General features: G+C 44.5%; 1 protein-coding gene across 1 annotated transcript; it reads right to left on the bottom strand.

Moving 5' to 3' along the window:
* Positions 1 to 36,350: 36,350 nt before the first annotated feature.
* Positions 36,351 to 142,946, bottom strand: LOC309560749 (ubiquitin carboxyl-terminal hydrolase 12-like). The gene is made up of 9 exons (XM_082264397.1): positions 142,761 to 142,946; positions 91,226 to 91,306; positions 84,872 to 85,085; positions 75,515 to 75,741; positions 66,733 to 66,809; positions 49,118 to 49,201; positions 48,304 to 48,501; positions 37,836 to 37,914; positions 36,351 to 37,435 (listed from the first exon to the last, which is right to left on the bottom strand). Exons 1-9 carry the CDS (start codon positions 142,806 to 142,808, stop codon positions 37,334 to 37,336), a joined length of 1,110 nt encoding a protein of 369 aa, XP_082120523.1. The 5' UTR covers positions 142,809 to 142,946; the 3' UTR covers positions 36,351 to 37,333.
* Between the last annotated feature and the right edge of the window lie 1,233 nt (positions 142,947 to 144,179).

Raw genomic sequence — 144,179 nt, 5'->3', positions numbered from 1 at the left:
TTTGGTAAAAAAAATTGCAAAAAGCGTATTTTGATTGGTTTGCGCCAAAGTTATCGCGTTTACTAACAAAGGGAAAGATTTTTGTCATTTTTGTTGTTTTTTTTTAACGCGTAATGGCGGTGATCTGCGATTTTTTTTGCGGTACTGCGACATTGGGGCGGACAGATCGGACCCTTGACTGACATTTTTGACACTTTTGGGGTTACCAGTGACATTTCTACAGTAATCAGTGCTATACATATGCACTGTTACTGTAAAAATACACTGGTAGTGAAGGGGTTAACTTTATTTGGGAGGGAGGGGCTGTGTGTGTCCCTAGGGGCGTGCTTTCTACTGTGATTGGCTGTGGCTTGAGCTGTAAGGACACTGATCAACGGATCTACATAGTAGATCCGTGTGATCAGTGTCTTTACACCGAGGAGAATGACAGGCAGCTTGTTTACACAAGCCGCCTGACTTTCTCCCTCTCCCCCGCCGATCACACGCGCGGGGGGGTCCGTGACCGCGTGCTCGCTCCCCAGACCCTCCCAGGCTAGTGACGTACTGATACGTCACTCTGCCTGTGAGGGGCTGACCGCCGCAGTACATAGTCGTGCGGCGGTCGGCAAGCGGTTAAAGGAAAGTTTTCACGGCTTTTGCCCTATGGCAAGATGCATTATCATTCTGAAAAATTATGTCATCATCACCAAACATCCTTTTAATTGATGGAATAAGAAAGGTTTCCAAAATCTTTATATAAACTTGAGACATGCAACTATATATCATCAATGATTGTGGAAATGTGCATGTTTTCTTCAGGCAGTCGTCTTCATACATTTCATTGGAACGCCACCAAACAAAAGTTCCAGCATCGTCACCCTGCCCAGTGCAGATTCGTGATTCATCACTGAATATCACTTTCATCCAGTCATCCACAGTCCATGATTGCTTTTCTTTAGCCCACTGTAACCTTGTTTTTTTTCTGTTTAGGTGTTAATGAGGGTTTGCATTTGGTTTTTCTGTATGTAAATCCCATTTCCTTTAGGCAATGCCTTACAGTTTTGTCACAGACATTGACTCCAGTTTCTGACCATTTGTTCCTCATGTGTTTTGTTGTGCATTTTCTGTTTTCAAAGCATTTTGCTTTAAGTTTTCTATCTTGACGCTTTGATGTCTTCCTTTGTCTAGCAATATGTTCCCTTTTACAACCTTCCCATTTAATTTGTATCTGGTCCAGATTTTAGACACAGGTTACTGGGAACAACCAACATCTTTTGCAACATTACCTTCTTGAAGAAGTTTTATAATCCTCTCCTTTGTTTAACCACTTGCCGACCGGTCACGTTGACCGTACTGCGGCAAAGTGGCTCGTTATCGTCCAGCGACGTAGACCTACGTCGCTGGACTCCTCCCCTCGTGGGCGGCGCGCGCGCCGCCGGAGGCTCGCTCCCGCTGTATTCAGTCACAGCGGGAGTCAGGCCAGGGGAAGAGAGGTGGTTATCAGCATAGCTGAACCTGCGGTCTGTGCCTGTGTCACTCAGTCCCCTCCCCCCACACACGTTAGTAAGCACCAGGCATACATTAACCCCTTGATCACCAATAAAAGTTAACCCCTTCCCTGCCAGTGTCATTTTTACAGTAACAGTGCATATTTACAGCACTGATTACTGTAGTAATGTCACTGGTACCCCCAAAAGTGTAAAAAATGTCAGTCAAGGGTCCGACCTGTCCGCCGCAATGTCGCAGTCCCGCAAAAAAAATCGCAGATTGCCGCCAGAACGCCGCCATTACTAGTTTAAAAAAAAACAATAAAAATGACATAAATTTCCCGTAGTTAGTAGCTGCGATAACTTTTGCGCAAACCAATCAAAATAGGCTTATTGAGATTTTTTTTACCAAAATATGTAGTAGAAAACAAATTGGCCTAAAATGTTAAAAAATTTTGATTTTTACATTTTTTGGGGGGGAATTTCATGTAAAAAAATGTGAAAAATATTGTTATTTTTTCAAAATTGTCGCTCTTTTTTTGTTTATAGCGCAAAAAGTAAAAAATCGCACAGGTGATCAAATACCACCAAAAGAAAGCTCTATTTGTGGGGAAAAAAGGACATAAATTTAATTTAGGTACAGCATTGCACGACCGTAACGCAGTGCCGAATCGCAAAATATGGCCTGGTCAGGAATGGGGTAAAATCTTCCGGTCTTAAAGCGGTTAAAAATACGCTCATTGAGACTTTTTTTGTCAAAGACATGTAGCTAAATACATTTTGGCCTAAATATATGACAAAAATTGAATATATTGGATATTTTTTAGTTGTCAAAGTAGAAAAATATTGTTATTTTTTCAAAATTTTCGCATTTTTTTATCAATATCGCAAAAAATTAAAAGTGCAGAGGTGATCAAATACCACCAAAAGAAAGCTCTGTTTGTGGGGAAAAAAGAACGTAAATTTCGTTTGGGTACAGCGTTGCATGACCGCGCAATTGTCAGTTAAAGTTGCACAGTGCCAAATCGCAAAAAGTGGCCTGGACGTAAGACAGCAAAATCCTCCGGTGGTAAAGTGGTTAACCACTTCCATACAGGGCACTTTCACCCCCTTCCTGCCAGACCAATTTTCAGCTTTCAGCGCTCTCACACTTTGAATGATAATTACTCAGTCATGCAATGCTGTACCCAATCAAATTATTTATCATTTTTTTCCCCAAAAATAGAGCTTTCTTTTGGTGGTATTTAATCACCACTGGGTTTTTTATTTTTTTTGCGATATAATCAAAAAAAAGAGCGAAAATTTTGAAAAAAAAAAAAACATTTTGTTTTTGTTTCTATTATAAAATTTTGCAAATAAGTAATTTTTTTTCCATAAATTCGGGCCAAAATTTATACAGCTACATATCTTTGGTAAAAAAAAAAAACTTTCTTGAGGCCCTGAAAGGTCAGGACAGTACAAATACCCCCCCCCCCTTCCTCCACAAATGACCGCTTTTTGGAAAGTAGACATTCCAGGGTATTTAGTAAGAGGAATGGTGAGTTTTTTGAAGTTGTAATTTTTTCATACAATTCTTGGGAAAATGAAGAAATTTTGTTTTTGTTTTTTTTACACAAAATTGTCATAATAACAAGTTATTTCTCACACACAGTATATGCATACTTGCAATTACACCCCAAAATACATTCTGCTACTCCTCCTGAATATGGCGATACCACATTTGTGAGACCTTTATATAGCCTGGCCACATACAGAGGCCCAACATGCAAGGAGCACCATCAGGTGTTCTACAAGCATAAATTACACATATAATTTCCTAATGACCTATCAAACTTTTGAAGGCCCTGGAGCACCAGGATAATGGAATTACCTACAAAATGACCCAATTTTGGAAAGCAAACACCCCAATGTATATTCTATGAGGCACAATGAGTCTTTTGAACATGTCATTTTTTTTTCCACAAGTTTTTGGAATGTATGTGGAAAGAAAATGAAAACGTATTTTTTTTTTACACAAAGTTGTCAATTTATAGGATATTTCTAACACATAGCATGTACATAGCAAAAATTACACCCCAAAATACATTCTGCTACTCCTCCTGAGTATGGCAATACCACGTGTGAGACTTTTGCACAGCCTGGCCACATACAGAAGCCCAACATCCAAGTAGCACCTTCAGGCGTTCTAGGAGCATAAATTTCACATCTAATTTCATTACAACCAATCACACTTTCGAAGGCCTGGGAGCACCAGGACAATGTAAACCCCCACAAAATTACCCCATTTTGGAAACCAAACACCCCAACACATAATCTAGGAGGCATGGGCTGCAGATAGGTACTCAGGTACTCTGAAGAGCTGCAGATAGGTACTCAAGTACTCTGATGGGCTGCAGAGAGGTACTTGGGTACTCTGATAGGCTAGAGACAGGTACTCAGGAAATCTGATGGACTGCGGATAGGTACTCGGGTACTCTGGGCTGGAGACAGGTACGCAGGTACTCTGATGGTCTGCAGACAGGTACTCGTGTACTCTGATGGGTTACAGAGAAGTACTCGGGTACTATGATGGGCTGCAGAGAGGTATTTGGGTACTCTGATGGGCTGGAGACAGATACTCGGGTACTCTATTGGGCTGCAGATAGGTACTCAGGTACCCTGATGGGCTGGGGACAAGTACCAAAGTACTCTGATGGCATGCAGATAGGTACTCAGGTCATCTGAAGGACTGGACACAGGTACTCAGGTACTCTGATGGACTGAGGACAGGTACTCGGGTACTCTTATGGGATGGTGACAGGTGCTTGGGTACTCTGATGGGATGGTGACAGGTGCTTGGTTTCTCTGATGACATGTACTCAGGTACTCTGATGGGTTGCAGAGAGGTACTTGGGTACTCTGATGGGCTAGAGACGGGTACACGGGTAATCTGATGGGCTGCAGATAGGTACTCGGGTACTCTGGGCTGGAGACAGGTACTCGGGTTCTCCGATGACAGGTATTCTGATAACAGGTACTCCAATGACAGGTACTCGGGTACTCTGATGGGCTGGTGACAGGTACTCAGAGCACCCAAGTACCTGTCATTGGAGTACCCGTCACCAGTCCATCAGAGTACCCGAGCACCTGTCACTAACCCATCAGAGTACCCGAGTACCTGTCATCAGAGTACCTGATGGGCTGGTGACAGATACTTTGATGGGCTAGTGACAGGTCCTCTTTATTGGGGGGTGGGGCAATCAGTGTGTTTGCTGTGCACTCTAATTGGTAACTAGCTGTTACCGCAATCTCCTCCTCACACAAGATCGGTGTGTGAGGAGGAGAGCCGGTAACAGCTAGTTACCGCGGTTTGTTGACATTCTGTGACTGGCTGTGATTGGACACAGCTGGTCATGTGGTAAAGAGCCAATTTCATTGGCTCTTTACCCAGATCAGGGATGGACTGTGTCAGATTGACACTCTCCATCCCCGATCGCCACTCTGCGTGCCGCTCTGGCGCACACGAGCGGAGTGCACGAGGACAGTGCATGTGGCCGGCTGTGATTGGACAAAGCCGGTAACATGGTAAAAAGCCATTTTTTATTGGCTCTTTACACTTATCGGGGATGGGCTGTGTCCCGAGGGAGACGCCTCATCCCCGATCGCCGTGCTGCGTACCCTCGGGGCACGGGAGAGCGACGAGAACGGGCAGACATCATATGACATCCGCCCGGTAGGGAACTGGTTAACTGCAGACTAATTAGCAGATGTAAACTGATGTAGATGTTTGTTTTAGAACTGCAAAGTACATGGTGATTCCATAATATTTTCCTCAGAATTTAGTGATTCCATATTTGTTTCCTCTGCTTTATCAGCAAAAACAGTTGCAATTGACTACAGTTTTCTTTCTTATTTTTTTTTAGTGTTTCTTAAAGCCACAAGGTTGGAATGTTAAATGGAAATTGTTTTGAAGCATGTCTGTGATTAGCCTTTTTTTTCTACACAATTAACCACTTAAGCCCCGGAAGATTTTACCCCCATTCCGACCAGGGGGTATTTTGCGATTCGGCACTGCGTGAATTTAACGCACAATTGCGCGGTCGTGCGACGCTGTACCTAAACGAATTTGACGTCCTTTTTTTCCCACAAACAGAGCTTTCTTTTGGTGGTATTTGATCACCTGTGCGATTTTTTTGATCACGCGCTATAAACAAAAAAAGAGCGTCAATTTTGCAAAAATAGCAATATTTTTCACATTTTTTTATATGAAATTCCCCCAAAAAAAATGTAAAAATCAAAATTTTTTAAAATTTTCGGCCAATTTGTTTTATGCTACCTATGTTTGGTAAAAAAAATCGCAAAAAGCGTATTTTGATTGGTTTGCGCAAAAGTTATCGCGTTTACTAACAAAGGGAAAGATTTTTGTCATTTTTGTTGTTTTTTTTTTTAACGCGTAATGGCGGCGATCTGCGATTTTTTTTGCGGTACTGCGACATTGCGGCGGACAGATCGGACCCTTGACTGACATTTTTGACACTTTTGGGGTTACCAGTGACATTTCTACAGTAATCAGTGCTATACATATGCACTGTTACTGTAAAAATACACTGGTAGTGAAGGGGTTAACTTTATTTGGAAGGGAGGGGCTGTGTGTGTCCCTAGGGGCGTGGTTTCTACTGTGATTGGCTGTGGCTCTAGCTGTAAGGACACTGATCAACGGATCTACATACCAGATCCGTTTTATCAGTGTCTTTGCAGCGAGGAGAATGACAGGCAGTTTGTTTACACAAGCTGCCTGACATTCTCCCTCTCCCCCGCCGATCGCCGAGTGGCCGGCGGACATCGGGTCCGCTGGTCACACGCGCGGGGGGGTCCGTGACCACGCGGGAGCGCGCCTCCGGGGGCGCGCGCTCGCTCCCTAGACCCTCACAAGCAAGCAACGTAGCCCTACGTTAGTTTGCCTGTGAGGGGCTGACCGCCGACGTAGATAGTCGTGCGGCGGTCGGCAAGTGGTTAAACAATTGAATAAACAGTTTCCAAGAGTGGTGATTCCATGCTTTTTGCCAGGGGTTGTAAAAAGACTGGATGGGGAATCAATTCATTTTCATTTTCAAAATGAATCATGTATGGCCTGCTTGATCCTTCAAGGATTACTGTGTTTCCCTGTCTTGTTGTAGTGTGACAAAGACAGGAAGTAAAATCACCCCACTGGGGTTTAATGCTAGGGATAGACAGATATGGTTTTTTTCAGGGCCGATACCGATATCTTGGTCACAACATATCGGTATCGGCCGATATTTTGTACATTTAAAGTTTTGAAAAATAAAGACAATTTTGACACAAATCTGGTTCTGAACATGTTAGTTTTTGTTTAATGCCTAATGGCTGGCTTGCTGGCACCCTGTGGTGGGTGGCTGACTGTCTGGCACACTGTGGTGGGTGGCTGGCTGTCTGGCATCCTGTGGTGGGTGGCTGTCTGGCTGGCACCCTGTGGTGGGTGGCTGTCTGGCTGGCACCCTGTGGTGGGTGGCTGGCTGGCTGGTACAGGGCCTGTGGGTGGCTGGCTGGCTTGCTGGTACAGTCCTTGTGGCTGGCTCGCTGGTACAGGTCCTGTGGATGTGGGTGGCTGGTTGGCACTGAGCTGCTGTGGGTGGGCATATGGTGTGATACACTCCCGTGAGACTAGTCCCAACTCCAGCAGATGAGGCTGTCCAAGGCGAAGCAGGCGGCCTAAGAAGGCAGAATGACGTCACAAAAATATCTGATATCGGCCGATACCGATATATCGGGGAAAGTGCATATCGGCCTTGCTGATAATCGGCCTATCCATATTTAATGCATTAATAAAGTACAAATAAAAATACAAAACAGATATGGCTGGAGTTGGGCTTTAAAGTGCAAATTCAGTTTTGACAACAAAAAAAGCTCTTTGGGTCAATTATATTTAAAGACTGAAGTGCGTTTATGGGTCAAAGAATTTTCTTTATTAATGATAGATGAATAATGCTTTCTAAGCTTTATTCTTTTTTGTTTTTTTTTGTTTTTTACATATTCAAAATAAGTTTAGGGTTAGAGGTCCTGAGAATGCAAGGTTCAAAAAAGGAAGAAATTAATCTGAAGAGGTTGTGTGTCAACCTTCACTATATTGTCAAAAGTATTGGGACACCTGCCTTTACATGCACTTGAACTTTAATGGCATCCCAATCTTAGTCTGGAAGGTTTAATATTGGAGTTGGCCCACCTTTTGCAGCTATAACAGCTTCAACTCCTCTGGGAAGGCTATCCACAAGGTTTAGGAGTGTGTCCATGGGAATGCTTGACCATTCTTCCAGAAGTGCATTTGTGAGGTCAAGCACTGATGTTGGAGAGAAGGCTGGCTCACAGTCTAGGCTCTAAGTCAAGGTTTCTCAACCAGGGTTCCTCCTGAGGTTGCTAGGGGTTCCTTGAACAATGGGCAATTTCTGCCTCTCAGATAAGTTCCCAATGACACCATTGTTCCTTTTAGCCATCTATAAGGGAGTAATTCTTCCCAATGATGACAAGAGTAAGGAGCATTCTTCCCACTGACTGTCACACTAATGTGTCATGAGTTGTAGATTTTAAATTTTTAGCAGGGGTTCCTGAGACCAGAAATGTATTTCAAGGGTTCCTCTGTGTTGAAAAGGTTGAGAAAGGCTGTTCTATGTCATCCCAAAGGTGTTCTATCGAGTTGAGGTCAGGACTATGTGCAGACCAGTCAAGTTCCTCCACCCCAAACTCGCTTTTCCATGTCTTTATGGACCTTACTTTGTGTACTGGTCCAAATCATTTGACGGAGGGGGGATTATGGTGTGGGGTTGTTTTTCAGGGGTTTGACTTAGTCCCTTAGTTCAAGTGAAGGGAACTCTTAAGGTGTCAGCATACTAAGACATTTTGGACAGTTTCATGCTTCCAACTTTATAGGAACTGTTTGGGGATGGCCCTTCCTGTTCCAACATAACTCCCCTCCAGTGCACAAAGCAAGGCTTAATGCCTGTTTTTCCCTCCCCCTTTTCGATCTTCTCCTTGTAAACTTTTAAATTACATATGCTTATACCAACTTGCATTTTTTTTTTTTTTTTTAATGTAGCAGAGATGAATCATCAAACTTTCCTGCCTACGGTGCTTCTCTCTTGAGGTTTTTGTAACCTGCACTGTGGTAGGCATTGTTTAACTGGCATTTACTGTGTGGTAAGGAAAACTCCATCAACCTTTTATCTGTAAGCATATCAGTCAGATCATCACTGTCCATGACAATTAACACATTGTGAAGCTGAAGGCAAGGATAGAAGGGCATAGCAAACTAAAGAATTATGAAAAAGAGTAAAATGAATAAAACATGAGTAGATCACAGGTGCAATGCTCTGGCTTTCATATTCTTCCTCTAGTTCAGATTCATACGGAAGTATGGACCTTCATTACAATGCTGGAGGAAGTGTTAATGGACTGCAGGTGTGGTGTCATCATTGCATTTCTGCTCCTTTGAGAACAACAAGTTCCTCTGTTGTGGTGGAAGAGGGGACATGTAGTTTTTTTTTTTTTTTTTAATTGACTGATCTCTCTTTCTGAAGAACACAGCTGTGCCATTGGCTGTGAGCGCTAATCAGATGATGGTTTTCCAGCATGCTCGTTCAACAGAAGCCAGTCGAGAAGCTGTACACAGGCCGAAAGTCGGATGGTTCCTGCTGAACTGATCACTTAGGGCTGATTTACGGTCCATGTGTACACAGCTTTAGTGTTGGGGCTGTGGATTCTTAAGGATGGACTTACAATTTAAAGGAAGAAAATGCTATAAGGCAAGGGTCAGCCATTTAAAGCACATGAGAGTCACATTGGGCATGTAAATCTATTTTCAAGATTCATAGTCACATGTCTACATACGGTATCTCACAAAAGCGAGTACACCCCTCACATTTTGTAAATATTTTATTTTATCTTTTCATGTGACAACACTATCCCCTTAAAATAACTCCACCATTAACCACTTGCCGACCGCCGCACGACTATCTACGGCGGCGGTCAGCCCCTCACAGGCAAAGTGACGTAGGTCTACGTCGCTCGCCTGTGAGGGTTTAGGGAGCGAGCGCGCGCCGCCGGAGGCACGCTCCCGCTCCCGCGTGGTCACGGACCCCCCCGCGCGTGTGACCGGCGGACCCGATCGCCGCCGGCCACTCTGCGATCGGCGGGGGAGAGGGAGAAAGTCAGGCAGCTTGTGTAAACAAGCTGCCTGTCATTCTCCTCTCTGTATGAGAGCTGATCACATGGATCTACTATGTAGATCCATTGATCACTCTGCATACAGTTGAAGCCACAGCCAATCACAGTTAGAATCACGCCCCTAGGGACACACACAGCCCCTCCCTCTCAAATAAAGTTAACCCCTTCACTACCAGTGTATTTTTACAGTAACAGTGCATATATATAGCACTGATTACTGTAGAAATGTCACTGGTAACCCCAAAAGTGTCAAAAATGTCAGTCAAGGGTCCGATCTTTCCGCCGCAATGTCGCAGTACCGCAAAAAAAATCGCAGATCGCCGCCATTACGCGTTAAAAAAAAAAACAACAAAAATGACAAAAATCTTTCCCTTTGTTAGTAAACGCAATAACTTTTGCGCAAACCAATCAAAATACGCTTTTTGCGATTTTTTTTACCAAACATAGGTAGCATAAAACAAATTGGCCGAAAATATTAAAAAATTTTGATTTTTACATTTTTTTTTGGGGGAATTTCATATAAAAAAAAGGGAAAAATATTGCTATTTTTGCAAAATTTACGCTCTTTTTTTGTTTATAGCGCGTGATCAAAAAATCGCACAGGTGATCAAATACCGCCAAAAGAAAGCTCTGTTTGTGGGAAAAAAAGGACGCCAAATTCGTTTAGGTACAGCGTCGCACGACCGCGCAATTGTCCGTTAAAGTCACGCAGTGCCGAATCGCAAAATACCCTCTGGTCGTTTAGCAGCCAAATCCTCCGGGGCTTAAGTGGTTAATGTCTAAACCACTGGCAACAAAAGTGAGGACACCCCTAAGTGAACATGTCCAAATTGGGCCCAATTAGCCCTTTTCCCTCCCCGCTGTCATGTGACTCATGTTACAAGGTCCCAGGTGTGATTAGGGAGTATGTGTGTTAAATTTGGTGTTATCGCTCTCACTCTCTTATACTGGCCATGGGAAGTTCAACATGGCACCTCATGGCAAAAAAACTCTCAGGATCTGGAGAAAGAAAAAAAAAAATTGTTGCTCTACATAAAGATGGCGTAGGCTATAAGAAGATTGCTAAGACCCTGAAACTGAGCTGCAGCACGGTTGCCAAGACCATACAGCGGTTTAACAGGACAGGTTCCACTTAGAACAGGTCTTGCCATGGTCGACCAAAGAAGTTGAGTGCATGTGTTCAGCTTCATATTCAGATGTTGTCTTTGGAAAACAGTAAAAAATGTATGAGTGCTGCCAGCTTTGCTGCAGAGGTTTAAGGGGTGGGGGGGGGGGGGTCAGCCTGTCAGTGCTCAGACCATATGCCGCACACTGCATCAAATTGGTCTGCATGGCTGTCGTCCCAGAAGGAAGCCTCTTCTAAAGATGATGCACAAGAAAGCCTGCAAACAGTTTGCTGAAGACAAGCAGACTAAGGGCATGGATTACTGAAACCGTTTCCTGTGGTCTGATGAGACCAAGATAAACTTATTTGGTTCAGATGGTTTCAAGCGTGTGTGGCCGCAACCAGGTGAGGAGTACAAAGACAAGTGTGTCTTGCCTACAGTCAAGCATGGTGGTGAATGTGTCATATTCTGGGGCTGCATGAGGGCTGACGGCACTGGGGAGCTACTGCTCATTGAGGAAACCATGAATGCCAACATGTACTGTGACACACTGAAGCAGAGTATGATTCCCCTCCCCACGGAGATTGGGCCGCAGAGCACTATTCCAACATGATTAGGACCCCAAACACACCTCCAAGACGACCACTGCCTTGCTAAAGAAGCTGGCCAACCATATCTCTGGATCAAAACCCTATTGAGCATCTGTGGGTCATCCTCAAACGGAAGGTAGGGTATCGCAAGGTCTCTAACATCCACCAGCTCCGTGATGTCATCATGGAGAAGTGGAAGAGCACTCCAGTAGCAACCTGTTAAGCTCTGATGAACTCAATGCCCAACAGGGTTAAGGCATTGCTGAAAAAAAAATAGTGGTCACACAAATATTGCCACTTTGGAGTCAATTTGGACATTTCCACTTAGAGGTGTACTCACTTTTGTTGCCAGCGGTTTAGACATTAATGAGGAGTTATTTTTGGGGGACAGCAAATTTACACTGTAAGTGCCGGTTCACACTGATACGACTTGTCAGGCGACCAAGTAGCTTCCAATGCTGTGCAATGGAACCGTTCTAATCAGAGCAACTCCGACTTAGAAAAAGACTAAAACCCCGTACACACGTACCGATCGGCCGTCTTTTGTCCCCGGGCTGTCGTGTCCGCTGAAAAGTGCAAAAGACTGCACACGAATTTTGTCCGCCGACTGCAGAAGTGATGTCATGTGATGGTTAACTTTCCCTGTTTTTTCTTTTCTGAGCATGCCCAGTCTTGCAAATCTGCTGTCTGTCGGCCGAATTCTGTACTGACTGGCGAACAATCGGCCGTTCTGGTGTCGGCATACAAAAATTTTAATGCTTGCACGACAGATTCTGTTCGGCCGAAAGTGCGCTGTCAGAAGCATCATACTAACAAGCCGAAAATGGGCTGATCGGTCGTCGGCCGAATCTTTTCGGCCGACAATCTGCACGTGTGTACGGGCCTTAAGTTTCGCTCCGACTTAGAAAAAGACTAAAGGCCCGTACACACGTACCGATTGTCGGCCGTAAAGATTCGGCCAACGACGGATCGGCCGATTGTAGGCTTGTTAGTATGATGCTTCCGACAGCCGACAGCGCATTTTCGGCCGAACAGAATCTGTCGTGCAAGCATTAAAATTTTTGTTGGCCAACACCAGAACGGCCGATTGTTCGCCAGTCAGTACAGATTTCAGCCGACAGACAGCAGATTAGCAAGACTGGGCATGCTCAGAAAAGAAAAAAGACAAGGAAAGTTAACCATCACATGACATCACTTCTGCAGTCGGCTGTTGTTGGCCGACAAAATTCGTGTGCAGTCTTTTGCACTTTTCAACAGACACGACAGCCCTCGGACAAAAGACGGCCGATCGTTCGGCCGACAATCGGTACGTGTGTACGGGGCTTAAGTCTCGCTCCGACTTAGAAAAAGGTTCCTGCACTATTTTTTTTGCAAAGTCGGAGCGACTTGCATTGACTTCCATTATAAGAAGTCGTTGCAAGCCTCGCCGAAGTCGCGGTGCACGGGCGACTTCCTTAGTCGCCCGAAGTCGGGGCGACTTCGAGTCGGATTAGTGTGATCCGACACTTGTACAAGCTGTACACTCACTACTTTACATTGTAGCAAAGTGTAATTTCTTCAGTGTTGTCACATGAAAAGATAGAATAAAATATTTACATAAATGTGAGGGGTGTACTCACTTTTGTGAGATACTGTACCTATAGCAAAGGCTGTTAAATAATACCTAGTCCGTAGTGTAGGGAGTTTACCAAATTCTGATGTTGGAATTATGCCTTTTGCTTTAGTCTCTGCATTTGGATCCACACCCAGTATATGTGCAAAATTATTTTTTTTTTCACACCTGAGAACAGAACTACAGTAAACCCATTGATTCAACAGTTTCATAAAAACAGTTACATTCCAAGATGTGCCGGTGTTCTGTCGCTATGAAACGCTCGCTCTCGAATAGCGCATGCACATTTAAAAGAAAAGCCGCTCGCTTGAATATCGCATTTAAAGAAAAGCCGCTGCTGCTCGTAGGTGCGCATGGGCTATTGAGAGCGTTTAATATCAACAGAACAGCATCGCACAGCAGGGGTATGGGATGCATACATTAGGATTGTATGTCTCGCACTTCGTGAGCGTCCCATACCTAATACCGGGATAGAACTGTCACATTTGCTTGTGCTCTCAGGCCTCGTTCACATCATGTGCAGAGATGTCAGCTTTTCCGCATGCGTTCTGCAAGGGTACAAATAAAACAATTGTTCTCTATGTGCCCTGTTCACACCACAACACTGGTGTCACAAGTAGATTTTTTTTTTCTGCGCAGGGATCTGCAAACAGGCCACATAATTGACGCCCATGAAGACTGATGTCCACGTGTGTGAAAACTGATGTAAATTGATGTCTCTGCTAGTGAAGTCTTTTTTCCCATCAGTTTTCATGCATGTATCGTGTGAACGAGCCATTAACCAAACTGTAAAACCATCAAATCGCTGGTATCATAACTGATCTCATGTGCAGCACCATGGCCTCAAGCAATGTTCCTGTTTCTTCTTGCCAGAGGCTGCCAATTTCCTGAAGCCCAGAGCCCCTGAACAGCAGTAAATCTTTAGGCTGGCAGCAGATCAACCTCTACAAGAGAATAACTGAGCACGTGCAGAGCAGGGAGAGAGTGCATTACTGGATTTTAAACAGTATAGACCGGGCATGTCCAACCTGCGGCCCGGAACCGCAGGCAATGCAGCCCACTACCCCCTGGCAATCTTTTTTTTTTTTGCTGGGGAGGAAGGAAGTCAGGGCAGGGGCACGGCCACAGCGGCTTCCAACTAACGGTAGGCAGAGGTTGCCTCGGAGGGGAGGGGTGCGCATGTGCAGTGTTTCTGACTACTACCACCAGGACCACTTCAAATCACTGAAGTGGTCATGGTGGTTAGAGTGTTCCTTTAATATCTCTCAGAATAAGTAAGCCTCTGTATACTGATTCGATTTAATTTGATCGTCCTCTAGTTGTGTTAAATTATTGCAAGGGGCACGGCCGCGTGGGAAGGGCGTGGCAGGGTTGTATTATTTATATACCTTAACTATAGTATATATTTTATATGTGGCCCGAGAAAATTTCTCTACACTCAATGTGGCCCAGAGAAGCCAAACGGTTGGACACCCATGGTATAGACACTTATTTTTAATGTTTAATAGCTATACCTGCAAAAGGGGCCATCCTGAAGTGATCTAGGAGAACTTGTTTTCTGACTAAAGTTACACTTTAAAAGTGGGTATATACTCCACTTGGTGAATTTTACCCAAAGATAAGCCTATAATAAGGCCTACCTGTAGGTAATAATTGGATTTTTGTCTTACCGTAAAATCCTTCTCTCAGATGTTCATTGACGAACACAGCTCCAGAATCTTTTTGACCATTGGGGTTATGCTGCCCCCTACAGGCGTAGGACACTAGGCAGGAAAAAGCTTTTCTGCGCCTATGGGGCAGTCCTAGGGGGTATACTCCCACTTCCTGCTATAGGCATTCAGTTTTGTTGCAAGCAGTGTCAGAAGAAAAATAACCAAACTCAATAGAGGGGTGGGTGCTGTTTCCATCAATGAACATCAGAGAAAAGGATTTTACAGCAGGACAAAAATCCAATTTTCTCTTTGTTCATAGACGGACACAGCTCCAAAATCTTCATGACCATTGGGACTTCCCAAAGTAGTGTCAAACATGAGGGGTGGGGAAAAAACAGCAGAAACAAATCCCAAAGGCTAAACAACTGGAGCTCACTTGAAAACAATACACCCTCAAAGAGAACCAAGTCCTCTCAAACAGAGGCCTGCAATTCCTTGCGGCCAAAAGCAGCATCCGCAGATGCCAACACATCTACTTTGTAACATTTTGTGAAAGTGTGCACAGACGACCAAGTGGCCGCCTTGCAAACCTGCATCACTCATGCCTGATAGCAGAAGCCACTAAGTGCCTGCATAGAATGCGCCTCAACAGGGAAAGGAGGAACCTAATCTTTGATTGAATAGGCCTGCACTACAGTCTGTCTGATCCATCTGGAAATGGTTGTGGCAGACGCGGCCAACCCCTTGCGAGGTCTATCCCTAAGGACAAAAAGTAAATCTGATTTCCTAAACGACTCGGATGCCGCCAGGTACACCCTGATCGCCCGAACCACATCCAGAGAATGCAAGGCAATCTCCTTAGGATGCTTAGGTTTTAGGCAAAACCATTGCACAGAGCAGGTATGAATGACAAGTTTGTTGTTTAACCACTTCTGGACCTGAAGATTTTCCCCCTTAATTGACCAGGCCATATTTTGTGATTCGGCATTGCATTATTTTAACAGACAATTGCGCGGTAGTGCAACGCTGTACCCAAAAAAATTTGATGTCCTTTTTTTCCCACAAATAGAGCTTTCTTTTGGTGGTATTTGATCACCTGTGCGATTTTTATTTTTTGCCCTATAAAAAAAAAAAAAAGAGCAACAATTCTGAAAAAAAAAAAAAAAAAACAATATTTTTCTCTTTCGGCTATATAACATTCCCCCCCCCCACCAAAAAAAAAAAAAATCAAAATTTTTTAACATTTTAGGTCAATTTGTTTTCTGCTACATATTTTTGGTAAAAAAAAAACAAAATCACAATAAGTATAAAAAAGTTATCGCGTCTACTAACTACGGGAAAGTTATAAGCCTTGTACACACGTGTCGAAATTCGGCCGGGAATTTTCGTCCGACGACCGATCCGCCGATTTTCGGCTTGTTAGTATGATGCTTCCAATAACCGACTCCGACTTTTCGGCCGAAAAAAATCTGGTGTGCAGGCTATAAATTTTTTGTCCTCCGTCAAAACACGTCCGATTTTCGTGCAGTCAGTACAGATTTCGACAGGGAAAAATCTTATGAGCAAGACTGGGCATGCTCAGAGAAGAAAGAACACAAAGAAAGCAATCCAACACATGACATCACTTCTGAAGTAGAATTTTGTCGTGCGGGAAAATTCGTGTGCAGTCTAGGCACATTCCAACCAACAAAACACCACTCTAGACAAAAGATGGACGACCGGTCGGCGGAAATTCGTTGCGTGTGTACTAGGCTTTATGTAATTTTTATTGGGTTTTTTTTACTAATAATGGCGGCGATCTGCGATTTTTTGCAGGAATGCGACATTGCCGCGGACAGATCGGACCCCTGACTGACATTTTTGGGGGGGGACTAGTGACATTACTACAGTAATCAGTGCTAAAAATATGCACTGTTACTGTAATAATGACACTGGCAAGGAAGGTTTTAACACAGTAAGTGATCAAGGGGTTAAATGTGTACCTAGGGGCTTGTTTCTAACTGTATGGGGGTGTGGCTTGTGAAATGATCACAGAGACCTGTGTTCCTATATAGCAGGATCACAGGAGCTCTGTGATTATTCCAGAGAGAACGGTCAGCTGTGTTTACAACAGCTGCCCGTCCCTCTCTCACAGCGGGGAACGATCGCAGGTGTCAGGCGGCTATCGGAGCTGCCTGCCTCGTGCATTGGAGTCCCCGCTGACGAGTGGGGACGGGAGCGTGCCGCCAGCAGCGCGCGCTCTCCCCCTAGCTGCAGATGCGTGACCGACGTATACCTACGTGGGTTCGCGCAGGAGGGCAGCCCTGCCGCAGTATAACTGCGGCGGACGGTCGGGAAGCGGTTAAAAGAACAAAAATCCAATGTTTACAATTCCTTTCTGTGCAAGGAAGATCAGCATCTGAACCCAGAGAAGTTGGAGGCTGATAGACTTAAGCCCCGTACACACGATCAGATTATCGAACGATCTGTCGTCCGCTTTTTGTTGCATGCTAGTCTGATGTGGAAAGTGAAGAGGTTATTTTCATACGAATTTTCCTGTACGACAGAATTCTACTTCAGAAGTGATGTCATGTGTTGGATTGCTTTGTATGTGTTCTTTCGTCTCTGAGCATGCCTAGTCTTGCTCTTAAGATTTTTTTTCCGTCGAAATCTGTACTAATGAGAAGAAAATCGGACGTTGTTTTGACGGATGACAAAAATGATATAGCCTGCACATCAGGATTTTGTCAGCCGAAAAGTCGGAGTCGGCTGTCGAAAGCACCATACTAACAATCCAAAAATCGGCAGATCGGTCGTCGACTAATTTTCCCTACAGATTTTCTTATCGTGTGTACGGCCCTTTAGGCCCCTTTCACACGAGCGGTTAGATTTCAGCTTTTAGCTGCGGATAGAGGAACTTATTTACCGCAGCTAAATGCAGACAATGAATTCCTATGGTCCCATTCATACACTGCATTTAGCAACATTTTCATAACATTGGTTTTGTGCATTTAAGAAAAATAAAGTTGACAGCGTCCAGGAGCGATGTACCGCAGCTATCTGTATATAAACGCAGTTAATGACAGTACAAAGAAAAAATAAGTAAACAGTTACTATACAAAAGGCAAGAATTTACTACCGCAGCTAAATGCAGCCGCATGTAAATGCAAGTAATCGCATTTAAATGCAATGTGAGTATTATAAAAAGTGGGGGTATACCTGCGCTTAGGAAAATACACTTATATTAAAAGGTTGGGTGAAGGGGCTGCTGCTGATTAAAAGGAAAGTTCCTTTGTAAGTGAATGAGTGCAAATGAATCAGCGCTGCCTTGAAATAGCTTATAAAGTGTTCTTAACCACTTGCCGACCGCCGCAAGTAGATTTACTGCGGCGGTCAGCCCCTCACAGGCAAAGTGACGTTAATTAACATCACTAGCCTGGGAGGGTCTGGGGAGCGAGCGCGCGCGGAGGCGCGCTCCCGCGCGGTCACGGACCCCCCCGCGCGTGTCACTCGGCGATCGTCGGTGGAGAGGGAGAAAGTCAGGCGGCTTGTGTAAACAAGCCACCTGTCATTCTCCTCGGTGAAAAAAACACTGATCACACGGTTCTACTATGTAGAACCGTTGATCAGTGTCCTTACACCTCAAGTCACAGCCAATCACAGTAAGAATCACGCCCCTAGGGACACACACAGCCCCTCCCTCTCAAATAAAGTTAACCCCTTCGCTACCAGTGTATTTTTACAGTAACAGTGTTTATTTATAGCACTGATTACTGTAGAAATGTCACTGGTAACCCCAAAAGTGTCAAAAATGTCAGTCAAGGGTCCGATCTGTCCGCCCCAATGTCACAGTACCGCAAAAAAAAAAAAAAAATCGCAGATCGCCGCCATTACGCGTTAAAATACGCTTTTTGCGATTTTTTTTACCAAACATATGTAGCATAAAACAAATTGGCCGAAAATGTTAAAAAATTTTGATTTTTACATTTTTTTTGGGGAATTTCATATAAAAAAAATGTGAAAAATATTGCTATTTTTGCAAAATTTACGCTCTTTTTTTGTTTATAGCGCAAAAAGTAAAAAGCGCACAGGTGATCAAATACCACCAAAAGAAAGCTCTGTTTGTGGGAAAAAAAGAACGTCAAATTTGTTTAGGTACAGCGTCGCACGACCGCGCAATTGTCAGTTAAAGTCACGCAGTGCCGAATCGCAAGATACCGCCTGGTCGTTTAGCAGCCAAATCCTCCGGGGCTTAAGTGGTTAAACAATCTATTAAGAGGATGTGTTAGTATTTGCATATTAACACCTTAAAAAGCGCTTATAATAAATATATAGATAAAATCAATATACATAAATTATAAAGTGCTCAACCGTGCTGTGTATAGCAATCATATAGTTTCCATATATTGTATAATCAATCTAAATCAATAATTGTGCTAAATATATCCATAAATAAACATAAATGATGTAAATTACAAAAATTAATGTAAATTAAAAAATCTGTGAATAAATAAAAAGTGACAAGTGCCAACGTGACTTTTCAAATATCTTCCTTCATCTGCTCAATAGTCCTTGTGCAATACAGTTCATATGAATCATAAAGTGACCAGTGTCCAATTCTGTTCCACTCATGATCTCACTGTGATCAGTGTTCCACCCCGTGCTCCCCTCTCTCCTCCCTACTTACCAAAGGTAGGCAGGGTTCAAGTCTTTTAAATATTCACAGGGGTAGTCTTGCACCTCCTTCCAGGGGTAGGGGACACTCCAACTATTTAATCTTATACTCCAGGGTAATCTCCTCTACATCTCTTCGTTATCGCCATCATATAAAAGAACATGCTTCCATAGTATAGTAAGTTTAAACTAAGCTTTTTAAATAAATAAATAGCAAATAAAACACTCACAAACTTCTCCAAGTGTTAAAAGCAATGTTTCCTGGTAGTAGTAGTGTACGCCGTAGCCAGCATTATTTGAAAAGTCACGTTGGTACTTGTCACTTTTTATTTATTTACATAAATGTTTTAATTTACATAATTTATGTTTATTTATGGATATATTTAGCAGAATTATTTAAATTTATTATACAATATATGGAAACTATATGATTGCAAGACACAGCATGGTTGAGCACTTTATAATTTATGTATATTGATTTCATCTATATATTTATTATAAGCACTTTTAGGGTGTTAATGTGCAAATACTATCACATCCTAGGCGCACTTCTAGATTGTTAAAGAACACTTTATAAGCTATTTCAAGGCAGCACTGATTCATTTGCACTCATTCAAATGTGAGTATTCTTTGTGCCAGGAGCATTGGAATTTCAAAATAACAAAACATGCTTTTACCAATGGCAGAACAAGCGCCTGTGTGAAACGTGTCGAAGGGTAATATAGGGCATTATAATTACATTTAAAATAAAAATTTACCATTATTGTGCATTATATTCAAAACTATTATAGCCATTCAATAAAGGTCTCAACCTTTAGTACTACTTTATTATAAAAGATTTATATCCTCCTCCACTCTTCATGTAGCTTTATGTCTGTCTCCTGGTTAAAATACCCATATATCCTACTTCTGGGTAGATTTATTTATATATATATATATATATATATATTAGAGAGAGAGAGCGAGAGAATACATATATAAAAATATTACTTTCACTGCTTTACAGTAAAAAATGAACCCCCTTTAGTAGTGATTATCTGTGGTCTTAGTACTATAAATAGCTATTTTTTTTTTGTTAACCCCATCATGACAAGTGATAAAAAAAAAATAAAAATAAAGCATGCTGCTGCTACTAGATGTCTTATGCTGGATATGCACGTAAAGATTTTTGAATGGGTATATTCACACGAATATCTTTGTATATTTGATGAACGGATGAAAGTCATTCAAAAATTTCACTTTTAACAAATCAATTTTAAAATGAATGTAACTTCTGAAGGAAAACCACATACACTGTTCGAAACTTCGTTCAACTGAGAAAAGCTTTTTTTATTCTGCTTCTTTGAATTTTCCCGTCACTGTGGTAAAAAATTAACATCGATTTGATCCCGCTAAAAAAAAAAAAAGAATTTAAAAAAGGAAAAACTAATTTATGTATGGCCAGCATAAGTGAAATCAGGCACAGGTAGTTTGTATCCAGCTACCTGCCTATGACAAGAGACTCTGTCATGCATAATATTATATTACAGTCCTGTCTTAAAATCTGCAAAAACGGAATTTTTGTAAAATCTTACCTGTAAAATTCCTTTCTCTGAGTCCTCCGACAGTCGCCGCCTCTTCATATTCGTCACATATGGGGTATTAGACTTTGCTCCGAAGGAGTAGCTAGGCAACAGAATATGTTAACAATAAAGCTTTAACATATCCCACCCTCAAGGGGTGGTCCCCTCAGTCAATACCCTCCCACTTCCTGCAACCATATCTCAGTTTTAGTGGAATAGCAGTAGAGTATACATCCAAACCCCAAAAGAGGGGCGGGGGCGGCGACTGTCGGAGGACTCAGAGAAAGGAATTTTACAGGTAAGATTTTACAAAAATTCCGTTTTCTCTTACGTCCTCCGACAGTCGCCGCCTCTTCATATTCGTCACATATGGGGACGTCCCAAAGCAGTGCAAACATGAGGGGTGGGAAACGCATCCGCGCCGAAAGGCAACGCAGTCTCCACATCAAAGAAAGGAACCTTACCAAAGGAAGGAAACCAGCTGGGCAACAGCAAAAAAAGTGCTCAACAGGAGCAACAACCCAGGAAAAGACAAAAAACCCAGGGAATACAAAAAACTATCCCAACAGCCAGGAGTCCCCAACAAGGGACCCTAGGGAACAGCCGCACTAAGAACCTTGCGGCCAAAGGAAGCATCCGCCGATGCCTGAACATCTACTTTGTAGAATTTTGTGAAAGTGTGCACGGTCGACCAAGTCGCCGCCTTACACACCTGGGCTACAGAAGCCCCATGACGGCAGGCCCAAGACGTACTCAGAGATCTAGTAGAGTGCGCCTTCACAGGCACAGGGGGAACCTTCCCCTGCAAGGCATAGGCCTGTTCAATGGTCTGCCTGATCCATTTGGCGATGGTAGAGGCCGAAGCCGCCATGCCCTTCCGAGGACCCTCTGGAAGAACAAACAAGGAGTCCGTCTTACGAAAAGACTCAGTCGATTTAAGGTAAACCCTTATCGCCCGAACAACATCCAGAGAGTGCAATCTCACCTCCTTTGGATGTTTAGGCTTCGTGCACAACGAAGGCAAAACAATATCCTCGTTAAGATGGAATTCCGAAACTCGTTTCGGCAGAAAAGGATTAGGTCGCAAGACCACCTTATCCAAATGAACAACCAGGTACGGAGACTTGCAGGACAAAGCCGCCAGTTCCGACACTCTGCGAGCCGAAGTGATCGCCACCAAAAAGGCGACCTTTTTGGACAACATAGACAACGAGATCTCCCTGATCTGTTCAAAAGGAGCACGTTGTAACACAGATAGAACGAGATTCAAGTCCCAAGGGGGCAAAGGATCCCTCCTAGGAGGAACCAGATGCCGCACACCCTGAATAAAGGTGCCAACCAAGGAGTTGGAAGCCACGGGACGTTGAAACAGAACGGCCAGCGCAGACACCTGACCCTTTATCGTAGCCAGCGCCAAACGCTGATCGACACCCGTCTGAAGGAAAGACAGCACACGGGAAACCGAGTACGTGCGGGGTGAAAACCCCCTGGACTCACACCAGGCAAAATAGGCCTTCCAAGTACGGTAATAAACCTTCCCCGAGGAAGACTTCCTCGCGTTGATCAAAGTATGAACGACCTCTGGAGAGAGACCCTTCTCCTTCAGGACCTCGGTCTCAACAGCCAGGCCGTCAAAGCCAGCGACTGTAAAGCAGGATGGTAAATCGGTCCTTGAGACAGTAGATCGTCTCGAAGAGGCAGACGCCAAGGGGCGTCGACCGCCAGATTCACGAGGTCTGCGTACCAGGACCGGCGAGGCCAGTCCGGTGCCACAAGAATCACCGTGCTGCGTTCCGAGTGTAACCTGCGAAGGAACCTGGACAGCAACTGAATCGGTGGAAACGCGTACATCAGCCTGTACTGATGCCACGGGGCCACTAACGCGTCCGACGCGTCTGCCCGAGGGTCGCGCGTCCTTGCCACGAACCTCTTCACCTTGTAGTTGAGGCGAGACGCGAACAGGTCCACATCTGGAAGACCCCACTTCGCGCACAACATCTGGAAGACAGCCGGGTGGAGAGACCATTCCCCCTGATCCAGGGTCTGGCGACTCAGATAGTCCGCCTGCCAGTTCTCCACTCCCGGAATGTGAACCGCCGTTATCGCCGGGACATGAGTCTCGGCCCAAGATAGAATGTCGGCCACTTCTCGAGCCGCTCGGGCACTCCTGGTGCCCCCCTGGTGGTTGATGTAGGCCACCGCCGTGGCATTGTCCGTCTGCACCCGAACCGGGCAGCCCTGCAGTCGGTCCGTCCAGCGATGAAGACAGAGCCTTATCGCACGCAATTCCAGAATGTTGATCGGGAGGGAAGACTCCCCCTCCGACCAGGTCCCCTGGGCGGACAGAACGCCCAGAACACCACCCCAGCCCGACAGGCTGGCATCCGTGGTGATTACCGTCCACGAGATCGGACGAAACGACTTGCCCCCGGACACCAACGGGGACTGGAGCCACCACAGAAGGTTTTCCCTGGTGCGATGACTCAACGAGATCTGAAGATCCAGAGATTGAGGTCGCCCGTCCCACCTGGACAGGATCTCCGCTTGGAGACCCCGCGTGTGAAACTGCGCGAAAGGAATCGCCTCGAAGGCCGAGACCATCAATCCCAGACATCTCATACACGTCCGCAGAGACGAGTGCGGAACGTCCCTGAGGGACCTGACTTCCTCCTGAAGAGTCCTGAGTTTGTCTTCCGGCAGGAAGACCTTCGCCTGCACCGAGTCCAGTATCATTCCCAGATAGGGGAGACGAACCGACGGACTCAGTGTCGACTTTGGAACATTTATCGTCCAACCAAACTCCTGTAGAGTTTGCATTGTGACAGACAGGTCCTCCTCCAGACCCTGTCTGGTCGCAGACCGAACCAGAATGTCGTCCAGATACCCCAGGACAGAAATGCCCTGGGCCCTCAATAATGCCAGAACCGGTGCAAGCACCTTGGTGAAGACCCGCGGAGCCGAGGCGAGACCAAAGGGCAACGCCACGAACTGGTAGTGATCCTCCGCAATGGCAAATCGAAGGTATCTCTGATGACCCTCGAATATGGGGATGTGAAGGTACGCATCCTTCAAATCGATGGAGGCCATGAATTCCCCCGGAACGAGGGCAGCCACCACCGAGCGCAGGGATTCCATGCGGAACTTGCGAACCCGCACAGAGCGGTTCAGAGCCTTCAAGTCCAGAATCGGACGAACCTTGCCCTCCTTCCTGGGCACGGTGAACAGATTGGAATAAAACCCCCGAAATCTGTCCCGATGAGGCACCGGAACCACCACTCCCTGAGCCCTTAGGTCCCGCACCGCCAGGTGCAGATCCCGCAGGCGCTCTGGAGACAGTTGAAGATTTGAGGGAAAAAATCTGCTCTCCGGCCGAGAGAGAAACTCGATCTTGTAACCAGATCGAACGATTTCCAGAACCCATCTGTCCCGCACACGGGCCAACCAGGGCTGAAGAAAACCGAGCAAGCGTCCCCCCACCCCAAAACTGGGTGAGGGCGCCCCTTCAGGCCGAACTGTTATGGGCTGCAGGTCCGGATTGGCCGGACTTCTGTTTCCCAGACCAGGGCTTCTTCTGAGAGCCTTGGCCTTTGAACGGTTTGCCCTTGTAGTGCGGCCGAAAGGCACGAAAGGACCCCTGAGGGGGCCGAAAATTAGCATGCTTCTTCCCAGAAGCCCCCTTAGCCTTGGGGAAATGGGGCAAGAGAGTGCTCTTACCCCCGGTGATCCCCTTAATCAACACATCCAGGGACTCCCCAAAAAGGCGAGACCCATCATAAGGCAGATTGGCTAAGGTCTTACGGGAAGATTGGTCTACCGACCAACATTTCAACCAAACCAGGCGGCGAGACAACACCGCCACGCTGTGCACACGTGCAGCCAACGGAATCAGGTCCAGGTCCGCATCACACAGATACATGACACCCTGGTGGATCTGATCCACCATATCCAGGGTCGCCGCCGAGGCCGAATCGGCCACTAGGACGCGCCTAAGCATCTGCGTCCAACTTGCGATCGCCTGGGCCGCCATGAGAGAAGCAAACAGAGCCTTAAGCATAGAACCCGTAACAGAATAAGTATGACGGGCAAGAGACTCCAGTCTCCTATCCGTGGCATCACGGAAAACAGGGGAACCCTCTGCAGGAATCGCAGTGGCTTTGTTCAAAACCGCAATTGCATGATCCACTGGCGGAGGCACACACCACCGTTCATCAGTGGCAGGCGAGAAAGGATAACGCAGCTTGAATTTACTTGGTACCGCAAAAGGCTTGCGCAGATCGCGCCATTGATCCTTAACAGCGCGCTGAAAATCAGCATTGCAGGGAAAAACCTGCGGCGTCCTGCGTTTCCTCTGCGTCCCATAAGCCGCCAAGGCAGCGGGGGGACACACTTCGTCTTGCAAACGTAGCGTCTGCTTAATGGAAGCAATCAACTCATCCATGATTGCAAGCTCTTCAGGCGAGCCAGGGGGAGAATTATCAACCCCTTCAACTTCAGCCTCTACCTCAGACCCCACTAGATCAAGAGAGGAGCGGGACCCCGATAAGGAGGTCCCTGCCAGAACAGCCCCATCACCTTCACCCTCAGAATCAGAGGACAGAGCAACTCTGGGCCGTTTAGTAGATTGAGCAGCCACCAGCATTTGCACCTGGGCAGCAAGGCCAGCCACAATAGTGGCTAAATCCCCCCCTGGGGGGGAAACAGCGGTCCCCTGGCTTTCCACCAATACTGTAGGAAACTTGCCCTCCTGAGAATCCATTGCCCCTGTAATGCCAGACAACCAAGGGTTAACTGCCCCCTTTTAGCAAGCGCGGCAAGCGCAGCCCACCGCACCACACTCAGGCACAATGAGACCCCCACAGGGAATATACAAACTGAATACAGGCAATGGATAGCAAGAACAGAAGGATAAAACCTGAGGAGACCCCGCTGCTGCTGCTGCCTCGATCGGTGTTCCTGGAAAGAGGAAGTGATGCTGCCAGGGCGCTCTATGTAAGCCTATGGAGGCTACAAGAAAATGGCCGCCGTGCATGTAAACCATGCGGCCGGAGCGGGCGCCGGTAAAATGGCGTCATTTGGCGCCGAAAACGCCGCTCCACAGTGCATAAAAACACACACATTACATCCCAATATAAGGATACATGTTAGATCGCCGCAGCGATCGCTGTATATGCCCAAACATGCCAAGAAAAAACATGCCCCACAGCACACAGCTTCTCACACTGCCCAGCCTGACACAGTGTCATACAGCTCCCCCCCCCCCCTGCAGCCCACAGCATGCAGCCGAGAGATAGGGAGACAAGCAGTGTGATTAAAGGCAGGTTACACAGTCCCAGACTGAGACCCCCCCCAGACAGACAGGTCCCCACATAAATACACTTACCTCACATGGCGTGGGGAACCCGCACAGGCAAACAAGCCGCTGCACATGAGGCAGGGAGAGTCGCAATTCAAGACGCACACAATGGAGGTTAAGAAACCGCACAGCGTCCGGTGAGGTAGCCACCTCACCAATCATCCCTGCACCGAACAGGGATGGGTCGTTCACTGTGCCAGGAGCGTTACCTGGCTGAACGCTCGATGGCAGACTGGGAAGCCACTGACCCACGACCTGCGACCAGGGGGATCAGCCCGAGACCCAGTCCGCATGATCCTCTTCGTCCGAAGAACTAACTAATGCTGACAAAAATAACAGCTAAGTAAAGATAGAGAGAAAACTCAAACAAAATATTAAAAAGAAGAAAGAGTCTGGGACAGAAAGTCCCAGCACAGAGAGAGCCAGCCACTCCTGACAAGCTAGACATTAAAACTGAGATATGGTTGCAGGAAGTGGGAGGGTATTGACTGAGGGGACCACCCCTTGAGGGTGGGATATGTTAAAGCTTTATTGTTAACATATTCTGTTGCCTAGCTACTCCTTCGGAGCAAAGTCTAATACCCCATATGTGACGAATATGAAGAGGCGGCGACTGTCGGAGGACGTAAGAGAAACCAGCTACCTGCCTATGACAAGAGACTCTGTCATGCATAATATTATATTACAGTCCTGTCTTAAAATCTGCAAAACAGTGTTTTAGATCTTTTTACATTTTTTTCTTTTATTTAAATACAAATGTCGTTCGCTTGAGTCTGAAGATATGTATCAGATTCAACTTTCAATAGTTTATACAGTATATCTCTGCTGTCTGTTATTCTCAGAATGGATTAGATATTTTGTTCCCTAACCCAGGGATCAACAAACCCCTGGCGCCAGGTCGCCATTGCAACTAGAAAATACAGACTGGTGCCTGGTGTCAGTCCCAGTGGCTAGCATGGAGGGAGCAGCTGGGCAAAGCATTGCCAGGCGGCCAGCAGGAACTTTTGTTTTCTAATGCCATGAGGTTAGAGCAAACGAGGGGCTGTAAAGTAGTAGGAACGGGGGGTCTGGGGAGGAGCGGAGTTGACAGGGGCAGAGTGGAGTCCCTGGCAGGAAGTGTGCCCTGTGCGGCTCTCTTCTCCTTCCCACTAGGCGCACTTATAGATTGAACTGTCTGCGGAGACTCCCTAGAGCAGGAACCGGTGGCTCTGAATGAGCTCAGCAATGGCCCTGAGCTGGACACCACCTCGCAGATGAGCCGAGTCCGGTCTGGCCAGCCCGAGAGCCCCCTACACCCTAGACAGACGGTGTGGCCACCCATTAGTGCCCATCAATGCTGCCATATCGTTGCCCATATTAGTGCAAATTAATGCTGCCTTATAAGTGCCCATCAATTCTACCTTATCAGTGCAGCCTTATTAGTGTCCATCAATGCTGCCTTATCGTTGCAGCCTCATCAGTTCCCATCAATGCTGCCATATTAGTGCAATCTCATCAGTGCCCATCAATGCGGCCTTATCAATATAACACAAAAAAGGTTCAAGCGCTAGTCCTGAATGCAATTTTCCTGTTGTATCATGAACCCAAAAATTATTAAGTTGTAGAAGCTGTATCAATGCCCATCAATGCTGCCTTATTAGTGTCCCTATCAGTGAAGCTTGATCAGAGTCCCTATCAGTGCCCATCAATACTGAGTTATCAGTGCAACCTCATCCCCACACATTAGAGAAGAATAAAATTGCTTATTTGCAAAGTTTTATAACAGAAATTAAGGTGGTTTTTTTTTTCACAATTCTTGTTTTTTTTTTTTACGAATTTAGCAAAAAAATAAAAAATCCACATGGTGATCAAAAACCACCAGACGAAAGCTCTATCAGTCTCAAAAAAATTAGGAAAATGTAATTTAGGTACAGTATTGCATGACTATGCAATTGCCTTTCAAGGTATGACAGTGCTGAAAATTGGCCTGGGTGGGAAGAGGGTGAAAGTAACCAGTAGGCAAAAGGTTAAAAATAAATTGTCTCCTAACTTTTTTTAGCTGGTTTCTAGATTCAAAGCAGATTTGCCAAGCCCTGCCCTAATCATATAACTGGCTATTTACTACTGCATATAGATATTCAAGAATAAATTGTATTTTTTTTTAACTTTACATATTTCACAGCAAATTTATTTTTTGATGTTTTTATCCAATTAATGGAAAAAATAATCGGCCAACTAATCGGTTACAAAAATATTCGTTTGTTGCAGCCCTAGTAATCTTACTACCGTTTTAACACATTGTGCCATTTTTAGCTTGTCTGCTTCAGCTTGGTCACCCCAGATCACCTTTTTTTTCGCTCCTTCAATACCATTTTTCTTTTTTTATGGGATGATTTAAAGCGGAGTTCCACCCAAAAGTGGAACTTCCGCTTTAGGGAGTCCTGACCCCCCGACATGCCACATTTGGCATGTCATTTTTTGGGGGGGGGAGCGGGTACCTAGTTTTGACAGGTACCCGCTCCCACTTCCGCTCGGAGCGCTGCGGCGCCCTGAGCGGAAGTTCTCCTCTCCCCCTCCCTCCCTGCAATCTTCTGGGACACGTCAGAGGTCCCAGAAGATTGCCGGCCAATCACGGCGCGCAGCGCGACTCGCGCATGCGCAGTGGGTACCCGGCTGTGAAGCCGCAAACTGGAACAGCCGGGTGCCCACAGCAGTGATGCCGGCGCCGAGGGAGAGGATCGAGGCTTCCGGCGGCCGCATCGCTGGACCGTTGGACAGGTGAGTAAATGGCTGGAACTCCGCTTTAAGTCCTGCAAATGCACATAGGGGTTACTTTTGTACCAGGAAGGAAGCATGCAGAAGCATTTATGACACATGCAGTGTGCATAGTAACTAACCAGCCTCTAACTTCAGCTTTTTCAATTACGCTTTGACAGTAAAACCTAAGAGCGGATTGGTAACTCAGCAGTGCTGCACCAGATTCTGTGCGCATCAATTTTAGTAAATCACCCCCACAGAGTTACTTCTGTGATCGAACGCCTACCAGTCAATTTTTTTTTTTTCTTTACAAAAAGCTTATTTTCACTTTAACTTTCAAAGTTGACTGACATGCATAATAAACGAATGTGCTGTATTAATGCTCCCACCAAAGCATTATTATCTTGATTTGTAATGTAAACACCTTCTCTTTAGGAAAACAATGACAAGAAATTCTCTATAGGGACCTTTCACACAGGTTTTCTGTCTGGCGGACTCAAGTTTTGCTCAGCGGGGATCGATCCACCGATCCCCTCTCTCCTCTATGGGAGATCAGATGAAAGCGGACCTCCTGTCAGTTTTCATCCAATCCGATCCTCCAGACAGATGGAAAATAAGGTTTCTATCCCTCTGGACTTCACGGCATGATCGGATAGCAGCGGGTGTCAGCGGACATGTCACCGCTGACATCTGCTGCTCCATAGGGGTGCATTGAGTGTCCGATCAGGTCCGCCTGAAAAACTGACAGGGGGACCTGATTGGAAAGCCCGTGTGAAAGGACCCCAACACCACCAATTGGGAAAGAAAATATTTTATACACTACATTCCCCCATATGCCCTTTAGTAGGTTGCTTGAATTCCAGATGCAATTGCTTTAGGACAGGTTCACCATGGACTGATATTGGAAACTGCAAAGTGGAAGTAAAGTTACTTAGTGTAGTTTCTTACACAATCATAATATGCTAAATCGCATTCATCCAATTGTAGGATGTCTTTGCGTGGATTTCCCTTTTAAAGAATAATTACAGGCATGGTTATATTATATATAGTTATATTGGTTCAGCTTAGACCAATGTTACCATGTATATCATATCTGGCTGATACTCCTGGGAGCTGGAAATCACTGAAGTGAGAACACCTACGTCAGTGATCTCCACTTGCTTTCAGTCCCAGGTAGAGCAGCATAGGCACCATTCAGAGAATTCCTTGCACCTTCTGAGGGAATGCTAATTGTTATGATTGGACAAGGCAGATTGGTTACATCATGCTCTCCACCTTGTCCAATCAGAGAAATTCTCTAAATGAGGCCTGTGTTGAGTGGCCAACCTGGCCACTTGGGACAGGATCCAGAAGCAAGAGGAGATCACTGAAGTAGCGGTGCCTGAAAGAGGAAATCAGCAAGAGGCAAAAAGCAAGAGGAGATCACTGAAGTAGCGGATTTCTAGCTTCCCGGGGCATTGGCCAGGTATAGTATTATACATAGTTACAGTGCATCAGGAAAGTATTCATAACACTTCACTTTTTCCACATTTTGTTATGCAACAGTCTTATTCCAAAATGGATTAAATTTATTGTTTTCCTCAAAATCCTACAAACAATACAACATAATGACAACATGAAAGAAGATTGTTTGAAATCTTTGCAAATTCATTAAACATAAAAAACGAAAAAAAAAAAAAAATCACATGTATTCCAGTATTCACAGCTTTTGCTCAATACTTTTTGGAAGCACCTTTGGCACAAATTACAGCCTCTAATCTTTTGGAGTATGATGCTACAAGCTTGGCACACCTATTTTTTGGCAGTTTCTCCCATTCTTCTTTGCAGAATCAAGCTCCATCAGGTTGGATGGGAGCACCAGTGCACAGCCTTTTTCAGATCTCGCCAGAGATGTTCAATTGGGTTCAAGTCTGGGCTATGGCTGGGCAACTCAAGGGACATTCACAAAGTTGTCCCATAGCCACTCCTTTGTTATCTTGGCTGTGTGCTTATGGCCGTTGTCCTGTTGGAAGATGAACCTTCACCCCAGTCTGAGGTCCAGAGCAGGTTTTTTATCAAGGAGGTCTCTGTACATTGCTGCATTCATATTTCCCTCGATACTGACTAGTCTCCCAGTTCCTGTCCCTGAAAAACATCCCCACAGTATGAAGCTGCCACCACCATGCTGTACTGTAGGGATAGTATTGGCCAGGAGATGAGCGGTGCCTGGTTTCCTCCAGACATGACACTTGCCATTCAGGCCAAAGAGTTCAATCTTTGTTTCATGAGACCAGAGAATTTTGTTTCTCATGGCCTGAGAGTCCTTCAGATGCCTTTTGGTAAACTCCGGATGGGCTGTCATGTTCTTTTTACTAAGGAATGGCTTCCGTCAGGCCACTCTGCTATACAGGCCTGATTGGTGGAGTGCTGCAGAGATGGTTGTTCTTTTGGAAGGTTCTTCTCGCTCCACATAGAAAACGCTGGAGCTCTGTCAGTGACCATCGGGTTCATGGTCACCTCTGACTAAGGCCCTTCTCCTCCGAACGCTCAGTTTAGCCAGACTATCTTGCTGTAGAAAGAGTCCTGGTGGTTCCAAACTTCTTCCATTTACGGATGATGGAGGCCATTATGCTCAATGGGACCTTCAATGTTACAGAAATTTTTATGTACCCTTTCCCAGATCTGTGCCTCGATACAATCCTGTCTCAGAGGTCTACATGCAATTCCTTGGACTTCATGGCTTGGTTTGTGCTCTGACATGCACTGTTAACTGTTGGACCTTTTATAGACAGGTATGTGAGTTTCCAAATCATGTCCAATGAACTGAATTTACCACAGGTGAACTCCAATCAAGTGGAAGAAAAATCTCAAGGATGATCAGGGGAAACAGAATGCACCTGAGCTCAATTTTGAGTTTCATGGCAAAGGCTGTGAATACTTATGTACATGTGAATTTTTTGTTTTTTTATTTTTAATACATTTGCAAAGATTTCAAACAAACTTCTTTCACATTGTCATTATGGGGTATGGTTTTTAGGATTTTGAGGGAAATAATGAATTGAATCCATTTTATAATAAGTCTGTAACATAACAAAATGTGGAAAAAGTGAAGCACTGTGAATACATTCCGGATGCACTATCCGAGCTGGGCCAGTGTAACTATGCATAATAGCCATGTTTGGAATTATTCTTTAATAACAGGTGTAGGCAGATGTAAAAGACTTTCATTTAACCGAGTCAGGTATTCATTAAAATTTATATAAAAAGGTTTAAAAATAAATGGTGTCTCAACCAATGTTTGTACTGTCCTCTTAGAATTCTCTATATATAGGCATTAAGAGAGAAAGAGACAGCACTTTAAAGAAAGAAAATCATGTTTTTTTTTTTCTTGCATTGTCCAAGGGCTGTGAATCATCAAATATAGCTTGCTGAATGAACAGAAAAAGGTCATTGTGAGGTGTAGTCATAATTTAGCTGCTGTGCCATCACTAACCAATCTGTATTAAACGTACTGAAGTAAAGAAAAGTAAATGGTCAGAACCTTGTAACTTTGGCAAAGGTGTCTGTAAATTGTCTGAAAAGAATGAAAACACTTAAGACACACACAGATGTCAACTATGTAATGTTTGCCTACACTTTTAGTTATAGTGTGTGTGTCTTCTCATAAAGGAATACACTATATGGCCAAAAGTATGTTGACCCTCCTTCAACTGTTTGTGTTTCGGTGTTTCCAGTGAAGGGTACAGTTAATGTTACAGCATACAAAGACATATTAGACAATTGTGTGCTTCCAACTTCATAGTAACAGTTTGGGCCACTTTTCTGCTCCAACATGACTGTGTCCCTTTGCACAATACAAGCCACAAAAACAGTTCAGCCACTTCTGGACCGGAAGGTTTTACCCCCCTAATTACAGTGCCTTGAAAAAGTATTCATACCCCTTGGAATTTTCCACATTTTGTCATGTCATGGAATTTTATGTGATAGATCAACACAAAGTGACACATAATTGTGAAGTGGAAGGAAAATGATAAATGGTTTTCAATGTTTTTTTACAAATAAATATGTCAAAAGTGTGGTGTGCATTTACTTTGTAGAACCAGGTTTCGCTGCAATTACAGCTGCAAGTCTTTTTGGGTATGTCTCCACCAGCTTTCCACATCGATAGTGACATTTTTGCTCATTCTTCTTTGCAAAATATTTCAAGCTGTCAGATTGGATGGAGAGCGTCTGAACAGCAATTTTCAAGTCTTGCCACAGATTCTCAATTGGATTTGGGTCTGGACTTTGACTGGGCCATTCTAACACATGAATATGCTTTGCTCCATCAGCTCATCCCCCACAGCTATTGCCTTTTGTATCAATTGACCCTCCCTTTTAGATTGTAAGCTCTAACGAGCAGGGCCCTCTGATTCCTTTTGTTCCAAATTGTAGTGTAACTGTATTGTCTGCCCTGATTTTGTTAAGCACTGCGCAAACTGTTGGCGCTATATAAATCCTGTATAATAATAAATAATAATAATCTAAACCATTCCATTGTAGCTCTGGCTGTATGTTTAGAGTTGTTGTTCTGCTGGACGGTGAACCTCCGCCTCAGTATCAAGTCTTTTGCAGACTCTAACAGATTTTCTTCTAAGATTTCCCTGTATTTTGCTCCATCCATCTTCCCATCAACTCTGACCAACATCCCTTTCCCTGCTGAAGAAAAGCATCCCCACAACATGATGTGGCCACCACCATGTTTCACGGTTGGGATGGGTGTTCAGGGTGATGTGCAGTGTTAGTTTTCTGCCACACATAGCGTTTTGCTTTCAGGCCAAAAAGTTAAATTTTGGTCTCATCTGACCAGAGCACCTTCTTCCACACGTTTGCTGTGTCCCACACGTGGCTTCTCATAAACTGCAAAACTGGACTTCTTATGGCTTTCCTTCAACAATGGCTTTCTTCTTGCCACTCTTTCATAAAGGGCAGATTTGTGGGGTGCACAACTAATAGTTGTCCTGTGGACAGATTCTTCCACCTGAGCTGTGGATCTCTACAGCTCCTCCAGAGTTACCACGGGCCTCTTGGCTGCTTCTTTGATTAATTCTCTTCTTGCCTGGCCTGTCAGTTTAGGTGGACGGCCATGTCTTGGTAGGTTTGCAGTTGTGCCATACATTTTCCATTTTTGGATAATGGATTGAACAGTTCTCTGTGAGATGTTCAAAGCTTGGGATATTTTTTTATAACCTAACCCTGCTTTAAACTTCTCCACAACTTTATCCCTGACCTGTCTGGTGTGTTCCTTGGCCTTTATGATGCTTTTTGTTCACTAAGGTTCTCTAACAAACCTCTGAGGGCTTCATAGAACAGCTGTATTTATACTGAGATGAAATTATACACAGGTGGACTCCATTTACTAATTAGGTGACTTCTGAATGCAATTGTTTCTACTAGATTTTAGTTGGGGGTATCAGAGTAAAGGGGGCTGAATACAAATGCACGCTGCACTTTTCAGATATTTATTTGTAAAAAATGTTGAAAACCATTTATCATTTTCCTTCCACTTCACAATTATGTGCCACTTTGTTTTTGGTCTATCACATAAAATCCCAATAAAATACATTTACATTTTTGGTTGTAACATGACAAAATGTGGAAAATTTCAAGGGGTATGAATACTTTTTCAAGGCACTGTATTAGGCCACTGCATTATGTTAACTGACAATTGTGCGGTCGTGAGATGCTGTACCCAAATAAAATTGATGTTCCTTTTTCCCCACAAATAGAGCTTTCTTTTGGCGGTATTTGATCACCTGTGCGACTTTCTGCTATAAAACATTTCCAATAAAAAGAAATTTAAAAATCAAAATGGTTTCATCATTTTAGGCCAAATATTCGGCTTCATATTTTTGGTAAAAAAAAATACCAATAAGTGTATATTGATTGGTTTGCGCAAAAGTTATCGCGTCTACAAACTAGGGGAAAGATGTGTCATTTTTATTTATTTACTAGTAATGGCTGAGACTGCAACATTGCGGCAGACAGATTGGACCCTTAACTGACATTTTTTACACTTTTGGGGGGCCAGTGACATTACTACATTAATCAGTGCTAAAAATATGCACTGTTACTATACTGACACTGGCAGGGAAGGGGGTAACACCAGGAGCGATCAAAGGGTAAAATGTGTCCCTATGGGGTGTTTTCCAACTGTGTTGTGGATGTACTTGCTGGATGAACACAGAGACCTGTGTTCCTAAATATGAGAAATACAGGATCCCTGTGTTCATCACTGACAGAACAGCCATATTTACATCGGCAGACCACCATTCTGTCTCCACGGGGAGCGATCACAGGTGCCCGGCAGACATCTCATCCGCCGGACCCGCTGATTGGCTCCCCCTGTTTGCAATCGGCACATGTGCATGGCCCCACTAGCTGTTTTACGAAGCAACGTACAGGTACGTTGTTTTGCGGGACAGAGCGGACCTGCCGCAGTACAAGTACAGCGGCTGGTCAGCAAGTGGTTGATAGGTTTGGTGTGTAAGAAATTGTACTGGCCTACACAGAGACCCGATCTTAACATTACTTACCAAACTTTGGCATAATTCTGAACACCTACAAAAAGCCAGGTCTTCTTAGCCATCAGTACCTGACTCAAATAATGTATTTCTTTTGCGTGAATGAGCACAAATTCTCACAGCCACACTTCAAAATCTGGAGGAAAGCCTTCCTAGAAGCATGGAGGCTAATGTATCTATAAAAAGATAAGCGACTAAATATCAATTCCCATGGTTAAAGTAGAACTATAGGCACATTTTCATTTTGGATTAAGCAAGGGAGGGTATAACCCGTCAGAATTTTTTTTTCCCATTATTGCCCCATTGTAGAGATTTCCCTGCACTTCATGTCCATAGCCAAAACAGAACAGGGCGCAGAGAACAATAAAAACTGACAAGCCTTCTATTACCGCTGTACTCTATCCACAACTTAAGAAAAAAAAAAGGTTTGCCTTTCATTATACTTTAAGAAATTGGGTGTCATAGGTCTGATGGCCAGTTACCTATAAGCCCCCGTTCACACTAAGGCGACCTGTGAAGCGACCTGGTCGCCTCACAGGTCGTCTCCCATAGGGAAGTTGCGGACCCGTTCTAATAGGAGCGACACAAGTCGCTCCGACTTAGAAAAAGGGTCCGGAGCTTCTTTGGGGCGACCAGGAGGCGACCGCCATAGACTTTAATGTTATGAAGTCCGTGGCGGCCGCTCCGAGGTCGCGGCGCGCTGCTCGCACCGCGACCTCCGAGGTCCGAAGTAGCGTCGCTTGCATGTGAACGGGGGCTAAACTGTGACTAGTGTAAGTATTGCCCAGGCACCTTTTTATATCTTTGGTAAATAAGAAGGGTAAGAAGATACATTCAACATGTTCACATTTAAACCCTACATCATGATCGACAAGTTGATTGCTTTATTTATAGGTTTTGATGATGTAACCCTGTTGTCAGGGCCCTTCCCTAATAATTACTAGACCAAGGCAGCAAAACCTGTAAACATCTTGACCATCTCACCTTACTCATCAATTGAGATTTTTCAAGACAAGTATATAAATCGATACAACTTAATAAAATCATGAAGTCAATTATGTTCAGACAATTTCCTGCCCCTGATAAATTCACTTGCGTTCAAAGAAATGTTAAAAATCTTTGCAGCCTTGACGTTTATGTCCAATTATATTTCTTAAGAGGATGACTTAGGTCACAAAAAGGTGCTAAATTACAAATATATATTGAAAAAAAAAATTAAATAACAAAAATAAGGAAAATAATTAGTGATCCCGTTATTTAGTGTGCAGAACAGCAGCCTCTCAACACTCACTACAAGGAGTGTTACAGCAAACATATGGAAGGATGGAATCACTAAGGATAGAGCGGAAACAGATGCGTTTAAAGTGATATGAAACAATAACAGGTTTGGAATATATCGCATTTTCTAAAATTTATAACCTCTGATTGTGAATGTACTGAGCACCAAACTGTATCTGTCCGGTTTTAAAAAGTGCTATTATCATCATTGCATGGGTCTAAATAAGTCGCTATTATCAGTAACTGAGCTTGCCATTTCCAAAACTTCATTACAGGATAGTGCCAAACAAGTCCTTTCTCAGTCCACATTTGGAAGGATCTGACGCTTTGGGGTGATGTGAAAAGCCTGCACTTGATTAGAAGACATACTGAAGATCTGATTTGTATGGCTATCCAAAGGTTCAAAGGAGTTAGAAGGAAAATCGTTCTTCTAATTACTAGGAAGCAGTTTCTGAGGTGGCAGTTACACTGTTCTTTATGTCCCTGTTGGACTTTGATCCCTCTTCCCCTGTCCAATGGTTTACCCTTGTTCTTAAGTACTATGCTTTTCTCGATTCCCATCATGGTGATCAGTCTCTAGATTGGTAGAACAGGATATATCCAGACTCTGAATTTTTTGAAATGTCTGATGTTAAACCATAGAACTCTTCAATGGCTTGGGCATCAATTTTCTGTGTTGACAGAAGAAAAAAATTAAAATGCTTGCAAAAAAAAACATAACGACAAACATGTTCCTATACTTAATGGCACATTAAAACAAGAAGTGTCTCGCCAAAAATAAAGGCCTCATAAATATGGGTGATTCAGCATGGAAAAGAACCAGGACTGCCTCATCAGCAAAGGCACTGCAGTTAAAATCGTATGTATGGAATCAATGCCCCATTTAGATGTGCAGTCTTTGGCAGTAGGCATTTTCTTAATTGACACCTATGTCTTCAAGATCCTATAGATATCACTGTAAAACTCAAAGGCTGTTCGTACTTGAATGTGTTCAGGTTATCACAAACTAAGCATGCCACAGACAAGCTTTTCTTTTTTTTTTTTTTTTGAAAGATGGAAAACAAAACCAACCTCTACAATGTCGTCATCAAAGAGCAGCCAGAACCCATGACTCTTTACAATGGTGATGTAGTGTCCGCGGTTTGGCCCACTATTTTTAGTTTAAAAAGAAAATGATAAAAACAAAAAAAATAAATAAATCAGTTTGGAACCTGGACAATACACATATTAACACATTTATTATAAAGTTCCATACTTTACCAGTGCCAAAAAGCAAAAAAAATAGATTTTTTACTTACCACAACATCCTTTTCTCTGAAGTTCATTGACAGATGCAGCTACATATTCTTCTTAACCATTGGGTTATGCTGCCCCTACAGGAGTAGGACACTAGGCAGAAAAAAAAAACTTTACCACGCCTATGGGGCAGTCCCTGCAGGCATACACCCCCTCACTCTACTATTTGTTGCAAGAAGTGTCAGAAGTAAAAAAACCTGCTCAGAAATAGAGGGGCGGGTGCTGCGTCTGTCAATAAACTTCAGAGAAAAGGATTTTACGGTAAGTCAAAAATCCAGTTTACCACAACATCCTTTTCTCTGAAGTTCATTGACAGACGCAGCTCCATATTCTTCCTAACCATTGGGACGTTCCAAACAGTATTTGCATGAGGGGTGGGAAAACAACGCAGAGAAAGAAGGTAATTCCCCAAAGGCTAAACTTAGCCAACCAGGTAACATGGAGCTCAACCAGGAGCAACTGGAGCTCACCTAGAAACAACATACACCCTCAAAGAGAAAAAATTGCTCAGCCAAAACAGCAGCCTGCAAAACCTTGCGGCCAAAAGAAGCATCCAAGGATGCCAACACATCTACTTCGTAGAAATTAGAGAACGTGTGCACAGACGATCAAGTTGCCACCTTGCAAACTTGTATTACTGACACCTGATGGCGAAAGGCCAAAGAGGCACTCAGCGCCCTAGCAGAATGCGCCTTCACAGGGAAAGGTGGAAACTGACCCTTAAGTGAATATGCCTGTACCACCGTCTGCCTGATACATCTGGATACAGTCGCAGCAGACGCAGCCAATCCTTTCCAAGGTCCTCCTGTGAGGACAAAAGGAGAGTCTAATTTCCTGAAACACTCAGTAACTGTCAGGCAAACCCTAATTGCCCGAACCACAGCAATAGAATGCAAGGCAATTTCCTTGGGGTGCTTGGGCTTAGGGCAGAGTGAAGGCAGCACAATGTCTTCATTCAATGGAAATCAGAAACAAATTAGGAAGAAATGACTGATTAGGTCGAAGTACCACTTAATCTCTGTGGACCACCAGAGAAGGAGAAAAGCAGGACAGCAGACGCTCTGCAGGCAGAGGTAATAGCCACCAAAAAGGCTTCCTTCTGTGACAGTGTAAGCAGAGGAATCTCCCTAAGTTTTCAAAGGGAGGTTTTTGAAGAACAGACAGTACCATGTTAAGATCCCACAGAGGTAATGGGGACCGTATCGGAGGAGCCACATGACGAACTCCCTGGATAAAAGTGCGAACCAAAGAATACGTAGCTAAAGGGCGTTGAAAAAACACCACCAAAGCCAACACCTGGCCTTTAACAGTACCCAAGGCCAACAGCTGCTCAACCCCTCTCTGGTGGAAAGCCAATATCCTAGCCACTGAATAGGAGCATGTATGCACCTTAATCGATTCACACGTCTACGTTAGATGTTTGGGACTTATTACATAAAAGATTTATTGGCTATATAATTCTCCACTGATGCCTCTACTTACACATAAGTTCTTCCCCCCGGGTATGATTGACCAGGGTTTTGCCCGATGGTCACAGGAGGGACCTTTAACCACTTAAGCACCGGAAGATTTTACCCCCTTCCTGACCAGGGGTTTTTTTGCGATTTTTTACTGCGTGACTTTAACGGACAATTGCGCGGCCGTGCGACGCTGTACCTAAACGGAATTTCACATCCTTTTTTTCCCACAAACAGAGCTTTCTTTTGGTGGTATTTGATCACCTGTGCGATTTTTTGATCATGCGCTATAAACAAAAAAGTGCGTAAATTTTGCAAAAATAACAATATTTTTCACTTATTTTATATGAAGTCTGCTTCCCACGCCAACATTTGGTGGGATTGCTCGAAAATTCCTAAATTCTGGCAACAAGTGGTCGATTACATAGAAAATAACTAATTACACAATACAGATGGTTTAACAGTAGTATAAAATATAGATAGACATACACAATTCAAAGACCTGACATGGAGTATACAAATTCATATAAATAATTTTCAATAGTAATAAATATATTATATAACATAACCAACATATAATCGATCTCCAAATGGTATGTCATCATTTCTTGTAAGCTCTACGCGTTTCGTGGCTCTACATCCACTCATCAGGAGCTAATTAAAAGTATAGATCTGTAAGAGTAAACTGATATTAAAATACTATAATCTTAGATAAAGGAATATAACAGATTGCTCCTAGTTTATAAATGTAGAATCCAGCTACTTACTGTGCTGACCCAATAAATCTGGAAGACCACCCCTAGCGAAACTGTCTCACCCGGGGCTGAGGCGGGTGAGACAGTTTCGCTTATCTCTTACAGATCTATACTTTTAATTAGCTCCCGATGAGTGGACGTAGAGCCACGAAACGCGTAGAGCTTACAAGAAATGATGACATAACATTTGGAGATCAATTATATGTTGGTTATGTTATTTAATATATTTATTACTATTGAAAATTATTTATATGAATTTGTATACTCCATGTCAGGTCTTTGAGTTGTGTATGTCTATCTATAATTTATACTACTGTTAAACCATGAATTATTTAATAAATATTTATCAATTGGCGATTTTACATTACTTTGATATTCAGTAATTGACTTACCTCATCTAAAGTCCCACAATTTCTGAACAAATTGTTCTTTTTGCATATTCATTAGGGATGGAGGTTTAGCCACTATATATACCCCAGATCATGTCCCTCTCTTTGCAAAGGTTTTTACTTGAGTTTGGAAATATGGACTGCACGGAATCCACCACCTATGGCCAGCACCCTTTCTCCCCCCCCTTCCTCCCCCCCTTTTTTTTTTCTCCTTGGAAATTAAGAAAGCATAACATTGATGATTCATGGTAATTATTGGAAAATTATAGAAATGGTTGATTGTATTGAGTCATTGAATATAATGGAAGAGTAATTCCTTTTTCATCTCCTTTTTTTGTTTGTTTTGTTGATTTGTCTGTATATAAATCTTTTTGGAAAATCAAATAAAAATTTATATATAAAAAAAAAAAAAATCGATTCACACCATGAGATGTAAGGATTCCACGTACGATGATAAATCTTCCTGGATGGTACATTTTCTAGTCTTCAACAGTGTAGGAATCACGGAGTCAGAAAGACCCCTATCCTGCAATACCTGGATTTTAAACAGCCACGCCGTTAAAGCCAGTGACTGAAAACAAACAGATCTTCGCTGGGAGGAAGTCTCCAAGGAGCATTGGTGACCAACCTTACCAGATCTGCATACTAAGACCGGCGAGGCCAGTCTGGGGCCACCAGAATAAAACAGCAATAAAGGAGCGCTAACAAAACCTCCAGCACATGAAGGGTAAAACAGTTAAACAGGGTGGGAGGGGGAAGGGGAAAAGGGGGGGGGGAGGAAAGGGAAAATGAGGAATAAAGAATATAAAACAAAACAAAAATGGATGATTGAAAAAGTCCTGATGGAAAATGTCCAAGGCGCCGAGCTGCTCTCCACAGAAAGGAGGAATTCTGAACTGAACAAAAGAGGAAAAGAGAGAGCGCTCTAAGTGCAGACAATCTTTAATAATAGCAAGGCATTAAGTAATGTAACTCACTAGAGATCAAAGTCATAGGGCTGTGTTGAGTCACGGACATAAGGAATTCCCCTGGGAATTCCCCTTTATGCCTTGCTATTATTAAAGGTTGTCTGCACTTAAGAGTGCTCTCTCTTTTCCTCTTTTGGGGCCACCAGAATGACAGGTATCCCTTCTACCTCTATTCAGCGCAGAAGCCTCGACAGAAGTTTCAGCGGAGAAAAATTTTTTTTTGTTGAAAATGTAATCTTTATTTTGCATAAAAGATATACAAAAACCAATACTTTTGTCGGGGTACATTCTCCCCTGTACTGCGACGCAGCGGAGAAAACAAATAGATCAGCCGATACTGACCCCAAGGAATCTTGGTGTCTGTGGCATTGTCCAGAGGATCCCGAGACCTGGCTACAAACTTCTGTACCTGCTCGTTGAGCCGAGAAACAAACAGGTCTTCATCGGGTGTCCCCCACCGGACACACAACAGGTGAAACACCTCCGAGTGCAGGGACCATTTCCCGTGATCCAACACTTAACGACTCAAGCAAGCCGCCTGCCAGTTCTCCACTCCGGGTATATGCACGGCGGAGAGGGCTGGAACAAAATTTCCATATCCAGCCCATATTAGGATCTCGGCCACCAGGACACACTTGGTGCCCCCTTGATGATTTACGTAAACCATGGCCATGGCATTGTCTGACTGAATCTGAACCCTGCAGACGATTTGTCCAGGTGACTCAAGCAAAGCTCTGAGTTCCAGAATAGTGATCGCAAGTCTGGACTCTTTCAGAGTCCAGGTCCCCTTGACACAACGCTTTCCAAGACCCCCCCCCCCCAGCCGGACAGGCTTGCATCCGTGGATACCACGGTCCAATACAATGGAAGGAAGGGCTTGCCCTTACGCAGGGCCAAGGAACAGAGCCACGACAAAAGAGCACTTCTTGCATTTTGACTCAACGAATCAGATTGTCCAAAGATTTTGGATCCTTGTTCCACTTGACAAGAATACCCCTTTGCAGAGGTCTCATGTGGAACTGAGCAAACGGAACCGCCCCGAAGGTAGACACCATCAGGCCTAGCGCCCTCATGCAAGTCCGCAAAGAGGACAGATTGCAACCGAATCGTCCTCTGCAACTTTTGCAGCTTTTCCAGGGGGAAGAAACACCCTAGCAGAGGCCAGAGTCAGTCCCAGATAAACCATTTTGGAGGCTGGGACCAGATCAGATTTTCTGAAATTGATGGTCCAACCGAACTCTTGCAGAGTCCGTACAGTGATTGGCAGATCGCCCACCAGAACTGAGTGGGAGTCTGCTCTTAAGAGGAGATTATCCAGGTACCCCCCGCTGTCACAGTAATGCCAATACTGGAGCCCAACACGTTGGTGAAGATCCTGGGGGTGGAGGGGAGACCAAAGGGTAACGCCACAAATTGATAGTGTTCCTCTCCTACAGCAAAGAAAATGCTGGTGTCCAGCGTAAATAAGGATGTGCAGAAATGCGTCCTCGATGTCTAGAGAGGCCAAAAAGTCCCCTTGGTGTAGGAACGCCACTACCGTGTGAATGGACTCGATTCTGTACCCACACAAAGCAATTCAGAGCCTTGAGGTCTTGAATTGGACACACTTTCCCTTCTTTCCTGGGAACAGTAAACAGGTTTGAAAAAAAAAAACGTTGACAACGTTCCCGAGAGGCAACCGGCACAATCAACCTTTGTGACAGCAGATCTTGTACCACCCTCGTAGATCCCTTAACCCATCTGAAGATAGGCGTAGATTGGACGGGAAGAATCTATCAGACGGTCGGAACCTGAATTCGGTCTTGTAACCCGATCGGAGCAGCACGAGGGCCCCTTTGTCCTGAATCAAGGAGGTCACTGGTTCTGGACAGAAAACAAAGAGGGCGGGTGAGGGCGTCCCTTCATGCAGACGGAGATTTGTCCGCAGATCTGGGAGGGGCCTGTTCTTGGCTTACCCGATCACGTCTTCTTGGAACCCCCAGACTTAGGTCCTTTCTCCTGCGTGCCGAAGGCACGAAAGGGCCACCTGCGTGCTGAAAAATAAGGGCCCCATCTATTACGCGGTGACTTAGCGGATAGAGGAAGAAGATTACTCTTCCCACCTGTGAGTCCTTTGATCAGTTCATCCAACAAAGACCCAAATAGGCGGTCCCCCATAAAGGGGAGATCTGATCGAGCCTATTTAGAAGCCTGGTCCGCAGACAAGCTTTTCAGCCACACCATGCATAGTTATTATTGCGTTTAGAACAACTCCAATGACTCGCGACAATTTTGTCACAGTAGGTGGGAAAAGGAAGTACCTTTGCCACTTTTAGGGGATCTGCGGGCCCCCCATGTTAAAATTTTCTGGACCGATATAATCAGTGCATCCACCAGCGCCCCTTGCATGCACATGTGCAGTAAAAAAAAAAAGAAGAAAATCCTCCCTGCAGAGCACCCAAAGTGCGTGGATGCAGACCCAGTAGAGTCGCTATATGCTAAGCTCACCCTGAAAACATAACAAGCAGGGGAGGTCACCGACCACAGTCCCGCAAGGAGACGCCAGGTAAAGTTCCACAAAAGGACCCCTATTAGACCTAAGGGTCGCCCACCATAAAGGACATAGGCTCCTATAAAGGGGAAGAGGGGGCCCGCCATGATGCAGACGCGCAGGCAGAGTAACCCACACAACAATGTCCCCCAATTCAAGGGGGGTGCCAGGCAGTCCATATGTCCACTCCCCTGAGGACGCCCATCCGCTGCTCTACCACCCTGGTCAGCAGCCTAAATAGCCTGGTCAGCAGCTAAAAACAGCCTGGTCAACAGTTCGGTCAGCAGCTCAGACAGTCAGCCACGAGTAGGCCGCAAAGCCGCAGCCTAAATTTGGGGCCCAAACCGGTCGCGAGTCCGCCGTCAGCTTGATCAGCAGCTCAGATGGCCTGCTCAGTCACACAGACTGCCAGCTCTGTCAGCCATGAGTAGGCCGCAAGCCACGGCCTCAATTTTTGGCCCGATCTGGCCGCATGAGGCATCCGCCGGTCAGCTCAGTCAGGCACCTCATCTTGGTCAGGTACCCAGACAGCCACGAGTAGGCCGCAAAGCCACTGACTAAATTTTCGGCCTGACCCAGACACGTAAGGCGCAGACCTGCGGATGAAGAAACATCCGCTCCCCTCCAAGTGTATAACCACCGTAGGGAGCTCAAAGGATATCCCTTCCCCAGTCACTAACCCCAAGGTGGCCAGGAACTTGCGAGAGTCCTCTGGAAGAACAAAAAGGGAATCTTGTTGCCTAAAAGAAGTAGCGCTAAGAGGTATACTCTAAAAGGACATAACGCATCAAGACAGATGAGACAAACTTCCCATAGATGTTTCGAAGTGGGGCATAGCGAAGGAAGGACAATGCTCTGCTTAGGGTAGATTGAAGACACCACCTTAGGGAGAAAAAAAAAAAAGAGTAGGGATGACCGAATCTGACAGACTCTTGTCCTATGCTGTCAAAGTCAGCGAACCAAAATGCACTGGTCCAAGCAGGTCCCCCTCTCTCCCCCGGGTCCACCAGAGTGTCCCCCAAGAGTAAGTATGTTCATTCACATTCTCCTAGGCCAATTAGGTGCAAAGAGAAACACCAGAATGACCGCTTATTATGATCCTGCAGAGCAGATGAGGAATGATCTGGGCATAGGTGGGAAGGAGTAGATCAGAATGAACTGATTCCTGGACCGAACAATAACCCTGTCCAGTTTTTTGTTGAATCTGGACACCAGAAAATCAACATCCAGCTCCCCCATTTGTGGCAATGGGAATAAAATACCTCTGAATGCAGAGACCGTTCACATGGATCCAGATGCCAGCGACTGAGAAAGACACCCTGCCACCTTTTCTATGCCTGGGATGGCGGAGAGGGCTGAAACATGCAGTTCTTCCCCTAGAAATGTTCAGGTCTGGTTCTATTGAGCGGCATGACTTCTGCTGCTTTCTTGATGGTTTTGTAGGGTTTTGGTCATGGTATTTTCCAACTGTATTCTCCTTGGGTGTCCTTGTCATTTGAGGGTTTTCAGCGTTGGGAGAAAACAGCCCTAAACCTCTTGTCCACTGGGTCCTTGCACGCAAAATTATCCTATACAAGAGCTGTGGGGGTCTTGTTGGGATAACAGATGGCCGGGTCAATTACAGGGACCCCCTTAATGGAGACCTTGGGGTGAAGAGACTCGGCCTTCCCAAATACAAAAACATAGCATACAGAATCAATAAGAGTAGCTATGCCATCATTAAGTGAGGATGAACTTACAGCTGAAAGCATCTCATCCTGATCAGATTTCTCACAAATTTTCACCAGTCTCTACTGCAAATTTACCAGTCTGTAGTCACAGCAAGTGCTCCTTTTTCAGCAAGGGCATAGAGCTTTGCACCCTGGGCAGAGAATGTTGAAAGGGCTTTCAACCTGAACTTACTGCTAGTAGATCTCTAGCAAGTAGACCGGAATAAAGGTAGGAAAGACCCCATCCTGGCTTTGCCCTCCATGATGGGAACACGGAGTCTTCAGGGACTGGCCTAGACCTTCCGGGCTCCCTGTGGCTTACTCAACCCAATGCACTATGTGCCAAGGTGAGCCCCCCCAGCAGAATCTAGTGCCTTCAGGAACTTAGAAGCCAGGCCTGCTTCTTCAATCCAAGGCTCAGCTGAGGAGTCAACAGATCCTAAATCTGCCACATGAGCTGCATGTTGCTGCCAGGGGATCTCGATAGAAGAATCATAAGATTACAAGATAAACCTCCATTAGGAAGAAGAAAAGCTTCTCTCAGAGGGGAGAATACACTAGCTAGTTACACTTAATGAGGCTAGCTGTGAGTTAGAGAGGTTATAGAGGGGGTGTCCTAGCAGTTTTTGTTTTGCCAGCATTTAATCAAATAAAAATAGCTGCGAACAACTTATGGTAAAGACTAAAGATTCTGAGTCCTGTACTGAAATGTTAAGAAAGGAAACCGGTACTGGGACAAGTAAGCTGCCTATTGCCTAAAATGCCATGTTGATTAATGGGCTTCAATACTTTCCAAGCCACTTCTTTCAAGTTAGTTACTAAAAGAATTTAAGGGCTAAAGATACCTAAGCAATTAACATTTTCAGAAAAAGGTAAAGGCAGCAAAGGCAGCCCATATAATGTTCTCTGTATAGGTTTTCTTTATTTGCATAACACCACAAAATATATACAAAATAACTACAGAATAAAGATCTGATTGCTTTGTCATAGGTAAAGGTGCAAATTAACAGAGGATGTAGACACATTAATTTCACGGTTCCTTTTATTTTTCACAATATACAGTATCTCACAAAAGTGAGTATACCCCTCACATTTTTGTAAATCTTTTATTATACCTTTTCATGTGACAACACTGAAGAAATGACACTTTGCTACAATGTAAAGTAGTGAGTGTACAGCTTGTATAACAGTGTAAATTTGCCGTCTCCTCAAAATAACTCAACACACAGCCAATAATGTCTAAATCACTGGCAACAAAAGTGAGTACATCCCTAAGTGAAAATGTCCAAATTGGGCCCAATTTAGCCACTTTCTCCTCCCAGTGTCATGTGACTCGTTAAGTGTTACAAGGTCTCAGGTGTGAATGGGAAGCAGTTGTGTTAAATTTGTTTTTTTCGCTCTGACTCTCCTCATACTGGTCACTAGAAGTTCAACATGGCACCTTATGGCAAAGAGCTCTGAGGATCTGAAAAAAATAATTGTTATTCTACATAAAGATGGCCTAGGCTATGAGAAGATTGACAAGACCCTGAAACTGAGCAGCAGCATGGTGGCCAAGACCATACAGCCGTTTTAACAGGGCAGGACTGAGGACATGGATTACTGGAACCATGTCCTGTGGTCTGATAAGACAAAAATAAACTTATTTGGTTCAAATGGTGTTAAGCGTGTGTGGCGGCAACCAGGTGAGGAGTACAAAGACAAGTGTGTCTTGCCTACAGGCAAGCATGGTGGTGGGAGTGTCATGGTCTGGGGCTGCATGAGTGCTGCCGGAACTGGGGAACTACAGTTCATTGAGGGAACCATGAATGCCAACATGTCCTGTGACATACTGAAGCAGAGCATGATCCCATCCCTTTGGACACTGGGCCACAGGGCAGTATCCCAACATTACGACCCCAAACACACCTCCAAGAAGACCATTGCGGAGGGAAAAGGTAATGGACTGGCCAAGCATGTCTCCAGACATAAACCCTATTGAGCATCTGTGGGGCATCCTCAAATGGAAGGTGGAGAAGCGCAAGGCCTCTAACATCCACCAGCTCCGTGATGTCGTCATGGAGGAGTAGAAGAGTGCTCCAGTGGCAACCTGTGAACCTCTGGTGAACTCCATGCCCAAGAGTGTTAAGGCAGTGCTGGTAAATAATGGTGGCCACACAAAATATTGACACTTTGGGCCCAATTTGGACATTTTGACTTAGGGGGTGTACTCACTTTTGTTGCCAGCAGTTTAGACATTATTGTGTTAAGGTGATAGCAAATTTACACTGTTATACAAGCTGTACACTCACTACTTTACATTGTAGCAAAGTGTCATTTCTTCAGTGTTGCCACATGAAAAGATATAATTAAATATTTACAAAAATGTGAGGGGTGTACTCACTTTTGTGAGATACTGTATAGGGTAACTCATTATAAAGCTTGTGACTTCATACCTGCCACAGTGGACTACGACAGCTACAAGGTCATACATTCGGTCTGGATTGGTAGCATCTCCGGAAGTGTTGAAAAGCCGAAGCTCCAACGGAAACACCACACGATAGGAAAGTTTGGTATATCGGTGCAGCTGGTCCATGTATTTAAACCTTTTCAAGTGCAGGGCTAATATCATAGGCAACTTCTTTACTCTCATCCTGCCAAAAGATGGATATCATTAGTAAATGGCCCATTCAAATATTTATAAACAGCAATCAGTTTGGGAGAAGCTCTTTTGGGTTCCTATGCACTAGTGACCACCCATCTCTCCCTGATGAAGATTCTTTGGAAACTGAAAAAACAAACACTCACATGTAACAAACTGGTCAAAATATATTTCATTGCAAAATTGTTTTGATGTAGCATGTGTTTGATCGGTGGTGCAACAAATAATAGTTTCAAAAAATATTTTATATTAGCCTTGTTCTGCTTAAGGTTTTATGCATTTGTATTTATTTGCATTGTTTGGTGCCTAAAATATCCCAATTCTTTCGTGAATCTTTGTGGGTACTGCATATGTAGCAGTTAAAGCGTATGACATCAAGCAGGACACCGTGAGGATCATTACAAAATTGTTTATTTATATGTGTATTCGGTACTCAGGACCTGTAAAAAGGGGAGCTGCCACCATCCGTATCAACGTTCTCACCTCACTCAATTACTTATTTAAAAAAAAACTAGACCCTCTGTCATTAAGCTAGCAATACAGTAGCATTGTAGTTCCTCTTTATATATTACATTTATGGCAAGCACAATTTATTATCCCTAATTTACCTTTTCTGTCCTTCCTGTTTGCTTCGACACTGCTCACAGTAATACTTGTATTCGCTGCATAGTGTTTCTGTGTTACTGAATCCCCTGCAGAAACACAAAGTAAGGTCAAAAACTGTGATGCAAGCTCAACAATGCAGCTACAGGATCCAAGATGATTTCTTGCATGTATAAATATATACACAAATACACAGGAAAAAAAAATTATATATATATATATATATATATATATATATATATATATATATACACACACACACATATACATACACACACATATATATATATATTTTTAATAAAGAAGTATCATGACTTTTTGTCTATCAAGCCTTGCAACAAATCCCTTTAATTAAAAATCGTATGTTGCTTCCTACACTCAATGACTGCATAATCACCTGACCACTGCGATTGGCTGTCACAATGGTCACAAGATCAGGAGCTGATCTTGTGATCAGCTCCCGGGAGCGAACCCAGCAGCGCAAAAAACAAGCCCAACAGCAGGGGGGCCCCGGTAGGTGCTCCCACCAGGTACCCCCTGAGGAACGATCGTTTAGTTGCTGGTGGCACGCTCCCCACCCCCAGTGCAACACCCAGGCCAACCTAAATAGGTATGTCCACCCCAGGAGTGGCCAGATGGGGGGGGTGAAGGCCTGCATTAGACCACAGAGAAAGGGGGGGGTATTGACTGGGAGGGAGGGGAGCCCGGGGGTCCGACCTTCCCAGGGAGCAGCTCACATCCACCCCAAAACCCTCCAGGGAGAGGGGGGACAGCTACTTACCACACCAGGAACAGGGAGGGCACCGCTCTGGACAGACCACAGCTCAATCGTAATGTGGGTGCTGTCAGCCCAGAGGAAACACTGACTCAGGCCGAAGACAGTTCGTATTCGCCCTTGCAAGACGTTTAACTTGCAGGCCAGCCCCCGTCCAGTGGGGCAATGTTGCGGCCAACCTATTGCACAGCTGCGGTCTGCACGCGCTCGTTGGTCGGACTGGGGGGACCTTAAGGATCTAGATTATCCAGTTTGTCGCCCAGTCCGGCACTTGTTGTAGGTCTTACAGGATCAAAATAAAAAAAGGAGGAAAAAAAGGAAAGAATTGTCAGGATCAGAGATCAAAGCAAGGAACTAGGTCTTTACTCCAGACTAGGCAGAAAAAAATACCCATAGCAGAGAGTGGGAGTATACCCCCTGGGTCTGCCTCAAAGGGGTAGTCAAGTTTTTGTTTGCCTAGTGTCCTTCTCCTGTAGGAGGCAGTATAATCCATATAGTCATGAAGAGGAGGAGCTGTGTCAGCCAATGAACGAAAGAGAAATATATTTTTATATACAAATATTAATGATTACCTACGATGGCATACACATGCACTATATCTGAACGGACGCCCCATGCATCTCTAAGGGCCATCGGACGTCAGCGGAGACATGTCCACTGCCATCCAATCCGTCAAAACCGGACGGATGGAAACCCTATTTTCCATCCGTCTGGCGGATCAAATTGGATGAAAACGGACAGACGGTCCGTTCTCATAAGATTCCCCTATAGAGAAGAATGGGGACCTGACAGCTCTGTCTCCGCACACTGCCCTCTGCCTGCTCAGCGGGGAATCGGCGGATCGATCCCCCGCTGAGATAAATGGAGTCCGCCTGACAGACCAGACTGTGTGAAAGGGGCCTAACGGCATCAGAGTCTTATGCATGACATACACTATACAAAAATTGTTCTAACTAATTTTCGAAAAACGAACACTCGGCCGTGAGAGCAAACGATCGTGCCATTATGTAATGGCTGATAAATCGTTCAATGGACATAAATTAATCAGTTTTTTATGTTTTTTCACATTAACCTAGTGCAAAGAGTTTGGACGAGAAACACATTAACCTTTCAATTTATCGTTCATTCTGCAGAAAATTTCCAAACTTGTCCTTCGTTTTTTGTTAAAAAAACGTCAGAACCGATTACTGATTAGTGCCCATTAACTGGCCGAAAAATGAAAGAACTGTCCAAATGACCGAATTTTTGCTGATTTTTCGTATAGCGTATGGCCAGCATTAGTCTGGAGGGTTCAATATTGAGTTGGCCCACCCTTTGCAGCTATAACAGCTTCAACTCTTCTGGGAAGACTGTCCACAAGGTTTAGGAGACTGTCTATGGCAATGTTTGACCATTCTTCCAGAAGCGCATTTGTGAAGTTAGGCACTGATGTGGACGAGAAGGTCTGGCTCGCAGTCTCCACTCTAATTCATCCCAAAGGTGTTCTATGGGGTTTAAGCTAGGACTCTGTGCAGGCCAGTCAAGTTCCTCCACCCCAAACTCGCTCATCCATGTCTTTATGGACCATTGCTTTGTGCACTGGTGTGCAGTCATGTTGGAAAGCTTGGGAGCAAGAAATTGTCAAAAAAACACTTGTTCCTTTCACTGGAACTAAGTAAGGGGCCAAGCCCACACCAAAATACCCCCTCCACCAAATGATTTGGACCCTATGCCCTAAGACTGGGATGCCATTAAAGTTCATGTGTGCGTAAAGGCAGGTGTCCCAATACTTTTGGTAATATAGTGTATATTCCGTGGTGGACATGTAGGCCATAACACCCAGCCACCGCATAAATGCGCACTGTCTTGTTCTGGGACGCACTCAACCCCCATCCCCACAAGGTGTGACCAAGGCTCCCGCTGGTGTGTAGGTGCTCTTTTTTTGTATTTTCAGCCATGAGGTGAAGCTCCAGAGTAATTCTTTAACAGTTTTACTTAAAGGATCAATTGTTTACAGAGCTCAATATATCAAGTTCGAATTTACAAAAAAACACAAAAAAGTCAGAGAATCATTCCCCTTTCTCCCTCCAGACAGGTCATTTGGCGTTTCAATCAAAAGGGGCAGTAAACAACTTCAGCTTTGCATTCGCTTTAGAAAACCCATTAAGCTCTGTCAAACCTGTGTTGTAGGTGCACCTTGTATTAAACATTTACATGGGCGGTTTGCCGCTGTGGGATTTATTCGTTTTGATTTATATTTCCTGGGCACGGGAAGTAAAATGTTGAAAATCACAATAGAATAGACTAGAATAGAAAAATGGAAGAATAGAACCATCTTCCGAAATTAGAATTTCAACTAGAGTGCGAATTAGAGTAGAATAGATTAGAATCAAAAACAGAAGAACAGAATAGAAGAGAATAGAAAAATTAAAGAATAGAATAAATTAGAATATAACTGTCTTACGTGATTCAAATTTCAAATAGAGAGAATTTGAATTCAAATAGAATAGATTACAACATAAAATAGAATAAAAAAAAAGAATAGAAAAACAATAGAAAAGTTTAGAATATAATAGAAAGAATATACCCATCTTCCAAAATGTTAGTGAAATAAATTTAAACAGAATAGATTAGAAAAATATTAGAATAGAATTAAAAAGAATATAGTATTTGATTTTCGAAAAAAAAAAAAAAAAAAATGAATAGAAAAGAGTAGAATGGAAAAAACAATAGAAGAAATTAAAAAAGAATATAACCCTCTTCCGAAAATTTAAATTTGGAATAAATTCAATAGAACAAATTAGAAAGAATATAATCCTCTTTTGAAATTCGACTTTTGAATAGACTAGAAAATAAGAGAAAAAAAAATAAAATAGAATAGAAAAAAATCAATACGAGAAATTAGAAAGAATAACCATCTTCAGAAATTCTAATAGGATGAACTTAAATCTGAATGCCAATTCAAATTTGATTTGAAAAATTCAAATCCAATTGGAAAAAAGCATAAACAAAATTAAAACGCATTCAGAAAACGAATTAAACTAAACAAAATTATTTGAATAATAAATCAAAACTAAACAAATGTTTTCGTTCTGCACATGTCTATTAAATATACAATACTGTGCAAAGATTTTAGGCAGGTGTAAAAAAATGCTGTTCAAAAATACATATATTTGAATTGTTTATTTCGATCAATTTAAAAATAAATAAATGGACGCAACTATGAGCTTATTAACTGAGAAAAGAGTAAATGCCACTAGAGAGATGTGCAAAAAAGGCCTTGAGAACAGACTTTGAATACAATGTAAATATACAAAATAATAAACTTTATTCAATTGAAAATAGTATCAAACATGTCCCAAATTGTATCCACAAACATACAAAATACCCTTGGTAAAAAAAATAGCGAGGCCCCATAAAAAACACTGTCACACTATATAACTTCTTCAAAACCACAGGATTAACTTGAATCACCTGCTGATTGGCACAATGCAACATTTCATCTTTGCTCTTTATAATAATTAAAAAAAAAAGTTCATTCTCTTTTAGGTGTACAGTGTTCTTAAAGGGGAACTGTAGTCTGCTCACATAATTTGTAATAAAAACATCTTTGACATTATGAAGCTTTCCTCCAATCACTTATGCATATTATTTTATATTTACTCCCTCCACCAAGTCTGGCTGCAGCCATTTTAACTGTGGGCAGCTGAAGCTGCTGACTGTTCATTTCCTGGATTTAAACAGACACAATATATACAGTATCTCACACCCCTCATTTTTGTAAATATTTTATTCTATCTTTTCATGTGACAACACTGAATTAATGACACTTTGCAACAATGTAAAGTAGTGAGTGTACAAACAGTGTAAATTTGCTGTCCCCTCAAAATAATTCAACACACAGCAATTAATGTCTAAACTGCTGGCAACAAAAGTGAGTACACCCCTAAATTAAAATGTACAAATTAGACCAAAAGTGTCAATATTTTGTGTGGCCACTATTATTTTCCAGCACTGCCCTAACCCTCTTGAGCATGGAGTTCACCAGAGCTTCACAGGTTGCCACTGGAGTCCTCTTCCACTCCTCCATGATGACATTACGGAGCTGGTGGATGTTAGAGACTTTGTGCTCCTCCACCTTCCGTTTGAGGATGTCCCACAGATGCTCAATAGGGTTTAGGTCTGGAGACATGCTTGGCCAGTCCATCACCTTTACCCTCAGCTTTTTTAACAAGGCAATGGAAGGCAGGGGCAATTAAAGGGTTATCTGTGTGCTTAGATTGTGCTTACTCACTGTGGAGGAGGTGCTTTGACTAGGGGGAAGGCAAGGATTCGGGTTCCTGCTTTGCAGAAAGACAGGATTAATACCTTCCTCTCTGACAGAATGACTATCTGCCTTGTTTATATAGGTTGTTGTTCTGACCACATCCTGTGTAATTGACCGGTGCCGGTGGACATAGAGTCCGCAGTACTCGCCGCTGGGCTCCCATTGTGTGATCATAGCAGGAGCAGGTTACTGGCAGCATGCGCCCCAGACCCAAAAGTGGCAGATCACGTACTAGGTACATAATCTGGCACAGAGCGGCTGCCTTGCTGCAGTAAATGTATGTGGGCAATATTTAAAGTAGAACTATAGGTAAAAATGGATTTTTGTAAAATCTTACCGTAAAATCCTTTTCTCTTAAGCTCATTGACAGTCCTCTTGAATAATATCAAATTGGGTTATACTGCCCTCCACAGGAGTAGGACACTAGGCAGAAGGAAAATGTTCTGGCCACACCTTAGGGGCAGTCCCAGAGGGTATATCCTCTCTCTCTCTGCTACAGGATGTTAGTTATGTCACAAAGCAGTGTCAGAGAATTTAACCAAACCCAACTCAAAAGTAGAGGGGCGGGTACTGCGTCTGTCAATGAGCTTAAGAGAAAAGGATTTTACGGTAAGATTTTACAAAAATCCATTTTTCTCTGTCGCTCATTGACAGGCGCAGTCCTCTTGATTAATATCAAATTGGGACGTCCCAAAGCAGTGCCACAAATGAGGGGTGGGATAACAGAAATCAAAATTTAAATCCAGAAGGCCCAACCGGTGCCGACTAGAAGTCTTAAAGGCTCATCAAACCAATGGATGAGACTCAACTGAAAACCCAACAGAAAAAACCCTCGAGTTAGACCAACGGTCTCCTCAAATTGCGGCCTGCAAAACTATGCGGCCAAAAGAGGCATCCGACGATGCCAACACATCAACTTTATAAAATTTTGTAAAGGTATGAGCCGACGACCAGGTAGCCGCCTTGCAAACCTGGACCACTGACGCCTGATGGCGGAAGGCCCAGGAAGCACTAAGCGCCTGAGTGGAGTGCGCCTTAACAGGGAACAGAGGATTCCGACCCTTAATAGAATAAGCCTGTACCACCGTCTGTCTGATCCATCTGGAGATAGTCGCAGCAGATGCAGGCAACCCCTTTTTGGGGCCATCCGTGATCACAAAAAGTGAATCCGTTTTACGAAACGAGTCCATAGTTTTCAAGTATACCCTGATTGCCCGAACCACATCCAAGGAATGCAACGCAAACTCCCGAGGATGACTGGGCTTAGGACACAAGGAAGGTAGCACAATATCTTCATTCAGATGAAACTCTGAAACCACCTTAGGAAGGAAGGATGGATTCGGACGAAGAACCACCTTATCCCCATGAACCACCAGATATGGGGAACGACAGGATAATGCGGCCAGTTCTGACACCCTGCGTGCAGAAGTAATGGCCACCAAGAAGGCCACCTTCTGGGATAACGTAAGCAAGGGAATCTCCCTGATATTTTCAAAGGAAGGTTTCTGAAGAACCGACAACACCAAATTAAGATCCCAGGGCGGTAAGGGCGCGCGCACTGGCGGAGCCAGGTGCCGCACCCCCTGGATGAAATTCCGCACCAAGGAATGGGTAGCCAAAGGTTTCTGAAAGAAAATTGCTAACGCTGAAACCTGACCCTTGACAGTACTCAAGGCCAGCTTCTGCTCAACCCCCTGTTGCAGAAAAGCCAAGATTCGGGTCACCGAATAGGCACGTGGAGGAAATCCAAGGGATTCACACCACGCAATATAAGACTTCCATGTGCGATGATAGACTTTTCTGGAAGTCGCTTTCCTTGCTTTAATTAAAGTAGGAATAACTGAAGTTGACAATCCCTTGTCCTTCAGCACCTGAGTCTTAATAGCCAGTCCGTTAAAGCCAGCGACTGTAAAGCAGGATGGAAGATCGGTCTGAGACCGCAGATCCTCCCTGAGAGGAAGTCTCCAAGGAGCGCCCGCGACCAGCCTGACCAAGTCGGCGTACCCGGGTCGACGAGGCCAGTCCGGAGCTACCAGGATAACTGGAATTCCCTCCACCTCTATCCTGCGAAGAAGTTTCGGCAGCAACTTGAGAGGAGGGAAGACATACAGTAGCTGATACTGTCCCCACAGGGGGACCAGCGCGTCTGCTGCGTCCGCTCGAGGATCTCGGGAGCGGGCTACAAACCTCTGCACCTTCCTGTTGAGCCGAGCTGCCAACAGATCCACCTCTGGGGTGCCCCAATGAAGGCACAGCTGGTGAAATACCTCTGGATGAAGAGGCCATTCCCCTTGATCCAGAATCTGCCGGCTGAGATAATCTGCCTGCCGATTTTCCACCCCCGGAGTGAATACCGCGGAGAGAGCCGGAACAAACCGTTCCGCCCAACGAAGAATGCTGGCCACTTCGATGGCCGCCAGGACACTCTAGGTGCCCCCTTGGTGATTGACATAAGCCACGGTCGTGGCATTGTCCGACTGGATCCGAACCGGGCTGCCCTGGAGCTGCTCGGTCCAGTAAATCAGACAAAGTCTGATCGCTCTCAGTTCCAATACATTTATCGGTAACCTGGATTCTATCAGAAGAAATGACTTTCCCCCTGGCTGAGCATCGGAGACCGAAGCCACCAGACCAGAGACTCCCTGGTCCGCTCGCTCAACCGGATCCGATTGTCCAGAGAATCGGGATTCTGATTTCATTTAAAAAGAATCTCCTTTTGGAGAATTCGGTTATGAGACTGGGCATACGGTACTGCCTCTAAAGGAGGCCACCATCAGTCCCAGGATCCTCATGCAAGTCCGAAGGGAAGGCCAGTTGACAGACAGCAACATCCGAATCGTTCACTGAATCTTCCGGAGCTTCTCCGTAAGGAGACCCACCCTTGCCAAGGATGTCCCCAAAGTTAGGCCCAGATAGTTCAATCTCCTGGTGGGAACTAGGAATGATCTTTGGGAAAAGTGAAGAAAACGCTGATGTCCTGCGAAGATGGGGACCTGAAATTAGGCATCCTTGCTGTCTCTGGACGCCAGGAAATCCCCCTGATGCAGGGAGGCCACCCCTGTTCAGATGGACTCCATCTTGAATTCTTGTACCCGGACAAAATGATTGAGTGCTCTTAAGTCCAGAATTGGACGCACCTTGCCCTCCTTTCTGGGTATTGTGAATAGGTTTGAATAGAACCCCTGAAAACGTTCTGCTCAAGGAACGGGAACTACCACTCCTTGTTGCATCAAGTCCATTACTGCCCCCCGCAAAGCTTTTAAGCGATCCGGGGATAGTCGAATGTTGGAAGGGAAGAATCGCACCGGTAGAAGTGATCGAAACTCTATCTTGTATCCCGACCGTATGACCTCGCGAACCCCTTTGTCCGGGATTCTGGAAAGCCATGGATCCGGAAACTGGTGAAGACGTCCCCCCACCCCAGAGATGGGTGGGGGCGCACCTTCAGGCTGTATTGGTCTTATCTTCAGGTTTGGCTGAGCCGGACTTTTGTTTACCCGACCAGCGCCCTTTGAAACCCCCTGAAGGGGCTTTGGAGGGCTTCCCCTTATCGCCCGCCCCAGCGGAACGAACAAACTTTTTATGAGCGGAAAAGGAAGGTCCTCGCCTGTTACGAGGTCCTTTACCCTTAGCAGTCTGTGGCAAAAAATTAAAGTTACTTACTGGTAACGTCTTTTCCAGTAGTCTTTCAGGACAGGCACTTCTGAGAGAACCTGGCTCCTCCCTTCTTAGGAAACACCGCCCCAATTTATTGGATTTAAGCCTCCCTCCAGCTGGCTGCCTCAGTTCTTCAAGAGTACCTCCGGCCACTGGGGAGACACAAAGATATATCATACTAACCTCCATCCTCTGATCATCTTATATTCAGACCTTCTTCGGGTGGGTATTAGTGCTGTCCTGAAAGACTACTGGAAAAGACGTTACCAGTAAGTAACTTTAAATTTTCCCTTATCGTCTTTCAGGACAGGCACTTCTGAGAGGATAAGAGAGTACTTACTTTCAGGGTGGGACTACCGCTTGCAGGACTTTTCGCCCAAAAGCCTGATCTTTAGCGGATAGCAGGTCCAGTCTATAGTGTTTGGAAAAAGTTGTGTAGCTGGACCAAGTTGCTGCCCGACAGATCTGCTCCGGGGTAGCACCAGCTCTTTCCGCCTGAGAAGCCGCCATTGCTCTTGTAGAGTGCGCCTTAATACCCATAGGGACCTCCTTACCGGAAAGCCTATAAGCATCACTGATGATTAATCTAAGCCATCTGGCTATTGAACGTCTGGACGCTTTAGTACCCTTCTTTGAACTATTAAATAAAACAAAAAAAAAGAGTCTGACTTCCTGAACTCCTTCGTGATGTTTAGGTATTGCAGAATGCATCTTCTGACATCTAAACTATGAAAACTAATTTCCTGTTCCCTCACAGGCTCTGAACAAAACGTCGGTAGCACTATCTCCTGGTCTCTATGGAACCTTGAGACTACCTTGGGTAGAAACACTGGATCGGTTTTAAAGATAACCCGATCTGCAAAAATTTGTAAAAAAGGTGCTTTAACCAAAAGGGCCTCTAGCTCACTAACCCGCCTGGCGGTCGTGATTGCCACTAAAAAAACTGTCTTGAGGGTTAAATTTCTCACCGAACAAGACTCCAATGGCTCAAATGGCTCTTTAATGAGAGCCTGCAAAACTAAAGACAAATCCCACATTGGAAATGGGAGATTTCTTGTTGGTCTTTGCCTATTCAGGGCTTTGAAAAAACGGATCACCCAGGGATCTTTTGCTAAAGGTATTTCCAGGAATACGCTAATGGCTGAAATTTGGCCTTTTAGGGTGCTGATGGCTAACCCCTTGTTTGCCCCCTCTTGTAGGAACTCGAGTACTGATACTGTACTTCCTGCGGCTAAAGAGCTTGCTTTGCACCAGTTTCTAAAAAACTTCCAAGTTTTTAGGTAGATGCTCTGTGTCTCTTTCTTCCTGCTTCCTAGCAGAGTCTGCACCAGTTGGCCCGAGAAACCCTTGCTCTTTAACAGTTCTTCTTCAGTAGCCAAGCTGCAAGGTTCCAATGTTGTGTCTGAGGACAGAGTACTGGGCCCTGGGAGAGGAGATCTTCTCTCACTGGTAGCAACCAGGGGGGCTCTACCGCTAAGTGATTTAGGGTCGAGAACCACGGTCTCCTGGGCCAATGTGGTGCTATAAGTATTAGCGTCGTACTTTCCTCCTGAAACTTCCTCAAGACCGCTGGTATTAGCACTGGTGGGGGGAAGGCATAGGATTTGGGGAACACCCAGGGTTGAGCTAGAGCATCCACCCCTAGAGCTCCGTCCCATCTGCTCAGGGAAAAATATTGAGGTGTCTGTGTTCTGCCGTGAGGCAAACAGGCCGATGTTTGGCATTCCCCATCTCTGGGTAATTCCATTGAACACCTCCTGATTTAACGTCCAGTCTCCTTCTCTTACCGTCTTTCTGCTGAGAAAGTCGGCTAGTTGATTTAACTCTCCCTTGAGATGAACTGCCGAAAGAGAGAGAACTTGGACCTCGGCCCATTGCAAGATCTTCTTTGCCAGACCCCATAGGAGATTGCTTCTGGTTCCCCCCTGTCGGTTTAGATATGCCACCACTGTGGCATTGTCTGACCGTACCTGAATTCGGTGTCCCTGCAAGTCCTCCTGGAAGGCTCTGAGGGCTAACTCTACCGCCCTCAATTCCCTCCAATTGGAGGATTGTTTTGCTTCCTCCAGTCCCCAGGTCCCCTGGGCTAGCTTGGATCCCAGATGGGCCCCCCAGCCTATGCCGCTTGCATCTGTGGTGATGATGGTGGAGGCTATCTGAACCCAACAGAGGCCTTGTGATAGATTTTCGGCTTTTCTCCACCACCACAGGGATCTTTTCACTGCGGTTGGGATTTGTATGAAGGTATCCAGGGAATCCTGGCTGCGGTCCCAAGCTTCCAGGATGAATAGTTGCAGGGGACGAAAGTGCAGGCCTGCCCACTGCACTGCTGGGATGGCTGCTGTTAGTAACCCCAGTATAGACATGGATTGTCTGACTGAGATCGCTTGGTTTGCTTGCAACTGTCCTACTGCCTTGTTTATTTTCTGCTTTTTGTCCGGGGGTAAGAAGATTTTTTTGGACCCTGGAGTCTATCTCGTACCCCAAGAACAATATCCTTTGTGTTGGTACTAGGGAGGATTTTTCTAAATTCAGTAACCAACCCAGGTCTTCCAGAATCCGTGTTGCATCCCGGAGATCCCTGGACAATTGTTCTTGGGAGTGGGCGAACAACAACAGGTCGTCTAGGTACGCGATTACCGACAAACCCTGTAGTCGCATAAATGCCAAGGTCTCTGCCATTACCTTCGTGAATATTCGGGGGGACGAGGAGAGGCCAAAAGGGAGGGCCTGAAATTGCCAGTGCTGAATGTCCTCCCCTGTTTTTACGGCTAGCCTCAGGAACTTTTGGCTTTTCTCTGCAATGGGAATGTGCAGGTATGCATCCTTGAGATCTATCGAGGCCATATAGCACTGTGGGGGAAGGATGGTTCTTATCGAATAGATAGAGTCCATCCTGAACTTCCTGTATCTGATTGAACGATTCAGGGGTTTTAGGTTTAAGATTAACCTGTAACTGCCTTAGGGCTTTGTCACCACAAAGATGTGGGAGTAAAACCCTTCTCCCACTTCCCTTGCTGAAACTCTCCGAATGACGTTTTGTATTTTTAATTCCTTGAGAGAGGAGAGTATGGCCCTGGATTTCTGTTCGCATTTTGGCAGATGGGTGATTAACATTCTGGCAGGAGGGGGGCTTGAGAACTCCAGCTGATAACCCTGTCTTATTATCTGCAGGATAAAGGGGCTGGAGGTGATCTCTTCCCACCGTGGGAGAAAGGTCCCCAGTCTCCCTCCCACAGTGGTGAGGTTGTCATTGAGACTTCTTGGGCTGTTCAGGAGGGCGAAAAATAGCCCCCCCGCGGCCCTTCCCTCTTTGACTCCAGGATCTTTTCTGTCCTTCAGATTTCCTTGGAGCCGAAAATTTTTTCTGGGGATAGGACTTTCTATTGAATCCCGTCTTTTTCCCCTGCTTAATTGGGAAGGATTTCTTTCGGTCTGCCGTGTGATCCAGGACTGTTTCTAATCCTGGACCAAATAAGCGGTCCCCTGTAAATGGGATCCCACACAATTTGGCTTTAGAGCCCCCGTCTCCTTGCCAAGTTTTTAACCAGAGGGCTCTCCTAGCCGAATTGGTTAAGGCCGATGACCTGGCCGTCATGCGCACCGACTCCGCAGAGGCATCCGCTATGTATGCTACTCCCCGTAGTAACATGGGAAATGAGGATAATATGGTCTCCTTACCAGTCTCAGCCTCAATATGTGCCTTTATCTGAGTTAGCCAATACTCCATGTTTCTGGCTACTACCGTAATTGCCATAGCAGGCTTAAGATTTCCTAGAGCTGAGTCCCAGGCTTTCTTCAGGAGGGAGTCTGCTCGCTTATCCATGGGATCAGGGAGTGACCCCATATCCTCGAAAGCCAAGTCCGTATGCCTGGAGACTCGCGAAAAGGCTGCGTCCAGTTTAGGTGATTTGTTCCAGACCGCCGAATCATCTTCAGAAAAAGGAAATCTTCTTTTCAGAGCTCCTGAAAAGAAGGGTTTCCTTTCTGGATCCTGCCACTCGCTCTTTATAGTGTCTACTAGGGCTTCGTGTACTGGAAAAACCTTTTTCTTAGGTTTGCCCAGACTCGCGTACATTTGATCATGCAAGGATAATGTTTTCTTCTCTTCCTGAATTCCTAGAGTGGTGTGGATAGCCGCTATCAGGCCTTCCACCTCTTCCAGAGACAGTTTGTATCTAGAGGTTCTTTTGGATTCTCCATCCGACCCCTCTGCCTCAGATTCCCCTGGGGAATTGGGGGGTGTGCTATCGCACTCTTCCCCTTGATGTACAGAACCCGCAGGTACCTCCCCACTTGTAGAGGGTAGTAACTGCGGTGTTGGAGCATTTTCCTGCCGTGCCGACTGGGGGGAACTCTGTGGAAGCTGGGTGTTAGCAAACAATTCCTTAAAGGATTGGAAAGTGCTAGCAAGCTCCTTGACAGAGGTGGCTAAATCTGCGTTTTGACTTTCCGTGTGTTCCTTAACTAAACTCTCCAGACATTCTTTGCATAAGGGTTTAGTCCAAGTTTCCCCCATATTCTCCTTGCAGGAAGGGCATCTCTTCTTGGAAACATGGGCTGGCTTTTTCTCTGAGGCTTTCTGTAATTTTAAATATAAAAGGCATAGTTTAAAATTCACTTCCTAATGCTCCCCAGCCTGCACAGCTTGCCCCACCAGAGGGTGTTGCTAGGGACAACCATCACCAAGAAGATCCCACAGTGTGACCCTCAGCCTCCCTACTCCCCTTATCTAAGGGAACAGAAAATGGAGCTAGTGGGAGAAGTAAGGGAGAACCACCCCAGGCCTCCTTACCTTATGGTGGCTGGTGCTGTTATCTCCCGGAGCGGTAACTGAGGTCTGTGCCTCCGACATGCCTCCTGGAGTGGCTCAGCTTTCTTTTCCTGGCAGCTGTCCCCCAGCTTGCAGGACGCACCAGCCTTTCATATCTGGCGCGCTCACCGCCGCGATCCGGAACCGGAAGTCGCGGTTTGCCGCTGGAAGTGCCCGCCCCTACCGGAAGTGACGTCCCCCGTCATCCGGCCCGGCTGCTCCACACCGCCGCAAGCGGGGGGCGGAATGCACCATGGTGGACGCTCTCCCCGAGCGTGGTGAGCGGGCCCCCCAGCCAAGAAACTCCGCTGAGCGAGGCTGTGGTGATAAATGAATTTTCTGCGGCCGACAGGTAAGCGGGTCCCCCCCGGTGCTGTCTTTCTTGGCCGCCTTCTGAGAGTACCTGACTCCCTCTAACTTCAGCCTCCTGGCTTCAGCTAAGGCTCCTCTTGGACGGTGTCCCCCCGCTGGAGGAAACACCAGAACTGAGGCAGCCAGCTGGAGGGAGGCTTAAATCCAATAAATTGGGGCGGTGTTTCCTAAGAAGGGAGGAGCCAGGTTCTCTCAGAAGTGCCTGTCCTGAAAGACGATAAGGGAAAAGTGCTCTTGCCCCCAGTGAGATCCTTTATAATCTCATCCAAGGTGGCCCCAAACAGGCGATCCCCTTGAAAAGGGAGATTAGCCAAAGCTTTTTTGGAACCTTGATCCGCCGACCAGCACTTTAACCACAACACGCGTCTGAGGACCACTGCTGAAACCGATGCACGCCCTAACAAGGGAGTGGCGTCCAGGGCGGCGTCACAGATGAACTGTGGTCCTTGTATAATCTGCTCCATCAAATCTGATACTGCCGGGGGGATACTTCTCCCCTTTAGGTCACGGCGTAACAATTTGGTCCATTCTGTCAATGTTTGTGAAACTAAACCAATGGCAACCACTGGCCTAAAGGTTGACCCTATCAGGGAAAAAATGGAGCGGGATTCCGCTTCCACTTTACGATCCACCGGATCCCTAAAGGACGGAGCGTCCTCCAACGGGATAACAGTGGCTTTATTTAGTCTGGAAATCCGTGAGTCGGTGAGGCGCTTCCCCTGCTACTCCTCGAGGTAGCTGGTCATCTCCAAAATGGCCGCCCCCCATGCCGGAGACCCGAGGCTACGCCAAGATGGCGGCCCCGTGCGACCTGCGGGAGAATGGTAGCGGCCCCTGTGGAAAGATGGCAGCGGCCTGCTACACCGTGCGGCCTGCGGAAGGCAGGCATCAGCCTGTGCGGCCTGCGGGAGGATGGCGGCCTGCGGGAGGATGGCGGCGGCGGATGGCGGTAGTCCAGGCAACTGCAACCTTATGTATAAGGTAGGATCATATCACCCTCTTACATGGCCATCCTAAACAGTAATGCCAGCCCCTGACTTCACTCATACAGTGACTTCCGATAGTCAGCTCCCAAACCAAGCCTCCTGGTTCTTCACCAAATCACACTCAAGAGGGAGATCTGTGACACATGCTATAGGATAGAGGAGGGACCCAGGATCAAAAGGGTTCGACCATCCACAGGGGGGCCCGTGTCTATTCCCAAAACCCGACAGGGGAGAGGGGGAACATACTACTCACCATACCAGAACCGGCGGGCACCCCCTCCTAACAGAACCCCTCTCCACCGAAGTGGGGGGGCTGTTGACCAATACGGACGCCGCGACTCAGTTTCCAACTGGTCGTCGGCGTCCCGGGGAGACGTTTAACTCGCAGGGCCAGTCCCCGTCCAGTGGGACTATGTCGCGGCCGACCCAGCGCGGAGCTAGGGCCTGCACGCACTCATAGGCTGACTGGGGTGACCACTGGATCTTAACATTCAGCCCGTCGCCCAGCTCCAGCATAATTGCTTGAAGATCTCACAGGAACAACTGGAGAAAAAAGCTGCCTAAAAAAAAAATTTTTCTAAAAAAATCTTGCCAGGACCAAAGATCCCAGCAAGGAACTTAGGTCCTGACTAGACAGAAAAAAACTAACATCCTGTAGCAGAGAGAGAGAGGATATACCCTCTGGGACTGCCCCTAAGGCGTGGCCAGAACGTTTTCCTTCTGCCTAGTGTCCTACTCCTGTAGAGGGCAGTATAACCCAATTTGATATTAATCAAGAGGACTGCGTCTGTCAATGAGCGACAGAGAAATTCTTTTTTTATTTTGCATAGAATAAGGGAGGGTTATGACCCATCCGTGTATTTTTTGCCATCCTCATCCCATTGGGGAGATTTACCTTCACTCCCTTTCCCATAGCCAAAACAGGAAGTAAAAGAAAACCCCTGCAAATTAAGGAAATTCCTTGGGGGACCCGCAGGTCACCAGAATCCATGTCCCCATTGTAAATTTCCCCTCTAGAACTTTTCTGGGGTCAACCCAAAATTTTGAGTTTTTTTACTTTCAATGATAATGGTAAGCAGAATAAACAGAGAAGGTGAATATCACGAACAGGGCCACAGGCAGCAATAAAAACCTAATAAATGCTCTAATCCATCTCCAGTCTGTCCAAAACAAACCAACAAACACAAAAACTCGTTGCCTATTGTTATACTTTAATCCAATAATGACTGAAGGTAAAAAAGTGCTACTAAATTACCTATGTGATTTTTTTTTTCCTAAAGCAATCAGGAAAATGTCATATTTTGGTACCTGTAGGTGAGCACAGATAAGCTCTGAATCATTTTTTGAGTTTGAGCAGTAGCATCTGGAGCCAAGACTGAGGGTGTTAGAGCAGCTCTGAAGCTGAAGCTTTTTGGAGCTGCCTTGAGCTGCCTGGAGCTGGGGGCTAAGGGCCTGCCTAGGCTACAGTGCAGACCAGGAGCTGGGGGCTAAGGGCCTGCCTAGGCTACAGTGCAGTCCTGGAACTGGGGGCTAAGGGCTTGCCTAGGCTACAGTGCAGTCCTGGAGCTGGGGGCTAAGGGCCTGCCTAGGCTACAGTGCAGTCCTGGAGCTGGGGGCTAAGGGCCTGTCTAGGCTACAGTGCAGTCCTGGAGCTGGGGGCTAAAGGCCTGCCTAGGCTACAGTGCAGTCCTGGAGCTGGGGGCTAAGGGCCTGCCTAGGCTACAGTGCAGTCCTGGAGCTGGGGGCTAAGGGCCTGCCTAGGCTTCAGTGCAGTCCTGGAGCTGGGGGCTAAAGGCCTGCCTAGGCTACAGTGCAGTCCAGGAGCTGGGGGCTAAGGGCTTGCCTAGGCTACAGTGCAGTCCAGGAGCTGGGGGCTAAGGGCCTGCCTAGGCTACAGTGGAGTCCTGGAGCTGGGGGCTAAGGGCCTGACTAGGCTACAGTGCAGTCCAAGAGCTAGGGGCTAAGGGCCTGCCTAGGCTACAGTGCAGTCCTGGAGCTGGGGGCTTAGGGCCTGCCTAGGCTACAGTGCAGTCCTGGAGCTGGGGGCCAAGGGCCTGCCTAGGCTGCAGTGCAATCCTGGAGCTGGGGGCTAAGGGCCTGCCTAGGCTACAGTGCAGTCCTGCAGCTGGGGGCTAAGGGCCTGCCTAGGCTAAAGTGCAGTCCTGCAGCTGGGGGCTAAGGGCCTGCCTAGGCTACAGTGCAGTCCTGCAGCTGGAATCTAACTGCTGGGCAACTGCGTAGGGAAAGCTGCCAAACAAATACTGTTAACCCTATTCAAGATGTCGGCAGCATCACGCTCATGTAAAAATATGAACAAAGAACACCATGGGTAACATTACTATTAAACATTTTTCTGTACACAAACTTCAAAGTCCATATTGATATGAAAAAAAATGTAAACCCTTTTAACATAATATATGCAATATTTTTTGAATGGATCTGAATATTCAGAAAACACATTAACTCTTATGGAGATTTTCCCTTTATGGTTACAGTTTTGGATAAGCATTCTTTTACAAAATCCCTGCCGTGTTAGACCAGTAATTTATTGATGTCTTTGTACAATGTAAGCAAAGTCAAAACCCCCATACCATTCTGCCCAGGAAGGTGTTCTACATCAGGAGACAGGGATTCTCATACTGGAAATACATCCCACAGAGAGCTGACAATGTAAAGTTCACATGCATCACGGCTTGTGACTTGTGACTCACCTTAAGCAGTGTGTAATGGAAGTATTTTGTTCCACATCCACAGAGAGATCTAAGAAATCTTCATCTTTGCTACTAACCTTGAGAAGGACATAAAACAAAAACAGTGTCACACACAAATCACAGTATTTACATAGAGAGGACTGGAAAATATTTATTTCACAACTGGTTTGCTTTCCTATTATTGCTTCAACAATGACCTGAGGATATTACTGGATATGGAGGGTAAGCTTATTTAACCTATACTGTATGCATATGGTATTTACAACATTTTATTTTATCATAGGCTTGCTTAGTACAGGAGTCATAGTAAACCTGTTATCTATACATTTCACTAACTTGAAGACAAAATTTAAAGACACATGGTTTAAGTTGTGACATCAGGCCTCATTTCTTTACAGTCAAACAGAAACTTTCCCATTGCTCTGAGCAAACAATCCAATGATACTTTTCAGTCTTTAGGCACAGGTAAATTACATTGTAATCTGGACAGTATGCTCAGTGCTAAACAGGCAGTTCCCCCCCCCCAGACAGGCTGATAAATCAGACTGCTCAAACAGAATTATGATCTCTCATCTCTGAACACTTAATTTACGTTGGATGCATTTAATCTGAGGGCCTGAAAGCAATTTGCTGATTGGACAATGAAGGTGCAGCCCCACCCAGACAAAGGTCATCACACTGCTTCTTCTAACAAGCTTCCACTAGTATATTGACCACACTGTCTAATATGAGGCAGAGGTCCACTATGCTCCCAGTACCTCTCCCTATGCTGCACAGAGCAGCCCCGACCCTCCTCTTCTTGGGTGTCTCGCTGGCACTCCTGGCTCTCCCCCTTGCCGAGTGCTCCCATTGTAAGCCACTTGCTATGGGGGCATTTGTGCGGTAGCGCGCGTGTGTATGTGTGTGTGCGCTTAGCCCCTCCTCAATGGCTGTGACTGACAGTAGCAAAAGCCAATGTCTTCTGCTGCTGTGTCTGAGCCAATGAGTAGGGGAGAAAGGAGAGAAAGCCTCTGCTCTCACACACATTGCTGGTTCGGGATTGGGTACAGGTAAGTATAGGGGGGGGGGGTTTGGGGGGAGCTGCTTGCAGAAGGTTTGTTACCTTTAATCCATTACCTTAATGCCTCTGCACTGACAGCTCATCACCCACGGAGATAAGTACAGCTGGGACCGGGGGTTGGGAGGGTGTACTGCGTTAGTTCACCTTTTCATTTTTTTTCTGAAAAGGCGAACTTAACCACTTGCCGACCGCCGCAAGTACATATACTGCGGCGGTCAGCCCCTCACAGGCAAAGTGACGTATGGGTATGTCACTAGCCTGTGAGGCTCTGGGGAGCGAGCGAGTGCGCGCCGCCAGATGCGCGCTCCCGCTCGGTCACAGAGCCCCCCCCCCGCGTGCGTGTGTGTGCCCGGTGGACCCGATGTCCGCCGGACAATCGCGATCGTCCGTTAGAGCGGGAGAAAGGCAGGTGGCTGATGTAAACAAAGCCGCCTGTCATTCTTCCCTGTGTAAGAATAGTGATCATACGGTTCTACTATGTAGGACCGTTGATCACTGTTCCTACACCTCAAGCCACAGCCAATCACAGTTAGAAGCACGCCCCCCCCTCTCAAAAAAAGTTAACCCCTTCACTGCCAGTGTCATTTTACAGTAACAGTGCATATGTATATTACTGATTACTGTAGTAATGTCACTGGTAACCCCAAAAGTGTCAAAAATGTCAGTCAAGGGTCTGATCTGTCCGCCGCAATTTCGCAGTCCCGCAAGAAAAAAAAAAAAAAAAAATCGCAGATCGCTGCCATTACGCGTAAAAAAAAAAAAAAACAACAACAAAAATAAAAATCTTTCCCTTAGTTAGTAAACGCAATAACTTTTGCGCAAACCAATCAAAATACGCTTTTTGCGATTTTTTTACCAAAAATATGTAGCATAAAACAAATTGGCCTAAAATGTTAAAAAATTTTGATTTTTACATTTTTTTTGGGGGGGGGGGGGGGAGTATTTCATATAAAAAAAAATTTGAAAAATATTGTTATTTTTGCAAAATTTACGCTCTTTTTTTGTATATAGCGCATGATCAAAAAAAATAAAATAAAATCGCACAGGTGATCAAATACCACCAAAAGAAAGCTCTGTTTGTGGGAAAAAAAAGGACGTCAAATTCATTTGGGTACAGCGTCGCACGACGGCGCAATTGTCCGTTAAAGTCACGAAGTGCTGAATCGCAAAATAGGCCCTGGTCAGGAAGAGGGTAAAATCTTCCCGGGGCTTAAGTGGTTAAAAACGTCAAGCTTTTTTTCAGTCCCCCGAAGTGCAGATAGACTTAGAGTGGTAGGTTATACACATGGGAGCCAAAAATTAAGCTGCTTAGCCCACACCTAGTTAATAAACTTGATGGTGATGTAAAAAATCCCTTCCGCCAGTTTGTTGCTGTCCCACTATACAAGGTTAGTGTGGTCCAAATAACCCAAAAAAAACATCCAAAATAAATATGGTTAAAAGAAACCCATTAAGGGAGTCATGTAATGAACCAAGCAGCTTATACAAAGAAGGCTTTACTGAAAAAGGCGAACTATTCAATACACTAGCGGTAGAACCACATACAAAAGTTAAAGACAATGTTGTCTGGACACCACAGCAGCTGTTCACAGTGCGCTCATACACATACACTCCGTTAGTGCCATAAAGGGGGATAATAAAAGGGACCTAATTGCACATTGCAGGAGCCAGATTAACACTGGGATAGATACCCTCCTATAGGGAGTAATACTGGCCATATTCCTATATAACACAGTCACTGCAAGGGTATAAAGAAGGGCACTGGGGGCAATCTGAACATCAGTTCAGTCCAGAATCATAGATCATTTCCATTAATAACACACAATAGCAATGTGAGAGCACCCCAAAGTCCCAGAGTTGAATGCAATAGTTTGGCTCAGAGGAAAACCCTCATCGGTGGATATGCATCATCTCCTCAATGGCAAGGAGTGCATGAAATAGCAGATGTTGAGGTAGTTCCATGCACAGCATAAAAGGGAATGGCAATTCTGCAAGGTGGTAATGCTGGAAAGTTTCACTTGCATACCTTTACAGGTATAACAAACACCTTGTATGCTGAATAAACAGGGATCCGATGTGGAGCTCACCTGTACTGTAGATCCTGCTGCACTCCTATATGGGTTTGCCAGCAGGTGCGGATCTGCACAGTCCTGCTATAGCCACTAAAGAGGCAGTACCAGGCGTAACTCGGCGTCTAGGTCTCCCATCCAAACACCGGCATCCAGTACCTGGCCCAGTCATGGAAACTGGAGCAGGCACAGTCCATCCAGCATCAGCGGACCACTGCAGCCGCCGAGCAAGGTGGAGTCACCCACGCGAAGGGTGGAGCTTTAGACCAAATCACGTTGGGCTTCTTCAGGGTTAGGAGGGGCCAGTATGATCAATCCGCTTATACCCAGTGGTATTGCAAAAGCGCAGTTTGCCACCGGGTGTCCCCCCTCCTACCAAATTCATATCCACGCTCATACAACTCCTAGTATCTTGCGCATAGTAATTTATTGAAAAAGGGGGAGCTTACCAATTATTAATGCACATGTCAGCCAACCAGCCTCTAATGCATTGTGCTGCCAATCTAAAATCCCTCATTGTTTCTTGGGCAAGCAGGTAACACAGGAAGCAACAAAAGGAAACAATGGTGACACCAAGCGGTTTATGCATTATGGCAGTGATATGTGAACAGCAAGAATGCCTAAAGAAAGTTGCATCTATATGTACAGTATATACACACACTGAGCATGACCCCAAAAAAACTCTGTACACAAAGCAAACACACACACACACACACACACACCTTAAAATCCTACATTTGTGTGTACTGAAATTAAATTGACTTTGGGCTGTTTGAAACCAATTCAGAATACAGAGATAAAGGTTCTATTTAAAAAAAAAAATGGATTAAATCATTTCACACTCCAGCAGATCCTCCTAAATGTGTTTCTACTTGTAATATATTTACATATTCATCACAATTTTCTGCTAAAAGTAGAACTCGAGGTTTACTTTGACTTCAAATAGTTAGTTTAGGCCAGCTAACCAATGCCGTTGATATATGTGCTGTTCTATGCTGTAGTAGCATTCACTACATCCAATAGGTGGCGCTGTGTTCCGCATCAGTACGAGCGACATCCTGTCTGCTGCTGGAAATAAACTGAGACAGCCTGAATGCTTTTCTGCCACTAAGAAGAAGCCCTGTACTTTTATCAATGAATACAGGGCTTCTTCTGAGTAATTGTGACATCATCTGCCCACCTATCTAACTCAGTCTATCAGAAGAATCCTTGTATTCATTAGTAAAAATATAAAGCTTTTCCCGTATGGCAGAGAAATACTCAGGCCAACTCTATTTAGTTCCGGCAGCAGGCGAAAAGTCTCCTGTATGGCTGTGGAACACAGTGCCACTTACTGTATGTAGATAACGCTTCCACTGTATAGTACAGCGCACACAGCTAGTAATGGAAATAGTTTGTTGGGGCCACCTAGGCCTAAAAAGTCAAAGTCAACCTGGAATTTACCTTTAAGAGTTTATTCACATGGGCATATGCGTATTGTCTGCACGGAACGCAGGTTCTTCCTGGTAAAGCTAGAACAAGATCATGTGTACAATACAGGCCTAAAGTACTCAAAGTACACCAAATGTACAATTCTTCTTTCATTCCAATGAATGGCGTGTACGTATGTAACATCTGCAGTCTTGGGCGCAGCAGAGTCCTACTTTTTGTGTGCGGCTAAATGCAGCATGCATTTTCACATGTGCACACAGCTGTGTGTATGGGCTCAGTGCTTACTATAGTGAGGTGTTTAGATGCGCACAACAACCTAATGCTGTGCACGTCTAAATGTAGCATTTTTTTCTGCCTGTGTGAACAAGGCCTAAAGAAGAATTCTCATCAGCAATAAAAACATGTTGCAAGTGTATTATCCTTGTTTGTAAAAATAAATGCTGAACAATTCACCAGTAACTCACATCTGGCTGCTTTACTGCCTGTCAGCTTCTCCCCTGTATAAAGTCCGATTTGTGGGCTTCCTCTTAGTGAAGCTCAAGCAGAATTCTGTTATGGTTACTGAAAGTCTTGTGTGTTTAAAGTGACCGCAGACTGATACAAACTGGCTGTCGGGGAATGATCTGTTTTAGTGGCCTGGTGTAGTGGTAAAAAATGTCACATCTTTAATGGGAAGGAAACCGGGTGCCAGAAGGTAGAGCACCTGCAGCCATCTGCGGTTTAGTTGCCTGAGGCAGCGTAATTGTATTTGATGCCCTCTCCCTCCATGAGTATTGATAGTGCTGGTCTCAGGAAAACAACTGCTGCTGGAGAACTATGCTGTCAATCACACCTAATTAGCTATTTGTCTCCTACAGAGCAGTATAGATGGACAGCAGTTGGGGATAGGAGGAACACTGTTGCCCATGCTAACTCTGGATCCACAGCCAAAGTTCTACATGCACCTTTTCTCCCCTGTGGGTATAGGAGAAAGAATATCAACTTGCAGACCGCCCTCTTAAGCAGTTTTACTGCTACAGGGTAGCCGCGCTGGGTGAGTCTACACATCGGGAGTTGATCAGCGGGTCCCGCTGACCCAACGTCCACCGGCACCCGCTGATTGTTCGGTACACAGGCAGAATGGCGATCTGTCTATGTAAATAAGGCAGATCGCTATACTGTCAGTAGGGAAGGCATTGATCCTATGTTCCTGCAATAACATAACATACAAACACTGTATCTCACAAAAGTGAGTACACCCCTTACATTTCTGTAAATATTTTATTATATCTTTTCATGTGACAACACTGAAGAAATAACACTTTGCTACAATGTAAAGTAGTGAGTGTACAGCTTGTATAACACTGTAAATTTACTGTCCCCTCAAATAACTCAACACACAGCCATTAATGTCTAAACTGCTGACAACAAAAGCGAGTACACCCCTAAGAGAAAATATCCAAATTGGACCCAATTAGCCATTTTCCCTCCTGGTGTCATGTGACTCGTTAGCGTTACAAGGTCTCAGGTGTGAATGGGGAGTAAGTGTGTTAAATTTGGTGTTCTCGCTCTCTCTCTCTCATTCTGGTCACTGGAAGTTCAACAAGGCACCTCATGGCAAAGAACTCTCTGAGGATCTGAAGAAAAGAATTGTTTCTCTACATAAAGATGGCCTAAGCTATAAGATGACTGCCAAGACCCAGAAACAGAACTGCAGCACAGTGGCCAAGATCATACAGCGGTTTAACAGGTCAGGTTCTACTCAGAATAGGCCTTGCTATGGTCGACCAAAGAAGTTGAGTGCATGTGCTCAGCGTCATATCCAGAGGTTGTCTTTTGGGAAATAGATGTATGAGTGCTGCCAGCATTGCTGCAGGAGGTTGAAGGGGTGGGGAGTCATGCTGTCAGTGCTCAGACCACATGCCGCACACTGCATCAAATTGGTCTGCATGGCTGCCTTCCCAGAAGGAAGCCTCTTCTAAAGATGATGCACAAGAAAGCAAGCAAACAGTTTGCTGAAGACAAGCAGACTAAGGACATGGATTACTGGAACCATGTCCTGTGGTTTGATGAGACCAAGATAAACTTCTTTAGTTCAGATGGTGTCAAGCATGTGTGGTGGCAACCAGGTGAGGAGTACAAATACAAGTGTGCCTTGCCTATAGTCAAGTATGGTGCTGGGAGTGCTATCAGTGACGGGGGTATAGCAATCTGACAGGGTATAGCTATCTGTCAGAACACCGGCACTGGGGACCTACAGTTTATTGAGTGACCCATGAATGCCAACATGTACTGTGATATACTGAAGAAGAGCATGCTCCCCTCCCTTTGGAGACTGGGCCGCAGGGCAGTATTCCAACAGGCTAACGACCCAAAACACACCTCCAAGATGACCACTGCCTTGCTAAAGAAGCTGAGGGTAAAGGTGATGAAATGTCCAAGTAGGTCTCCAGACCTAAACCCTATTGAGCATCTGTGGGGCATCCTCAAATGGAAGGTGGTGGAGTGCAAGCTCTCTAACATCCACCAGCTCTGTGATGTCATCATGGAGGAGAGGAAGAGGACTCCAGTGGCAAGCAGTGAAGCTCTGGTGAACTCCATTCCCAAGAGGGTTAAGGCAGTGCTGGAAAAAAATGGTGGCCACACAAAATATTGACACTTTGGGGACCAATTTGCAATTTTCACTAAGGGGTGTACTCACTTTTGTTGCCAGCGGTTTAGACATTCACGGCTGTGTGTTGAGTTATTTTGAGGGGACAGCCGAATTTACATGGTTATATAAGCTGTGCACTCATTACATTGTAACAAAGTGTAATTTCTTCAGTGTTGTCACATGAAAAGATAATTAAATATTTACAAAAGTATGAGGGGTGTACTCACTTTTGTGAGATACTATATATATATATATATATATATATATATATATATATATATATATATATATATATATATATATATATATATAATATTTTCTAGCAAAAAATACAGATTTTAACATGCGTCAGAAATATGCTAGGTCCTTAAGTGATTAAAAAGTAAACTTATCCTATAATCTACTAGAGCCAGATTTTATAGTCAGTATTTTGAATGCTCTCAGTATTCTCATAGCTACAAAAGGGGGGTTGAGGGGAATAGTTTAATTTGTTTTATATATTAGGTTATATTAAGAATTTAGTTATTATTGAATATTGTAGGACATTTGATTTTTTTTTTTATGAAATCGTAAAATTACAGTCTACTGTTGACATATCACCATAAATGTTTGTTTGTAACGTGTATTTCTGCAGGCGGTTGTTAATCTGCAGTTTTAGGATACATTGTGTCCCCACTGTTTCTTTTGACCACCGGTTTTAGGTGTCCGATTTTGCGGCACATCTTCCCTAAACCTTAGATAAAAATACCTTTATTACGTAAACAGATATTTAAAGAAGTCCACTTCTTGCAAAAAAAAAAACACAAAAAAAAAACTTGAACATTTATTATTTTTTTGCATAGGAACCTGGAAAGTATTGCAACAGCTATCAGTGACATACTCTACCTCTTGCAGACTCTTTCTGCAGCCGCTGGTCGATACCAAGGTATGGCTCTTTGGTTAAAGGGCTGGAGGAAGTGTCAAACTACAAGTACAGTGACATAACCTCAGTTGTGCACCACTGAGAGCTATGAGCTCCTCTGCTGCGGTGGTAGACGAGACCCCTCGTTTTTTCATGCAGATTTGAATGAATGAGTGACATGGCTGTGTGGGTGGAGCCATGCACAGTTGTGCAAATTTCAAATTTGATAGGGGCTGACAGAGAATAACCCTTAGATACTGTAAAAGGGCATGGCAGTTTCAAACCTTGACCATTGTTCATGTGACATCCTAAATATGAGTATAACATGAAACATGGTGGAATTACTTACCATCAGCTATTTCCCATGGATTTCAGGGATTCTGATGATCTGACTTCCAGGATTTTCAGACTGAAATCTTACATTATAGAGAAGACTGAACCACCTTCTGGTTTAGCAGAACATGTGAGACACTTTGTACAGGAGGAGTAGGTTGCATCCAGAATCAGAAACATCTCACAGGTGGTTGGCTGATCATATCAAACTATACAATCTTTCATTGCAATGATTATGTCATTTCCAACCATTAACTCCTGTATCTCTAAGAGCTCAGAGAAATAGATCATCTTTCACATTGTGCACTAAAGCCCACTGCATGGACCATCACAGTTTTGTTCTATCAGTAACTTACAGTTTCACAGTTAAGACATCTGGTTTCATTGGTTAAAGTTCCCTGGAAGATCTCGTGAACCCAGGTGAGGTCAGGCTTATCAGGTTCCGGGAGCTCCAGGCTCCCATTCTGCAGCTTGCCATTCTGGGTCTCCTGTTTCTTCTCCTCTTGCAGCAGGTCAGCAATAGTATTTAGAAGGTAGTTTAGAAATTCATGAGCATCCTGTTGCATGTAATTGTCAAACAATTCTGTACAAAGACAACAAAAATGTAAAACCAGGTTACATTATTTTATTAAATTAGGTTATCAGCAGAATTGCCAAACCAATATCACAGCTTTATAACTATTACAAATGTAAATAATTCAACCATGTCAACTTCCAAAGCCTGGTACACACCAAGTTTTTTTTTTTTCGTTCAACCCAGTCGGAGCCACTGTACTAAGTCTGATGTTAGTGCCGCGGATCTCCCATACTGAGCTGTCGTGTTCTGACAGGGGGGGCTGCCTCCCCCCAGAACACTCAAGTCAGCGCTCTCGACCATTTTTTGGCATGCTTGGCCAGCCTCTGTCCGACTGGCTGACATACACATAGGCCAAACGTTGGCTAGTTTTTATTGAACCCGGCGATGTCTCCCGACATTCGGCCCATGTTACTAGGCATAAGTGTGCCATCTCGTGTGAATCATTAACTGATCACCCTTTTGAGATGCTGTACAATCATTGTAATGCTATTCGTTGTTTTAAATGCATTATTACATATATACAAAACACTTTCAGAATACGGTATAATAAAATGTGTATAGTAGAGCCACTCAGGATGCACTGTGCACACTTAGGGCTCATTTACACGGTCCGCCTCCGCAGGCGGATCCGTGCTGCTCAACGGGGATCGATCTGCGATCCCCGCTGAGCCGGCGGATGACAGCTCCGTCTCCGCTTGCAGTGCACAGAGGGAGGAGTCACAGCCCCCGCTGCTCTCTATGGGGAATCGGATGAGAGCGAACCGCCTGTCCGCTCTCATCCAATCCCATCCGATTCGATCCCCAGGACGGATAGAAAATAGGGTTTCCATCCGTCCAGATTTCACGGACAGGATCGGATGCGGATGGCAGCGGGTGTCAGCGGACATGTCACCGCTGACATCCGCTGCTCCATAGGGCTGAATGGGGCATACGATCAGATCCGCTTAAAAAACTGACAGGCGGATCTGATCGGACCGCCCGTGTGAAAGAGCCCTTACTAAAAAGGCCTTCATAACTTCAGGTTTCTTAGATATTTTATGGCCCAAGGTTCTAGCCAAGAATGTATTTTAAGCGGTTTCTAGGAACCTCCCTCTACTTTTCAAATATAAGGTTAGCAAAACTAATAATCTGTTTAGTAAAACCATTCCATGCCTCAGATGCCAAGGTTGTATTACTTGTCAGGAAATGCTGACAATAAAGACATCAGACTATTTTCTATTTTAAATCCTCTCCTATCCAGTACTCTGTGTTACTCAATGTTCCATTCCTAAAAACATTTTAGCACAATACAAACCTTCTTTAGATTGGGTCTGTGCCTTAATGGGTGTTTTACAGTTTAATAAAGGCGAGCTATTCAGAGTTTTAGAATCAATGCAGCCATCACCAATGTTTCAATTTGTACAAAACAGATTTAACCACAAGAGTGCAGTGCTGTACATGAAATCTACCGAACAGATGAAATAACAACCCACATTATATCATTTACTTGTAATAACAAGTTTAGCCCTCCAGGGAAGATTTTACTTACGCAATCAATAAAAACAATTATGTTTTCGTGATTTTAGTTGATCGTATAAAATTATTAAAAAATACTTGACAAAAAAAAAACAAAACACTATAATGCTTCTTTTTAAATGGCATTCAAGGATCTCTTGATTAGTGATAGAAGAAAAAAAAAAAAAAAAAAAGATTAATTTTATTTTTTACAAAAAAGGTGGAATTTTCTCCTAATTTCTTCAATGAAAAGGTCGTTTTCGTTATTTCGCATCAATGAATTGCTCACAAAATAGTGCAACATTTCAAAACAATAAAATGTTACAAAAAAGTTCACTTATTACTTTTTTTTTTCTTGCATTTGAGCCTGTGAAGCATTGCAGCTATGATTAGTGGATCACAAGTGCAATGCTTTGGCTCCTGCAGGCTATTCCTCCACCTCAGATCCATACCAAGGTACAGATCTTTAGCTATGGAACTGGAGGAAGTACCAATAAACTACAAGTGTGGGGATTGCACTTGTACTCCACTGAGAACTACAGTCCTCCTGCCGCAGTGGCAGAATTAACTTTTTTTATTCCCAACTCTCTGTGAATAAATAACCCGAATGTGTCGGCAGAGCCACGCACAGCCAGTCAAATTCATATTTGACAGGAGTCTTTGGGTAGAAGAACCCTGGGATTGTGCAGGTGAGGTGGCTAGGCACTTTAGGGGTGGGGGCTGTGCATGCTGACTAGGTTTTATCTAAAGGCCCGTACACACGTAGCGATTGTCGGCCGTAAATATTCGGCCACCGTCCGATCGGCCGATTGTCGGCTTATTAGTCTGATGCTTCCGACAATCGACTGCGACTTTTCGGCCGAACAGAATCTGGTGTGCATGCTTTAAAATTTTTGTTGGCCAACACCAGAACGGCCGATTGTTCCTCAGTCAGTACAGAATTCGGCGACAAACAGCAGATGAGCAAGACTGGGCATGCTCAGAGAAGAAAAAACACACGGAAAGTTAACCATCACATGACATCACTTCTGCAGTCGGTTGTTGTTGACCGACAAAATTCGTGTGCAGTCTTTATCACTTTTCAACCGACAGGACAGCACCAGACAAAAGACGGCCGATCGTTCGGCCGACAATCGGTACGTGTGTACGGGGCTTTACACCCTAAATATGGGTGCAGCATGAAACATGGTCAGGAAGGTGGTGTTGGCTTTAAAATGTATAAGTGACATCTACTTTGCTTGATGTAAAAAGGACCCACAGAGGCTCACTACATAGACATTCAAAAGATCTAATGAAGAAATATGCAAAGCCCTACTGCCTTCAGATAACTGCTGTTCATAAATATAGGGTAGAAAATTTGTAAAAAAAAATAAAAAAAAAAACACAGCTCATAAACATTAATATAAGTAAAATTATACTTTTTTTTCCATAGTGTTCCATCCATCTTGTTTGCTAAAAATGATTTTATGCGTTTAAGTAAAATTCGGGAAGAAAACAGCATACTCTGGACACATGTAAAAGATATTTAGAATGCTTGGAGGTAATCAGTTGGAAGTGGAAAACATTTCCATAAAATGTCAGTGATTACTGCATAAACAGATATTTGGAACTAAAGTCACGGGGAGGGGAAATGAGTCATGTAAGAAATGGGTCAAGAAAAAAGAGGCGCTGATGTGGATAAAGAGTGCAAAAACTTCAGTTTTAAAAATCAGCTTAAAGTGAACCTGTGGGGGGAAAACATGTTCAAGCTTCACTTCCCTTCTTAACTCCTCCCCACTGTGGAGTGTCCCAATAAATTAAATTTAGGCTATAGTGCAAAAGATTTAGTCCCGGTTCACACTGGTGCGATGTGGGGAAACCCTGCAAATCATTGCCAGTTCCCCCATGGCACCAGAATCGCAAAATGGCTCACACTGAGATCTGTGAATCGCTAGGGGTGTCAATGAAAAGTTATTGACACCCCCAGATTGGTTCGCAGATCGCAGTGTGAACTGTGAAATGGTGCAGAAATCGGATCGCCTAGGTGTGAACACCAATGCAATCCAATTCCAGTGCGAACCCAAAAAAGGGTCCTGCGCCATTTTGGTGTAAATATGATGCATTTTCAGCCATACATTTTGTATGGCTGAAATCGCATCGCACAGACATCGCATGTGATCTGCACAGCAATGAGGTGTGAATCACATGCGATGTCTGGCATCACACTAGTGTGAACTGGCACTTAATGAACCAACTTTCAAGGTTACGGTTTTGCTCCCTGCTATTCCTTCCGCATGAGTATAGCCTCCTTAGAGAAAAGTCCCCCATCATAGTGATGGCTATCAATTATTATATGGGAAGGAGCGGTGATACAGCAGCAATCACAAAGGCCTTTTCTTTTATTTTTTTAACTACATATGTTTGCTTTAAAAGGTGCATTCTAATCCCAATTAGGCCTAAAAAAATACGGGGGAACCTACCCACCCAGGGTTTCTGTTTTTTATCCACATATAGCTACAATACACAAAACTTTCTGAATGCTGATGACGACCTGGTTACTGACCATCTGATGTTTTGGAAATCTCTTTTGCTGCACTGTCTGCAAGTGCAGTAGAATATTCAAACATATCACCCACTTTAAGTTCTTTTTTTATGTTCCAACAGGATCCAGTGCCACAGTCTGTATCCTCCTCTCTCATTCTGGTTTAATCACCCCGTTTCTTGTGTTCCTTTACTAATATAAAAGGAGGAAACACTATGCATCTTACCACACCTGTTCTCTACTGTGCTTTTCCGATACACGCACTCTGCTGTCAGTCAAGAGGCTAAAATGCTCATACTGACGCTGCAACCCTGCTTGGAAGCCTTTAAATAAAGATGAGTTACCGTATATACTCGAGTGTAAGTTGACCCGAATATAAGCTGAGGCCCCTAATTTTACCACAAAAAAGTGGGAAAACGTATTGACTCGAAAATAAGCCTAGGCTGGGAAAAGGAGAATGTCCTGTACCATGCCCCGCAGCACTGCATGAGGAAATGCAGGGGCTGCGGATGAGTCTCACTTACCTTTCGGTGAGGCGCCTTCGATTTAAAAATCGCGCCACCCGGCGCCAATACGTCACTGGGAAAGCCCGTACACGCTCCGCTATTCCCGGGCATGTGGCACGTCGGTGCCATTTTTCAAAAGACAGTGACTCGAGTATAAGCCGGGGGGGGGGGGGTGTATTTTCAGCATGAAAAAACATGCTGAAATTCTCGGCTTATACTCGGAGTATATACGGTACTCCTCTACTGCAAACAGATTCAAATATATTATGTGTAGTTTCTGACTTTAAAGCGTCTGTTCCCTAGAAAAGAGTACAAGATAACTGATTTACTTTTTGTCTATGTTTATCTTCAGTTGTTAAATGATTCATGAATTAATGAGCGGTTTTTGATTATCTTTAGCAGCCACAAAGGATCCAAAGAAGGAATATTGTGTTTTCAAAAATCGCACAAGGGAAGTTACATACAGGTAATCCAAAGTATCACTTGTGCTGGTGCCAGCAGTAATAGTGGAAATCCCAAGTCCTCTGCCGCCCTCCCATACCCTGCAGTCATATTCTTCCGGGAATAAAAAGATTAATACTAGTGCTAGATTTGTGATAGACACTCATTAAGAGTGCTAACAATGTCCATCTTCTCTATTTATAGAAGATGTACTATAGCTTCTATGAATGAAAAGGGATCTATGAATGGAGGAGGTGGACCTCTTTTGCATTGCCCGTACTCCATTCATAAAGCACTTTTCATGTTGGAAGCTATAGTACAGCTTCTATAAATGGAGAAGGTGGACGGAACGGGCATATTCGGCACTCTTGTTGAAGGCCCGTCATAGTGCTGGTATTGACTTCCACCGCCCTGGAAGAACATGGCTGAAGGGTATGGGAGGGGTGCAGATTTCCATTATCACAGCCGCCACCACCACAAGGGGCACATCAGATTAAATGTAAGCAATGTCCCTCGTGATGATTTTTTTAAAAACATTTTTCCCCCAAAACTTTGCAGCCAAGTCAGTATTTCCCAAATGTATCGTCAAGTCCCATTAAGCCCCACACAAGTAACTAAATTGCATTGCTGAAACAAATGAAAAACAAAAACAAAAAAAGTGTGAGACCCCGTTCAGACAGGGGCGACGCAACTTGCTGGGGCGACCTGTGAAGTCGCGGTGCACGCTGTGCACCGCGACCTCAGCGCGACATGCACGGACTTCATATCATTGAAGTCAATGCAAGTCGCCTCCAGGTCGCCCCAAAGTAGTACAGGACCCTTTTTCTAAGTCGGAGCGACTTGTGTCGCTTCTATTAGAACGGGTCCTGTGCTAATCAATGGCAGGCGACCCACCGAGACTTGTCAGGCGACCAAGTTGCCTGACAAGTCACGCTAGTGTAAATGGGGACTTAACATCATGTTTCCTGCTGATGGCACGGGTTTGGAAAGAGCTGAGCTACTATAAGTGGTAATTGCTGTGTAATAACTGAAAGTGACTAAACTAAATAAAGTGAGAAATGTCCATTTACACACAGAAGCTAAACAAATGTAAAAGTGAACAATAGACTGCTAAGATTTAAAAATAAATGATTTGCAGTGTTATAGCCTTTGAATTTGAAGCTCTGTGCAGTGTGTTTAACAGCAACCATTCCATTATGTAAAGAAAAGCTGCTTAGAATAGATGCTGGATACCATTCATTTTCACCAGCTAACAACCTGTAAGTCAGGTACACGAATCAGATCCTACAATAAGCTTCTTGGGTCACCAGGTTGCACTGAACAATTCAAAGGGTAGCTGCCTGAAATACTTTTGGGGATTACGATAGATCTCTTCAAACTGAACACAAATATGATTTTAGAATAACTATATCACTTAGAAATTGAGAAATATTAAATTAATTTTGAAGGATTATAATGTATTTCATTGAATAATGTTTCCGATACAGTCATCAGTCTGAGTTTTATGTGAAGCAGAGGAAAAAATATCTTTGTTGGGTCAACAAATAGTCCAGGTGCCATGTTTTTCTGGGCTGGAACCAAATTCTTTAGGAGAGGCCATTTCATTTTAATGTAATGCAACTCTCTTGCACAGCTGTTCCATTCACATATGTAACAACAGTACTTCATATATGCAAGCTGCATTCCAAGCAGCAGAGCCACTAATTTTAGATCTCTACAGATATTCCAGTTGTATTGGACGTGCTTCAACAACAGTTCCATATTAATCTACATTCCTTTCATGTGTGCAGCATGGCCAACAGGTTTTGCAAATTGCATAAACAGAAGAAGAATTCTATAAATCAGTACAGGATAGGTTATATTAAAAATTATTTTTGTGATTTGCAGTTAAATATGTATGATACACCAAAAGGTGTATTGGAAACAAACTGTTGTCCAGGGTTATTGGAGAATGCTAAAAACAATGGCAGCTGGTGTAGCACAGAAAATAGAACAGTTGTATTAATAGCCAAAATATAAAAGTCACCAAAGATGCAATTTTCCAGGAACACACTATTTTTTATTCCACCTACAGAAAATATCATTACTTCTAAAAAGTATAAGCCTAACCATATGTTTCGCCAAAATGTCAAATATGCCAAATATGAAGCTAGTTTACAATATGAAAATGGTTGTAATATAGTGCTGCGCTGTCTGAGATTCAAAATGTCAAAGGTGCATTAAAGAATAACAACAGGTAATAATAAATACGTGAAGAAGAAGAAAACCAAATGTCAATCAATATAAAAGAAAACATGTACTGTGCTGAACAGGGACGTAGCTCATAAGAATAAACAATGCTCTGTGATGCACGCACACACATGGAAATAAAGTCAATGATGTGGTTCCAAACAGTGTCCCTTCACCATAAGATTTCAATATTCTTGTGTAAACAATATTCATCCAGTGTCTCACCTCTGTGTTCACTAGCCTCTCACCTGAATTTCACTTGAATACCGCATGGGATTATAAATCTCCAATGTGCCTGCTGTACTTATTGCTCACCACTAGATGTCCTCAGTAGTTCAAGCTATTGCCCATTGCTTTATGCGGAAAATTATGGGTATCCACAGATCAACTCGCCATGCAATAGGAGTGAGGGTACATGAAAGACACTTTCATCATGTAGTACCGTAATTCAAACCATTTATTGGAATAAAAGCTCATAAAACTTACATTTTATGTCCATCATTATAACGAGCCCTGGGCTAATTACGGGATCTGCGTCACTTCCGGTATCTCCGTATACGCCCTATGCGTTACGTCACAAATACGTGACTTCTTCAGGGGAAGAACTGCAAGAAGTCACGTGGTCAGACGTAAGGTGTAGGGGGTATACGGAAAATACCGGAAGTGGCGTGCTGTCCCCAATCATTGGAGATCTGATACAAGGTGAGGGCTGCATATGTGTGTGTATGTATGTACGTAAATACATATATACACACACATATTCATATACACATACATACATACACAGCAGGCTTCATTTTCAATGCTCCCGATGATGCACGTGGCGCAAAATGCCTGAGGTCCAGATGCCATTCTAAGTTTAGTGTGGCGGTACCTTACGTGTTTTTTTTCACTACATGCTCCCTATGCACCTTATGGACCTTTACTTAAAGTCAAACCGCCAGCCCTCTATATATAGTCTGGCGATTTGTTGATGCGAGTTAAGGATTTTTAAATTTTGTTTACATTTGTTCCATTATCTTTGGTACAATAAATACTACACTATGAGCATTTTTTTCTTGCATTTGATGATTTACCCTGCCTGGCTGTTTGAGAGTTCCCTGATGGCCTCATCGCAACGATTGGGAGATCTATTATATCTTACCGTTGGACAGTGATAACCAAAGAGGAAACACACCAGTAGCTGAAGGCGTTCTTGCTGTCCTATAATCTCGACCGCAATTAGTTCTGGTGAGTTTGCATTTCAGCTATATAGTGAAGGCAAGACATGATGGGTGACACCTAAGAATAATTTTTCACTTGGAAATATTTAAGTTCAATCTTTTTTTTCACTTGGATTTGTTACAAAAGAACACTTTCTTGCGATTTAGGTCACTTCATCACTTTTTTGTATTTTAAAATCTTTGATAGAGATTTTATTTTCATACTATTTCAAATTTAATTTTGTATGCACTTACAGCACTGCAATATATATTTATGTTGTTTACATAAGTGTTGGTATATTTGCACTGATTGCACGCTGCTTTTATTTGAGTGCTGACAACACATATTTTTGTTATATAAATATTCATGATTGCACTATTAGGATTTAGCGCCCCTTCTTATTTATATTGATCATTTACAGCCGGTATCCTAGTTGGGTAAGTGGCTGCTTACCTTTTCGTTCTTTTTGCTTGACCTAGCTTGGATTTTTTCCTGATTTATATTTTAATTTATGAACCCCTGTCTGACTTATCTGCCTCATTATATTCCAATTCACCCCCCCTCCAATCCTAGTTTACATACTCCAACAGCCTTCCCATAAACCTCTTCCCTAGCACAGCAGACCCATTCCATTTGGATACAAACAATCTTTAGCATGTAGGTTGAGCCCCAATGAAAAGGCAGCCCAGTGCTTGTATTTGTTAAAACAGGAGACAGCACATGTGTATTATTATCTGCATACCATTCTCTTTCCTCAGTCTGGAGATGAATTTCTTGGGGGGTATAACCCCCACTTTCTTCTTTTGTGTAGCAATGCTGTTAAAAAGGTCTGACAAACATGTAAGTAAGCTTTCCTTCTTCCGTGGCTGGACCTTGTATGCCAGAACTTTCTCCCGAAACGGGCGACAAAAATAAAGTGCTTGTAGAACAGAGTTGCAGTAGCAGGTGTTGCCAAACTGTGGAGAAAAAAAAACAAAATTATCAATCAAATTATCCTTAAATTGACACTAAGGCTAGGTTCACATGTATGCACTCCCTGCATACATATTCGCACACTCACAGCAGCCCCTTCATTGCTGTACCTGCAAAAAGCTCAGTGGAAAAAAAAATCCTTGCACCTTTTGAAAGCCAAAATCACAGGGAAACCTCATGGTGCTTTTGCACCATGCAGTTTTATGCACCTGAAAATGTGCAGGGTTTCAGATGTGTGGGAGTGCCATTAAGAACTAATGGCACCCCTGCATGTCTGGTAAAGGGCAGTTTCCTTGTGAGTGTGGGAACGTGTGCAATTTACACGCATTTCCAAACTTACAGAAGTGTGCCCAAATTATATCCTTATTTTCCAAAATAATCCATTCACATCCACTACTTAATGGACCTATAATCTTTTTTTTATTCAATCATTTCCTACTTTGTTTTTCTGCCTCCTTGTAACATCTTCCATGAGTTCCCAAACCTCCCCTTTCCCCCTTCACTTCTATTTGCTTGGATCGAGCAGCACACTTAGCCGAGGTCATCCGTACTGACCTATGCAAACTACAAATACCACGTCACAGCAAGTTTAAGGTTTTTTGTGGGGAGGCTTTGCGACCCCCGATATCTTACCTGCCCTCTTTACAGATGCGCAAACATGAACATTTCTTGAAAGTGCCCCAGAAATAACTGCATTTAGCAGAGATAAGGCTTTTTAGGTTTTTAGCCAGCACTATTTAGCTCAAGATACCAGCATTTCAGCAAACTACAATAATGAAAGAAAGTCTACTTAAAATAAAATAAAAAACAAAAAAATGTGTAGATACAAAAAAGTGGGAATACGTTTAGAAAACGATTTTTGAATTATAACTGGGAGCCTAAGTGCCGGTTCACACCAACGCGGCACGACTTCGGGGGTGACCTGTGAAGTCGACTTCGGCGTGACTTGCACGGATTTCATAAAATGAATGTCTATGCAAGTCGCTCCAGGTTGCCCCGAAGTAGAACAGGAACCTTTTTCTAAGTTGGAGCGACTTGTGTCGCTCCTATTAGAACGGTTCCCATACCACACAATGGACCGCGACTTTTCAGGCTGACAAGTCGCCTGACAAGTCGTATTAGTGTGAATAGACTCTAAAAAGACCGTCTATATTTCTTTCATAAAACAGAAATGAACATGACCTACACGTATGACCTATAGTATTCCTTTGGTGCTATGCTCACAGCCTATTTGAAATGTTTAAAGAGGTTGTCCACATTTAGAAATAGGCTGGAAACCAAATCCCAGTGAAACGTGGGAGAGGACGCCCCGTTTGAAACCCTGGTGATCAGTGGCTTCCTGTCGATTGAGGGAAAAAAAAAAAAGAACCCCACAAAAGCTGTTTAGCTCCTAAATCACACAAATCTTTTTTTTTTTTTAAAACTAAAAACAAAAGGAATGTACAAGTGTCTCACATACTTGCATGATCCATTTCACCTAAAGAGAAGCATCAGCATGAGTGGGTGGCTTCTGACATTGCCTGCATTTATGTTATTACCCATAATGGACACTAATGGCAATAGGATTAGATCATATAGATGGGAATACCCAGGTATGATCCATAGACATGATTAACTTTGACTACAAGTGCCTGTAACCATTATGTGTGCGAACAAGCTGATCTGGAATATGTTTCTGAGATGACAAGTTAGTTGGTCTGATACTTTCTGGCCCTAACTGGTAATAGAGGATCAGTAAGACATCTTTCTATGGCCAGTACAGGAGAGAGTTCATTTATTCCTCCCTGTTTAGCCCCTCCTGGCAGGGGAGAGCTGCTTGAAAAATGTGGTAAAAGCCACGTATTGCACGCGCGTTTAGGCACCTTTCAGCACGTCAAGCGTTTGAGCATTTATGGATTCCACTGGCCAGAATAACAACATGTTCTGGCCATTGAAATGCATTAACATTGTTTTTTTTTCAGCCTGCAAATGCCTGTGTGTGCCCCCTAGGCTTACATAGAGGTGCTTTTACTAGCTGAAAAGTAAAAGAAAAACCCAAACGGCTGCAAAAGCAGCATTTTTTTTTTTAAGCCTGATAGCATAAGGCCTAACACATGAGAGTTTGATATGAAGACTAGTGTGGCCTATGAACATTTAAGTTTTAAACTTCTGAATGGATATCTCTAGAAGCTACAGGAGGACCTAGAAGTAAATGTGTCCATAATACAAATCACTAGAGGACATTTTAGTCTCTTCAGTAGAACTTTGGATATTTTCTTTAAGGACTGGGTCATACTTGCTAGCCACTTGTTACAGGAGGAATAATACCGGAAGATATGAATATTTATCCTATTGCTACAGGTTATGACGCCTGAATTGATTACTATGGAACCATCGAGTTAGAGTATACCCTGTTGTGAGATTACACTCATGTTTGATACTGAAAGGATACTTTAAAGCAGATCTATATCCACCCAGCCCCCCCCCCCCCAGGTTTTTTATATTTTACCCCCTGCTTACTTGGAGGTGGGTGCTGCACATTTCAGATACCTACCCATCCAGGAGATCCAGCGTTGTCTCACTGAGAACCTCTCATGCCCTGCCACTGGTCATTCCTGCGCTGCCATGTGATCTCCAATGTCATTGAGCCCCCATCAGCTCTTTCGGGTTCAGGGGGCGGGCCTCCTGATGTTGCGTCACTAGGCTTGCCCCCCTCCTCCTCTGAATTACACAGTAAGGCCTCCTGGTATATGAGACATACATATCCCGAGAGGTAAAGTAAACATCATTCGTAGGCAAATTATGTGTATAGGGGGGTATGTTTAAAACCCTTTTTCTAAAAACAGAAAAAAAAAATAGCTGCTATAAAAATGTAGCATAGTGGAGGAGGGCACTTACACTTTCTAATTGAAGATCCACTTTTTGATTCAACTTTAGGTGTGTCGTTATACCTTCATTTTAGATGTTCACGTGTGTCGTTATACCTTCATTTTAGATGTTCACGTGTGTCATTATAGGCATTATCTACTTGCAGACCGTCTGCCTGCAAAGCACTGTGTATACTTCTTTAAAAGCAGCACACATTACACAAATTAAGACTGGCTAGGCACACATTTACCACTTGATTACCAGAGATGTTAATCCCCTTCCCAGCCAGTGTCATTAGTACAGTGACAGTGTATAGTATTATCACTGATTACTGTATTAATGTCACTGGTTAGGTCAGTGGCAGCTAGTCAGTTCCCAGTTAGTGTTAGATTGGCCGTTGCACTATCACAGCCCCACTATAAGTTGCTAATCACCGGCAATATTAGTATATGTAAAAAAAAAAAAGAAAAAAAAAAAGAAAATCCAATATATTTCCACTATAGTATATTCTAGATGCTATTCCTTTTATGCAAACCAATGAATATACATTTATTGGGATTTTTGTTTACCAAAGAAAGGCAGAATACATTTGGCCTAAATTTATGAAGAAATTAGGTATGTGAGAGTGTGAGTGTGTGTTCTGGTTGTAACTATCTAGGGATACCCTGTACTGTCTCATGCTTTTTTTTTCCTTATAGGGCTCTTTGTTGTCTCTATGACCTGTACTATTTTTTGTTACCTTTAGGTAGAGTATTTATGGATATTATATATCATTTTTTGTTATTCGTGTAATAATTATTTTTTGCCTTTTTTGTATGATTATGCAAAATCTTAAATAAACCCCTCTTAAGAAATTAGATTTCTTTAAAAAAAATGGATTGGATGTTTTATAGCAGAAAGTAAAAAAAAAAGTAAAAGTAAAAAAATTGAATAAAAAATGAAAAACCCAGCGGTGATCAAATACCACCAAAACAAAGTTCCATTTGTGTGAGAAAAAGGATATAAATTGAATTTGGGTACAGTGATGCATGACCTTGCAATTACCAATTAAAGTAGCGCAGTGCTAAACAGCCTGGTCATAAAGTGGGTCAAACCTTCCCAGAGGTGGTTATACAATGCTAAAACGTTCATACAGTGCCTTGAAAAAGTATTCACACCCCTTGAAATTTTCCACATTTTGTCATATTACAATCAAAAACAAATGTGTTTTATTGGGATTTTATGTGATAGACCAACACAAAGTGGCACATAATTGTGAAGTGGAAGGAAAATGAGATATGGTTTTCAATTTTTTTTTTTTACATACATCGCATTTGTATTCAGCCCCCAAGTAAATACTTTGTAGAACAACCTTTTGCTGCAATTACAGCTGCAAGTGTTTTTGGGGATGTCTCTACCAGCTTTGCACATCTAGAGAGTGACATTTTTGCCTATTCTTTGCAAAATATCTCAAGCTCTGTCAGATTGGATAGAGAGCGTCTGCTCTATGCTTTGATCTAAACCATTCCTTTGTAGCTGTGGCTGTATGTTTAGGGTCATTGTCCTGCTGGACTGTGAACCTCTGCCCTAGTCTCAAGTCTTTAGCAAACTCTAACAGGTTTTCTTCTAAGATTGCCCTGTATTTGGCTCCATCACCATGTTTCACAGTGGGGATGGAGAGTTCAGGGTGCTGTGCAGTGTTATTCTTCCGCCACACATAGTGTTTTGCTTTTAGGCCAAAATGTTCAATTTTGGTCTCATCTGACCAAAAGTACCTTCTTCCACATGTTTGCAGTGTCCCCCACATGGCTTCTCGCAAATTGCAAATGAGACTTCTTATGGCTTTCTTTCAATAATGGCTTTCTTCTTGTCACTCTTCCATAAAGGCCAGATTTGCAGAGTGCACAACTAATAGTTGTCCTTCGGACAGATTCTCTCACCTGAGCTGTGGATCTCTGCAGCTCCTCCAGAGTTACCATGGGCCTCTTGGTTACTTCTCTGATTAATACCCTCCTTGCCCGACCTGTCAGTTTGGGTGGACGGCCATGTCTTGCTAGGTTTGCAGTTGTGCCATACTCTTTCCATTTTTGGATGATGGATTGAACAGTGCTCCATGAGATGTTCAAAGCTGGGATATTTTTTTATAACCTAACCCTGCTTTAAACTTCTCCACAACTTTATCCCTGACCTGTCTGGTGTGTTCCTTGGCCTTCGTGATGTTATTTGTTCACTAGGGTGCTCTACCAAACCTCTGGGGGCTTCACAGAACAGCTGTATTTATAATGAGATTACATTACAAACAGGTGGACTCTATTTACTAATTAGGTGACTTCTGGAAGCAATTGATTCCACTAGATTTTAGTTAGGGGTATTAGAGTAAAGGGGGCTGAATACAAACGCCACTCTTTTCAGATATTTATTTGTAAAAAAACAAAAAAAAAATCATCATTTTCTTTCCACTTTAAAATTATGTGCCACTTTGTGTTGGTCTATCATTACGTTTTTGGTTGTAACATGACAAAATGTGGAAAATTAAGGAGGTATGAATACTTTTTCAAGGCACTGTATATTCATCCAAATTTGCAATCCTGTTTGAACAGAAGGTATAGGTGCATTAAGAGTGGACAAAGACAGTCATGCCTTCTATTCGAAAACAATGCCATACAAGTCAGGTGAATATTGGGGGAATTTGGGGTATGAGGTGGGTGGCTTTTATTGGGGATAGGTGTACCTGTAGGTTTTGCATAATAAATGGTCTTTTTAAAGGAACACGGCTGATTTTATTTATTTTTCATATTTTGAGGTGTCGTCATAAGTAAACTTACTTTACCTTACACATGCTGTATAACAACTGCCCAATATAGCTTAATCCCTTCTGCTGGGCTATTGTATTCTGACAGCCCTGAGCACCGATTAGCTGCAGATGCTGGGCAGCTAGAAATTACTGGCTGGGTTCCTTCGATAACGACTGACTTTCGTTGAGCCAGCAGGGCCACCCACTGTTGGAATTTTGGCCAACTCCTCTGAATCGGCCATTATAAATTACTCTTCATCGCTTTGGGTATGGGAAAAGTTAAAGCAACACCCAGTACGGTATCTGCTGAAAATACTTGTCTGCAACATGACAAGAAACTTAAAAGAAAAAAAAAATCTACATTTATATTTGGACAAAATTATGTGTATATTTTCCATAAAAGTGGTAAAAACACATGTAGGATATATGAAACACTGCCACTGACATGGCCAATAGCTGACGTGCAATACGATCTTCACAGAATGGAAAAGGAGTAACACTTACATTGACCAAACCAAAGTAATGTTCATTTACAGGAAATTGCTCCGGGCCAATCTCTTTTTCCAATGTTGAGGCATTGGTGCCCTGTGAAAGAAATAAAGGAAAAGGTTGTGCTCGATTATAGAAAGTAGGTAAAATATGACATTTACATTAGAAATACATAAAGCAGAACACCAGTACATGTGCTCTCTAGATTTTATCAAGTTAAAGCTTGCCTAAACTTTGATTTAAAAAAAAAATATATATATATATTTTTTTAACTTGTATGAACACCAAGTGAGAAATATTTTTTATTAGCATTTTGTCAGAAAGCTTTCAGGATTTGGCACTTCCTCCATCACAGGCCACAGAAACAACAAGTGTTTATCCTTAAGCAGGGGGCATCTCTCTGAATTACAGCTGTGCTTGAAAGTTTGTATATCCCAACAAAAATAGTGACATTTTGGCACTGCTATTGAAAATATGTATTATCGCATAGTTGTTTGGCTCCTTTTTCAATCATAACAGAAATCACCCAAAATGTCCCTGATGAAAAGTTTCCATTCCCTGAAATGTTTGGCCTTGGAACAGACACACAAGGTGACATGCACAGGTTAAAATGGCAATTAAAATTAGATTTTTGACTTACCATAAAAATCCATTTCTCTGATGTTCATTGACAGACACCGCTCCTTATCTTCTTGATAGTTGGGTTATTCTGCCCCCAACAGGAATAGGACACTAGGCAGGAAAAAGCTTGACTACGCCCATGGGGCAGTCCCAGGGGGTATACTCCCACTCTCAGCTATAGGCATTCAGTTTTGTTACAAGCAGTGTCAGCAGAAAACCAACTCCACAGAGGGGTGGATGCTGTGTCAGTCAATGATCACCAGAGAAATGGATTTTACGGCAAATCAAAAAAACGTATTTTTGTCTTACCATAAAATCCTTTTCTCTGATGTTCATTGACGGACACAGCTCAAGATCTTCTTGACCCTTGGGTTATGCTGCCCCCTACAGGAGTAGGACACTAGGCGGAAAAAAGTTTGACACATAAGAAGTTTTTTCATCCCTCAGGGTCGACTGATACAGGCTCGAAGACTTTCAGGGCCTCTTCAGAAGGATCCAAACGAACCTGATCTGGAAAGCAAAGCTCTGCCTCCCCAGCCCGACAGACTGGCATCCGTGGTGACCACTGTCCAATACAAGGGGATATAATATATACATATTGCGGGCCACAGCCTCCGCCTTCCGGTCAACCGGATCCTTAAAGACCGGGGACTGAAATCATGGTTGCCTTGTTTAATTCGGAAACTGGAGGGTCCACCACCGGTGGCATAGTCCACAACTTAAGAAGGGACTCCTCAAAGGGGTAACGCCTAGTAAAGCGCATAGAAACCCCACGGGGACGCTTTGGTCATCCCTACTCTTTAGCGACATTTCTGTTAAAATAGGCAAGGAAAGGAAACACCTTTGCCGCTTTGGATTGCTTGGGAGTGCCAAAGGGTACCTGTGCCTCCGTCGCAGCTTCAGCTGCATCCTCAATCTTTAGGGTCTTACACACAGATACAATCAGTGCAACCACCAGCACCTTCACATGCGCGGTCGGAGACATGGAGACATGGAGAAATCATCCTCACTATCCGAGGATTCCAGGCAGGTGGTGGCAGACCCAGCAGGGTGACCCGTTTCCACGGCGGCCGAATCAGATTCAGGATCTGATTAGATATATGAGGCAGGGGAAGGCGGGGGGTGTTTTTTGCTATCCCGTCGGCCAAAGCCACCTTCACCCGGAACACAAGGGACTCCAGGGCCGCCGTCAGTATCAAAAGGAAAAAATTGCCAAGACCAGAGATCCCAGCAGGCAACTAGGTCCTTACTCCTGACTAGGCAGAAAAAAAAAACTGAATGCCTATAGCTGAGAGTGAAAGTATACCCCTTGGGAAGGTCACATAGGCGTAGTCAAGCATTTTCCTACCTAGTGTCCTACTCCTGTAGGGGGCAGCATAACCCAACTGTCAAGAAGATAGGAAGTGGTGTCCGTCAATGAACGAAAGAGAAAATGTTATTTTCGCACATCTGTGGCTTTTTAAATTACAAACAACATAGGTGTATAAATATTAAAGGAGTTTGTTAGCGCTCACGTGGATGTACTGAGCTGGCTAAATACTGAGCCATGGGGAGCATAAAACTGTCAAAAGACCTGTGTGTTGGAAGGCAACATATTATTCTTGTTTTAATATCAGAGGTTTCTGGTTGGTTGAAACCTGACTACACCTGGTCTGGAATGCCAGCAGAGCAAAATTACCCAGCAGGGTGTTTGTGACAAGGAGTCATACATAGTTACATAGTAGTTGAGGTTGAATAAAGACAATAGCCCATCCAGTTCAACCTGTACAGGTGTGAATCATTTTTCATACTCCTGAATGTTTTGATGCTTGAGATGTATGTCCAAGAGTCTTTTAAAAGTAGCCATACTCCCCACAGTTACTACCATTTGTGGCAGAGAATTCCAGTCTTGTAGCCCTTACTGTAAAGAACCCCCTGCTTAGACTAAGGTTAAAACCCTTCTCCTCTAAATGCATTGTATGGCCTTGTGTCCTCATGCATTCCTTGCGACTGAATAGTTTGTTTTCTATGAGCTTATCACCGTTGAGGTATTTGTAAATTGCTATCATGTCCCCTCTCAGGCGTCTTCTCCAGGGAGAATAAATCGAGCACTTCTAAACACTCTATAGTTACATAGTAGTTGAGTCAAATAGGAATTCATATCCTTACAGGATGTTCTCGCATAGGCCTCCTGTTGTGAGGTATGGGGGTAGAAGAGCCTCAAAGACCTCCTGGGAAGGTCATACCAACATCAAAGGCAAGCTGTTACTGAAAGATGACCCGGGTCAAAAAACAGTGTTTCATGGAGGAATGGCGCCCCTAGTGGAGACTATAACATGCTTCCTGGAAAGATGAGATACTTCCTGTTGATTAGGAAGGACGGCCTCTTATGGATTGTCATTTGACAAGCAGGCAGTGGGTGTTTGTGTGGGTGGTGTCTGAGTGGATTTTAAAACGCAGTGGCCAGGTAGATTTATTCCTCTTTACTTTTTGCTCTTCTTTCCCATTGAGCCCAGCTGAAAGATACATAATACCAAGGACGACCATATGTAAAGTATTATCTGTGCTGGTTTTGTTTTAAATGCTCTGTTGTATCCATTTAGTGTTTTATATTGGCATTTATACTTTTATAATAAATTAGATCCTTGCTTATTTAAGCAGTGTGTTTTTCTTCATAGCTAGCATTGGTATTATATTATATGGTATTATATTTATTAAGTGGAAAACTCAGGGATCTCTTGATACAAAGCCAAGATCAGGTAGACCAAGAAAGATTGCAGCCACAACTGCCAGAAGAAGGTAACCTCAGGAAAAATATAGACTGCTCTGGAAAAAGATGGTGTAGTGGTTTCAAGGAGCACAATACGATGATACTTGAACAAAAATAAGCTGCATGGTCGAGTTGTCAAAAAGAAGCCTTTACTGCGCCAATGCCACAAAAAAGACCGGTTACAATATGCCCGGCAACACCTTAACATGTCTCACAGCTTCTGGCACACTGTAATCTAGAGTAACGAGACCAAAATATAGCTTTATGGTCACAACCATAAACGTTATGTTTGGAGAAGGGGAAACAAGGTCTATAGCAACAAGAATACCATCCCCACTGTGAAGCATGTTGGTGGTTCTCTGAGGTTTTGGGGGTATGTGAGCTATAAAGGCACGGGGAATCTTGTGAAAGTTGATGACAAGATAAATGCAGCATGTTATCAGAAAATACCAGCAGACAATTTGCATTCCTCTGCACTAAAGCTGCAGCACAACAATGATCTTAGGCACAAGGCCAAGTTGATCCTCAAGTGGTTACAGCAGAAAAAGGTGACGGTACTGGAGTGGCCATTACTCTCCTGACCTTAATATTAACGAGCCACTCTGGGGAGATCTCAAACGTGCAGTTCAAGCAAGACGACCAAAATATTTGCATGACCTGGAGGCATTTTGCCAAGATGAATGGGCAGCTATTCTCTGCAATAGCTCGGGGCTTCAGACAATTACAAAAGACTGCACACTGTCATTGATGATAAAGGGGGCAATACACAGTATTCAGAACTAAGGGTATGCAGACATTTGAACTGAGGTCATTTTATTTGTTTACCTGGTTGTCATGTTTTTTTATTTAGGCTTGTGCTAATCTGTTATGACCAACAGTTGAATATGAATCCCATAAGAAAATAAATAAAATGTGTTTTTCCTGCTCACTCAGGTTTTCTTTAAAAATGGAACATATTACCAATTCTACAAGGGTATGCAACTTTTGAGCACAACTGTATAATACCATCTCCAATCACTCTCAGCAGTCACTGCTATGTGCCACCAGCAAAATGCTCTATCATTTTTCCGTTGCCATTACTCCGCTTTGAGAATCTAAACCTGATAACTTCTGGGATAATCTTTACCAGTGCAAGATTAAAACATGATAAATGCACCTTTTAGGTAAATTTTTATTTTCCTTTAAGGTTTGTCAGTAAATTAGTGTAATTTTCACCAATGGACATGCAGACAGATAGAAAACCCTGGGGGAGGTTTTCAACTCTCAATATTCAAGCCTGTCTGTTAAAGCTGGCCATACACTTTTTGAATTTTGACTGGTTCCCAATAAGCTGGCCAAAACACACTTGGTGGCCCTGTCCACTTCTCCCATCCAGCGCTCTTTGCTTGTAAATTCGAGCCAGTAAGAAAAAATTTGGCTGAATCGCAGCTGAATTAAATCCGTTCAGATATTCATGGGTGCCATCAATTAGAAAACACTAGTCAGCAGATGACATTTGTTTGCCGGTGCACAGAAGCGGAAATGGATTTGTTTATCCATGCTGTTCAGCATTGATGAGGGAAATTATCAATTTGAGTGTATAGCCAGCTTCAGACATGAAAAATGAACAAGGCATACCCCTCTATAACGTGTACATGTCTCAATTAATGTCTTGTTTCTGTCTAATACTTTGTTCCTCTGCTATCAGTAACTTCTGGCAAGTTTTCTTGACACCAAGAGAAAAATGGTGACAGGGGAGGGACCTCCAGCTGATTGACAGCTTCAGCTCTGTTCCTGTTCGCTGTGTGAAGGGGGTGTGTCCCTTCCCTCCAAACAGCTCTCAGAACTCTCCTCACTGAGCCCTGCAGACAAACATTTGGCTTCGAAGTTACTTTTGACAGTAATATTCGGTAACTCATATCTGAAGAAATACTGGATAGGTCCCATTCATACTGGCACTGCCAAACCTGCCTTTATATGCATTTACAGGACATTTCAAAACACATAAATGCATGCAATTATTTTTCAATTGTTGCATTCACACTGAGCGTTTACCTGCATTAGAAGAATTCTGTGCTCCAAGATATGATTAGAAACTGAAAATGCAGCTAAACACAAGTAACAAGGAAAAAGTGATCTGGCAGGCATCAAAGGGTTCACCTCTTAGATCACCTTGGTTGCCAGTATAAATGAGGCCTTAGAGATATTACAGTGGTACACTGACAGTTTAAAGTGGAGTTCCGGCCTATTTCGCAACTTTAGTGATTCCGGGAGTGCTCGCTATGCTGATCAACAATTGGGAATTTTAAATTTGTTTCGGGGGTCCCTTACCTTATTTTCAGGGCATTTTTGATTGTACTTCCTCCTTCTCCCCCCTCTGTGGCCGCGGCCACCGACATCACTTCCACCTTTGCATTGCATCCTGGGAGCTGTTTGTCATCACTCCCAGGAGGCTGGAATCAGGAAGAACTCCCAGAACATTCCCTGGAATCAGGAAGAAGGACACAGCAGATTACACTGCAGCTTCAGATGCCCACATCCAAGATGGCCGCACCCAGACAGTGTTTTTAAAAGTAAGATATTGACTAAAATCCACCTTGTAAGTATGAGAATAGCGGTTCTGTTAAGGGTGATGGATTAGTATTATAGGGGTATTTTTAGTTAAAAAAGGTATTTGAGGCCGGAACTCCGCTTTAAGCAAATCAGTGATCCTCAAATCATGCATGATTCAATACAGAATAATTCCCATTACTGCCTTCCTTAACACCTAAAGTCAAACAAGATGGACAAAAAAGGAAGAAAAAAGAAAAAGGGAGGTTACCTTTGCAGTGGTTTCCAATTCACAATGCATGGGTTAACTGCTCATTTTGCCTCTGGGATGATTAAAAGGTGATAAAATCCCCTTATTCCTCATCCCCCCACCAGCTGGCACTCCCCTCCATTGCCTGACATTCTGTGATGTTTGTGGGTTCTCCACAACATCAGAATGACATCAGAGATTTGCATCCGGTCAGGCAGTAAAGGAAAGTGGCTCAGAGGGTCTGGTCATGCAGCACCCAGGCCAGAAAACCTGCAGGAATGAGAAAGAAGGCAAGTATATCACGTATTCATCATTCCCTTGACAAAACGAGCAGTTAACCCTTGCACAGCGTGGAGAGTAGTTTTGTTTGCCAGAGTTCAACTCTAATGACAAGCATGCACTGGCTAACATTTTGCAACCTTCAACTCTCGATACCAGAACCTACCCCACAATTTCATAATGGTTGTGTGAAAAAAACACTCAAACATAAAAAAATAAATAAAAAAATACAAATTGTCGTAAGTATGAATATTGGAATAAACATTTAAATAATCAAATGTTTAGAAAAATCAATTCAAAATGTATGCGGTAATAAAGATATTACGGTTTGAAAAGAGGGTGGTTTTAAACCCAAAAAGCTCTTCAAGGAAGTACATAAGTAATGGCTGGTCTGAATCTTCTACTCTGTGGTCATATTTAATGTTTCTAAAAGGCATATAAACATAGATATATCTATAAGACATATATGTCGTCAGACCTGTGAACCTAATATTTCACATAGAATATACTTTAACAAGCAGTACCACTGTAAAATAATGCAGTGTTGTATTGTGCCACACTGAAACATAAGGACAGGGGGGGTCGGCATTTCCTGACACAAAAGCTATCTTACGTCTTGGCTGCTGGCACACCAGGTCATGATTTCCTCCCATATGCAGAGCGGTGCACAGAAGCGGCAATGAGGCACTGCTCATGGCATGCTGGTCTCCATATCTCACATCCATCCCATTCGCTTGTATGGGACACCACTTACAAGGGCCTGGGTTTGAAGCAAGAGGGGCTTCTGAGGCGACCAGCACTCCTGAACAGGTATCTACGTCTCATCAACACTTCTTTGCATCACTCTGCAAAAATACCTCCCTGCCCTACCCATTCCTGCTTTCCCCTGCGCTCTGCATCACAATCTTCCGACCCTTGCGCTCTGTTTCACTCCCTGACGACTGAGTGCTTTTTTCTCCCTCTAACATCAGGGCATTTCTACAAATAATGCCAAGCATTTCACTCCTGCGACCACCCACATCAGGGCATTTTTTTCACTTCCATTGATCAGCAATGTAGGGGGACTGTTACATAATCTTAACCACTCTGATTTTTATGATATGCTGTATGTTATATACAGTGGGTACGGAAAGTATTCAGACCCCCTTAAATTTTTCACTCTTTGTTATATTGCAGCCATTAGCTAAAATCATTTAAGTTCATTCTTTTTCCTCATGAATGTACACATAGCACCCCATACTGACAGAAAAACACAGAATTGTTGACATTGTTGCAGATTTAGTAAAAAAGAAAAACTGAAATATCACATGGTCCTAAGTATTCAGACCCTTTGCTCAGTATTTAGTAGAAGCCCCCTTTTGATCTAATACAGCCAGGAGTCTTTTTGGGAAAGATGCAACAAGTCTTTCACACCTGGATTTGGGGATCCTCTGCCATTCCTCCTTGCAGATCCTCTCCAGTTCTGTCAGGTTGGATGGTAAACGTTGGTGGACAGCCATTTTTAGGTCTCTCCAGAGATGCTCAATTGGGTTTAAGTCAGGGCTCTGGCTGGGACATTCAAGAACAGTCACAGAGTTGTTGTGAAGCCACTCCTTCGTTATTTTAGCTGTGTGCTTAGGGTCATTGTCTTGTTGGAAGGTAAACCTTCGGCCCAGTCTGAGGTCCAGAGCACTCTGTAGAAGGTTTTTGTCCAGGATATCCCTGTACTTGGCCGCATTCATCTTTCCCTCGATTGCAACCAGTCGTCCTGTCCCTGCAGCTGAAAAACACCCCCACAGCATGATGCTGCCACCACCATGCTTCACTGTTGGGACTGTATTGGACAGGTGATGAGCAGTGCCTGGTTTTCTCCACACATACCGCTTAGAATTAAGGCCAAAAAGTTCTATTTTGGTCTCATCAGACCAGAGAATCTTATTTCTCACCATCTTGGAGTCCTTCAGGTGTTTTTTAGCAAACTCCATGCGGGCTTTCATGTGTCTTACACTGAGGAGAGGCTTCCGTCGGGCCACTCTGCCATATAGCCCCGACTGGTGGAGGGCTGCAGTGATGGTTGACTTTCTACAACTTTCTCCCATCTCCTGACTGCATCTCTGGAGCTCAGCCACAGTGATCTTTGGGTTCTTCTTTACCTCTCTCACCAAGGCTCTTCTCCCCCGATAGCTCAGTTTGGCCGGAAGGCCAGCTCTAGGAAGGGTTCTGGTCGTCCCAAACGTCTTCCATTTGAGGATTATGGAGGCCACTGTGCTCTTAGGAACCTTAAGTGCAGCAGAAATCTTTTTGTAACCTTGGCCAGATCTGTGCCTTGCCACAATTCTGTCTCTGAGCTCTTCAGGCAGTTCCTTTGACCTCATGATTCTCATTTGCTCTGACATGCATTGTGATCTGGAAGGTCTTATATAGACAGGTGTGTGGCTTTCCTAATCAAGTCCAATCAGTATAATCAAACACAGCTGGACTCAAATGAAGGTGTAGAACCATCTCAAGGATGATCAGAAGAAATGGAAAGCACCTGAGTTAAATATATGAGTGTCACAGCAAAGGGTCTGAATACTTAGGACCATGTGATATTTCAGTTTTTCTTTTTTAATAAATCTGCAACAATGTCAACAATTCTGTTTTTCTGTCAGTATGGGGTGCTAAAAATTTAAGGGGGTCTGAATACTTTCCGTACCCACTGTATTCCTCAGCAAGGTGTATGTTGTTTCAACGGCTGCTAGTTACTAAGTAGCCTGGTACTAGCACAGACTAGTAAGATTAAAACAAGCACTGCACAGATTCAGACTATTTAACAGTGTTCTTTTATATTATGCCAAATATTTGGCCCTATGTAGCCAAGCCTACTTTTCATCACAACGCATGCAGCATTTTCCTTTCACCATGCTGTCCATCTTTATGAAAGTTGGGGGGTGTGTTATTGAAGTCAGTCAAGTTGAGATCCCAAAGAAGCTGAGGGTGCTACACGGAGGACCAAATATGCATTATACTTTGAAGGAAGGTTTATACAAGGCAGAGCGAAACGTGAGGCCTTCGAAAAAGAGTGGATAAGGTCGAGACCTGAACTTTAAAATGTACCTAAAGTAGACTACACTGCATCTGACACAAACAAAAAATGCTCATTATTTTAATTTTTGATATACAAAGCAAACTCACCCATCCATCCATGACTCCATGCTTTATTTACTGTGAAATCACGTTGAAAAACACCCCCCCTAGCATTGTGGCTGTGGCCATCTTTAGTAAGGGCAGATTTATGTAGAATTTACTTCCTAGAATCCATATGCCAAAACCCTTTTCTCCCCCCTGGTGATCCAGGGGACATATGACATCTTTTGCAAAAAGACTAAAAAAAAAAAAAACACAAGAATACAAAAACACAAGAATACAAAAAATACTTTCCAAACTATTTACTAATGCTAGCAGCATAATTATTAAAAAGAGTCAGTGTTGATTGAGAGAGTGAAACTCGACTTTAACCGGTTGCCGACCGCCGCACGACTATATACTGCGGCGGTCAGCCCCGGCCAGGCAGAGTGACGTATCGGTACGTCACTCGCCTGTCACTGACTTGCGAGCCTATCGCGGGCGGGCGCGCGCCCGCCGAGGCGCGCGCCCGCCGCGGCTCGTTCACAGGCAAGTCAGTGCGTGTGACCGGCGGACTCGATGTCCGCCGGCCACACTACGATCGCTCCTGTGAAGGGAGAAAGACAGAGCAGCTTGTGTAAACAAGCTGCCTGTCAGTTCTCCCTGTGTAAAAGTAAAGATCTGACCGTTCTACTATGTAGAACGGTTGATCTTTGCTTTTACACCAATAGCCATGTCCCTACACAGTAGAAAGCACGCCCCTAGGACACACTTAACCCCTCCCTGTCCAATAAAGTTAACCCCTTCCCTGCCAGTGTCATTTTTGCAGTAACAGTGCATATGTATAGCACTGATTACTGCAGTAATGTCACTGGTAACCCCAAAAGTGTCAAAAATGTCAGTCAAGGGTCCGATCTGTCCGCCGCAATGTCGCAGTACCGAAAAAAAAATCGCAGATCGCCGCCATTATGCGTTAAATAAAAAAACACCAAAAATGACAAAAATCTTTCTCTTTGTTAGTAAACGCGATAACTTTTGCGCAAACCAATCAAAATACGCTTTTTGCGATTTTTTTTACCAAACATAGGTAGCGTAAAACAAATTGGCCGAAAAATGTTAAAAAATTTTGATTTTTACTTTTTTTTTGGGGGAATTTCATATAAAAAAATGTGAAAAATATTGTTATTTTTGCAAAATTTACGCTCTTTTTTTGTTTATAGCGCGTGATCAAAAAATCGCACAGGTGATCAAATACCACCAAAAGAAAGCTCTGTTTGTGGGAAAAAAAGGACGTCAAATTCGTTTAGGTACAGCGTCGCACGACCGCGCAATTGTCCGTTAAAGTCACGCAGTAAAAAATCGCAAAAAAACCCCTGGTCCTTTAGCAGCCAAATCCTCCGGGGCTTAAGTGGTTAACGTCAATTTCTGGTCAATACCTGATTGTAGGAAGGCCAGAAGGCAAGGTACAGAAGTAATCTCCGGAACTGAAGTGCCTATATTTAAACAGGCTAAAAAAAAAAAAAAAAAAAAAAAAAAAAGATTTCTAGGTGTGATAATATCTTTCTGGAAAAGACTTTTCCTGCTTTTAGCAATATAAGCAATATAGGAATCGCAGACTCAGGAATCAGACTCAGAAACCCTTTAAAAACCTGGGTTTCAACAGCCTTGCCATTAAAGCCGGAGACTAAGAAGGCTATCTTGGGATATCCAATCTGGTCTGCTTGGAAGAGGCTAGGGCTCATCTGCTAAAAGTCCAAGTGTGTGTTCCAGGTACTTCTAGGCCAGTTTAGTGCATTTAAAATTCCCTTGCTCTAATTTCTGGAGCAGACAAGGTAAGATTCACCCTGGAGGTAGGGCATAAATTAGCCTGAGACCAGGGGGATTGATCAAGACATCTGTGGCGCGAGCATCCCTGGTTCTGGCAACAAACCAAGGTTGTTTTTTTGTTTAATCTGGAGGCCAGGATATCTACATCCGGAATCCCAATCTTTGGCATATTAGAAAGGATATCTGGATAAAGGGCCTAAATCCTCCTTTCACTTGTCTACTCTGGACTGCAGAAATCACTGGACAGTGAGTCTCTGTCATAAAGATGATCTGGTTCACCTGCTTAACCACTTTACTACCAGTCACGTAACCTCTACGTCGGCTGACTTTGAGTGGTTATACCGGGATGATGCCTCTAGCTAGAGGCATCATCCCGGTACCGTTGTTTGAAGCCGACGGTCGGCTTTCCGTCGGTAACGATCGATGCGGCTCGGGAGCCGCTCGATCGTTACCCGGGGGGGCGGGAGGGGACGTCCCCCCCCCTCCCGCCGCCTTCCGCGGCTTTGCTCGGGGCTCCCGTCCCGCCGGGAGCCCCGAGCACCCAGCCGGCACGTCCGCCGGCTGGAAGGAGTCCCGATGAATGCCGGAAGCGGCATCGATCGGGTCTCCGATGACGTAACCCGGAGGCGGCGTCCATGACGTCACTTCCGGGTTACTGTGCTGCAAAAGGCGGCAGATTTGAAAAACGGCTGTATGCAAAAATGCCGTTTCGGCGTTTTGCATACAGGGAAGTGTAGTGGAGGGGTCTAGGGTCTTTTAGACCCTCGATCCCTCCATAAAGTGTACCTGTCACGACATATTGCTGTCACCAGGGATGTTTACATTGCTTGTGACAGCAATAAAAGTGATCAGATTTTTTTTTTTTTTTAAAAAACCTGTAATAAAGTTTAAAAAAAAAGAAAAAATAAATAGGAAAAAAAAAAAAAAAAATTTAGCCGTCCCCGTCACCGTTAGCTCGCGCACAAAAAAAAACGTATACGCAAGTCGAGCCGCAAATGAAATCGCTGTTCAAACCACACATGTGAGGTATCGCCGCGATCGCCAGAGCGTGGGCAATAATTAAAAAAAAAGAGCTACACACTAACTCTAAACTGGTAACCGTTAAATAAATTTAAAGCGTCGCAGATTGAGATCTCTATTGACCGTAGTTTGTCGCCATCCCACGGGGGGGCGCAATTTTAAACCGTAACATGTTTGGTATCTATTTACTCGGCGTGATATCATCTTTCACAATATACAAAAAAAATGGGCTAACTTTACTGTTTAGTATTTTTTAAATGCAGTGAAATGTGATTTTTCAAATTTTTTCCAAAAAAATGGCGTTTTAAAGACCGCTGCGCAAATACCGCGTGACAAAAAATTTTGCAATGACCGACATTTTATTCTCCAGAGTCTTTGCTAAAAAAATATATATAATGTTTGGGGGTTCTAAGTAGTTTTCTAGGAAAAAATACTGGTTTTAACTTGTGAACAAAAAGTGTCCGAAATAGGGCTGGGGCTAAAGTGGTTAAAGCAGCAGGCTCCTAATGCATATTACATTGTTTCACTGCACCCTGTCAGAAGGGGGCTCCAGTGCTCTAGGGCCAACCTGATAGCTCTGAGCACCAAGATGTTGATGGGAATCTTGGCTTCTCCCAATGACCATGTTCCTTGGATTTTTAGGGATTGGAACACTACTTCCCAGCCTGAGTGAATTGAATCTGTTGTGATAACTTTCCAGTGACAGTAACCATCAGAGATACAGAGTGGCCCTGTCCGTGGCACTGGACTCTACATAAAGTCCAGGCTTCGCTCGTCATGGTGGGCATAAGGGTATTCAGGTACGGGATTACATTGCAACAGACCACAGCCCTGGACCTGTATCTCACCTGCATAGGATCCAGTGCCCAATGCAACATGCATGAAGTTCAGGTATTTTTCCCAAGGTTTTACTGAGGTTGCATGTATCTAGATACACCATTTATATGCTGCCATAATAAAGAAAATAAACACACCAGAAGCACCTGGGGTACTTCCAACCAACTGTAGAAGTAGGAGAGATTATATGGCCAGAGGTATTAGAGTTACTATTAGGGAGCATGCAAATCAAGGTAAACCCATAACCTTTGCAGAGAAAACAGTTGTGGGAAACCATCTCACACTGAAAGGCAGAAGAGGCACTGTAAGTTCATGCACAGCACAGCGCTGAGTGATGCAACACTTAATTTTGAAGTTTTAATATGTTCAAAATATAATGTGAGAAAACAGAGATACTGTAATGTGCCATGCTCATGTGGGGGCTGTGCCCCAAGACTCACCATAATAGCAGGCCTGGAAATCATTTGGCAGTCAACTAGCACAGTGACAAAGCACTGGACAGTGTCACATGCAAAACCCAGTGAATATGTCAAATTCCAGGCAATCTTCACACCTACCATGGACATATTCTCTAGGGAGTCTTCTGGAATCAGGATCACACCAAAGATGGTGTCACTGATACTGTTCCCCGATTACCAAGATAGAATACTAATGTTTCTGGAGAGTGCCACAAGCAGAGTTGAGTGCCTTAAGGTTTATATTAAAGGCTAACATTGCTATTAATAGTCATCAGCCGAGCCCTCCAAGAAGAATCTTAATGGAAGGGGGAAAAAAAAAAAAAAAAAAGTCTTGATAGAAGATGGGAATATGGAAAAATACAAAGCAACATGTTACTTTTGTATCGTTTTGTTCATCCATCTGCAGATGTCTTCAGTTGAAGCAACCTGACAAGTAAAATCAGATGTGTTTTGTTGTTGTTGTGGTTATTATTATTATTAAAATGGGCCTATGTTTAAACCCTTATTAGCCTTTAGTTTACTCCTAATCAGCCCCAAATAACTTCTTATTCCCCTTCTCCATCAAATTATTATTTTCCTGCTGAACACATACATTATCACCTAAAATACTGTAATATCTAACTCCTGGCATGACAGCAGGTTAGGAAAGGACATGGTACCAGACCTCTGTCTGCAGATGTGCACCGCATCGTCAAGGGGCTGGCTGCAAGAAAACAGGAAGAACGAGCTGACTGCCCATATTTTGAATTCAAGGTGCACGGTCCACTTTATTAAGTCGAACAATGAGAATGTCAGGGAAATTATGCAATCATATTTTAAAGGAAGTCAAAATTAAAACTGCCTAATTTTAGCCCGCTGCAAACTGACCACTTCCCGTGCGGCCTATTGTAACAATACGGATAGGTGGGTGAGCTCTTGGACAGCATATGTCATCCTCCCTACTTGCATGCAGCAAGTTAAATCGGCTATCGCGGAACAAAGCGATTAGTACCAGGCCGCTGTGATTGGCCTGGGTACCATGTGATTGTTGTGACCATGTTCACCAGTAAATAATTGTCATAAATGGATATCATGATTATTTACCTACTATAGTGATCTCTCATTGGTCACAGTGATCACGGTACAGGGCCAATCACAGCAGCCCAGTACCATGTGATAGCTGTGGACAATCGCATCACAATAATAAGCCATGAACGAAAGCTGTTCTGGACAAGTAAAACGAATTGCTGTTACTGTGATTATTGATCTTGGTATGATACCAAGATACAAAATGTCCAGTCTATAATCAGTCCAAATATTGAAAAATTCTCACATATGTGGTATCGCCATACTTAGGAGTAGCAGAATGGGATTTGGGGTGTATTTCTAAATATGTCCATGCTGCATGTGAGAAATATCATCTTAAATTGACAACTTTGTGTAGAAAAATGAATTTTCATTTTCATTCTGTGTTTCCAAAAACTTGTGGTAAAAAAAATTAAGTCTCCAAAATACTCCCCATGCCTCTTAGAAAATACCTTTGTGTGTTTACTTTCCAAAATGTGGTCATTTATGGGTGTTTCTACTGTCCTGTTGCTCCAGGGCCTCCAAAAACGGGCATAGGTATTCAGTAATTAAATGCATTATTTAGGTCCCTAGAAAGCCTGAACGCGATCCTTGGATTTTGGACCCCTCTGTATGACTAAGCTGTGAAATAGTCTTATATGTTGTATCCCCATACTCGGGAGGAGTAACAGAATATGTTTTGGGGGTGTCATTTTAAGTAAGCCTATGATGTGCATTAGAAATATCTTTTTGTCAACTTTGCACAAAAGTTTTCTGCATTTTGCCAAAAGACTCACTATGCCTCAGAAAATACCTTAGAGGGTTTGCTTTCCAAAATGTGGTAATTTTATGTGCTCCAGTCTCCAAAAATGGGATAGGTAGTCAGGAAGTTAGATTTGTAATTTATTCTCCTTGAAAACCCAAAGGATCTCCATGGAATTTGGGCCCCTCTAGGCTGTGAAAGTATGTTGTCTCCCCATACTTGGGAGGTATAGCAGATCGTGTTTTGGAGTGCAAAAATAAGTATACCTGTGCTGTGTGTGAGACATAACTTGTTAACCTGACAACTTTGTGAAAAAAATAAAAAGTATTTTAATTTTCCAATTGTGACAAAAAAATAAAAAATAAAAAAAAAAAAAAACTCCCCATGCCTCTTACTAAACACCTTAAACTGTGAAAAAAGGGGTCACTTTGGAGCATTTGTACTATTCTTGCATTTTAGGGCCTCAATAAATGAGACTGGGCTGATCAATTTTCAAGTAATTATATATGTAACTAAATAAATATATATGTAAAAAAAACGGAATTTTTGTAAAATCTTACCTGTAAAATTCCTTTCTCTGAGTCCTCCGACAGTCGCCGCCTCTTCATATTCGTCACATATGGGTATTAGACTTTGCTCCGAAGGAGTAGCTAGGCAACAGAATATGTTAACAATAAAGCTTTAACATATCCCACCCTCAAGGGGTGGTCCCCTCAGTCAATACCCTCCTACTTCCTGCAACCATATCTCAGTTTTAGTGGAATAGCAGTAGAGTATACATACAAACCCCAAAAGAGGGGCGGGGGCGGCGACTGTCGGAGGACTCAGAGAAAGGAATTTTACAGGTAAGATTTTACAAAAATTCCGTTTTCTCTTACGTCCTCCGACAGTCGCCGCCTCTTCATATTCGTCACATATGGGGACGTCCCAAAGCAGTGCAAACATGAGGGGTGGGAAACGCATCCGCGCCGAAAGGCAACGCAGTCTCCACATCAAAGAAAGGAACCTTACCAAAGGAAGGAACTAGCTGGGCAACAGCAAAAATAAGTGCTCAACAGGAGCAACAACCCAGGAAAAGACAAAAAACCAGGGGATACAAAACTTATCCCAACAGCCAGGAGTCCCCAACAAGGGACCCTAGGGAACAGCCGCACTAAGAACCTTGCGGCCAAAGGAAGCATCCGCCGATGCCTGAACATCTACTTTGTAGAATTTTGTGAAAGTGTGCACGGTCGACCAAGTCGCCGCCTTACTCACCTGGGCTACAGAAGCCCCATGACGACAGGCCCAAGACGTACTCAGAGATCTAGTAGAGTGCGCCTTCACAGGCACAGGGGGAACCTTCCCCTGCAAGGCATAAGCCTGTTCAATGGTCTGCCTGATCCATTTGGCAATGGTAGAGGCGGAAGCCGCCATGCCCTTCCGAGGACCCTCTGGAAGAACAAACAAGGAGTCCGTCTTTCGAAAAGACTCAGTCGATTTAAGGTAAACCCTAATCGCTCGAACAACATCCAGAGAATGCAATCTCACCTCCTTAGGATGTTTAGGCTTCGTGCCCAACGAAGGCAAAACAATATCCTCGTTAAGATGGAATTCCGAAACTCGTTTCGGCAGAAAAGAAGGATTAGGTCGCAAGACCACCTTATCCAAATGAACAACCAGGTACGGAGACTTGCAGGACAAAGCCGCCAGTTCCGACACTCTGCGAGCCGAAGTGATCGCCACCAAAAAGGCGACCTTTTTGGACAACATAGACAACGAGATCTCCCTGATCTGTTCAAAAGGAGCACGTTGTAACACAGACAGGACTAGATTCAAGTCCCAAGGGGGCAAGGGATCCCTCCTAGGAGGAACCAGATGCCGCACACCCTGAATAAAAGTGCCAACCAAGGAGTTGGAAGCTACGGGACGTTGAAACAGAACGGCCAGCGCAGACACCTGACCCTTTATCGTAGCCAGCGCCAAACGCTGATCGACACCCGTCTGAAGGAAAGACAGCACACGGGAAACCGAGTACGTGCGGGGTGAAAACCCCCTGGACTCACACCAGGCAAAATAGGCCTTCCAAGTACGGTAATAAACCTTTCCCGAGGAAGACTTCCTCGCGTTGATCAAGGTATGAACAACCTCTGGAGAGAGACCCTTCTCCTTCAGGACCTCGGTCTCAACAGCCAGGCCGTCAAAGCCAGCGACTGTAAAGCAGGATGGTAAATCGGTCCTTGAGACAGTAGATCGTCCCGAAGAGGCAGACGCCAGGGGGCGTCGACCGCCAGATTCACGAGGTCTGCGTACCAGGACCGGCGAGGCCAGTCCGGTGCCACAAGAATCACCGTGCTGCGTTCCGAGTGTAACCTGCGAAGGAACCGGGACAGCAACTGAATCGGTGGAAACGCGTACATCAGCCTGTACTGATGCCACGGGGCCACTAACGCGTCCGACGCGTCCGCCCGAGGGTCGCGCGTCCTTGCCACGAACCTCTTCACCTTGTAGTTGAGGCGAGACGCGAACAGGTCCACATCTGGAAGACCCCACTTCGCGCACAACATCTGGAAGACAGCCGGGTGGAGAGACCATTCCCCCTGATCCAGGGTCTGGCGACTCAGATAGTCCGCCTGCCAGTTCACCACTCCCGGAATGTGAACCGCCGTTATCGCCGGGACATGAGTCTCGGCCCAAGACAGAATGTCGGCCACTTCTCGAGCCGCTCGGGCACTCCTGGTGCCCCCTTGGTGGTTGATGTAGGCCACCGCCGTGGCATTGTCCGTCTGCACCCGAACCGGGCAGCCCTGCAGCCGGTCCGTCCAGCGATGAAGACAGAGCCTTATCGCACGCAATTCCAGAATGTTGATCGGGAGGGAAGACTCCCCCTCCGACCAGGTCCCCTGGGCGGACAGAACGCCCAGAACACCACCCCAGCCCGACAGGCTGGCATCCGTGGTGATTATCGTCCACGAGGTCGGACGAAACGACTTGCCCCCGGACACCAACGGGGACTGGAGCCACCACAGGAGGTTTTCCCTGGTGCGATGACTCAACGAGATCTGAAGATCCAGAGATTGAGGTCGCCCGTCCCACTTGGACAAGATCTCCGCTTGGAGACCCCGCGTGTGAAACTGCGCGAAAGGAATCGCCTCGAAAGCCGAGACCATCAATCCCAGACATCTCATACACGTCCGCAGAGACGAGTTCGGAACGTCCCTGAGGGACCTGACTTCCTCCTGAAGAGTCCTGAGTTTGTCTTCCGGCAGGAAGACCTTCGCCTGCACCGAGTCCAGTATCTTTCCCAGATAGGGAAGACGAACCGACGGACTCAGAGTCGACTTTGGAACATTTATCGTCCAACCGAACTCCTGCAGAGTTTGCATCGTGACAGACAGGTCCTTCTCCAGACCCTGACTGGTCGCAGACCGAATCAGAATGTCGTCCAGATACCCCAGGACAGAAATGCCCTGGGCTCTCAATAATGCCAGAACCGGTGCAAGCACCTTGGTGAAGACCCGCGGAGCCGAGGCGAGCCCAAAGGGCAACGCCACGAACTGGTAGTGATCCTCCGCAATGGCAAATCGAAGGTATCTCTGATGACCCTCGAATATGGGGATGTGAAGATACGCATCCTTCAAATCGATGGAGGCCATGAATTCCCCCGGAACCAGGGCAGCCACCACCGAGCGCAGGGATTCCATGCGAAACTTGCGAACCCGCACAGAGCGGTTCAGAGCTTTCAAGTCCAGAATTGGACGAACCTTGCCCTCCTTTCTGGGCACAGTGAACAGATTGGAATAAAACCCCCGAAATCTGTCCCGATGAGGCACCGGAACCACCACTCCCTGAGCCCTCAGGTCCCGCACCGCCAGGCGCAGATCCCGCAGGCGCTCTGGAGACAGTTGTAGATTTGAGGGAAAAAATCTGCTCTCTGGCCGAGAGAGAAACTCGATCTTGTAACCAGATCGAACGATTTCCAGAACCCATCTGTCCCGCACACGGGCCAACCAGGGCTGAAGAAAACCGAGCAAGCGTCCCCCCACCCCAAAACTGGGTGAGGGCGCCCCTTCAGGCCGAACTGTTATGGGCCGCAGGTCCGGATTGGCCGGACTTCTGTTTTCCAGACCAGGGCTTCTTCTGAGAGCCCTGGCCCTTGAACGGTTTGCCCTTGTAGTGCGGCCGAAAGGCACGAAAGGACCCCTGAGGGGGCCGAAAATTAGCATGCTTCTTCCCAGAAGCCCCCTTAGCCTTGGGGAAATGGGGCAAGAGAGTGCTCTTACCCCCAGTAATCCCCTTAATCAACACATCCAGGGACTCCCCAAAAAGGCGAGACCCATCATAAGGCAGATTGGCTAAGGTTTTACGTGAAGATTGGTCCACCGACCAACATTTCAACCAAACCAGGCGGCGAGACAACACCGCCACGCTGTGCACACGCGCGGCCAACGGAATCAGGTCCAGGTCCGCATCACACAGATACATGACACCCTGGTGGATCTGATCCACCATATCCAGGGTCGCCGCTGAGGCCGAATCGGCCACTAGGACGCGCCTAAGCATCTGCGTCCAACTTGCGATCGCCTGGGCCGCCATGAGAGAAGCAAACAGAGCCTTAAGCATAGAACCCGTAACAGAATAAGTATGACGGGCAAGAGACTCCAGTCTCCTATCCGTGGCATCACGGAAAATAGAGGATCCCTCTGCCGGGATCGCAGTGGCTTTGTTCAAAACCGCAATAGCATGATCTACTGGCGGAGGCACACACCACCGTTCATCAGTGGCAGGCGAGAAAGGATAACGCAGCTTAAATTTACTTGGTACCGCAAAAGGCTTGCGCAAATCGCGCCATTGGTCCTTAACAGCGCGCTGAAAATCAGCATTGCAGGGAAAGACCTGCGGCGTCCTGCGTTTTCTCTGCGTCCCATAAGCCGCCAAGGCAGCTGGGGGACACACCTCGTCCTGCAAACGTAGCGTCTGCTTAATGGAAGCAATCAACTCATCCATGATTGCAAGCTCTTCAGGCGAGCCAGGGGGAGAATTATCAACCCCCTCAACTTCAGCCTCTACCTCAGACCCCACTAGATCCAGAGAGGAGCGGGACCCCGATAGGGGGGTCCCCGCCAGAACAGCCCCATCCCCTTCACCCTCAGAATCAGAGGACAGAGCAACTCTGGGCCGTTTAGTAGATTGAGCAGCCACCAGCATTTGCACCTGTGCAGCAAGGCCAGCCACAATAGTGGCCAAATCCCCCCCTGGGGGGGAAACAGCGGTCCCCTGGCTTTCCACCAAGACTGTGGGAAATTTGCCCTCCTGAGAATCCATTGCCCCTGTATGCCAGACAACCAAGGGTTAACTGCCCCCTTACAGCAAGCGCGGCAAGCGCAGCCCACCGCACCACACTCAGGCACAATGAGACCCCCACAGGGAATATACAGACTGAATACAGGCAATGGAACACAGGAATAGAAGGATAAAACCTGAGGAGACTCCGCTGCTGCTGCTGCCTCGATCGGTGCTTCCAGGAGAGAGGAAGTGATGCTGCCAGGGCGCTCTATGTAAGCCTATGGAGGCTACAAGAAAATGGCCGCCGTGCATGTAAACCATGCGGCCGGAGCGGGCGCCGGTAAAATGGCGCCGTTTGGCGCCGAAATCGCCGCTCCACAGTGCATAAATCACACACAATATCATCCCATAATATGGATACATGTTAGATCGCCGCAGCGATCGCTGTATATGCCCCAACATGCCATTAAAAACATGCCCCACAGCACACAGCTCCTCACACTGCCCAGCCTGACATACTCAGTGTCATACAGCTCCCCCCCCCCCCTTGCAGCCCACAGCATGCAGCCGAGAGATAGGGAGACAAGCAGTGTGATTAAAGGCAGGTGACACAGTCCCAGACTGAGACCCCCCCAGACAGACAGGTCCCCACATAGATACACTTACCTCACATGGCGTGGGGAACCCGCACAGGCGAACAAGCCGCTGCACATGAGGCAGGGAGAGTCGCTACTCAAGACGCACACAATGGCGGTTCAGAAACCGCACAGCGTCCGGTGAGGTAGCCACCTCACCAATCATCCCTGCACCGAACAGGGATGGGTCGTTCACCGTGCCAGGAGCGTTACCTGGCTGAACGCTCGATGGCAGACTGGGAAGCCACTGACCCACGACCTGCGACCAGGGGGATCAGCCCGAGACCCAGTCCGCATGATCCTCTTCGTCCGAAGAACTAACTAATGCTGACAAAAACAACAGCTAAGTAAAGGTAGAGAGAAAACTCAAACAAAATATCAAAAAGAAGAAAGAGTCTGGGACAAAAAGTCCCAGCACAGAGAGAGCCAGCCACTCCTGACAAGCTAGACATTAAAACTGAGATATGGTTGCAGGAAGTAGGAGGGTATTGACTGAGGGGACCACCCCTTGAGGGTGGGATATGTTAAAGCTTTATTGTTAACATATTCTGTTGCCTAGCTACTCCTTCGGAGCAAAGTCTAATACCCATATGTGACGAATATGAAGAGGCGGCGACTGTCGGAGGACGTAAGAGAAATAAAAATTATATATATATATATATATATATATATATATATATACACACACACACAGTATCTCACAAAAGTGAGTACACCCCTCACACTTTTGTAAATATTTTATTATATCTTTTCATGTGACAACACTGAAGAAATGACACTTTGCTACATTGTAAAGTGGTGAGTGTACGACTTGTATAACTGTCCATTCACACTATGTTGGATCCGACTTCGGGGCGACCTGTGAAGTCGCGTGCAGCGCGACTTGCACGGACTTCATAAAATGAATGTCTATGCAAGTCGCTCCAGGTCGCCCCGAAGTAGTACAGGACCCTTTTTCTAAGTCGGAGCGACTATTAGAACCGGTCCTGTACTACACTATGGGACGCGACGGTGCGTGACTTGTCAGGCTGGCCAAGTCGCCTGACAAGTCGTACCAGTGTGAATGGAGACTTAAAATGTAAATTTGCTGTCCCCTCAAAATAACAACACACAGCCATTAACGTCTAAACTGCTGCCAACAAAAGTGAGTACACCCCTAAGTGAAAATGTCCAAATTGGGCCCAATTAGCAATTTTTCCTCCCCAGTGTCATGTGACTCAGTGTTAAAAGGTCTCAGGTGTGAACGGGGAACAGTTGTGGTAAATTTGGTGTTCTTGCTCTCACTCTCTCATACTGGTCACTGGAATTTCAACATGGCACCTCATGACAAAGAACTCTGAGGATCTAAAAAAAAAAATTATTGTTGCTCTACATAAAGATGGCCTAGGCTATAGGAAGATTGCCAAGACCCTAAAACGGAGTTGCAGCACGGTGGCCAAGACCATAAAGCGGCTTAACAGGACAGGTTCCACTTAGAACAGGCCTCGCTATGGTCGACCAAAGAAGTTGAGTGCACATGCTCAGCGTCATATCCAGGAGGTTGTCTTTAGGAAATATAGGTACGAGTGCTGCCATCATTGCTGCTGAGGTTGAAGGGGTGGGGGTGGGGGTCAGCCTGTCAGTGTTTAGACCATACGCCGCACACTGCATCAAATTGGTCTGCATGGTTGTCATCTCAGAAGGAAGCCTCTTCTAAAAGATGATGCCCAAGAAAGCCCACAGTTTGCTGAAGACAAACCAGGCTAGGACCATGTTCTGTGGTCTGATGAAACCAAGATAAAAACGTATTTGGTTTGGATGGTGTCAAGCGTGTGTGGTGGCAACCAGGTGAGGAGTACAAAGACAAGTGTGTCTTGCCTACAGTCAAGCATGGTGGTGGGAGTGTCATGGTCTGGGGCTGCATGAGTGCTACTCCCAGCACTCATAAATGCCAACATGTACTGATGTACTGTGACATACTGAAGCACAGCATGATCCTCTCCCTTCGGAGACTGGGTCGCAAGGCAGTATACCACCATGATAACGACCCCAAACACACCTCCAAGACGACCACGGACTTGCTAAAGAAGCTAAGGGTAAAGGTGATGGACTTGCCAAGTAGGTCTCCAGACCTAAACCCTATTGAGAATCCCTGGGGCATCCTCAAACAGAAGGTGGAGGAGTGCAAGGTCTCCAACATCCATCAGCTCCGTGATGTCGTCATGAAAGAGTGGAAGAGGACTCCAGTGGCAACCTGTGAAGCTCTGGTAAACTCCATTCCCAAGAGGGTTAAGGCAGTGCTGGAAAAATGATAGACACAGCTCCTGATATTCATGACCATTGGGTTATACTGCCCCCTAAAGGAGTAGGACACTAGTCAGAAAATAATTCTGGCTACACCCTTGGGCAGTCCCAGGGTGTATACTTCCTCTGTCTGCTATAGCCACTAAGATTTGTTACAAGCAGTGTGAGGAGAATTATAACTCCTCAGAGGGGTGTGTGCTGTGTACATCAATGAACATCAGAGAAATAGATTTTACAGTAGGTCAAAAATTCCATTTTCTCTTTCATTCATTGACGGACACAGCTCCTGATATTCATAACCATTGGGACATCCTCAAGCAGTGTTAAACATGAGGGGTGGGAACAACAAACAAAAACCCAAAGCTAAACATTAGCCAACCAGGCAACAGGAGCTCAACCAAACAAATGGCGCACACCTGGAAAAAAAAAAAAAAAAAAAAAAAAACACACAACACCCCCTCAAAGAGGACCAGGTCCTCCTAAACAGCAGCCTGCAAAATCTTGCGGCCAAAAAAACATCCGCAGATGCCAACACATCCACTTTATAAAACTTTGTAAAAGTGTAGGTGGCCACCTTGCAAACCTGTGTCACTGACGCCTGATGACGGAAAGTCCAGGAGGCACTAAGCGCCCTAGTAGAGTGCGCCTTGACAGGGAAAGGAGGAAACTGACCCCTGATGGTATAGGCCTGAACCACCGTCTGTCTGATCCACCTGGAAATGGTCACAGAGGAAGCGGACAACCCTTTTCGAGGAGAGAGTCTGACTTCCTGAAAGACGCTGTAGCTGCCAGGTACACCCTAATTGCCCGGACCACATCCAAGGCATGCAAGGCAATTTCCTTCGAATGTTTAGGCCTGGGACTCAGGGAAGGCAAAACAATGTCTTCATTCACATGAAAATCAGACAACAGTTGGAAGGAACTTTGGACAAGGGCGAAGAACCACCTAATCCCTGTGAATCACCAGGTAAGGTGAACGACAGGATAATGCTGCCAGTTCCGACACCCTGCGCGCAGAGGTGATAGCTACTAAAAAGGCCACCTTCTGGGACAGCGTAAGCAGGGGAATCTCCCGAATATTTTTAAAGGGAGGCGGCTGTAGAGCTGAAAGCACCAAATTAAGATTCCAAGGTGGCAACGGAGCCCGCACTGGAGGAACCAAATGTCGGACACCCTGAAGAAAGGTACGCGCCAGGGAGTGTGTAGCCAAAAGGTTGTTGGAAGAAGACCGCCAAAGCTGATACCTGGCCCTTAAAAGGTACTCAAGGCCATTTTCAGTTCAACCCCCCCCCCCCCCCCCCGAAGGAAGGTCAAGATCCGAGCCACCGAGAAGGAGCGAGGAAAAACCCCAAGAGGCTCACACCATGCAATGTATGTCTTCCACGTATGATGGTAGATCTTTGAGGTAGATTTCCTAACTTTCCAGTGTAGGAATCACAGATTCCGATAAACCCCTATTCTTAAGCACCTTGCGTTCAACAGTTAAGCAGTTAAAGCCAGCCACTGTAAGATTGATGGAAGATCGGTCCTTGGAACAGCAGATCCTCCCTGAGAGGAAGCTGCCAAGGAACGTCGGCGACCAGCCGCACCAGATCAGCATACCAAGCCTGGCGAGGCCAGTCCGGAGCCACTTAAAATGACCAGAATCCCTCCTAACTTGATCCTGCATAGAAGTCTTGGCAGAAGTTTGAGGAGGAAGGTGTAAATCAGCCAATACTGACCCCACGGGGCCACCAGCGCGTCTGTGGCATCCGCCAGAGGATCCCTTGACCAAGCCACAAACCTCTGCACCTTTCTGTTGAGCCGAGACGCCAACAGATCCACTTCGGGGGTGCCCCACTGGAGACATAGCTGATGAAACCCCTCCGGATGAAGGGACCACTCCCCATGTTCCAACACCTGCCGACTGAGGTAATCCGCCTGCCAATTTTCCACCCTGGGAATATGAACAGCGGAAAGGGCTGGAACGAACCGTTCTGGCCATCTTAGAATGCCAGCTACCTCCAGAGCCACCAGGACACTGCTTTCGCCCCTTAGTGATTGGTATAGGCCACGGCTGTGGCATTGTCCGATTGAATGCGCACTGGACAACCCTGACGACGATTCGTCCAATGATCCAGATACAGTGTGATCGCTCGGAATTCCAAAACATTGATCGGTAGTCTGGACTCTTCTAGTGTCCAGATCCCCTGAGCAGAATGCTTGCCAAGGATGCCTCCCCAGCCGGACAGGCTGGCATCCATGGTGACCACTGTCCAATATAAAGGGAGGAAGGATTTTCCCCGCCGAAGTGCCAGAGAATGAAGTCACCATATTAAGGACTCTTTCGTGCCCCGATTCAGCTGGATCTGATTGTCCAGAGACTGTGGAGTCTTGTCCTATTTGGCCAGAATTTCCCTTTGCAGGGACCTCGTATGAAACTGTGAAAAACGAACCTGCCTCGAAGGTACACACCATCAGGCCCAGCACCTGCATGCAAGTCCAGAGGGATGACCATTTGTTGGACAGCAGGAGGCAAATTGCAGCCTGCAATTTCTGGAGTTTGTCCAGAGGAAGGAGCACTCTGGCTAAGGCCGAGTAAAAAATCAGGCCCAGATAGTATAGCTTTGTAGACGGAACCAGAGCAGACTTCTGAAAATTCAGAATCCAGCCGAACTCCCGCAGAGTTCGTACTGTGATCTCCAGGTTCTCCAACAGAGCAAGTAGTGCAGTACCGCGACCCCCTGATTAAGTCATGTGATGTGACGCAACGTGTAGGGCCCAGCAATACCGGAAGTGAGTGACATATGAGCTCGGCGCTCGCAGATGCTAGACTCAACTGTTTGTTTTTAAAAGTGATAACTTTAGTTTCTTATAAATAATCAAACAGTACTAATAAATTATCAAACAGTACTACACTATGGAGTCGCTCCTTTAAATATCCATTTTGGAATGGAGCAGAGCGAAGTGGAGCTTAAAGAGAAAAACCCCAATCTAAGACAAGGCACCAAACTAGGTGGGAGGTGAGAGGCTTGCACACCCTTAGGTGTATGTTTACACTGAAGAGTTGCATGGATTTTTCACTTGCTTGTCACTAAGTGTGCTGTTTAGATTCACAGAGTGTGGACACCAAACTGACACAGGGCGTATTGCTATTACCTTATCAGTGTAACAACATCATTGGTGAAGGACATTGTGTAATTTATCCAACAGGACTTTTTTTTACATTTTATTACTGAATACATTTTTTTTGTTTATTTTAGCCACCCATCATTTATATACTTACTATCTATCTATCTATCTATATATATATATATATATATATATACATATACACACACACACACACACACATACACACACACTTTATTGACCACACAAAGGTAATTTTTTGCACCATTGTTATATCGTACTTGTTGCACTTTACTACACAGATAGAGCTTTTTCAGATTGATTTACTCATTGTTGTATGATCACAATTTTATTACATTTATTAATATTCACACACTGGGTTTCATCACAGCCTTGCAGCGCAACATCTTCACCATTACTCACATTTTATTTTAATAGCAAGGGTTGCTATCCCTAGGTTTTCTGGCTCCTTGGTAGTTTTAAACACTCCAATTCAATTATTTAATATTTACTGTAGAGATTAGCACAATAGTTTTTATTTTATTTACAGGTAGGGGAGAGCTGTTCCCCCTCCAGGTCACAGTGTGGGAGCTTAGCCCACTCGGTCAGAGTTTGCAACATCAGGACAATAGTGAATACCTGCCTCATTGCCGAGCCAGCCAGAGTGTGCATAGTGCGGGCCACAGCCTCCGCCTTCCGGTCAGTCGGATCCTTAAAAGGCAGGGATTCTTCAGCCGGAATCATGGTTGCCTTGTTTAATCTGAAAACCGGAGGGTCCACCACAGGTGGCACAGTCCACTTCTTAAGAAGGGTCTAACGCCTAGTAAAGCGCTTAGGGCCCCTACAGGGATGCTTTGGTCGTCCCCACTCCTTAGCGAAAATTCTGTCAAAATAGGCAGGGAAAGTAAACACCTTTGCCACCTTAGATGGCTTGTGAGTGCCAAAGTACACATGCGCCTCTGTCGCAGCTTCAGCTGCGTTCTCCATCAGGGTCTCACACACAAATACAATCAGTGCATTCACCAGGGCCTTTTCATGCGCAGTCGCAAGCCACCTCTACTGGACTCCAGGACCGCCGTCAGTGCATCGATGGATGGTAAGGACCCGAAGGGCCCCGCAGCCTCAGAGAGGAGATCAGGTAAGAAAAACGTACTCCAAAAGACTCCATGAGTCACCAGAGGGACCCCATAAAAAGTATAAAAACACTGCTAAAGGGACAACCCCCACCACGCTGGCATTACCACCTGGTCGCCAGGCACAAAGCACCAAGCGATCCTCAGCAGAGAGGGAGAGGACCCCATCAGACTCACCACCCACAGAAAGCACCTGCAGTCACCAAGAGAATCTACACTACACGTACGGCGATCAGGAATTAAAATGATCCAGGAGTCAGCACCAGGGGATGAGGAGTCGATCCTATCGCCAAAAATCGCCACCCACAGGGCTCCACTGTCATGGCCGCCACGATTTCCAATGGGCGCCATGTATAGAAACATACAGGCTACAACAAAATGGCGGCACCACAAGGCTTACAGGGACCCAGGAGGGAGATCAGGCCTCAAGGACAGATCCAGGCAGGACGGGGGGCCCTGGCAGGAGCCCCCACCAGGCACAACCACCCCCCCTCCGCACAATTGATCATTCGGTCGCAGGCGGCGCACCCCGCTGACCCCTATCGCAGGAAAGCGGCCAGACCACCCAAATAGCGCCAGCGTGGGGGGGGTCAGGATGTGGGATTTGGCAAAGTGGGGGGGCTTGCGGGAAGGAGGGGAACCCGGGGGTCGGACTGTCCCAAGGAGGAAAAACCTACCTCCGCCCCAAAACCCTTGAGAGGGAGAGGGGGGGACAGCTACTCACCATACCAGGAACAAGGCAGGCACCGCTCCAGACAGAAACCCTCTCCATCAAAATGGGGGGCTGTTGGCAAGGACGAACGCTGCAACTCGGACCAAGACCTGGTCGTATGCGACCTTGCATGGTGTTTAACTCGCAGGCAAACCTCCGTCCAGTGGAACTATGTCGCGGCCGCCCTAGCGCGGAGAGGACATCTACGTTTGCTCGCTTGCCAGACTGGGATGACCACGGAATTTAGATTATCCTAGCCATCGCCCAGTCCGGCAGTTGATTGTAGAACTCCCACGAAAAAATCCAGGAGAAAAAAAAAAAAAAAATTCTAACTAAAAAATTTTGCCAGGACCAAAGATCCCACCAAGGAAATAGGTCCTTACTCCTGACTAGGCAGAAACAATTGAGTGGCTATAGCAGAGAGAGGGAGTATACCCCCTGGGATTGCCCATGGGTGTAGCCAGAATTGTTTTCTGCCTAGTGTCCTACTCCTGTAGGGGGCAGTATATCCTAATGGTTATGAATATCAGGAGCTGTGTCCGTCAATGAATGAAAGAAATAACTGACCACATAAAATATCGATACTTTGGGCCCAATGTGGACATTTTCACATAGGAGGTGTACTCACTATTGTTGCCACCGGTTTAGACATTAAGGGCTGTGTGTTGAGTTACTTTGAGGGGACAGTAAATGTACACTGTTATACAAGCTGTACACTCACTACTTTACATTGTAGCAAAGTCTCATTTCTTCAGTGTTGTCACATGAAAAGATATAATAAAATATTTACAAAAATGTGAGGGGTGCACTCACTTTTGTGAGATATCTATCTCTATACACATACATACAGTACACCATAGATTGTAGACTAATAACTTTCAAACAAACTAAATAATATACATTGATTTGGGTTATTTTTAGCAAAGAAACATAGCAGAATACATTTTGGCCTAAATGAATAAAGATTTAACAGAATTTTATAAATAGAAACTCCAAAAAAAAAAAAAAGTTTATTTTTCAAAATATTTGGTATTTTTTCCATTTATGTAGCAAAAAAAAAATAAATAAAAAATTATAAAAATTTGGGTGCAGTGTTGCATGATGGCGTAACTGTCATTCAAAGTGGGACAGCACTGTAAAATTAAAAAATGGCCTGAGCAAGAAAGGAATTAAAGTGTCCGGCACTGAGGAGGTTAAAGCTGTGTGGAATTTTTATGGCCCACAAAAGATACAGCAATATAGGAATAACTGATTCCACACACCTCCATTGACATCAAGCAGATACATAACAGATAGCTCTACAGACATCACATGCTGAAGCTGTCCAACGGAGGTGATTTTCCACATTAATGGCATGATCTTGAACAGGTCATGGAATAAATGGAAAGATTTTCACTTAAGTATTTTCGGCAGACTTGAGCAATGTAGATGCTTGCATTGTGTGCATACATACAGTTTAAAAATAAATTTGGCATACGAGCTGCAGAAAACAAAAACAAAAAGATAAAACCGTCAGGCTCTCCTACATGTGCAAATTGATGTGAGCTGTGCGGTTTATAACAGTTAGGGCCTTTTCATGCTGCTCTGTTGAAAAAACATAGTAAAAATGCATATGCATTTTTGATACGTTTTTGGTGTGTTTTCTGGTTGCTTGACTTCAATTGTGCACCTATGAAACATGGACAGGACTCAACGAGGGCACCAAAAATGCAACCACAATGCGTTTTCTGTTCATTGCAATAGGGAGGTGCATTTTTGGTGAATTTCATATTCAGTATCTCACAAAAGTGAGCACACCCCTCACAGTTTTGTAAATATTTTATTCTATCTTTTCATGTGACAACTTTGGAGACTGGGCCGCAGGGCAGTATTCCAACATGACCCCCAAACACACCTCCAAGACAACCACTGCCTTGCTAAACAAGCTGAGGGTAAAGGTAATGGACTGGCAAAGTATGTCCCTAGACCTAAACCATATTGGAGTATCTGTGGAGCATCTTTCACATCCCAAAAGGTGCTGGATTGAAAATCTGGTGACCGTGGAGGCCATTGGAGTACAGTGAACTCATTGTCATGTTCAAGAAATAAGTTTGAGATAATTTGAGTTTTGTGACATGGTGCATTATCCTGCTGGAAGGAGCCATCAGAAGATGGGTACACTCTAGTCATAAAGGGATGGACATGGTCAGCAACAATACTCAGGTAGGCTGTGGCATTTAAACAAAGCTCAATTGGTACTAAGGTGTCCAAAGTATGCCAAGAAAATATCCCCCACACTATTACACCACCACCACCAGCCTGAACCGCTCTCAAGGTGAGATGGATCCATGATTTCATGTTTATGCCAAATTTTGACCCTACCATCTGAACGTGCCAACTGAAATAAAGACTCATCAGACCAGGCAATGTTTTTCCAATCTTCTATTTTCCAATTTTTGAGAGTCTGTGCTAATTGTAGCCTCGGTTTCCTGTTCTTAGATGACACAAGTGTCACCTAATGTGGTCTTCTGCTGCTGTAGCCCATCTGCTTCAAGGTTCAATGTGTTGTGCATTCAGAGATATTCTGCATACCTTGGTTGCACCGAGTGGTTATTTGAGTTACTGTGGTCTATCATCTCAAACCAGTCTGCCCATTCTCCTCTGGCATCAACAAGGCATTTTCATCCACACAACTGCCGCTCATTGGATATTTTCTCTTTTTCGGACCATTCTCTGTAAACCCAAGAGATTGTTGTGCGTGAAAATCCCAGTAGATCAGCAGTTTTTGAGCAACCGTGTCACGTTCAAAGTCACTAAAATCCCATTTCTTTCCCATTCGGATGCTCGGTTTGAACTTTAGCAAGTCGTCTCCACCACAACTAGATGCATTGAATAGCTGCCGTGTGATTGGCTGATTAGCAATTTGTTACACCAAGCAATTGAACATAGATACACACATCTATCTATATTTATTATTAGGGATTGACCGATTATGGGCAAAGCTGATATGCACTTTCCCCAATATATCGGAATCGGCCACCAAGGTGACTGATATTACCGATATTTCGGGAAAGTGCTGTACCGGAGTAATGCCTGCAGCTAGAGAAATCACCCCGGTACTGGCGTCCATAGCCGACGGTCGGCTGTCTTGAAATGACAACCGATGTGGGTGAGAAGCCTAGAGGAAGTGGGCTGTATAAGGTATTTACTGGCAGAAAAAAATGTTTTACTATCCAAAATTAAAACAAGGGCAGAGGATTTAATAGATGGAAAGATGAAAAACATGACTGAAGAGCCACTTTAGGGAGATTCTGAGAAAGAGGACGGTAGATCTGAAAAAGGTGGTCTCAGTCACCACAATTGGTGTCCCTTCCATGATAGGAAAGCTGTGGCACAGATGAAAGTTGACAACCCTGACCTTATTGCATACCACTCCATCATTCACCAGACTGTCCCGTGTGCCATTCTATCAGAAAAGTTTGCAGAAATAATGGACACAGTAAAAAAAAAAAATCATCAACTAGGATTACTTCATCCCATCAACATTGTTTACTAGGAGAGTTTCGTCGAGAAGTTGAGGCCTTTTACTGCACAACAATGTTAGATGGCTGAGTAAAGGCAGTGAATTGGAAAGCTTTTGGTCCATTCCAACATAAGTAAGGTGGGAGAGCTTTGGCAATTGTAGGGAAAATCCAATGTGAAGCTTTTTGAATAAAAAAAAGTCTCACAATCTGCACCAAAATATTGGTACAGAAAACCGGTTTGTCAATATTTGGTGCAATAGAAGTGTGCAGTAGTACGCCAAGAGGATGATGGTGCAATACAGTTACACATTCTACCATATACCAAATCAACTATAGGCACTGCCACATAATATCTTATTTGACATGTGATGCACCACAATAAGAGCCCATTCAGACTAGCGCGACACGACTTTGGGGGGCGACTTGTGAAGTTGCGTGCACCCCTGTGCACCGCGACTTGCATGGACTTCACATAATGGAAGTCTATGCTAGTCGCTCCGAGGTCGCCCCAAAGTAGTACAGGACCCTTTTTCTAAGTCGGAGCAACTTGTGTTGCTCCTATTAGAACGTGTCCTGTGCTAATCAATGGACCGCGACTTGTCAGGCTGACAAGTCGCCTGATAAGTCGCGCTAATGTGAATGGGCTCTAAGAGGTCGTATGTCACAATTTGCATTCGTCAGCAATTGTCAATCTTAGTTTATCTGTCACATTCATCAAAGAGGAAGTAGGAGCACTCTATATTTTCAGCATATCAACAGTTATTTCATGTAATTACAGGGTGTTTAAAGGCATAATCCATAGGAAATGTACATTTGTTAGTGGAATGTACTAAACATGTATTTTTATTTTTTTTTATTGCCTTGACATATGCTTCAAAATGTAGGGATTAAAAAACTAGCAGATGGGGTAGATTAGCTACAAGTGCTTAAGGCCTCACACAAACGATCCGATCGGATACTACATGCATCCCTTTGGGGCAGCGGGTGTCAGCGGTGACATGTCCGCTGACATCCGATCCTGTCCGTGAACCCTATTTTCCATCCGTCCAGGGGATCGGAGCGGACTGTCACCTGCCTGCTCAGTGGGGATCAGTGTATCGATCCCCGCTGAGCAGCACTGAGTCCGCCGACGGAGACAGACTGTGTGAAAGGAGCCTAACACTTGCAGCAAATGTGACACTGGAAGATGATCAATGGCTACTGATCCCAAGAAAAAAATAGGTCATCAGAGATAAAATACCTTGGACTGTCTACTTTCCAAAAAGGGGTAATTTGGGGGGTATTTGTATATTTGTACTGTCCTGGCAAGAGTCAGGTCACCCTAAACACCGGTCACCCTGACATGGCAGAGTGGTGTCACCCTGGCATGGCAGAGTCAGGTCACCCTAAACACCGGTCACCCTGACATGGCAGAGTGGTGTCACCCTGGCATGGCAGAGTCAGGTCACCCTAAACACCGGCCACCCTGGCATGGCAGAGTGGGGTCATGCAGCTGCCATGTAAGGGTGACCTGACTCTGCCATGCCAGGGTGATATATATATACATATACACACACACACACATACACACACACACATATTCATTCAAACGAAAATGGCTGAAAAACATATTTCTGTTGCATTGTGGGTGTTTGGGAGAGTCTCCTGATGTGTTTTGCAAAAAAACTCCTCTGAGCGCTAAACGCGTCCAAACGCGGCATGCAAACGCGACACAACGGGCGTTTTTAAACGTCGTTCTGTAGCTGTCAAGTTCCAGCGTTCAAAGGACTTTTTTAAACGTCCCGTGTACATGTAGCCTAATTAACCAGTGTGCCCAACAGCAAGCCACTTGCTATGGGGGCACTGGTGCGTGCTCGATCCATAGCCCTCCTCTATGCATCCATAGGACACAGAGCCACGGCTCAGCCCTGCCCCCCTGCTCTCTCCACATTGGCTCACTGGCTGTGATTGACAGCAATGGGAGCCAATGGCACCTGCTGTTGCCTCTGCCAATGAGGCGAGGGAGTTAGAGGACAGGTGAGGTTCTCCTGCACATCGCTGGACTGACAGGGGACCGTGAGGTTTGGGGGGCTGTGGGGGGAGCAGAACACAGGTTTTTTTTACCTTAATGTGTTTTGCATGGGTGTGACAGCCTCTTTTGTAGAAAACCTCTGAGATGTCATTCCTAATGAATGGCATCACATTAAACCATGGGCTGTGTGTTATGGCAATGCACACTATCGCAGCACACAGTTGTGAATGCCCTAAATGTTAAAATGCAAGAAGCAGCAAACATGATACTTGTATAAAATGCCATTAAGGTGAAACTTTGCTCCCAAAAGTACAACTCTTTCCATTTTCTGTCATAGAAAACAACTGTTCAGTTTTAGCAATGTAATATGATGTCTAAGCAAGATGATTCATTTTAGGCAATTTCTAAACAAATGGAATTGTTTGTATCACTAAATTTGCCAAAGAGAGAAAATGAACAACTGCTGATAGGTTTCTGGCCTGAGCTGTGGCGCACTGGCCGGCAAATCTGGGAGTGCGATGAGGAATGTTAGACTATAATATAATGTCCTGACTTATCACCAGTCTAAAATAGTGCACTACCACGCCTCAAGTCACTTAGGCTACATTCACACTTGTGGGCACACGCCGTAGCAAGCGTTCACGTACATTTTAATACTTGGTACAGTATCTCACAAAAGTGAGTACACCCCTCACATTTTTGTAAATATTTTATTATATCTTTTCATGTGACAACACTGAAGAAATGACACTTTGCTACAATATAAAGTAGTGAGTGTACATCTTGTATAACAGTGTAAATTTGCTGTTCCATCAAAATAACTCAACACACAGCCATTAATGTCTAAACCGCTGACAACAAAAGTGAGTACACCCCTAAGTGGAAATGTCCAAATTGGGCCAAATTAGCCATTTTCCCTCCCCGATGTCATACGACTCGTTAGTACAAGGTCTCAGGTGTGAATGGCGAGCAGGTGGGTTAAATTTGGGGTTAGCACTCTCTCATACTGGTCACTGAAGTTCAACATGGCACCTCATGGCAAAGAACTCTCTGAGGATCTGAAAAAAGAATTGTTGCTATACATAAAGATGGCCTAGAAGATTGACAAGACCCTGAAACGGAGCTGCAGAACGGTGGCCAAGACCATACTGCGGTTTAACAGGACCTGTTTCACTTAGAACAGCTGCTTAGAGCATTGCTGCAGAGGTTGAAGGGGGGGGGGGTCAACCTGTCAGTGCTCAGACCATACGGCGCACACTGCATCAAATTGGTCTGCATGGCTGTCGTCCCAGAAGGAAGCCTCTTATAAAAAGATGATGCACAAGAAAGCCCGCAAATAGTTTGTTGAAGACAAGCAGACCAAGGACATGGATTATTGGAACCATGTCCTGTGGTCTGAGAAGACCAAGACCAGAGGCCAAAAAAAAAAAATGTATTTGGTTCAGATGGTGTCAAGTGTGTGTGGCAGCAACCAGGTGAAGAGTACAAAGACAAGTGTGTCTTGCCTACAGTCAAGCATGGTGGTAGGAGTGTCTGGGGCTGCATGAGTACTGCCAGCTACAGTTCATTGAGGGAACCATGAATGCCAACATGTACAGTGAAATACTGAAGCAGAGAATGATCCCCTCCCTTCGGAGACTGGGCCACAGGGCAGTATTCCAACACAACTACCCCAAACACACCTCCAAGACAACCACTGCCTTGATTAAGAAGCTGAGGGTAACGGTAATGGACTGGCCAAGCATGTCCCCAGACCTAAACCCTATTAAGCATCTGTGGGACTTCCTCAAACGGAAGGTGGAGGAGCCCAAGGTCTCTAACATCCACCAGCTCCGTGATGTCATCATGGAGGAGTGAAAGAGGACTCCAGTGGCAACCTGTGAAGCTCTGGTGAACTCCATGCCCAAGAAAGTTAAGGCAGTTTTGGAAAATAATGGTGGCCACACAGAATATTGACACTTTGGGCCCAATTTGGACATTTTCACTTAGGGGTGTACTCACTTTTGTTGCCAGTGGTTTAGACATTAATGGCTGTGTGTTGAGTTATTTTGAGGGGACAGCAAATGTACACTGTTATGCAAGCTGTACACTCACTACTTTACATTGTAGCAAAGTGTAATTTCTTCAGTGTTGTCACATGAAAAGATATAAAAACATATTTACAAAAATGTGAGGGGTGTACTCACTTTTGTGAGATACTGTATATGTGTTGTTCGGTGAGTGCTCATACAAATTTATTGACTCCCCCATGTGTACACACACACTGGAAACAAACACACCTGGACCTCAGAGCACCACAACACAAGCAATGTAAAACACTTGTGTTGGTTTGCACGGTGCTCCGGAATAAAAATGTCTGTTAGTACTCATTGCGGGCCCATATAAAATAAATCACTGCATGATGTTTGTGCACATGAACACGTAAACCACTTTATATGTGAACTGCACCTCTGCTTCCACCTGCAATGCCTACGGGACGGGGAGGTCAGGATTCTTCCTGCAAGAGACTGGGAATGAGGAGGATCCCAAAATGTGTGACATGAAGCTCCTGCATTTTGCTGATGATTTAGGATACTCAGCATTCCCTGGGGATCTGGCTAGAAGAATAGTTACATGACCCTTTGTGGCGCAGAAGCAATATATATATATATATTTTTTATATATATTTCTAACTTATCCCCCACAAGTGAATAAAAGTCAGTGTTGATGAGGGAATCCCTCCCGCAGCTCTATTGTGTTCTGCGGGGGAGCTCACAGGAACACAGGAAGCCCTCTCAGCTGGCGGCTATAGCCACAGGCAATTAATCACATACAAAAAATACCACAAGCTGGTTGTACCCAAGAAAATCTATGAATAGACTTGGGGACAATCAGCCTGCCCATAGATAGATCAAATCTCTGTCAGTCCCTGCTGAACCTAACTTCGATCCATGTATGGCCAGCTTTGTTTGATGTGTTACATGTGCATTATGGGTATTAAAGCATGTTTTTATGAGCTTTAATTGATTTCAAAGCACCCCACAATTCACATTCTGGGACTGTGTCAGACTGCATTTAAAAGGGTAACTCCGCTTTTGTGGGGAAAAAAAAAAAAAAAAAAAAAAAAAAAAAAAAAAATCGCAAAAAAATAAATAAATATAGCATATACAATTGAGACTCAAGCCATATTATAATTAAATGGTATTCAAAATTGCCATTCCTTTTCAGTCTGCAGCTCTGTAATGTTCTGTACAATGCAATATGGCTACTTGGAGGTGTTCTGTACACAAAATGTATACTGAACACTAGGGATGCACCGATCCGATATCGGCGCCGATACTGCCACAATAGCTGGATCGGGGATCGGTAACATTAACCGATCCACGGGCCGATCTGGTTTTGCTGAGTCCCGGCTCAGCAGTCCCTTACTTGGTGCAGTAGTAGTATGGGAGCCGCTACTTCCTGTATAGGTCCGGGTCACAGGCAGAGTGATATCAGATGCACTCCGCCTGTGAATGGAGGAGCCATACACTTGATGCAGCGGCTTTGCTCTGTACAGCAGCCGCATGCATATTGTGTAGTTCGGGATCGGTATCGGCAGATACAAAATGCCAGATATCGGTATTGGGACAAGAAAAGTCGGATCAGTGCACCCCTACTGCACACCCTAGAAACATAATTTCCTGTTTGTGCGATTGGCTCCCTGATTTTCCCAGAAGTCTACACTTAAAGAAATGTCAGATTTCAGGCGTCCCCTGCAACAAAAATTACATTTTTGGTGAGATACTCCCAATTAGGAAATTGCGTCTGAAAGGGATGCATGCCCTGCCGCTTTCCTCAGAGCCCTGCAGGTGTAGCAGCTGATTGATAATTATAAAACCACTCCCATAAAATTCACATGGACACAGACAAACCCACAGGGATTTCTTCAGAATAACAAAACAGGTAGGAATCTGCAACAGTTTTTTTTTTTTTTTTTTTTTTAATCCTTGAAAATGTACATAGATCATACGGAGGGGAATACTTTTTTCTCAACCAAAATGTGGAGTTACTCTTTAAGGTGTGATAGCATTTGTGCAGGCAGCATGCTGTGGCATACGGTTATATACGCACTTTACTGGAAACACAGGTCTTTTTGGGACAGAGGGTATATGCATACTATCATTACTGCTAATATTAAGGGTCTGTTCGCATTAAAGCAAGGCTCCACCCAAAAAGGAGAAGCTCGGCTTGTTCGTACCCTCCCCCTCCACTGCCACATTTGGCACTTTTTTTTTTTGGGGGGGGGGTACCTGGAATTCACTCCCACTTTCAGGTAAGATCGCTGCGGTGATCTGAGCATTTCCGGCCCCTCCTTCCCCTGTTGCCTTCTGGGACACAGACGTATCATGCATGCACAGTAGGAATCCAGCTGTTTCCAGTTTCCCTTACTTACAACGCCAGCGCCCGAAGCTCTTCTTGCTGGCATATCTGACATAAGGAAGCAAAGCCCTGCCTCCACAAGAGACCCAGTACAGAACAAGGTCAGAAATGTGCTAAAGATCAGCAGCAGGACGGCCAATCCCAGTACTGGTGGCTAGTCCTTTGCCTGCTTTTTGTTGGGGAAAAAAAAAAAAAAAACTTAGTTTAACCTGCGGTCACACCGGTGTTCCGTGAGAATTACCTACCCTGTGAGAATTACCTACCCCTCGTCACTTCCGGCCAGAAGCATCTGAGCAGCGCAGCAGTGCGCATGCTCAGAGCGCCGGATACCTAATGGCAGAACAGAGGAGCTTACTAGTGCGCATGCGCACTAGTATAAAACGATCACGGTGTACCGTGAAAAAAACCTACCGACGCGGCACTTACCTAAAACAGCTGTGCTGACATACGAGTCATCCCCGCACCTGTCCCGGTCACTTCCCTGCTCTCGGCAAGTAAATATAAAAGCGGCTTTCGGCTCAGTGATTTATGTTTTCATACAGCCGCCGCCGCTTTTATATTTACTATCCGAGAGCAGGGAAGTGACCGGGACAGGAGCGGAGATCACTCGTATTTCAGCACAGCTGTTTTAATGTACCCGCTGCATTACATACAGTGCGGAGTACCGGAAGTGACGAGGGGTAGGTTTTTCTCACGGGTAGGTAATTCTCACGGAACACCGGGAACAATTGAAAGTAGTGCTATATAAAGTCCAACTTCAGCACTACTTCTGTGAGGTTTGTAACGATTTGATAAGACTTCAGTGCGAGCGGCTGTCCGTATCACATTGAGGAACAGTGATGTTATGAACAAAAGTTTAAACTAGCAAAGGGTTAAACATGGAACTTCTTTCAGGGTCAAGTAGTGCTGATATAGACACAGATATGATTTGCAGCATGATTTACATTATCCGCTTCCAGACCGCCCGCCGCACATTTACTGCGGCAGGCTGGCCCTCCTGCGCGGACCGATGTAGCCTGGCATCGGTGGTGCGCTTGGTGCTGGGGGGGCAAGCACGTGCCGGCACGCTCCCGCCCCCCACTAGGCAGAGGGGTTTGCCGATACACAGGACCAGCGGCTGTGATTGCTGCCAGGCACCCGCGATCGCTCCCCACTGAGAGAGGACAGTCAGCTGTTGTAAACACAGCCGACTGTTCTCTCTGAAATGATCACAGAGCGCCTGTGATCCTTCTATAAAGGGTCACAGGTCTCTATGGTCATTTCACAAGCCCCTCCCCCCACAGTTCGTAAACACTCCCCTAGGCTCACATTTAACCCTTTGATCACCCATTAGGTTAACCCCTTGACTGTCAATGTCATTATTACAGTAACATTACATATTTTTAGCACTGATTACTGTAGTAATGTCACTGGTTCCCCCAAAAGTGTCAAAAATGTCAGTTAGGGGTCCGATCTGTCCGCCGCAATGTCGCAGTCCCGCTAAAAATCGCAGATTGCCACCATTACTAGTAAAATAAATAAAAATGACATAAATCTTTCCCCTAGTTTGTAGACGTGACAACCTTTGTGCTAGCCAATCAAAATACGCTTATTGCAATTTTTTTTTTACCAAAAATATGCAGCAGAATACAAGTTGGCCTAAAGACCCCATTCAGACTAGCGTGACTTGTCAGCCTGACAAGTCACGGTCGGACGCTCGCCATTGAGTAGTACAGGACCCGTTCTAATAGGAGCGACACAAGTCGCTCCGACTTAGAAAAAGGGTCCTGTACTACTTTGGGGCGACCTGGGAGCGACTTGCCTAGACTTCCATTATGTGAAGTCCCTGCAAGTCGCGGTGCACCGCGACTTTACAGGTCGCCACTCGAAGTCGGATCGCCTCAGTGTGAACCGGCTCAAAAAGGATGAAAAATTGGTTTACTTTTTTTGGGGGGGGAATATAGCAGAATGTGAAAAAAAATTATATATATATATATATATATATATATATATATATATATATATATATATATATATTTTTTTTTTTTTTTTTCAGAATGGTCGCTCCTTTTTTGTTTATAGCGCAAAAAAAACTCTCACAGATAATCAAATACCACCAAAAGAAAGCTCTATTTGTGGAGAAAAAAAAAGGACATCAATTTTATTTTGGTATAAGTGCCGCACGACCGCGCAATTTTCCATTAAAGTAAAGCAATGCCGAATCGCAAAAAAATGGCCTAGTCATTAAGGGGGAAAATTCTTCCGGTCCAGAAGTGGTTAAAGTCTATGGCAGTGAAATCGTGCTGAAGGCCTCAAAAAGTAATACATGAACTACTTCTCAAATCATATCTATGAAGACACTGCCATAGAAACACATTAGATGCTACTTCAGTACGATTTGTAAATTGTATGTCGTGCCTGAAGTTGTACTGGTGTGACCGAGGGCTTAGTCCTTTTAAATGACCAGGTCCATACACTTGAATTTTTTCTAAAATTTCCTTTTGCAAAAAAAGCACCTCTGCCCATAGGGGGGTACTCATATTTGCCTTTCACTAGACTAAAAAAACAGCCTAAAGTGATACTTCACCTGGGGAGCAACTTAGGAGGTCAACCGATCACTCATTCCAAAACTGCAAAGTCTGGAGATTGATGAAGTCTTCCCATTAAAGATCAAGACATTGTGAACATTTAGCGTTGTCATAGCAGCAAACCCAGCAAATGCTTTTGGGATGCTGGCTAATGTAGATTTGAAAACAGTAATGCTGGCTGAAGTGCAATTAACATACTGCTTTGTAATAAACACATTACTATTTAACCCGCTGTCAGACTGTCAAGCTGTTTTGTCTGGCACCATCTAAGAAATTAACGTATCAGCCTTATATTGATCTGTTTCACTTTGTGACTCTGGTATTGTTTAGTGCTAAACAAAGCAACATCAGCAATACTAGAGCAGAGAACAAGCACAATCACAGGAGGATGCAAGCCATTTCTACAAATGACAAACTATTCCCAGCATGCGACTGCTTTAAGCAGTGCTCTCAGAAGCTTACATTTGGCAGAATGAAGGTACTCCAGCAAAGAGTGGTCAGGTAAATATTGCACACAATACTGAGAAAAAAGGGGGTGTAATAAAACCCTGCAATATGATCAAATTCAGTCTACAGACTAGAAATATACAGGATCAGTTTGGCAACTAAAAAGCAATAAATAAAACCAAACACACCAACTAAAAAAGAAACCAAAATGCAGAATGTATATATCAAGGAAAATCCATTTCCATTAGGCTAAAAGCTGAAGCAGCACCCTTATTTTACATCGAGATCACTTGTTGCCTCCTAGGAGTCCAATTTTATCTGGATCAGACCCACTCATCTAAAATATAAAAAGAGTGACCAAAGACAAGGCCAAAAATGCAAATCCTTATGTATGCGGGATTAGTATGAAAAGCCAATGCCACAATTAGGTTTTCACTGAAAAGACTTGTTTATTCCAGTATATGTAATGCTGCATGTAAGAAACAATGCGCTACCAATGGAGTGGATGTAATAATAAATGTGAAAAACAAAAAGGGTAAACAAATGAGAATGGAAGGAAGCTGCCAATTTAAAATTGTCACCACTACAAAAGGACAAGAATAAAAAGGAAAAAATCTGCGCTAATTTCCAATACTGAATAAATTAAAGTGCTGTGAATCGCATAATACTCCAAATCCAATGTGAATCTCAAAAAAAGTAAGAGAATCATCCAAAAGGCAGAATATAGATGGCAATATTCAAAATGCGCAATAAATAAATGATTAATTCACATAATCCAACACAAAAAAGGGGGTGAGATTCGAACGCCAAATCTCAGAATACCGTGATGTATAGAATCAAATGATAATAAATAGGGATGCACCGAAATTTCGGCCGAAAATGGGCCTATTCCATTTCGCCCGAAAATGGCTTAAAATGGCGAAATTAATGGCCGCTTGAGGAAGGAGGAGGGCGCAGCGCAGGTTTGAAAAGACGCGCCTCTGGCCCGGCCGCCCGCCTCCCTGTGATGTCCCTACTACTGCGATCTCTGCATTAATGAACTAACAGACCGAGCGGGAGGGCAGGGGGAGCGGCCGCTAATAACTATAACTATGTGAGCCTTCACTTCCCTGTCAGAGAAGATACATGCATGACAGGGAAGTGAAGCGCTCACATAGTTATAGTTATTAGCGGCCGCTCCCCCCCCGCCCGGAATGTCAGTTCATTCATGGACATCGTGCCGCAGACAGGGAAATGAAGTGAAGGCTCACATAGTTATAGCTATTAGCGGCCGCTCGCCCGCCCTCCCGCCCGGTGTGTCACTTCATTCATGCACAGATCGTAGTAGTAGTGACATCACCGAGAGGCAGGCGGCCGGCCAGAGGCGTGTCTTTTGAATAATGGACACCGGAGGAGCAGAGTGAGTAGGAGAGGGACGCTGAGGCTTTGTGCTGCATTAGTGCAACCAGTATCAGTTAATTAACACTGATACTGGTTGCACTAATGCAGCACAAAGGGGTTAATTAACTGCCACTGGTCGGTCACTAATGCATCAGTGACCAGCAGTGACAATATATTAACCCCCTCATGCTGCATAATAGAAATACCATTGGTAATTAAATTAACCTCTTGCCAACCAGTCACAGTACATATACTGTGACAGGGTGGCAGCGACAGGTGTACGTCACTGCCTGTTTCTGGTGTATGCCCCTCTTCTATCTATTTTAAAATTATTTGGGGGAAAAAGTCATTTTCGGTTTTCGGCCAAGGGCATCCTGCTTTTTTGGTTTCGGTCCAAAATTTTCATTTCGGTGCATCCCTAATAATAAATGTGCAAATAACATACAGGTGCTGATAATAATATAATATCATCCACATAACAAAATAATAATAATAATAATAATATTATATTGCGATTCATGCATAGTGTAAACAAAACAGTAAAGTGCTTAAGTGCGTGGAGCAATCATGATATAAGATGCACTATAAATGAAAGCGAATAAATAAAATGATGAATCATTAAAAATAGTCCCATGTGCAAAATGTGTTTCCAAAAGATAAAAATGTGACTCTTGTGATTCTCCTCAATGATCAGGTGACACTTGTGATTCTCCTCAATGATCAGGTGACTCTTGTGATTCTCCTCAATGATCAGGTGACTCTTGTGATTCTCCTCAATGATCAGGTGACTCTTGTGATTCTCCTCAATGATCAGGTGACTCTTGTGATTCTCCACTATAGTTGGTGGAGACAATGCAATAGTGAAGTGAGCTATATCCTTAAACAAGTGCAATTGCCGCTCACCTCCAAACACTTGTATGAGCATTGTTTATATTATCAACAGATAGGGACACCAGGTCTCCCTTCACAGATGGGGCTTTGTTGGGGGGTCGATGGGGGGGTCCCTCTCTCCTTTGGGATAAACTGCCAGTAGTGTGGTACTGAGCCACCTCTTTAAGGTGATATCAACCAGGTACTCCTCCTACAGCTCATGCTCATCCCAGGGGCAATAACAAAAGGATCTCATGGTATAGTATATCAAAATAATTTATTTAAATAGAAATAGGAAAATTCACAATAGGAAAGATACATTGTGTAACCGCCGATGCAGTACAGTCCGATACTTCCGGTCTCGGCCGTAGACCGGAAGTAACGTCACCCGGCTCCTCTCTCAATTCTGCATGTATACTTTTCTTACAACAAAGATCAAGAGTTCAGCTTAAAGTGGAAGTTTTCGGCAAAAACCAACTCTAAACTGAGATGTTTTATCGACACATGAGATAAAATTTGTGACAGGGAGGGAGATAAGCACAACAGCTTGTCTATTTAGAATACAGTTCTGCATGCTCATTTGTTCCTCTGCCTAATGCTTTATTTTGCTGAGAAATTATTTTGAGAAACAATCCCTAGCATTTCTGGTCGTGGCCATCTTGAGTAAGGGCAGATGATTCCTGTATCATTTACTTCCTGGAATCCATCTGCCCTTAGTTCAGGCATAGGCTGAGCTGAGAACCCTTCCACCTCTCCTGAAGACTTCGGGGATGTATGACATCATTTGTCTAGGCATGGAAACCAGAAAGTAACTAAAGAAAAAAAAAAAAGTTTTAAAACAATATGATATACTTTCCTATCCATTTAATAATGCTAACAGCATAAGAATGAACCACTTCCCACAAACCGTTGAACCAGTACGGCGGCTTGAAGAAGTGGTTGTACCAGGGTGATGCCTGCAGCTAGAGGCATCACCCTGGTACAATTTTTTTAAAGCCAGCGGTCGGCTTTCTAGAGATAACAATCGATACAGCTCAGCAGCCGCCTGACCATTATCACAGGTAGCAGAAATTCCTTGTGACAACAATAAAAGGTGATGAGATATATTTTTTTTTTTTTTTAAAAAGGAACAATAAAAAATATAAGAGAAAAAAAAAATGTTTTAAAGTGCCCCTATCCCCTTGTGCTCACATAGCATTTACTTCCTTCCTGGAATCCATCTACCCTTAGCTCAGGCAGTAAGGTGTTCTTAGCGGAGAAAACCCTATGACATTTGGCCTGACAACCAGGAAGTAACTGAAGAAATGTAAAAAAATAAAGTTTTAAACAAGTAAATAGGATATACTTTCCGGTTTACTAATGCTAGCAGCAGAAGGATTAAAAATAGTCAGTGTAATTTGAGAGAAAGAAGTTCCATTTTAACTACTGGGCACTTAAACCCCCTTCCTAACCAGACCAATTTTCAGCTTTCAGTGCTCTCACATTTTGAATGACAACTACACAGTCATGCAACACTGTACCCATATGAAATTTCCGTCCTTTTTTTTTTTTTTCACATAAACAGAGCTTTCTTTTTGTGGTATTTAATCATCATTGGGTTTTTTATTTTTGCGCTATAAATAAAAAAAGAATTAACCACTTAAGCCCCAGCCCTATTTCGGACACTTTTTGTTTACAAGTTTAAATCAGTATTTTTTCCTAGAAAACTACTTAGAACCCCCAAACATTATATATATTTTTTAGCAAAGACTCTGGAGAATAAAATGTCGGTCATTGTAATATTTTTTATCATGCGGTATTTGCGCAGCGGTCTTTAAAGCGCCATTTTTTTGGAAAATTTTTGAAAAATCACATTTCACTAATTTTAAAAAATACTAAACAGTAAAGTTAGCCCATTTTTTTTGTATATTGTGAAAGAACATGTCACGCCGAGTAAATAGATACCCAACATGTTACGGTTTAAAATTGCGCCCCCCCGTGGGATCGCGACAAACTACGGTCAAAAGAGATCTCAATCTGCGACGCTTTAAATTTATTTAACGGTTACCAGTTTTGAGTTAGAGTGTAGCTCTTTTTTTTAAATTATTGCTCACGCTCTGGCGATCGCGGCGATACCTCACATGTGTGGTTTGAACAGCGATTTCATTTGCGGCTCGACTTCCGTATACGTTTTTTTTTGTGTGAGAGCTAACGGTGACGGGGGCGGCTAAATTTTTTTTTTTTTTTTTCCCATTTATTTTATTTTTTTAACTTTATTAAAGTTTTAAAAAAAAAAAAAAAATCTGATCACTTTTATTGCTGTCACAAGCAATGTAAACATCCCTTGTGACACCAATATGTAGTGACAGGTACACTTTATGGAGGGATCGAGGGTCTAAAAGACCCTAGACCCCTCCACTACACTTCCCTGTATGCAAAACGCCGAAAACGGCATTTTTGCATACAGCCGTTTTTCAAATTTGCCGCCTTTTGCAGCACAGTAACCCGGAAGTGACGTCATGGACGCCGCCTCCGGGTTACGTCATCGGAGACCCGATCGATGCCGTTTCCGGAATTCATCGGGACTCCATCCAGCCGGCGGACGTGCCGGCTGGGTGCTCGGGGCTCCTGGTGGAACGGGAGCCCCGGGCAAAGCCACGGAAGGCGGCGGGAGGGGGGGGGGGACGTCCCCTCCCGCCCCCCCGGGTACCGATCGAGCGGCTCCCGAGCCGCATCGGTCGGTACCGACGGAAAGCCAACCGTCGGCTCTAAACCACGGTACCGGGATGGTGCCTCTAGCTAGAGGCATCATCCCGGTACACTACCGCAAAGTTTACTGACGTAGACCTACGTTAGTATGCGGTAAGTGGTTAAAAAAAAGGCTATAAAATCTTTAAAAACAATACATTTTTCTTTGTTTAGGTTTTAAGACTTTGCAAATTTAGTAATTTTTCTTCAAAAATGTTGGACAAAAGTTATACTGCTACATATCTTTTGGTAAAAATAACCCAAATGACTATAAATTATTTGGTCTTTGTGAAGGTTAAAGAGTCTACAAGCTATGATGCCAATCATTGAAAATTGATCACACCTGATGTACTGAAGGTCCATCTCATTTCTTGAGACACTAACAAGCCAGGTAAGTACAAATACTCCCAAATGACCCCTTTTCAGAAAGTAGACATTACAAGGTATTTAGTAAGGCAGGCCATAGACGATTCGAATTTCGTACGATTTATCGTTCGATAAACGAAAGCGGCACTCGTGCACATCATCGAGTGTACCATCAATGTGAGCCGAAAATCGTACGACAAAACACTATTTTTTGTGCCTTTTAACCACATCTCTACCGGACACACTCCCTACTGTTCTGTGTTTTGTTATGCGAAATCATACAACTCACCCACTAATCATACGAAATTCGGCCGATTTTCGCAAAAAAACCCAACATGTTGGATATGTGAATTTTTGCTGTCGTACGAAAATCGAACGTTTTACATACCACACTAACGATACGAAAATCGTTCGATAACACTGCCATTTACGATTTTCGAACGAAATTCGAATCGTCTATGGCCTGCCTAAGAGGTGAGTTTTTTTAAGTTATACATTTTTCCCACAATTTTTTGCATTATTAAGATTTTATTTTTTCACAGAATTGTCATATTACCAAGTTATTTCTCACACACTGTATATCCATACTTGCAACTACACCCCAAAATACATTCTGCTACTCCTCCCGAGTACGGCGATACCACATGTGAGACTTTTACACAGCCTGACCACACACAGAGGCCCAACATCCAAGTAGCACCTCCAGGCGTTCTAGGAGCCTAATTACACATATAATTTCCTGAAAACCTAGCACACATTTGAAGGCCCTGGAGCACCAGGACAATGGAAACCCCCATAAAATGACCCCATTTTGGAAAGCAAACATCCCAACACATAATCTAGGAGGCATGATGAGTCTTTTGAACATGTCATTTTTTTCCTACAAGTTTTTGGAAAATGTGGAAAAGAAAATGAAAAAACACTTTTTTTTTTCCCCACACAAAGTTGTCCATTTATAAGATATTTCTAACACATAATGTACATAGCAAAAATGACACCCCAAAATACATTCTGCTACTCCTTCTGAATATGGTGATACCACATAGGGAGCACCGTCCGGAGCTCTAAGGACATAAAATTACAAATCCAATTTCCTGACTACACTTGTGTGAGGCACTGTAGGTCACTGAGATGCACTGACATGGCACAGCTGAGCACTGACGTGGAACGGCTGAGCATGATTGAGGCACAGATGAGCAGTGCTGCGGTCTCTCTCCTCTCTTCGCACCATGTACTGATCGCTGTGTAGCGATCTGAACTGGACATGTGCCGATTTGTTGACAACTGATCACTCCATCATTGGACGGAGCGATCACATGGTAAAGGGCCGCTGTCACTGGCCCTTTACCGGAAATCAGTGATGCTCCATGTGCGCGTCTCATGGGGGCACGTGGGAAGTGCAGTTCTGGAACAACGTCATTGTACGCCATCCCTGAATAAGTCGACTGCACTGTATGGCCCGGTTGGCAAGCGGTTAAAAACGCAGATCTAGGTGTGTTTTTAACATTACTTTTCTCCTGCCACAAGAAAGGCATTCAGAAGAGTTGGGTAAATGCCCTGTGTGTATGAGGCCTATAGAGTGGTTTTCCGCGAATGGGCCCTAAACACAGCAGCTGAAACAGATAACCAACCAACATTTTCAGAAGTGTTGAAAGCGAAAAACTTTGCTGGAGAAGGTTCTCCAATGACCGCCCACCAGAGAATCAAGCATTCACAGTCTTCTATGGCAGGAGTGATGCTTTTGATTTTTTGGATGGAATCGACAGCGTCACTTTATAGCCAACTATCCAGGAATGAATAAAAGTCATCATCACACCTTCACATGATGCTGTAATAAAGGCAGCCCTGGGTATCATGTATTGTCCTTGAATGTTGGGGTCCCACACAGCTTTTGTGGCTGCTTTCCAATTTAAAAATGGCAGCGAAGGAGGATCTCTCCTCTTTCTACATGTCACCTGTTCATGACAAAAAGCCAACTCTTTAACTACGTTATCAAGCAAGCACTGCTATGGAGAAGCAATCAAAAGTATAAATGTGGATTAATACATCTAGTCTTCCTTCCACGACTGGCTAGAAAACGCTTCCAGTGCCTCTTCCTGGTTGCACATTTATTCAACAAACCTGGCGGAGGCAAGGTTTGAAAACCTAAACCTGCGCTCAAGTGGTGTGTGACGAGGGAAAAATAGCATTAAATGGCCTTTGCTTATGGTCTTGCCGCTCCCTCAGGACCAAGGGTATCCAAACACACTCAAAAACAACAAAAGAGGGGCGCACCGACCTTGTGCATTACCACTAAAAAGGATTATTAAAATCCAAAATGACATACATTATACTCACAAACAATTGTAGATAGCACACATGGTCGGACAAAAGATCTCCAAGGTAGCCAAGGCACTCCACTGTGCTGGATAACCTGCTGATGTCCGCATGAATCTGCTTAGGCTGACGCATTTCGAGGGCGAACCCTCTTCCTCAGAGCCAAAGAGTGCTACTCAAGGCAAGGTTTGGACTGCACCTTAAAGGGCAACTCCAGTTTTCACAGCCAGCTGCCTACTGCACATGAATGGTCCCACAGTCTTCTGGGACCCGTGACGTGTCCTGGAAGACTGCATGGAGGGAGGAGAGGAGTCTAAACTAAATATTGGCCAATCCCCCCCCCTCCCAAAAACGTGCAAATGTTAAAGATTGGCAGGGGAGGAGGCCCACTTTAAACAATGTTCTACTTTAAGCGTGCTCTGGAATCGCCCCCCCCCCCCCCATATTCTCTGAACTCCCCCCCCCCTCACTCCCTAACATTTCTGTTACTGACAGATAGGTTAGGCTGGATAACTGACACTATGGCTTCCATGTATAAGACCCGCCCCACCACAAGTATGGACTCTTTTCTAGTCCTAGTGTGGGGCTTTAAAGGCATTGTACACTTTACATGTTTCATTGTTTTTCCTGGGTATTAGTGTTCTATTCGCTGTGTTGTTTGCATTACCTTGTAATGACTTTTTTTTCAGTTTGTAGTGTCATGGCTGATCGATTCCTCCATGTCCAGATATTGATTCAGCCACTCTGTCCCTATTTGACAAAGAGTACCACCTGTTTTACCCCAATTCCAGTTGCTCACAGACGTTGTCATTTACTGAGGTTTATACTCAGGATCTTTCTGTCTAATTGACAGAAAGATTCTGAGCAAAATGTTCTACAAGGACCTTGAGCAAATGTGTATACAAGCGAGAAATGATTCTGCATCGTCGGTGTTGCAATATGCATGCCATGTAGATCAGCAAATTGTATAATGCCTATAAACAGTCTGCTCATGTACACAGCCATGAGCGGCTTCATACCTTTCTTAAGGAGTGGTCAGGGGGAGGTAAAACTGCAGCTCAACTGCCTGCTATTACCACCCTCTTGCAGCCTGCATGAATGAGCACTGTGTGGCTGTGAATGCTCTGCCTGTTTGTGTCTGTGTCAGGTATAAATTACTGTTTAGCTGTTACCTGCAGAGCACTAGTCTGGAGATTGTGGGATGCATAGTTTCTTTACAGGAAGTGTCAGTTCTCAGACTACAGATAAAAGTCATGCCTCCAAGTGTTACTAAACCCACAGCAGTAAAATCAGTCTGTATATACAAAAAAAAGCATTCTTTTTATTAGAGATGGGCTCAGATGTGTTCAGAATCCTAGTTCCAACCCACCTGTCCGATCCCGCCAGGAAGCTGTCACTGCACGCCGCTAATTACAGGCAGGGAGACATTTCCCGGTCCGCAGCTGAACAGGCCAGGAAATGCCTCAATACCTATGATTAGCGGTGTGCAATGTCGGCTTCCAGGCAGGTGGGTTAGGACTAGGATCCCGAACACGCCTGAGCCCATCTCTACTTGTTTTACTTACTATGGAACCTAAGGGGTTAATACTCCTCTCTCCATTGTGTGAAAAGGCTGTTTGATCCTGTCTTCTCTGATTCTCCCTTCCTTCCACTGTCCCCAAACCATATGCTGATAGAACAGAGCCTTGGGAGTCACTCTGCACATGCTCAATTTCGCATGTATCGCTGGAGAGCCTTTTGTTTTCTTGGGAGAGTGCAGGGCCAATCAGCACTGTCCAGACAGAGGATCAGGGGTCCTGCAGTCTCATAGGACAGTCAGGAGAATGATAACTTTCTACACACCTTTACTGACCGAAGTCACAAGACTGCTGATGAGAAAAGATATTTTGTAGCTTATATTTTCTAAAATAATTGCATCTCCATGTTCTGTGCACTGTGGAAGATCAGATATAGTGAATGCAGGGTCCTGGGTTTAACCTGTACAGTGCCATAGCACAAGCTGAAACTTCTGACACAGGAATGGGAAGACAACATATGACACCATGATCAGGGTACATCCTATGCAGGTGAATGGACAAGGTGCAGGGGGGCCTTCACCTACTAAAGAGAAGGAAAACAATGGCTGCAAAGCAATCCAAGCACATGAGAGTCATATGGGAAGGAGAGTCTCCATAATAGAGGAGAAGAGCCCAGGGGGGGTCCAGCAATCCACACCGGACACAGCTGATGACCTGGAAACTGCCCCCACCTCCAGGAAGATCGGGGTGCAGATAGAGGTGGGGCTGTGCACAGGTATGGAGCTCCCCCCTGGCACACAGCTCTCCTCCCCACCCAGCTCCCTGTCCCCCCAGGCCGCACTCACCATGGTACAGATCGAGGCGATCTTGCGGACGGTCATTAGTACGTCCATCCGCCCTCCTCCGCCTTCGCCATGATCAACCGGAGCTCGGCACCTTGACAGCCGCAGCGGAGTCCCCGGGATAGCGCTCCGCCCGCCGCTGTGCGACTTTCAAACCATTCCGTCCGGAAACATGGCTGGCTGCACGAGAGTGCCTGCAGCAGACGTTCCGACCCAGGAATGAGGCTTGGGGGTGAGGGGGCAGGAGAGGGGAGTGGTGTAGGTCAGGTCTATGGTAGCATGCAACTAGGTGGGAATATAAAACTGGGAACAGTCTGCTTTCCTGCTCTATTTCTAACATAATAATTGTAATGGCAGACTAGTAATTGTTTCCATAGAACCTGAACCACCAGGGCCACCCATTATTTTCTCCCATTGAACACCAATCACTAATATAGGGCGGTTTTCTCTCCAGTGGCCATTAGCACCGTGTATTTTATCTTGTCACTGACTGCCAGTGCAGACATTTCTCTCCCTCCTGCTGAACAGTGGCCATACATTTTCTGTTACTGACCACCAGTACAACATGAGCACATACTAGTGATCGACTGATTATCGGCAAAGCCGATATATCGAGGGCCGATATGCACTTTCCCTGATATATAGAGGGCCGATATGCACTTTCCCCGATATATCGGAATCAACCACTAAGGTGACCAATGTTGCCGATATTTCAGAAATTGCTTGTACCGGAGTGATGCTTGCAGCTAGAGGCATCACCCCAGTACCGGCATCCATAGCCTATGAGAAGCCGCTCGGCTGTCATTACAAGGAGCGGGAGAGGATGCCCCCCCAGCTTCCGTGGCTAGCCCGGGTCTCCCGTCCCACCGGGAGACCCGGGCAACCAGCCTGCATGGCCGCTGAAGACCCGATCAAACCCGCATTTGGCTCTGATCGGGTCTCTATGTAAAAACCCAGAAGTGATGTCATGATATCACTTCAGGGTACATCACCGCCAGATTAAAAACAATGACAACTTGGCGTTTTTTAATGCTTTTAAGTGCAGAGAAGGGGTTTGGGGTCTTTGAGACCCCCAGATCCCGCCACAAGAGTACCTATTAAGCAATAAAAATAAAAAAAAATGTTTTAAATGTACGAAAATATCGTCCGATACCGATATGCAATGGCCAAAATATCAGTATCAGTATCGGCAATGAAAAACCGATATCGGTCAATCACGAGTACATACCTCCCAACTAGGAATGCCCCACCTCATGCCTTTAACCACTTTACAGCTGCTCACTGGAGCTCTACTGCGGCAAAGTGGCTCGATAACGTCTGGCGACGTAGACCTAAGTCGCCAGACATTCCCCTGTCTCGGCGGCGCGCGCACGGCACCGGAGGCTGTATTCAGTTACAGCGGAAGTCGGGCCAGGGGAGGAG

This window comes from Pelophylax lessonae (assembly GCF_965119305.1).
Source record: "Pelophylax lessonae genome assembly, chromosome: 7".
NCBI classification, from domain to species: Eukaryota; Metazoa; Chordata; class Amphibia; order Anura; family Ranidae; genus Pelophylax; species Pelophylax lessonae.
The sequence above is the reverse complement of the archived record's forward strand: the minus strand, read 5'-3'. Positions and strand labels throughout refer to the sequence as shown.

Coding starts and splice junctions, on each gene's coding strand:
- LOC309560749 (XM_082264397.1), bottom strand. CDS start 142,808: ATGGACGTACTAATGACCGTCCGCAAGATCGCCTCGATCTGTACCATG. Junction 75,742..84,871: donor CAGACTGAGGAAAGAGAATG/GTATGCAGATAA, acceptor GTCTTTGTACAG/AATTGTTTGACAATTACATG. Junction 49,202..66,732: donor TCCATTACACACTGCTTAAG/GTGAGTCACAAG, acceptor GTGTTTCTGCAG/GGGATTCAGTAACACAGAAA.